The sequence below is a fragment of the Dryobates pubescens genome, chromosome 1, assembly GCF_014839835.1.
Source record: "Dryobates pubescens isolate bDryPub1 chromosome 1, bDryPub1.pri, whole genome shotgun sequence".
Taxonomy (NCBI): Eukaryota; Metazoa; Chordata; class Aves; order Piciformes; family Picidae; genus Dryobates; species Dryobates pubescens.
Window position 1 is genome coordinate 48,290,066 of NC_071612.1, and position 144,179 is coordinate 48,434,244.

The 144,179-nt window shown below is 39.7% G+C and overlaps 2 protein-coding genes and 1 non-coding gene across 3 annotated transcripts; 1 reads left to right on the plus strand and 2 right to left on the minus strand.

Moving 5' to 3' along the window:
* Positions 1 to 7,420: 7,420 nt before the first annotated feature.
* Positions 7,421 to 99,838, minus strand: DCHS2 (dachsous cadherin-related 2). The gene is made up of 20 exons (XM_054175634.1): positions 98,030 to 99,838; positions 64,459 to 64,650; positions 60,850 to 61,081; positions 49,547 to 49,783; positions 46,951 to 47,973; positions 45,259 to 45,446; positions 44,667 to 44,766; positions 39,427 to 39,584; positions 37,395 to 38,232; positions 36,578 to 36,817; positions 30,230 to 30,364; positions 29,790 to 29,999; positions 27,717 to 28,574; positions 22,662 to 22,756; positions 20,614 to 20,865; positions 19,023 to 19,174; positions 16,111 to 16,241; positions 14,186 to 14,469; positions 11,449 to 11,587; positions 7,421 to 10,029 (listed from the first exon to the last, which is right to left on the minus strand). Exons 1-20 carry the CDS (start codon positions 99,836 to 99,838, stop codon positions 7,421 to 7,423), a joined length of 9,882 nt encoding a protein of 3,293 aa, XP_054031609.1.
* LOC128897852 (U6 spliceosomal RNA) lies at positions 13,618 to 13,724 on the plus strand. Its single transcript, XR_008462615.1, has one exon. It is a non-coding gene; the product is annotated as a U6 spliceosomal RNA (small nuclear RNA).
* Positions 99,839 to 124,851: 25,013 nt separating the features above from the next.
* Positions 124,852 to 139,780, minus strand: PLRG1 (pleiotropic regulator 1). The gene is made up of 15 exons (XM_009898401.2): positions 139,693 to 139,780; positions 137,785 to 137,891; positions 137,426 to 137,568; positions 136,353 to 136,406; positions 134,659 to 134,752; positions 134,092 to 134,182; positions 133,824 to 133,925; positions 131,192 to 131,284; positions 130,705 to 130,854; positions 130,490 to 130,591; positions 129,876 to 129,978; positions 129,175 to 129,283; positions 128,356 to 128,495; positions 126,652 to 126,845; positions 124,852 to 126,192 (listed from the first exon to the last, which is right to left on the minus strand). The coding sequence occupies exons 1-15, from the start codon at positions 139,699 to 139,701 to the stop codon at positions 126,133 to 126,135; spliced, it is 1,551 nt and encodes a 516-aa protein (XP_009896703.1). The 5' UTR covers positions 139,702 to 139,780; the 3' UTR covers positions 124,852 to 126,132.
* Positions 139,781 to 144,179: the final 4,399 nt, after the last annotated feature.

The window sequence follows — 144,179 nt, forward strand, 5'->3', positions numbered from 1 at the left end:
TGTTTAGGAAGAGACTGGATGGGGTGCTTGGTGCCATAGTTTAGTTGATTAGATAGTGTTGGATGAGAAGTTGGACTCGATGATCATGAAGGTTTTTTCCAACCTGGTTAATTCCATTCCATTCCATTCCATTCCATTCCATTCCATTCCATTCCATTCTTCTTAACAGTAAGTCCTTGCTACCAAATCTGCTCCATGTCTGTATATATCTTTGCTCTTCCCTTCAACTGGAGTTTAGTCCATCTTACCTTGCTGGTCACAAACATTCATTGCTGGTACATCTCTGCTTAGACACAGTAGACAAATGTACACACACATTTCAGAGGCATGTAAGCAGCAGTCACTAGATTCTGCTAATTCATAATTACTTTCTCTTTTAGGAAGAATACCCTTTTATTATTATTTGAGACAGGCTTTTTGTAAATTAAGCAGCTCAGCAGGGGATGGGTTAGATGGTATTCTACTGGTTCCTACTACTGTCAGAGAGCCACTGATTTTGCCATGTGATACAATACCAGACACTTTTGTTCATACCTGTAAGCACTGTCATTGCTACAAACCAAAAGAGCTGTAACAAAGGACTGACAGCTCTGTACTCCCCAAAGCACTATCAAGCAGTCTCAACTATGGCGGGCTCTTCCTGTGCAGTTCATGCCTCTAGCAGGCGGGTGAACCTGATGTGCCTTTTACTCGGCGTCATGCTTTAAAATTCAATTATTGAGATGTCCTCCGTGCTCCACCATTTCATCTTTACACTACTTGCAGTAATCAAATTTCCTTGTTGCTTTTTGTTTCTATGGCATAAACATCACTACTTAACTCAATTTAAGTCACAGAATACCTCATTAAAATCCATCCGGAAACTGTTGGTAAGACAGGCATGTGTTACTAAACCCTCATTTATATCTAATTATAAGGATGGAACATACCACATTATTTTAATACAGAACATTCACATCTTGGCTTCACACCTTAACCAATTAGGGATCAGAACCCCCAATCTTCAATTATTGAAAGTTACAAGAAACATACAAGGGTTGAAACACTATAACGTTTTAGTTGGATATTGAAAAATTCTGGAGAAAAATTGGTTAAGTTCAAATATATCACTGATCAAACACAGTGTATGGTGTTCAGCAACAAGGCTACCCCTGACCAAACCTAAAAATTCCAACAACCACTCAACAAACCCCAAATCTTTCCTGGATACCTTAACAGTTATTAGGACAATTTTGAAGATTAAATTCTACCCTGCACTTGACCTCAGGTGAAGTGTTCACAAGACAAAGACAAGCAGAGAAATTGCTGTCTGAAGGCATGATTATTCTGTGCATTCAGTAAATGCAGTAATAAATAGGGCAGTACACTGTACAAAGAGGAAACAGTAAGTGACCTTTCTCTTACAGACCTCAGAAGCATAGAATCAATAAGGTTGGAAAAGACCTCAAAGATCATCAAGTCCAACCTGTCACCCAAGACCTCATGACTAACTAAACCATAGCACCAAGTGCCACGTCCAATCCCCTCTGAACACCTCCTGGGATGGTGACTTCACCACCTGCCTGGGCAGCACATTCCAATGGCTAACAACTCTGTGAAGAACTTTCTCCTCACCTCGAGCCTAAACTTCCCCTGGCACAGCTTGAGACTGTGCTGGTTGCCTGGAAGAAGAGACCAACCCCCTCCTGTCTACAACCATCTTTCAGGTAGTTGTAGACAGCAATGAGGTCACCTCTGATCCTTCTCTTCTCCAGGCTAAACAATCCCAGCTCCCTCAGCCTCTCCTCATAGGGCTTGTGCTCAAGGCCTCTCACCAGCCTTGTTGCCCTTCTCTGGACACATTCAAGAGTCTCAATGTCCTTCTTAAATTGAGGGGCCCAGAACTGGACACAGTACTCAAGGTGTGGCCTAACCAGTGCTAAGTACAGGGGCAGAATGATGATTGACTCAATCCCCTCATCCAGATCATCAATAAAGATATTGAACAGGATGGGGCCCAGCACTGATCCCTGGGGGACAACACTAGTGACTGGCTGCCAGCTGGATGTGGCACCATTCACCACCACTCTCTGGGCTCAGCCCTCCAGCCAGTTCCTAACCCAGCAGAGTGCTGCTGTCCAAGCCAGGGGCTGACAGCTTGACCAGCAGTTTGCTGTGGGGGACAGTGTCAAAGACCTTGCTGAAGTCCAGGTAGACTACATCCACAGCTTGCCCCACATCCATCAGGTTGGTCAGGCAGGACCTGCCCTTCCTGAATCCATGCTGGCTGAGCCTGATCCCTTGTCCGTCCTTCAGGTGCTATGCGATTTCCCCCAAGATGATCTGCTCCATAATTTTCCCTGCCACTGAAGTCAGGCTGACAGGCCTATAGTTTCCAGGTTCCTCCATCTGTCCCTTGTTGCGGATGGGCATCACATTAGCCAGTTTCCAGACTTCTCAGACTTCTCTAAAAGTCACTCCAAAATAAGCATATAAAGCAAGGCTCACATCAGTCAAGCATAAAGGAACCTCCAAATCTGCTCACCCCTGCTGGTTCTAGTCTCTTTTCCAGGCTCTTGATTTCCCTTCTTTCAATGCTCCATCCTGCTGGTTTACAGCCCTGCATGCTGGGGAGGCCAGCTCTCTGCTGCCAGGGACTCTTGTTACAGTACCAGGGAGACACACATGTTGTCCATTTCTTTCAGGTGCATTTTTTATTCAAGTCCCACAGAAATTGGTGGACGAAGTCTTGGAGTCTTGGATCAGAACCCTGAATATTCAAACCATTTGAAATTAAATGAACCCTACAGTTTGTCAAAAGGGAGATGATGGAAATGAGTCTACACCCAGCCAGACAGGGCTTGAGGCAGAAATTTCTGAGGTCAATTCAAGCAGGCTTGACTTGTTACTCATTTCTTATGGTTATAACACCAGTAAGAGCATTTTAGAAACTTCTGAATTTCCCATTTGAAAATTTTCAGCTAAATGCTGTAGGTGCATACAAATTACAGGCAAGTATTCCTCTAGGTTAGGCTCTCACAATTAACAGCTCAAGTTCTGTTTTCTAAGCCAGATAATAAGCAGCCTTAGGGAAGGTGAGGAAAGTCCAAAATTGTGTTAAATAGTCTAAAGCTACAAAAGGAAGTGTTAAATGTAACATCATTTTCAAGTGGTTAACGCGACGTGGACATCAGTTTTGAGTGTAGTTTGTAGTGTGGCAAACCTTTGGTTTGAACGTAATATTGAAAAGATTTGAGATTTCTAATTGTAATGAGATTTTCAGAGGACATTTTGAACACCATGGTGGATCAGTTCAGTCCTTCACCATGATTATCTGCATTTTCAGGCCTATGATTTGGCACCAAACGATTCAGTGGGCACAGGACTTGTTTGGATCAGCCAAATATTTACACAGTAACAGAGCAGCAATTCTTATTTTTGTGATTAGCATCAGCTAAAGAATTTTGTATTCTCTACATTGCTCAAGTTACGCCTATGTGTCAAGAAACAGAACCATTCTGCAGCTCCAGCCTACCCTGATGCCTCTCTGTATTCCTTACAGATGCTCCATTATATTTAATACATTTTAGAAGAAAAGCATCTGTCTTTTTATGAGGAATAGCCCTCATAGCAATGTAAAATGCAAGCCTAAACCAGAAAGTTTTAGATTCTCAGTTTTCCTTTCTGTAAGGCCTCTTTTCTTTTTCTTAGGCATCCACTTTTTTTCCAACATTTAAAAAATGTTGTATTTACGGGGGAATTTTCAAAGTATAAAGCCATGCTGGCACAGTCTGCTGTGAGCTGATGTTCTAGCAACAACTTTCGTCATGGGAGCACTTCTTGGCTTAGAGGTCTCACAAAGAGAAGAGTTAAACAGTTCTTCAGGAAACTACATGTCAGTTAAAGAAAACAAGCGACTATATAGCACAGAGAATTGACAGCAACCAAATGTAAAGTGTAGCAGGAATCATCAGTGCAAGAGACTTAGCAACAAGGGTTCAGTTTCATTCGAACTGTTTATATCTGAAACTACTTTAGGAACAACTCCTGTCTTCAGCTGAAGACAAAATGCAAATGGAATACGGACTTGTGTAGGTAACCAGCGGTTTTAGCATAATTTTAGAAAACAGGTATATATTTTCATAATCTCTAAATTATATATCCACTAAAAATATGAGGGCCTTTCCCCTCTGCACAGGAATCTGTTTGAATGTCAATTTGATGATTACTACTGGTAGATGGAATTTTGATATCCATTTGGTAGTGATTTACACCAGTGTTTTCAAGGCTGCCAACAAGCAAATCCAGAAGGCAGGCAGCCAAAATTCCAGAAGAGACAACTGTCTTTTATTTTATAGCTTATGCATTTTGAGCTTAATATGATTTTCCACTAACAAGTTCTGTATCTTCTCCAAAGTGCTAAAACTGGTGTGCAGAACTGCAGAGCAACACAGCCTCTTTGAGGCAAGCCGATATTAAACTTCTGATAAATTATAGAGGTTATACTGTTTAGTTAAGGAAAAAGAAAGCAGTAAAGCTAAAAGAATTACACATGATTTATTGTGGACACTTGTTTCAATGGACACATTTATAAGCCTGATTATACATAAAACAACAATGTATCAGGCTGTCACTTCCCCTTTGATACAGAATGAGCAAACAGGTAAAAGATAAGGAAAAGATTGCTGTAACACTCAAGAGGTGCATAAATCATGTACTGTCTATATTATGTGTTTGATAAATACAATGTAAAACATATCTAATTTTTCAGAAAGGCATCAAACACAACCTGCATTCAAAGGAGGAAAAAAGAGCACAAACAAGACCAAGTCTTTCAGAAACTTTAAGTAGAACTATAGGAAGCAGGCACACATTAGAATGGTGAGGGTCAAATCTCGTGCTAAATATGACTGAATTTTCTAATGATTTTTCTAATGAGTTTCCTAATTATTTCTAATGTTAACAACATTCCATTTCTAACAGCAATATGAGTGAAGAAAAAGCTACCTTTCCATGAGGCCATAGCTACCACTTCATATCCACCAATGTGAAAGATCAGACAGTTTTGCTGTGAACAGCATTTATTCTTTCACTGATAACCTACTGGGAAGATTACTCCCTGTCACCAAAGTATGTGTTCATTGCTCCTCAAAGCAATAGCTGGCACTTGGCCATTACAATCTGAAACCAAAATCACATTGGCTAAGCTGTTGACTATATAGAAAAGGTAGTCCTGATCCATGTGTTCCTCCTGAAACTAACTGCACAGAACTGAACACCACAAAGAACATCACTCATTCTATTAGAAATTCCAAGTTAAGACCTAAGAGTCAACATTATGCTGTCTATAGCCTGTTTAATAGGTGAAAAATAATACTAATTCTGAAATAGTAGCCTTTAACTGGTACTCCATGTTCAGATACGAACTGAAAATGACTTCTCTTCTTTGCTTTCCTCTCCCTGGCACGGGCTGTTATCTGACTATAAAACTTATCATCCTGTCTCCTTTATTAATAACATTTGTCTATCTCAATGAATTCCTAAGATAAGTCTTGTTTCATAATCCATGGTAGTACAAAAAACGAATGCCAGCCTTAAAAGAAGCATTCTTGCATAGCAGCATAGGATCACTGAACTGTTTCCGTTGGAAAAGACCTTTAAGATCAAGTCCAACTCAATCAAGCCTGGTACCTAACCAGGTCCCTTAGCACCACATCTCCATGTCTCGGATTCAACCACCTCCCTGGGGAGTATACCCCAATGAAGAAGTTTCTTCTAATATCCAATCTATCCAATCCACCTCCCTTAGAACATCTTGAAGCCATTTCCTTTCATCCTGTCACTTTCTACTTGGGAGAACAGACCAACACCCATCTCACTGAAACCTCTTTTCAGGTAAAGAGTGAGAAGGTCTCCCCCCAGCCTGTTCCCCAGACTGAACAACCCCAGTTCCCTCAGCTGCTCCTTGTAAGGATTGTTCTCCAGAACCTTCACCAGCTTACTTGCCCTTCTTTGGACCTGCTCCACCACCTCAATGTCTTTCTTGTAGTAAGCATGAATCCTGTGGCCATGATAGCATGGGTATAAGGGTAGCCATAGAAACAGGATCTTATCCAAAGAGAGGTTATAAGCCCACAGGCTGCAAATCTTGGCAGGTATGACCAAGGAAATTACAAAAGCCACTACATGCATGATGCTGATCCCACAAGATTACTTCAGTCTAACCACACTGTATGCTCTTCCTCTGTTCTGACCTGCACAACATACACTTCTGTACACATCAAACTTGCAACAGATTCCTAGGCACCGATTACACCCTTCCCTATACACCAGTTTTAATACATATAATGTGAAATACTTTTAAATATACACTGAAGAGAAACCAGAATTACTCGAGATGTATTTTTTTGTGTATTTTATTGATCTGATACAATACACAAGCACACACAATAAAATAGGCATGTGTGTGTGTCTGGATATACACACGTACACAAAATGCCTTACGTATGATGCATACAACCAGCAAGGCCAGACCATCTGGTCTTGCAGAGATATGCCCAGTATAGGGCCAAAGACTAGAATAAAGGCACACAGGCCCTTCAGACCCGTAACACTGTTCATTGAGGAGCCTGGGGACCAGAACAGCTTTTGCAATAGGACAGAAAGAAAATAGGTACCTATTTTAGATCTAGCAATAGAAGAGTTACTTGCTTTTATCTTATTCTGTTTTCTGAGGGTGATCTGTTACTACTTAGACAACCTTAACTGTCTGACTTTACACTAGGAGTTAAACAAAAGGTACACAGAAACCATTAAGTGAGATTCCACATCACGAAGACAGCTAATAAAGCACACTGGGGAGCCATGGCAGATGATAAAACTACACCAGGCCCAACAGCTTGTTGGGACCCAGAGACTGAGATATGGGAAGGCTGAGAAAACACTGGATAAATAGCTTAATAGGCATCCTTGCTTTCTTCTATACTCACCCCAAATCTTGCTGCACATGCACATCCCTCTGGTACCCTCTTCTAATACCATCTCTGAAACAGTCTGAATCTGCCAGCATGCTAATAAAGCTTTTCCACAGCAGAGACTCATTACCTTGTTTTGCTATTGACATATTTTATGAGAAAACGAGTAAAATTGGTTAAGTTGGTCACCAGGCACTTTGATGTGCTATTTACATAGGAAACCACAGTTGGGAGCTGAAAGAGAAGCCTCATGACCTCACAGTGTATTCTGGGAAGAACAGGATGGATAGTTACCAACTTTGTGGCTATTTTTGTATCTCAACTTTTTCAGCTTATGAAAAGAGAAAGGGTACTGGTGAGACAGCTCTGACAGGCATGTTCTTCTTGAGAAATTATAACAAAATACACTTTAAGCCTTTTTTTTTTTTTTCTTCCCCCCATTTTCCCATAAACTGTCAGTTAATAACCTAAACCTGAATTTCTTCCTCTGTTGCAAGTTCATGGCTTGGATCAATAAGACATGTTCCTATCATTTTCCTATCAGACACTACTGGAGGAGCAGTAGGTATCTGCATGGTGAGTAAAGAGAGAGAGGGAGAAAAACTGGGAGTCATGGTTGGTGGAGGGTATTCAGGACTATGGGTAAGGGGAGAACGAGGACATTTTTTAAATGTTTGTCCTGATATTGTATTTGGCATTCGTGGTGGCACTGTCCTGACACCAGGCTGAGCTACTGATGTTATCAAGGGAGGAGGGAAAACAGAAGACGACTTCTCCTTAGGGAAGCTATGAATGTGTACATTCTCATCTTTCAGTTTTGCAATATCATTAAACACTGAGGCAAAAGGTTGAAATCTGGGTTCCCAGTTACAACCACCTCCAAAATCTTCATCAGAGGTGCTAAGCGTTGCAAGGGAATCATACCCAGAGTCTTGTCTCTCTGACATCAAGACATATTCTCTTGTGAGGTCTGTCATTATGTCTTTCTCTTTTATTTCCATTTTCTTCAGTGTTTGAGACAACATTTTATATGCATAGACTATCTCACAGGCTGCTTCTCTGCCTTCTCCTTTAATGGCTGACACACTCTCCATGCTTTGTGTGCTAGCTATGTCATCCATTTCACCAGATTCACAGGAAAGCTGATCAGACTCTCTTGGGATCCCCGAATCTGGCACCCGTGAGCCACACTCACTAAGCACTGAGACAGTACTCTTTCTGCAAGGATGCTCATTGATCCTTTTGATTTCCTCATCCTCTGCAGTTTCTCCTTCAGCAGAACCATGGCCACTGGAGTCTGAATGCCTGCAGGAGACACCATCATCCTTCCCTTCTCCAATTCCTGCTAGGTTCAACCATTCTGCTATAGCACCCATGGGAAGCATACTGCTCTCAGTACTCTGGATTTTATGGCAGTCCTTACCTTCACTGACTGAATTTACATCAGTAGCTGAGGAGGCTGCAGCTTCTTTTCTCACACAAAAGTTCATTAGGTCTTTCTGCTTATGTCTCAGAATAAGCACGATGAGACTGACTACAAGCAGTAGGAACACTACCAAGGAGACTGAAACGCTAATGGTCAGTCTGTATGCTGACAGTATAGGATAACACTCAGGAGAACTGGAGATATTCACCAGAACGGTGCATATTGTGAACTTTGACCCAATTTTTGGGCTGTGAGCCCTTACCAACAATTCCAGGGGGTCATCATTCCTTTTGCTGCTGTTTTTCTTTCTGTGAACACTCTGAGTCAAATAAATATTACCAGTGGTTTGATTCACAGAAAAGAATGGAGATGTTTTTAGCAGGGAGTAATGAACAACTCCATCCAGTCCACCATCGCTGTCTGATGCTGTCACTCTGCCAAGCAACTGGCCTGCTTCATTCCTCTTGGGGAGATTAAAGAAATATTGATCTTGTGTAAAGATGGGGTCAAATTCATCTGCCCCCTCAATATCCACCTGGACTGTAACAGTAGCCAGCAAATCACCTTTGTCTTTTGCTTGGATGATGAGACAGTACCTATTCAGACTTTCATAGTCAAACATTTGCTTCGTAAGAATATCTCCTGTCAAACGATCAATGAAGAACATGTCATGGTCTCTAGGAACTTCACGATGAGCCAAACACGAAGACTGGATGGAGTAGGTAAGATGTCCATAGGAGCCCTTATCAAAATCCAGTGCATTAACAGCACACACAAAAGAAAAGGTAGGCAGATTTTCACTGACAGTGCAGCTCAGGCTGGGAAACAGAAACAGCGGGGCATAATCATTGTCATCCAGGACGCTAACAAGAACAACAGAAAAAGCCACATTTTTTACATCAGCTCCTCCATCTGTGGCTTGGATGACCAAAGTGAATGTTATGGTATCCTCATAATCCAGCGCTTTCATCAAATCCACTGCTCCCGTTTTCCCATCCAAGCGAAAATGTCCCCTGTCATTTCCAGAGATGATAGCATAAGTGATCTCTGCATTAGTGCCTGCATCACAGTCACTTGCTGTAACTTCAGTGACATGGCTACCTACAGGGACGCTTTCTTTGATGTGAACGCGGTACTCTGAGCTGCTAAATACTGGAGGATTATCATTAACATCCAGTACAGTTATTAGCACAGTAGCAGTTGAATTTAAGGAGGGTGTTCCACGATTGGAGGCAAGGAGGACCAAACTGTGTGAAGCTGCCATTTCCCTGTCAAGAGTATTGCTCAAAACAAGACTGCCAACAAGTTTGTAGGATGTTTCTGACTCCACCACACTTGTTTCCACAGAGAATAAATTCACAGCATTGCCGTCAATAATGGAGTATTCAATATAGGCGTTTTCATGTGTCCAGTCATGGTCCACAGCAGAAAATGTGAGGACACTTTCTCCAGCTGAGGCATCCTCGCTCACTCTGAGATTGTAAAGAACCCTTGTGAACTGCGGGGCATAGTTATTGACATCTTCTATGTGCACTTCTACGGCGGTAATCGCACTCAAAGTGGGACTGCCACCATCTGTGGCTTCTATCAGGAGTCGAATACAGGAAATCTTTCCCAGTTGTGTCACTGGTCCCATAGTGAACACTGAACCTGAAAATAAACCAGAATTAACAAAGCCCCACACTTCATACTCACTAAGGCAAGTAAATTATTTCAAAAGACAAATCTAATCATATTTGAAAATTACTGTAATGGCTGCACACCCTAGAGTAACTCTCTGGCATCCAGAGAGTAATGGCTCAACAGCTCAGTGCCTGAATGGAGATCAGTAAAGAGTGGTAAGCCTCAGGGGTCTGTACTTGGACCAGTACTGTTTAATAATATCAGTGACACACAGTGGCATTCAGGCATGCTCAGCAGGCAAGATGACATCAAGCTGAGTGGTGCAGTTGACATAGCAGAGGGACGGGTCACTGTCCAGAGGGACCTAGACAAGAAATGCACCCATGTGAACTTCATGAGGATCAACAAGGGCAAGGGCAAGGTCCTGCACCTAGGTTGGGGTGCAACTTGAAGCAAATCCAGAGGAGGGCGACAAAGATGATCAGAGGGCTGGAACACCTCTGTTGTGAAGACAGGCTGAGAGCATTGGGGTCATTTGGTCTGTAGAAGAGAAGGCTTTAGGGGACCTTACTGTGGTCTTTCAATACTTACAGGGGGCTGAAAAGAAAGATGAGGCTGAAAACAGCCTCTAGCCAAACAAAGACAGTTCGCTGAATACACAGAAACAAATGGATAATAAGAAAGCAGCTGTAACTGGGTGAGACAACTGTATACTCAGTTTGGAGTACCATCACTCAACAAACATTGCATTCAAATATTCAGCTTATGTATGTAAACCCCTGGGAACAAGAAGGAATAAGAACCTGCTCACTGAACGTCACTTTTGCTGTGCCTAGTAATCTCTGAATCTGACATTCCCAAAAATCTTATGTACATATGCATACAGTGACGCTGACTTTCTAGAGTTTTAACAACATCAGGCCAGAAAATTTAAGTTTGTACATCTCCTAACTGTTGAAGAAAATTATGTATTTTGGAAAGAGCATCCTCAATTTAGAAAACATTTAAATTACATTTGGTATTACAGGATAACATAAGCTTTCTGAAAAAGCAATATGAAAAGCATACAGCCCTATCTGTTGGAGAAGCTCCATTATGATAGGTTCAACTTATACTGAAAAATATGAACTTGAGTGAAACCCAATACATGATCTGAAAAGTTATGTATCAACGAAAATCACACAGCAACTTGTCTAACAAATAAAAAATCAGAACCTATAGGATGCCATAACTATCTGTTCTGGGACAACCTGAAAATGACAGTCTCTGATGTGACAAGTTTCTCAGCAACAGATAATGACAGATTTAGCCAAAATGTATGGCAAACTTAGAAGACCAAATATTTCCAGAACTCAAGTAATTACTGGCAGTGGGTGAGGAAATGCAATAGAACTCTTCAATTCACACTGAAAAAGCTGAAGTTATAAACCATGCTTACAGACTCACCATTCTTGTGATCAATGGAAAATCCCTCAGAGGAAGAGAGGATTTTGTAGGAAACCATTCCGTTATGCTCCGAATCCCTATCCACGGCAGAGACTGTCAGAACAGTGGCACCCATAGAAATGAGCTCTGGCAAGCTCACCTGACATATAAAGCAAAAGTCCAGTTTTGATTGAACTCAATAAAATATTTTTAATATAAAAAAACCCACACATTTGCTTTCAAATGATCCTATTGAAAGTTACCAGCTTTGGAAAGTTCTACCTACTCATTTTCTTCTGGAACAAAACTATAAAAAGAGTTGAGATATTGAAACCACATACAGTACAGCCAAAATTTATTGTAAACTTTAAAGAGTGGTAATATCAATCTAGCTTTATTTCATTATGACAATGAGTTCAGAGATTTACTGAATCTCTTTTTTCAGTAGTGTAAGGAATACCTACAGTGGGTTTTTCTCCCTGCTTTCAGAAACATTTTGATTTCTGTACTTGGAATACAGTTTGCAATCCCCCTCTGGAGTATAGGATTGACCATTAATAAAAGCAACAAATGTACCCTGAAAATTCCAGAACCAGAGCACTTAATCATTGCTGGATTACTCCTCTCTTTTTCTTCATATAACCTAAGAAAACAAGAAAGTTGTTTCCCTTCTTAAAGGGCTGCTATTATTTAAAGTCCAAATACAGTACTTCTGTGACCAAAGTTTGCTTCCACCTTGTAAATGCAATTTCAGATGAACAGTATGATGTAGCAGCAACCTTTATCATAACTTCAAGCCTTACATTCAAATAATTGTATGTATATAATGGCTATATATATGGAACTGTATAAGGAAAGTATAAATATGAAAACATATGAATGGACAATAGAAGGGTAAAAATTACAGGATGACAACTAGGGAATTTATACATACCACTGACCAGAAAGAAGCAGTGCATTTCACTGTCCAAGCAACACACCAAAACATCAGGATTGTGAAAGAGAGAAGCTCAGCTATTTATGTTAGAGTCAGAGCTACACTGCTTTGCATCAGTTAAGAACCTTGCCTGTAAAGTCTGCTCCAATAGACAAAAAAAATTCCTAGCACTTGCCCAAGCAAGTACTTACCCAAACTATTCTCTAAAATCAGACATGTATGAGGGTTGACAAAACTTAAGGCAAGGTCTACAAATCACTTGAGCATTAATAATGCATTACTTTTTCAGAATTTTGACTGATGGGTTTTAAGTGGGAATTTACACAAACCCTGGCAACTCAGGCACCTGAAAGTTTCACAGGTGCCTACAGCCTGTCCCATAGTTATCCAAGAAATTAAATTGCTGTGCCTGTACATGCTCAGAAGTTGAATTTTCTTTACTACACCAAATGTTTAGGCTTATTTCTTCATTCAATCTGTCTGAGATTTATAAACATGAAGCATTATTCAATCCAAGCCTTCTGCAGTGCTTCATATTTTTGGTTCTGAGCACATCCATCACACACAAAAAGCACCAAGTCCAGTAAACAACTCAGTTCACAGGATCACAGAATAGCTGAGGCTAGCAAAGCACCTCCAGAGGTCATCTGGTCCCACCCTTGGCTCAGAGCAGCATCACCTAGAGCAAGGAGCCCATGAGCATGGTTGAGTTTTGAATATCTGCAGGGATGAAGGCTCCACAACCTCTTTAGGCAAACCATGCCACTACTCAGTCACTTGTCAGGGTTTTAAAAGAAGTTATTCCTGATGTTTAAACAGAATTTCTTGTATTTCAACTTGTGCCCACTGCCTCTTGTCCTGTCACTGAAGACCACAGAATAGAGTCTGGCTCTGTCTTTTTTACTCCACTCACACATACTGGCACACAGACAGATCCTTCCTAAGCCTTCCCTTTTCCAGGCTGAGTAATACACACTCAAGATGCTCTCAGGTCTCAGCTCAAGCTGCACAGCATAGCTTCATACAAACAAATCCTAACAAAGCAACTCCTGTGCCAGCATCATCTTTCCCGTGCCTTACTGCTGCCTAACTTCACCTGGAGCTCTAGGCTTTGTCCCTCTGTCCATCCCTAACCCTAAGTCCATTTACATGCACTGAGCCCTCATGCACATGCCAAAGCCCCACAACCTTAGGACCAATGAAGTGAGGGCAAAACCCTTTTAGCAGCCAACTCAAAAGCCTTGTATGATATCGTGCTCACATTGGTAGCACATACACTAAATTTAGAGAGATACAGAGCAGACTAGCATGGCCCCTGTGCAAGGATGACATGCATATTCATGAAACATTTCACTACTTTTTATTAAAGGTCTGGGGGGCTGGTTGACACCATGCCCAATATGAGTCAACAGTGTGCACTGACAGCCAAGACAGTACACCACAGCCTAGGGTGCAACATGGTATACTAGCTGGTCTAGCTCATAGGACTAGCATAGGCATTTTCTATACCTCCATGGAGCTGTGTAACTGAAAATGAAGACATTCATACCACAGTTATGGGTCCAGAATAATCTACCAACTTCTTTACCATTCTCTCAGAAGGAAGCTCTGAACACCAGACTCTCATATCCCCAAATTGGTGGTCGGAAATGGCTAGTGTTTCCCAGAAAAGTTCTGCTCTGTTTATACTAAGGAATAATTTGCAGAGACCTTCCTTCTCAGTGCTCAAAAACATTTTTAAGACAAATATAAACAAGCTTATCACAGACACAAACAGACAGAAAAGCATCACATTTTTTTTTCTATTTGCTACATTCCCACCTGATACAAATCCTGAGTAAACACTGGTGGGTTATCATTGACATCCAAAACAATGATGGTGAGTTCTGCTTCTGTTTGATGCACAGAATCTGAAACGATGATTCTCAGTTTATACACAGCAGTTTCTTCGAAATCTAGTGGTTCCACCAACATGACTACACCAGTGTGCTGATCGATGGCAAATTTCATTCCACAACTATTACAAATAAAGCCAAACTGAAGTGCTGGCCTGGAGTCTACATCACTTGCCGATACCCGAGTCACTATAAAACCAGGCAGGGCACCTGAAACGACAATTCCCAGAATAAGTCACAGCTAAAAATGATGTTATAATTTCTGACGATTTTGCCAGTTTCGTAATATTGAATCTTAAATGTCTGTAATCTTTGTGTATTAGCTTTTGGTGTGTTTTGACTTTGCATTTCACAACAAGAACAATATCCAGAAATGCTACAGAAATAGCAGTGGATTTCTTCAAATGCAACTGCTTTACCCCAGTTTTAGTTCAGGTCTTCTTTTGACCTTCCCGGATCCAATGTTGCCATAACTGTTTCTTCACCAGTAACTGGAAGTTCCATGGGTTTCCACAAGTGTGTAGGTGATGTTAATTTATTGAATAGTGTCACAAACTTCTGTAAGTATATTTAACTGAGGCAGAGTTCCCTGGTATGTGTACAACCAGTGAATACAATTTCTAAGCTTTTACAAAGGAGAAAGCCACTAAAGGAAAATGAGATCTCCAGACAGACCTACACGGCACAGAAACCTTAAGATCTCAAGATACAGTCTAGAGGATCAAGAAACAGGAAACAGACAGCTTTTGTCATGGGTGAAGTACCAGGGACTGCAAAGTAAACCTACTAGTGATCATCTAACAAAGTCTGAAGTTAACAGAAACTAAACTGTTTCCCATTTACATGCCTTAGGCATTAAGCCTCAAAAATTGCTGTGCAATGGGCTGCCCAGGGAGGTGGTAGAGTCACCATCATTGGAGGTGTTTAAGAGGAGACCGGATGAGGCACTTGGTGCCATGGTTTAGTTGATTAGATGGTATTGGGGAATAGGTTGGACTTGATGATGTCGAAGGTCTTTTCCAACCTGGTTAATTCCATTCCATTCCATTCCAAGTGCTCTTAAATGCAATACAAACCCCTAAATAACTAGCCAGTAGTTTACAGCTGCTGTGCATCCATGACTCCTGTATCTGTCATTATGAGTGGGAGGTAAATTTAGAAAAAAGTTAAAAAAATATCATGAGAAAGACAGTCTTTGTATCTTTTAAGATGTGTACTGGAATTTCAGCACCTGAAATCTTTACATATTTTCTGATGTGTATCTTAGTGCAACATGTATGATGCCTGCATTTGAAAATGCTTGCCTTAAGACTCTAGGTCTGTAAATGCTGAGCCAATGTCACACAAAGTAACAAATCTGTGATGAGATTAGAATTCAGGAGGTCAAGAGTCCTCTTCGTGATCAACAGGATCAAGCTATAGAGCATTTCAACATCTCCTTCAAATTTACAGAAATTATTTCTTTCATCACAGTGAAGTTAAAAATGTCTCATTATAACAATGCTGGTTTTAACACCAAGTATTTTTACTGGAGAGAGCAGAAATTGAAGACATCTGAAGAATGACACTGGAGCCCAAAACGAACAGATTACAGATGTATTTCTGCAGAGTTTGTTTTCGTCTTTCAGAATTGCCTATGGGTTTTGTTCCAATCTTAAACACAATGTCTAAAGATTAAGAATCATGCCTCTCAAAAGAAAAACAGATCACATTTTACTTAGTATTTCAGTTTTAATATGATTCATTATCCTTTTTACTACAGTTGCTTAGTTACACAAACCACCAAAAGCACTACCACTGTCTGACAAATCCCAGTCTTAACAAAAACTTAGCTGTTACCATCACACTTACTTTCTAGGATCTCCACTTCATCTAGAGGTTGGAAAATCGGAGCATTGTCATTAATATCTAACACTTGTATGCTTACAAGACTTGTAGAAGAAAGTCTGGGATTTCCTTTATCAGCAGCTTGTACAACCAGCCTAAAATTAAAGGAAGCAATAATTGTCAATACACCAGTCAGAAATCAAATTATCCACCAATGTTATGAGCAGAGGAAAAAAACCAAACTAAATGAGTAACTGTTTCTGCTTCTCATCACAACTCTTAAACTCCATCTTTCTGTAAGGTTGACTGTCTGGAGGTTGGGGGCGTTTTTTGGTATCTTGCAGGAAAAATACCCAGGAGATTCTAGGTGACAAAACCATAGAATTGTACAAAGAAAAGGAAGTATTCATCTGTATTCATTTCACCCAATTTCATACCAAATGCAGGTGGTTAGACAAGCTAAGAAGAATCTTTCCAATAAGACATTATTTTTCCAGTTGGTAATTCAGAGCAGGAATTAAAAGTTAGGTACCAAATTGTCCTTTGGAAGAACCTGACTCCTCACTGTTTTTAGTGAGACAACAGGAATGTGAAAATTTGGTAATATGAAAACACTCACAGTAATATTCAGCCAAAATGTCTGCAGAGATAATGAATAGCCCCTATATTTTATTATAAGTGAAAAATTGAAAGCCTGAACACCATTTGACAATGGCAAAGTTCTCACTGATTTTAGTGGGACAAAAATCTTACTGTCAAATTAAGAGAAGTTGCCTATATGCTTCCATTTTACACCTGCATAAGGATGGGTAGCAGATTCTATTAACAACCTTCTGATGTCTACAAACAATGTAGCAAAGAAAATGGTAAGTAACAACCTGATAAATGTGAATAAAAGGATGTTTACTCTCTGTGAGAGCTAGCTTCTGAACAATACACAAATATTTATTATAAGCAAAGAAAACTTCACCACTCCCAAGTATTTAAAAATTGTCCAGAAGGGAATTGGAAATCAACTCTTAATAGGTGCTCCAAAAAAAAACAGGAACTGATGAAATAAAGAAGATGACATCAATCCATGCAAAAGAATACACAAGTCAGATCCAGGCATCTTAATTAAGTGCTCAGTGTACTAGCAACTGCATGTCACATTGTATTTTCTGGGTCTCCTTGTAGATCTTCTGAATGCTTTATTTATCCCTCTTTCTTCTAAGTCACATTTTGTTTAAAGCGTCAAATAGGTATTACTTGCTAGATGTTCACATGACAATATGGAATACCAAAGCTGTAATTCAAGCTGTGGATTGCATCACTTCCATTCCTGAACCACAACAGCTCTGCCATGGGTATCCTTGTGGGTTTTGACATGTCTTGAATTGTAGGCTACAATTCAATCAGTGACCAGGTATAATTCCATTGAGAAAGCGTATTTTTTTTCTAGAATTAATATTGGTAAGGTATACATATGGAAATATTCTACTAAAAATAATCACTCTCTACAGTTTCAGAAAAAAACTCTCACAGAAACATCCCAGTCAAGGCACTAAAATTAAGATTCTGTCAACACTTTCATTAGAACACCTATTATAAGGCACTTAAAACTTCTGGCGATCAAAATGTTCAATTTAGATAAAATAAACAACTCCTGGCAAATCTGGAAGAAGGAATGGTAACATTTCAAAGTTAAACAGGAAAACAATGTTGAAACCTTCTTTTCCTATTCACTTTTCACCCAGCAACATACATATTAATAGTGCATTAATAAAGAGAAGGAATATGAAGCTTCAGATTCCATGAACAAACTGTCAGCTTGAAAGACTAGAATTCCAACATAAATACTTAAATAAATCAGACTACCAGTTAAAGACAGATATAAGAATTATTATGCCTATACCTTCAGTGCTTCATCAGCATTAAACATCCCTCCTTTGGAGGATTTATTAAAGGCTTTCTTTTAAAGTACTAGTTACAAATAATATTACTCTATTTAAATGACTAAAAATCAGAACTGATGTTTTTGATTCAGTGAAAATATGAAAAATAAACTCCAAATGATGTGTTGTCTATACTAAGTTAAACCAAAGTCTTTCCTTTAGGATGTTATTGAAAAACTACTTTGATTTTTTTCAGAAAAGTAATATTCTGCTGATCTTTTTGATGGGGTTTTCTACAAGTTATTCTGGATCATAAAAATTCTGATTCTGATTTTGGTTTCTGTTTACAATTTTGAGGTCCCAGAGGATAGGAAAATTTAACTGATGCCACAACCATAAGGAAAAAAAAAAAGGTGATTTAGGCTGACAGATACACAGAAGTTCACTTTTTGCAGAGATTGCAGTACATTCAAAGTGTGTATTAATAAGTCGTAGTTTCTCTTCAATGCATGGTTCATTTGCGTTCTAGTTCAAATTATGGCGTGATCGGTAAAGAAAAATTGTCATGTGTCCTTGGTCATATTTACTCACACTTTTTTGGAGAACAGGAAGAAACAAATACTTAGTACATGACAGCTTATAGATGGAGACGGCCTATAGGAGTGCGCTATCATACCAGGGAGAAAAAAATTTGAACTATTTGGTTTGAGTGTTTTCTCTTTGTCTTCATGTATGTATAAAAAGTGGTTCCTGAGAGGGAATGGCTGCAGAGTTCTCAAACTAAAATCCAGGAACTGTCATCATTTGCATACTGAATAACACTCACATCTGTAAGTGCTGCCATTGATTACACAAGTTTGAATTCCTTCCCTTAAATTTGAGTACACAAGGATCTGTGGTACAAATGGGCAGCTTTAGAGCTGTTCTCGAGGCTGTCTGGCTCACACTCAGGTTTGATGGGTAATGAATATCAACAGAAAGCTATAAAATATGTAACAAACAATATCAAGTTAATGTGAACATGAAGAATAATATATTTTTATAAGAATCCTACATACAAACCTGTGAGACGAAGCATTTTCATGATCCAAGACTGTATTAGTTGCTATAATCCCTCGTGCTGAATCAATTAGAAAGGCTGCATTTTCATTACCAGATAAAATTGAGTACTCCATTTCTCCATTCAACCCACTGTCAAGGTCAGTTGCAAATACCTGTTTGGGATCCAAACTGAAGCTTAATTGAGAATGGCAGAATATTTCAGAAAGAAAAACCTTACACTACAGCCATATATTTCTGGTTACTTTCCTTTTAACAGCACAGATTTAAGCAAACAATCGTGGGTCACCAACACGAGTGTCATGTAAGGTCACAAAATCTGTATCACAATAGGATGCACAGGAGCTCTTTCCTCAAGCAATCTGAAATTCAGCTACATAAAGTGCTAGGGCTGAATGTAATCATTTCACATTGCTTCTATTAAGGTTGCTGTTAGAATGCTGTTTCTGTTTAGTGCCTAAAAATATAATTTCTTAGGAGTCCAGAAGCGACCATTAAAGTATTCCTGCCATATGAAAAAGGATAAAATAATTAAATTAATTTGCTTTTGGAGCTTTCATGGAATAGTTGATTAATTCCTTTTAAAAATATGAACAAGCAAATACAAAAAAAAGATAAAGGCAAATATAAAACCAACAGAGTAAATAGCATTCAAAAGCAGTGAACTGGTTTCTCAAGGACGCCTCTGATTCAAAGAGTTGTCTTTGTATTCTTCTGGTTGCTGAACAAGCATTTTAGTGAGTATGGGATCCAAAACGGAGCACACTAAATAAAGAAAAAAGAATCTATTCTGTTACAAAATTCTGACTACACATCTGGGTTGACTGCCTTCTGATTTTTCAGCATTCCTAGACATATGTTTCTCTAAATAAAATGTCCATCAGTTTCTAATCACTTTGCCCTGGAGGCATTTGTAGCTTTCCATTTATTTATTCTCTAGAGGAGAAATATCTTTAGTACCTAACATGACCCTCACTGTGACCTCACTTGCAATGTAAGAACATATATTGAGGAAATTATGCGTTCTTCTAGTCCAACTGATGTCTTCTTTTGCTCTAACATGGCCAGCTGGAAACACTTTTGGAGAATGGATCCATTCATAGGAAGAAGTGTTTGCACATTTAAATTAAGACAAGCTGCTCTGTAGGCATCAGATTTTAAATTGAACACTCGGGTTTGACTCTACTAGTCTGATGAGTTGAAAGTATTCTTTTTATTGCTAGAGCCCTTTCAGTAGATGCATTAATGCAAGGCTCAGTCTATATTGTTACCAGAAGCACAGATTTGAATGGTATTTTTCCACTACTCAAAGAGAAAAACAGACATGTTGTTAAAAATAATTTAAAGTTCATCTGCACAACTGTTAAGAAGATAAAGAATTATTTTTCAATTTAAACATAAATAAAAGATTAAAAACGTAGCCCAGAAAAAACAATAAATCATCTAATAGTCTACATATTCAAGCACAGTAGTAGCAAAGCCAAGAACCCCAAGAGAGAGTGATCCAGAACAGACAGGACTGCAGTCATGAACAGATGAGCCAAACTTGGTTTTAACTATAGCACTGAGCTTAGAAAAATATATTTCCACTTACCTGTATGATGTCTGTTTGAGGGCTTTGGCCTTCCCATACTGATGCTTTGTAATGGCTTTGCTCAAATTTAGGAACATTGTCATTCACATCTTGTATCAAAACTGTCACTCCACAGAGTGCTGAATTCAAACTATTTTCAGCCAAAATTGAAAGATGTATTTTATTCTTAACTTCATGATCAAGAAACTTTGGCTCTTTCACTGTGATTGCACCTGGTTTATTAAAACAAAGTAGTATTGAGATGTCACAAACCTAATTAAAAAAAATAAATTGCACAAATGCAGTTATGAAGCCCCTAACATATATAGTCTCCTTCACTGGACACATGACAGAACTCCAGCAAGCTTCCCACTGTGTCCTGCCTCTACCTAATATCACCTCCCAGATGCTAGTTACTGTACAAAGCTTAGATAGCAAAGTTTTCACTGATCAACCATCATGTTGGCAATTTCCTAAACAAAGTCCATTTACTGGCAGAGGGATAAAGAAATAAAGTGGCTTCATGATGTCTGCTCCTGGACGTGACATCTGAGAGTGGCTACATCTATCACACTATAAATATCCAAAATGGGCAATAGATGTGTCAGTTTCTATATCTGACTGACATACAGTGAAAATACTGACTCCTGATGCAGTGAGCACTCCCTGCAAATTCCACCAAAATTATGAAGACAATAAGTACAACTAGACATCCTGACATTAAGACTGGAACACCTTTGGAAATTGGTGATGGTTGCTTCAATCTTCTGGGAAATACAGCATTATAATTGAACTTATTCATTACACCCAAACATCAAACAGTTAATGTGTGTGTTAATTTCATTAGAATTTAAATTCAGTTTTACATGAATTTTTCAGTAATGATGCCACAATTATCTATATCCAAAACATGTGACAGCATAAGAACCCATCTACTGTGGCTCTCCAAGCTAGTATTTTTTTAATTTTTACTTTATAAGCTAAAGAGCAATGATTGAATATTGTTTATGGATCTGTCCAGTGTTCAAGAATTCAAATTTGGAATAAAGATTTCAAAGCTGGCAGGTGGTTTGTCTTCAGCACAACATTTAAAAATTATCACATTCTGTATACAGAAAGACAGCAACAGAAGGAATGCACTTCAAGACAACAGAATAACTGAAAGTGTGGAGCAAATAAGCAAGTTTGAGGTCCAACACCTAGTAGGAACAAGTGAAGGAACCAGTTGTTCATTCCAGACCACAAGAAGATGAAACTAAGAGTCTTCAAATATGTACAGATTGGAGTTTTCCTCCTCTGTCTTGTTACTAGGTTAAGAAGCAATGTTTAAATAATTTCAGTAAACATTCACATAAATAACAAAAACTTGCCAACTGCCAAGACTTGTATAGACTGAGGGCTTGCAGAATTACTGTCACTGGGAGTTTAAGACTGATAAACTTCTGTCATATTTTGGAATGGTTGATTCCCCTTCTGTGTCAGAACACAGACTAGTTCGTATCTTCGAGCCACTCCCTACTATACTTCATGTGATCCTGTGACATAATAATTCCCCTAGGAGAGGTGAAAGTCTTCTCCATAGTGAGGTAACTAACATCAGTACTTGAAAAGACAAGTAGAGCAGACCTTTGGATGTTTAGAATACCTAAGATAGAAAGGGCATCTATATAGCTCAAAATACTTCTGCTGTAGAAACAACAGTTAAAGAGTTACTGGTGTCAAAATTAATACTGAGATAAGAATTGCTTTTAAGAGTCCTGAAAGGCTGTCCTTCACTTACTGTTTATTAAGAAACAGAAGAAATGTTTCTGAAGAAAGGAAACAGAAGAAACCACAATGGCTCATACATCTTGCAGCAAGACCTGTAACTTCCACTGCTATAGAAATTCCACCACTGTTTGTGAAGAGTGTGCTTAAGAAACTCATTTAAAAAAATCATGTAATTGTTTCTCAGCATGGCTGGTTACAAGAGTATTCCACCTGATGCTCAGAGACTATATTGTTTATGCTACACAGCCCGTTGAAAAAGCCCCACATATTTATAAAAAATTACCTGTAATGGGGTGTACGGAGAATATGCTTTCCTTGTCACTGAAGATGCTGTATTTTATGTCTTCTCCTGTGAAACTGCTTTCATAAGCTTCCACAGTTAGAACTGATGTACCTATGGAAGCAATAAGACATTTTCATCATGCACACTTAAAAGGTTTGGTTATCTTTTTACATTAAGGTGATTAATAGCAGACTTTTTACAGAGATTATGCTGTCTTTGGTCATTTACATCTCACCTTTGCATAAATTATTGTAAGAATATTAGTCCTCTTTTTGTGTGTCACAAGAATGCATGTTACTGCTGAATCACCATTTGTTTTTCCATTATCCGAGTTCAATTTGGATTTTTGAACAGTGCTCTAAAGGAAATATTCTTTAAAATTTGAATTAGCCATCTTTCAACAGAAATAATGAAAAGCTGAAACTACATGCACACCCATGGGTCAATTCAAGCAGAATTCAAATTGCATGAAAAGACCAGAAATTGAATATAGAATACAAGAGACATGAAATAAAAATGCTGTTTGAGAGAAAAATGTGGGAGTGAAGACATTATACTGTTCAGAATCACCACATTTAACAAAAATACAGCAAGTTTTTAAAGCATTGCTAAGACGCCAAAATAGGTATTCTTCTCACAAGAGTTATGAAATTGTTTAGTATATACAGGAATTTATTTCAATGGATTAATTATTTAATTGTAACTGATCCTATACAGCTGTGATGGAGTGAGGTTACCGTGCAACCTGAACTCCTCCAAACATGACTACAGACAACTAGCTATTTTATTGCATTACAAAGAGCATGCTGTTCACACACAGTGTCCTGGATGCGAGAAGAAAGGGCCTTATCTTTGGTGGAAAAATGAGAGGAAATGTTGCTCTTACAACTGTTACTTTGTTGTAGCTTTGTTCCTTTTTCTTCAATTTTTAAAAAAGGGGAATTATTTTTTAAGTGCTTTGTCATTTGCTCCTAAAATCTGACTGTCAAAAGCAAAAATTTGTCAATTTTGACAGGTGTAATTCTCTTTCAGTCTATTCAGAAGAGGTTTATCAGAAAAGTTACAGAAGCAAAATCCAACCAAGACTGAAATGAACTTTGCACTAGGCTGTTTAGGAACTAAAATAAGGGGTTGCAGTTTGAATTTTCATTGTTGAAAAACTTTGATTTACAACAAGTCTGCAAGAGTAATCATTCACAGCATCCTCAGAGCAGCATTAAAGATAAGAACAATAAAATAAATAAATAAATAAATCAAGGTCCAAAGAATGCCACTATTTATCTTCTGATGCTATCTGCAGTCTATTTGTAACACTTAACCTGGAGCAAATTAAAAGAAAGGTAGACTTCTGGCTGCAAAGCACACTGAAATGGCAGGATGAGGATAAGATCAGCACTGAAGCTAGTGCGAGGAAGGAGGGAGATCAAGATCATAGCAGAAAGCAATTAACTTTCTGTTAGCTTGAAACGCTATACAACCAACTTCTGAATTAGTTCAGAATATTAAGGGAAGTGGAGAGAGGTTTATACTTAGGTGTTTTATCAGTTCAATCATAGACAATCTGACGGCATTTGAAAGTATCTCAAACTGTTTTAAACAGCCTATTTGCCAACCTTTACATTATACCTGCTGACTGAAGGATGGGAGTACGAACAGTATTTGCCTACCTGGCCAAATTGGCTCAAAACATTATCCACTCTGTGTTTGGAAGTAACATATACACCAGAACTGAGCTACTGTATCACTGTATCATTTGCCTCTTCAGCTCTCATTACAGTGGTCTCTCCCCCTCCCATCACCTAACCCCGGTTCATACTTGCAATTATTTCTCAAGACCTCTTAATTGATCCTGACAGAAAAAGCTAACAGGGCACAAAGAGCAACAGATGACTTACAGAGTAAGAGGCTACATATTTTATACCTTTTAGAAAAAATATACAACAGTCAACAAGTTTTACTGGTGAATCTGTCTCCAAGGCCAGCCTGATCTAGTGTGGGGTGTCCCTTCCCATGGCAGGGGGGTTGGAACTAGATGATCCTTGTGGTCCCTTCCAACCCTGACTGATACTATGAAGGAAGTACTATGCAAACAACCATTCAACTGAAAGCTTGATGAATAATAAAGGTTTCTTACTTTCTGGAGACCACCGTGATTTGATAATTCATTGACTGGCTTTTGAAACTGTTGTAATGCAATTTATAAATATTTAAAGACATTAAATATTCATTATTAAAGAGAAAGAATGGTCTTTTCTGAATGTCATTGTACTTGGAGGTCAAATGCTTAAAGAAAATCTCACCACAAGGACCAATTCCTAAGGTACTGACCCAATTGATGAGTTAAGATTAAATTAAAACTAAGGGCCCTCGGCTTTGGCTTTTGTCATATGTACTATTCTGATTTTTCATTCTTTTAAAAATAAACTTAAGAGTTTTCCCTATTAATTTAGATAAAAAATAAAATTAGGAGGAAAAGCCACTTAACAGTTCTATAATAATCAGTGTGCAATGTAAATATCCACTGGATGGCATACACTGGTACCATGCATATTTATAAGGGTCCCAGGATCACAGATCTCCTGTAAGCTAACTTCTATGGGGTTTATAATTATAGACATTCTTTATAATTTATAACTATAGACATTCTTTTTTCCCCCTCTGATATGTAAAGTATTTGATATTTACTTATGCTTACATACATGAGAAAATACTACAGACAGATCCAAACCAGTATTCAGCTGAATCTCTCATATTCTTAGAAGATTTTGATCTTCTAAGCAAACAGACTTTTATCTACTATACAAACTAACTTTTTGGTATTAAACCCTCCTGTTTAGCCTGAAACTTTGCGAAATGTCTTTTAACCAAAACAACATACATAGAATTTTATTGATATTATCTATGCGACTATGGCATTCTATTACCACAGCTCCTTGGGGCATTTCCATAATTTCAGGCTAGACTGTCTAGCCTGACCCAGGAATGTATCTACATTTAGGAAAACTTAGGATCAAATCAGTTTATCTATTGACACAAAGCCGTATCGATTCCTTTCTTTAAACATATCAAAACCTATCTTCTTCTCTTTTATTACTTTTTCTTAGCTAAAAAGAAATTTTAACACAGGATTAATAGAGGTCAATCCCATCTCTCCTTAAAAAACAATCCCAGGGCCTTGACCTGACAAACAGGTTCTCAGGACACATTCTCAAGAATACAAGCCTGGTTCAGCAAGAGGGAGACAAAACTGAGAGCCCAGAGGTTGTCTCTGGCAACACTCTGGTCTCTCCACTTTCTGGACAACTGGGATGAAGGGCCTCTATACATCACAATTGACTCTTAATAAGTAGATCATTGAAAAGACAGAAAATGAAAGATTAACACACATTGCTCTGTAATTGCTCTGGTCAGTGCCGACTCTGGTGAAACAGGGCTTGCAGGCCTTGGGGTATCTGTGACTCACATTCACAGAAAAGATCAATTTTAGGGTATCTAAAAACTACTTTTAAATCTTTGTCAAATACATGGCATAAAGAGTATTTTTTAAAAAATCATGACATATGTGTTCAGGTTTGGGGGTTTGGATGTTTTTTTTGTTTTGCCTTTTTTTTTGTTTGGTTGGGGTTTTTTGTTCTTGTTTGTAACAGAAGCAATAAATGACGAACTGGTTTAAAAAAAATAAAATGAAAACTTCTTATCCAACCGGTTCTGTGTTCTGGGTGCTCAGTATGAAGTGAAAGGGAAATAAAGGCTGCTTTACCTGAGGAGACCCTTCATATTTCAGGAGAGTGTTTTAACCACCAAGGCTACTGCATGCTCCACTCTTTCCTGTTGGAAGCTTTCCACTTGTTCCAGAATCCCACATTTTTTCCCCATGTACAGTGAGACAGCTAGAAGGATATTTTAACTCAGCGGTTTGATCACTCATCACAATTTTTTTAAAATAGCGTGAAACCAAAATAGTTCCATCTATGGTTTAAAAAAAAAAGGGGCTTAAAAAAATAAAATTCACCTTCTGGCCTAGTTTCGATCTGTTAACTGAAACATCAGCAATATTCACAGTATTACATTTACCTTAAAATACACTACTGAAAATTTGACTTTTAATCCCAAATAGGAACAGAGGAAGGACTGACTGAGCAACCACAGCAGTAATAACTGCAACAGCAATCTGAACCCTTCATTCTTTACTTTGTTTGTAATTATCCAGGAGTATTGATTGGTCTTGCAGAATTCTTAACACATTTCTTTTTCACCAGTTACTAATCAAATATAATAGCTGTTACTCAATATCTAAGAACTCGCTAGTCTCACAATACACTTAAGATTTAAAGGACTATTTTCAAATACTGAGGGAAATCTGATCTATACAGAGGATAAATTACTTTTTTCAGAGTGAACCTCATGAGGCAGTTTTTGAATCAAGAATATAGTGCACGTCAGATCTCTGAACATGTCTGTAAGCACTTCGCGACTGCTGCTACTTTGTCTGCAGGCTCAGTAGTGCAGGCTCCACCCAAAGAGACACAAGTACCTCCCCTTCACCTAACCCTACCCCCTGTTCTTCTTCTGGAAAGCCCAAAACTTCAGTAAGGTTTTAGTAGCTTTCAGAGACACTTAAAAGCCCACAAAGGGTTTTTCAAAAAACAAGAAATGTCACATTATATCTGGTACACAGCACTGAGCATGTGTGCACTGACAAGTGAAACAAGTAAATGCTGTCCACTCAAAGTCATTCTGTTAAAAGCGTGAATCCACAGACACTCAGGGCTTCCCAGGCTAACTGATGGAAACATACCACCTTTGACAAGGGAGCTTGCTGATTAACGTGGGCATCACTGTTGTATATGGGCAAACTCAAAAGCCAAACAAGCCTCCAACTAACGGACCATGCTTCTTTTTCATGCTGGTGCACTGGCAAAAGGCAGGCTGCTATTTGCTACATCCAAATTAGGTTTTCCCTGCTCTGTGCGGGGATAAAAGGTTTCCCTACAAGATTCATTACAATTACCATTCCAAAAAGAGGGGATATTGGCAAATGCAAGAATACAAACTGGGATTTGATGCCCACCTGGTGCACTGTTCTCAGGCACACTTGCTTCATACAGGCTATGGCTGAATAAAATCTCCTCCTCTTGTTCCTCTGTCAAGATAATGACAACGGCTGTGGCTATTCGAGGTGAGATACCTTGATCTGAAGCTATCACTAGCAGTTGATTAGTGAAGTCTTTGGAAGTCAAAGGCTTCTGAAGAGTGATGTCCCCGGTCTTCACATTGATCTGAAATAGAGTATCTGCTGCCATTAAACTATAAACAACAGCTCCATTTGATCCCAGATCCACATCCTCTGCTCTCACAGTGGCTACTATCTCATTCACAGAAGTTTCAGCTGGTACAAAGGCCCTGACGGGATTCTGCAAAAAAACTGGATCATTGTCATTGACATCATCAACATATACCACAACACTGACAGTGGTGCTTCTTGGCAAATGGGTGCTACAGTCACTTGCCACAGCCCTAAATGTATACTGGTATTTGGTCTCTCGGTCCAGTGCCTTTGTAGTAAGTATAGATCCTGTTACAGTGTCAATAGCAAACACTCCAAAGGTGTCGTCAATGAGGGAGTACGTAACTTCACCATTCAGGCCCTCATCTTCATCAGAAGCAAGGAGGTCCAGGATGGTTGAGCCTTCCTCTAGGTCTTCTCTCACAGAGATTTGATACTGGGTCTTTGCAAACAATGGGTTGTGATCATTCTCATCCAAGACAGTAAGATAGAGCTGTGCAGTGGAGCTTCTTGAAGGATTGCCTAGGTCACGGCACTCAATTGTGAGAGTGAAGTTGCTGATGTCTTCTCTGTCTAAGCTACGAGTGACCATCAGTGTTCCTGAAGTGTTATTTAGTGCAAAGTATTCTCCATCATTTCCACCTTTCAAATAGATAAAGAATAAAATTACCACAAACAACTGTTTTGTTTTTGTTTTTTTTTAAAGAATCCCTTGTGATTACCATTATAATTGCAATAACAAGATCCAATTGCTCCCACAGCTGGTGCATTCATGTGCCTTTCACGTGTTTTACTCCTCTTACATGAATTAAAATCTGCATTTCATTTAAATCAGTGGGTGGCAATGACAGTAAATACAGAATGTTGTATCAATTTACAGAGTGGCTATTTTGCCAGATGCATGTCTTTCCTCCCAAAGCAGCACACCTTATAAAATCTCCTGCAACTACACTGCTGGATGAAGTGACCTCTTCCCAACCCTTGTTACAAATTCCAGAAACCTAAAAAGCATCGCTGACAATTGTAATTACTTGTTCCTTGTTCTCTTGTACAAACCTGTCACTTGGAAGTGAGTAGTTATGCAAGGTCTTGATTTGGAGGGCGTGGGGAGGTAAATACGAAGCAGTCGACAGAAAAGTGAGTGTTCTAAGTAACAGTGAATACATACATCACAACATGTAGAAAGACCAAGGGTAACTAAACATCGTAAAGCACTGGGAAATTAAAACCAAGAAAACAAAGGAATTCTTAACCATTTCTTCCAAGAAAAGAAGTGTTGGCTGTTATGACAGTAGCTATCTGCCTACATTTGATCTATTGCTGAGAGCCACAAATCATAGTAAGCAGAGCAAACTTGTACTTGTGCAAAGACATTAAAGGAGGTTTCAGACAGCTGTGGTGCTTACATTGGCACAGTGGACACTGAGAGAGTTCAGCAGTATAAAAAACCAAGGATGACATTGCTAATTGCTGGATGAAAGAAGCTCTCAAGATAGAATAAATAAAATTAGATTAAATGTTGCAGTTATTTGCAGAGATATATTTATATTCAGAACTTTCATAACTATAACAAAAAGGACAAAATTATGCCTTTGTGATTAATGCCTCCTTCCAGCATTTATTAGTTTTTCTTTCCTGTACTATTTCAAATGCAGAAAGCAGACTGAAAGTATGCCTGGACAGTGCTTATTAATACTGACAAAAGGGTGAAAGATCTTTTTTTTCCACATGAAAACAGCATGTGGATAAGACAGGAGCTAGAGAGGCCTGGTAAAATCAAGACCAGTCTAAAACTTGCATACTGCTGTTTATACGCTTCCTGATTTATACTAACAAAAATGATGGAGTGTAACTTACCAATTATTTTGTATCTTAGAGCTCCATTATTGCCAGCATCCATATCTACAGCCTGGGTAATGTAAATGACGGAAGGCTGTTGGTTCTCTGGAATTTGGATCTCAGGGTCAGGAACAAGAAATGTGGGAGTGTGATCATTTTCATCTAGCACTGTGCAGATAACAGTCACCGTGCTTGACAGCGATAGGGCTCCACTATCTCGAACCAAAACTAAGATTAATAAAAAGAAAGCAAATTGTATACGATGGTTGTGGGTGCAGCAATAGACGTTTGCGAATAATAGTAGAATAATGAGTTATTTGTGCTATGCAAAAAAGCACATGCTCCTCTGTACCCGAAAGTCTTACTGCTTCCATCTAATTCAGATGGCGCAAAGTAAGATGACACTGATAGGAACATCACACTCATCCTCACTTCCTGTTTTACAGTCACACTGTTACCTTTAATACTGAAGACCTCCTGAGTTTCCCTGTCCAGTGATACAGCTGTTACAAGCTCTCCGCTGCTTGGGTTGATCCTGAATTTCCCAAAACCAGCTCCTGGTAAGATTTCATACTGAAGCAAGGAATTCAGTCCTTAAAAGCAGAATGGAAGTCTTAGTAAAACACAACCACTCTCCTCACATTCATGTCAGATATGTCTCTCTCTTCTCCCCCTTGCTGGGAAACAGGTTATGGATGAAATGATTTTTAATGCAGTAACTGCTTCTTCATAGAATCAATAAGGTTGGAAAAGACCTCAAAGGTCATCAAGTCCAACCTATCAACCAACACCTCATGACCAACTAAACTATGGCTTCAAGTGACATGCCCAGTCCCTTTTTGAACACCTCCAGGGATGGTGACTCCACCACCTCCCTGGGCAGCACACTCCAATGGCCAATCACTCCTGTGAAGAACTTTCTCCTCACCTCAAGCCTAAACCTCCCCTGGTGCAGCTTGAGACTGTGTCCTCTTGTTCTGCCATTGGTTGCCTGGGAGAAGAGACCTACCCCTACCTGTCTAAAACCGCCTTCCAGGTAGTTGTAGAGTGCAATAAGGTCTCCCCTGAGCCTCCTCTTCTTCAGGCTAAGCAACCCCAGCTCCTTCAGCCTCTCCTTGTAGGGCTTGTGCTCAAGACCTCTCACCAGCCTTGTTGCCCTTCTCTGGACACGTTCAAGTGTCTCAATGTCCTTCTTAATTTCAGGAGCCCAGAACTGGACACAGTACTCAAGGTATGGCCTAACCAGTGTTGAGTACAGGGGCAAAATTACTTCCCTGCTGGCCACACTATTTCTGATACAGGCCAGGATGCCATTGGCCTTCTTGGCCACCTGGGCACACTGTTGGCTCATGTTCAGCCAGCTGTCAACCAGTATCTCCAGGTCCCTTTCTGCCTGGCTGCTTTCCAACCACTGTGTCCCCAGCCTGTAGTGCCACATGCGTTTGTTGTGACTGAAGTGCAGCACCGGCACTTGGAGTTGTTAAATGCCATCATGTTGGACTCTGCCCATCTGTCCAGCCTGTCAAGGTCCCTCTGGAGAGCACTTCTACCCTCTAACAGATCAACATCTGCTCTCAACTTGGTGTCATCTGCAAATTTACTGACTCAATCCCCCTCGTCCAAGAGATCCAGATTTCAAATTTGGATCTTTAAAATCCTTATCCAGATGCTACTTCATGTGTAAGTTTTCCAACCATTCAAAGTGACCCCAGCCACATGTCCAGGGACTCAAGGCATGTCTCCAAGCAAGCTGATACATCATCATAGTGCCAAAGAGTATTAATTTAGACAGTGGAATCCATGCATTCGTCTTCTGCTCTCCCTGAGCAGGTAGTTTATTTCTCAACAGGATGTCAAGCAAAGTATCAGGCTGCTGTGACAGCTCTGGTACTCCACTTAACTTCAGTGAAAGCTAATGCAAGTGTCTCTACACAGTATGACACTGAATACTATAAACATTCAAAGATAGCATTCAGTTCTTGGCATGTCCACCAGTTCTAAATGTTCATAATACTGAGTAGGCAGGTCTCATGATGAATCACAAGGTAGCCATCTCCTAGTTTTCTTGAACAGAAAAGCCAGTTTGGTGGACATTCCCACAGCAAGCATCAGGCCTTTTAGACTACTCCAATTTGTAGCCAGTCTCTGAAATGATATTGCCTGGTTTTATGAAGTCATACAGGATTTGCAGAAGGGAAAGTTAAATAGTTTCCTTACCTACAGCTTTTCCTGAATGCCAATTTCTTTCAGTTCCTAATTAAACTTGTATGTCGTACATGGATATTTGTCTTCCTGTCTTTCTCTGGGAAACAGGCTAAAACTGTGCAAGCTTTTAGAAATCTCTTTCAAAGTTGCCTGAGTTGAAACTATCATAGTAATAAAATAATGTGTTTCTTATTTCTTCTAGTTTCATATGCTCCTGAGTAAAGTATAATGTTATGCCCATCATACTTACATTATTAAATGAAATCAGATTAATTCTACATGATACTTGAAGGCCTTGTCCTGTTGCTAGAAACATTTGGAAATAAAGTAAGTTTCATTCCATCATTCTGTGTTTTTCCAACCAACAATCAGCCTTTTAGTAGCACCAGGACAGTCGCTGCACCTGGAAAACTACAGCACTCCTAGTCATATGAAAACTGCTGTTCAAACACTGCCTGCCTGTTCTCTTGTGCTGCAGTTGAAGCAGGACTATCTGCACTGGAGTTGATGGAGAAACACCAATGTAAGGAAAAACAGAGCCTATGGGGGTTTTACCATCTGCAATGTCTTTTGTTTGCCTCTGAATAGCTTTGCTATATAGCTGACAATGCTACTGAAATTTTAGACAACTATTACTGCAACTGCATTTGCACCTAAACTAAGTCAAAGGAGGGACCTACTCATACTGTATTACAGCAGAAAAAAATATATTAAAAAAAATCCAGAAATCCCTCTAGCTTTCCTGAAGAAAGGAAAAAAATCAGAGGAGGAAGGGCAATCAAAGAGAATGCATTGCAAGTTTAAGGTTACCAACATGCCCACATTAGATAACTTCCAACTGCATTAAAAAAAGATACAGCTCTGCCTGCATTTATTTACCCTTAATCACCAATATGCTACAGATGGAAAAAAACAGATGCATGATGCTGCAGGGCTAATATTAACTATTAGATGTTGGTTCTGTAACTGAACTGCTGCAACCCAGTGCCTGGCAGATTTCACAACAGACATTATTTACAAACAGCATCCAAAAAAGCAACAGCCAGCCAACTTCACACACTGTTGAACTTAAAACTTTTAATTCTTAAAGGACACAGATATTTGATACTTGAATTACATTTATTTACCAAATACTTACTGCCTCCTTTCTCATATTCATTTGCTAGGAGCATATACCTAGCAGTAAGAGAAAGATACACAATCTGCCTAAGAGAGGAGCATGATGACTCCACACATTCACATAATGTATCAAAACAGTTGACATGTTTGCACTTAATCCAAGCTGTTAGTTAATGATTCAATACTGCTAGTCACACTTTGGGGGCTGAAATGATAAACTGAAATGAGCATTATGAGCTGGAAGAGGAGCTAAGCCCCTGGGGCAAGGATTCCTTTCTCTTCATGCCAAATGGCAGGGTGGACGCATGGTGCCTCAGCTGCAGCCAAGGAAAAGCTTCAACCCCTTTTCCCACTCCTCAACCACACACAGGTAGCCCCTGTGCTCCCACAGCTTCCCACAAGCAGCAGCTGTGACATTACACTGAATACATCTAGTGCCAACATCACTGAAGAAGAAATGGGAACAAATGTCCACCCTGCTCCAAATCTAGGCTCAAGTCTCTAATTTGTAAGGCTAGTGTCATTTTGACCATGATAATCCATGAATATGAGCACAACAACATGTCTAGTGAATGTCAGTAAACCCTGTCTCTAAGTCAACAGCCCCTGTTAATCTGAGATTTTTCTGAAGCTCCAGACATAAGTACTGAACCAGAGAGGTGTGCAGCAGCTTAAAAGCAGATCTTGACAAATGCTAGTTCAGTTCAGAGTTTCTGCAAAGAGGTCTCAAGACAAACTCCTGACCTATTTTAAATATGCTGTGGGTATCTTTTCTTTCCCATGCACTTTGCCCCAGCATTTACCTATATAATACACATCTTTATGTTTGCATTTACTTCTGTTGTACTGTTAGATGTTGGCCTTGGGACAGGTGGAGAGCTCCCACAAGGTAAGAGGACATCAAGGAAGCAACAGAACATAAAGTCACAGCAAGTGCAATTATCCTAATGAGCAGGCCCAACAAGGTGTTTCATGGATATCCACATTACAAGCAAAAATTTTAGTAGTGATTTCCAAAAAGAAAAGACCTTTTGAACTAGAAGAAAGCTAAAGCTTGGGTGAAACAAAATATCATAGCTGCTTTCTTCCCTCTTCCCTTCACAGTGAGTGAAGTAGAAAGACAAAGAAAAGGTTGATGATGTCCGATATTGCCAGCAAAAATGGTTTCTCCCTGTGGTCAGTCAGGGAACATATGAAACAACAAAAAAAAACCCAAAATAAAGCTATATCCATGATGGAGGAAAGACCTCCACTGAGACTATGCAAGTATTACTGGGGTGTGAACTGCCAATTTAAAGAGTGTATAAAACCAAAGGGAAAAAAAAAAAAATATGTAAAAAATAAAGAACATCACGAGAAGAGTAATCTAATTCAAAAATATTGTCCCCAAAGCAGAAGTAAGTAGCATTATATTTATACAACTCTCTTCTTAAATTACGAGCATCACTTCAGTATTTGTTTGGAGCAATACTGTTACAATCACATGCCACAGGGGTAAATCAGGAAAACATTAGGAAAAAACCAATAGAAGGATAGTGGTTACTGGAAAATGTACTTTATAACAAAGCAGGAAAGAAACATCAGCCACAACAGTGCTCCAGCCCAAAGTGTCTGCACAGGCAGGCGCACACCATGCCACCCAGTACACTTGGAATGCCCTTCCTCTTCACTCTGCCAAGCCACTCCTGGTCCCTTCTCCTAACAGCTCCCAAAATTTCCCTTCTGCTGTATTTCCCACAAGACAGGCAATAAATTAATAAAAGATGGCAAAATGAGGGAGAGGAATTCAAGCAAATTTCCACTTTGTTTCTCTGTTGCAAAATTTTAACTCTGAATACTGCCTTTTATTTTTTAATAGCATGATCTACAAAACAAAGAAAATAGTTGGAAGAGCTACATACAGAGGCAGAAAGGGGCTATCTACCCTTTCCCTAATATCTGAATACATACTAGCGGGGAAATGTTTCTTCTACATAGCACCTGTTGGGTGATAGGTTGGACTTGCTGATCTCAAAGGTCTTTTCCAACCTGGTTAATTCTATTCTATTCTATAACCAACACAGTAAGATGACAAATCTTACTGAATACAGAAAATTATTTTGCTAGCAGGATCTACTGCTTTATTTTTTTGATAGCATAACCTTAAATAATTCTAAAGATGCACAGAGAATTAATCCAGAGTAAAAAGAAAGTCATTCAGAGCTGAGACAACCTTTGGGCCAGTTACAGCAGTACTGTGGCATTTAATTCTCTTTCCAGATTTTATCTGCACTGCAGACCACGAGCTCTGTGTAACTGTTTCACATTACACCAATTGTATGCACTGTGCATGTAGCATTACTTAAGAGAAGATTCTCTCCAGCACACAGACTACCTATAATATATGTATTTTAGGTATTTCAGAAGAGCAGGCAGATGAAGGGGGAGGGAAGTTTTCGTTGCTTAGCAAAGACTCTCTCATGGTTAGTCCTTACCTGTGATTAAAAAAGCATACGAACCACCCCTTCTTACCCATCCACTCTGCCTGTTTGAAAAGCAATGCATTAACATTCTTACTTACGCAAAAACTAGACGGAAAACCTTGGTTGACAGTGCCCCTCTCTGGTCAGAAAAGATCAGTGCATATGCGCCAGTTCTGCTGCAAAACCAGGAACCCTGCCTATTTTAACTGACTCAAACTATTCAAGATACTCTGAGAGGAACAAAATGTACAAGTATCTAACTTTGAGTTGAATCAAAGCATGCTATCTTCACGTGGAAGCTACAGTACGCTGAGCAACTTGGTATCACGCAAGCACATGTTTTATACTTAAGGTACCAGCCTGAGCTGAAGCTACCCCAGTGTGCAGGCCAGAATGCCTCCAAGCCCTGAATAATGGTAGACATGTTTTGAAACTAAAAATTCAAACATTACCTTGGGAAAAGGACAAAAGCTGTACACACTGGCACAGCAGGCAGCAAGATTTGATTCCATGGTGGGATGACTCATACAACTGGAGTGTTGCAATGATGGCTAAGAACTCTACAGAAGGGACAGGCAAGGGAAGAAAGGTGGAGGGTGTTGCCCTGTATGTTAGGGAGTGTTACAAACATCTAGGTCTTGCACTTGGCTCACAACAACCCCATGTAATGCTACAAGCTTGGGGAAAAGTGGCTGGAAAGCTGCCTGGCACAGAAGAACCTAGAGGTGTTGGTCAAAAGCAAGCTGAAAATAAGCCAACAGTGTGCCAAAGTGGCTAAGAGGGCCAACAGCATCTTGGGCTTATCAGAAATAGAAATTGCATGGCCACCAGGACTAGAGAAGGGATAGAGACAAGCAGATCTGATGCTTAGGGAGGTGTTTTAGCAGATGTGATGCTTAGGGACTAGGTAGTTAAGTTAATGGTCAGAGATGATGATCTTAAAGGTCTCTTCCAGCTTAAAAGATTTTATGAATCTACCATAGTCCACAATGAAATGAATGGAAATAGGACTGAAAATACCTGCATCTTTGTCCACAGCTTCCACCTTTACAACAAACTCCCCTGGATCTCGGTTTTCAGGAACTGCAGTCTCGTAAAGTTGCTTCAGAAATATTGGGGTCTCATCATTAACATCAAGAACAAGAATAGTTAGAACCTGTGTGGCAGAGAGAGCTGGGCTGCCATCATCAAGAGCCATAACTGTCAAACTGTAGCGCCCTTGAGTCTCACGGTCCAGAAGCTGTGCTGTAGTTAACAGTCCTATTATAAAAACGAAGAAGGTATTAAAAAAATATTCTGGTCTAGGTTAGGATCTCAGTCATTTCAGCAGCCACAGCTTCAACATAGCATAACAATGTATGCTGTGACACTGCTGCCAGGCTTCCAGACTTCAATCATCTGGAATCAACCATTACCTGTGATTGTCTTCAGAGTCTACCTGGCCCAGAAATATACATTTTGACATCAGAGGAAATTTAGATTCATGGAATATTCAACTGAAGCTCAGGTATTAATTAACTTTGTTTTGAGGGGGTTTCTTTGTTTTGTTTTGTTTTTAAACTTAAATATCTGTTTTCTTTTGCAGGTAAGTTATGCACCTGAATAGCACAGAACAGAATAGAATAGCAGCACAGCACAGTTATCTGGTTGGAAGATACTCTACAAATCAGTCGCATCATGTAGTGGATTCAAAATCAGAATCAGAACTAGAAAATATTGCAACTGCTAGAGCAACATTTGCATCTGTGTGCAGATGACATAACAGTTACAGAGTTCATTCAAGAGCCAGAGAATTTCAGAGGGCTGAAGAATTACCAAAGAACAGAAGATACAGTACCTGTGATTTTATCCAATACAAATACTTTATTTTCATTGCCTGAAAGAATGTGATATGTGACTTGTCCATTTCTTCCCTCATCAGGATCCTTTGCAATTATGTTGTGCACGAGGAAGCCCACCTCCACATCCTCCATGACATAGGAGAGAGGCAAAGACATAAAACTGGGGCTGTTGTCATTGATATCCAAAATAACAATTTTCACAGCCAGGGAATCAAGCCTGCGATTAGTCAGGTTTATTGCCTGGTCTGCTGCAGACACTGTAAGGGTCATGGAGGGAGTAGTCTCCCTATCTAGTGGAAAAGCTGTAGTCAATGTGCCATAGGAAGGGTGAATACGAAATGGATTTTCACTCAAGTTACTCTTCTCTAAGGAATACTGTATTTTGCTGTTCAGAAAACTGCCATCTCCATCTTTTGCATCGAACGTATACACCAGAGTGCCAACAGGTACATTTTCCTCTATGCCAATCACTACAAAGTCATCTTGAAAATATGGAGAATGATCATTCTCATCTTCTACATCAATACTTAGGAAGACGGTGTTATTCTGTGGAGGAGTATCATTATAATCCTTTATAATGACTTGCAAAAGGAAGTGTGTAGCTGTTTCGTAGTCAAGTTCCTTGGAAAGAAAAAGGTTTCCTGTCAAGCTGTCTATTTCAAAATGAACATCATCATCTTTAGCGATACTGAAATGCAGTCTCCTTTTAGTTGTTGGATGATTATCAGGCCACTTCAGAGAATTCACCATTTGTGCAGGTTTAAAATTTTCAGGTATGACAAAATGCTTGACACCTTGAGAGATGACAAATGTCATGTTGGGTAGTGGGATTACCTGCAACAAAAGCACAAAGAATGCAATATTTTCCCATTGTTATTATGAATCTTGTAATAAAAATTGTCTTCCTTAATTGAGAGTTTAATAATGTATTATATTTGTGACTACATTTACTCAAAGGATGCCTCAAAGCTAGAAAAACTCAACATGCTCTCAAGAGTTCAAATAGTCATTGTCCAGTCATTCCATAAATTCTATCTTTCATTCCCATATTATAAAAAGGGACAAGACTGTCTCTTGCTTTTTGAATCACTGGGATCCAAAGACAGACAATTTGAATGCTGGTAGCTATCTCTGCCCCTACTCTGAAGCACGTCAACTATGTCTTCATACACAGGGCAGTATGACAAGGATGGATCTGACAAAGAATCTCTACATTATGCAGTTTGCCAAACACAACAGATAGCTGGGGTGTGTTTTGACAGTTATTTTGTTACATGGTTTCATTCATTATAGATTACTGCAGCATTGCAAGTTAATGCTTTAAAATGAAGAATCTCTTTAACTATGAGAATTGTATTTGCCTTGTTTTGACAGAAGCATTTTTTCCTAAGCTACCCACAATTAACTGTATTTTAGGTGACATGAAAATATCAGCTGTGGTGATGTTCAGCATCTGACAAAGGAGCACACAGGCAGGCTGGACAAAGCAACCTCACCACAGCTCAATGAATAGCAGGTGGCTGGTTGCGGAAAGAGCACATGCTGGACTGCACATTCCCATGAAGAGCAGACCAGTATAAACCAGCAAAAATGAAGGTATCCTATACTGGGTTACAGAGAGAATTTAGAAAAGAAAGTAACAGAGTGGAGGGGAAAAAATAAAATAAAAATTACTCCCCCACTTTCAGTGCCTCCTGATACCTGCTTTTCATTCTGTCTACCTGGGTATTTCCCTTCTCTTTTCCAGTGTTCACAATGACCTCTTGCTGAAGTACAAACATAACTTATTTGCAAGACAGCCCAAAACATGGTTGTGTATTTTTAACAAATCAAAACAACTCTGCCCCCTCTTTTCTTCTCTCAACAGAATAATGGATAAAGTAAATTACTGAGAGATAAGGTGTTAATAATTTTTAACTCCTTCCTTTCTTTGTTCATTTCCCTAGCTTCTCCCCCAAATGTTTTTTTTTTTTCAAAGAAATTAAGTATATAACATAACTGTTAAATGCATACAACATAAACAAGTACCTCAATGTAAACAGCAGCATGCCCTTGAAGTGAAGGCATCCCCTGGTCCCTGGCTGTGACCATCATTCTGTAGTCTGATCTCTCAGTATGTGATAGAGATTGGGTTGTTCTTAACTCCCCACTGACAGCATCAATCTGGAAGTATCCTATATCCTCTTCTAGGGAAAAAAATGGATGAGTTACTGCAGATGTCTCCAGCTTGCCTCCATAGTACCGAATGTCATAATTAACAGTAAGAAAGAGCAGGACCCGAAGAAAAGGGAACCTGCTGCATTCACCTATATCTCTGCTTCTTTGGGTTCAATTCTTCCTTCACAGAGTACCTAGTTATTATAAACCGCTTAGTCTGAATTTTGAAAGATACAGAGAGAAATTCCATGAAGTACTAAAGCAACTGCTTTATTCACACCATCAGGAAAGCAGAAGGACTGGTACTTGTACTTCCAAAACAAGCTGGCAAGCAGAGTGAGAGAAAGAACCATGTCTTGGTCTCTGAAGGCGCATGAAAGGTCAAGCAAAGCCATGAAGAGTGCACAGCTGGCTCATGTCCCTTGCAGACTGTGGGACAAGAGCCCTAAGATTCCGTATCTGCAATGATGCTGCTTTTCCTGCCTGTGCTCTGAACCAGAAGCTAACTGGGGGAAGATAAAACAGTAAATTGTTTCAGAGCAACATGTGAATATTGGAAATTACTTATATTCATCATCAAGGATTGGCCACATGCTAGTAACAAGCAAGTTGTAATCAAAATTACTAATAGAATCAATTAGGTTGTTAGACATCCTCAAATTCAAAGTTCAACTGTAGACCTAAGACTACCAGGTCTTACCACTAAATCCTGTCCCAAAATGCCATGCCTGTCTTTTAAATACCTTCAGGGACAGTAACTCAACCAGTTCTGTGGGTAACCTGTTCCAGTGGTTGACAACCCTTTTACTGAAGAAATTTTTCCCACCTAAACTTCCCCTGCACAACTTGAGGCTGTTTCCTCTTCTTCTAGTGCTTGTTACCTGGGGAAAAGAGACTGACCTCCGACCTGCCCCATTTTCATGGAACGCAATACAAATGACGCACAATTTTTTTGTAATGTTAGGAAAGTATCTATTACTTGGTACCCCTTATCAAAAAGTGAGAAAACCCAGCTTTGCCTTAACTACTTCTCTCTTAGAATACTATACAAGCGACTTTTTGCTATGTGAATTTTTAATAAGCTGGGCTAAACAAAGTCATGCAGAATAACAGCTGCTATTCCAATAAGCAGCTGTGGTAAAAAGAAATTCAGTGCAGATGCAGCACACAAAACACCCGTAAAGAACTCTATTTCTGTATGCACCTAAGTGAGCATGAAACTGTTTATGCTCTCCAAATCAACCCATGTAAATTAGTCAGCTGCACATACAGATGTTCCATTTCATTTCCCATCACCTCACTGACAACTGTAAAATATTTGCACCTGCAGAATTTGAAAAAAGCACTGAGCAGACTAGTTATGAAACAGGGTTTCCACAATCAACAAGTAAGAGTTGCTTTCAATATTGTTCTTATATTTTTGACTGACTATGGGTTTCTAATGCTCCATGAGTCCCCTCTGGGTTGACTCTTGCAGTGTGGAAGAAAACAAGGAAATTGCCAACAGAAGGAAACAATATGTAAAGGTAATTGTATTGAACAAGACAGTTCTACACTCTGCATTGTTCTTGACAGCTTCAAAATACTAATGCTGCTGTGTTACTATTCTCACAAATAGCTTTTGGTTTAATTTCCTGGTTTAGGTCCCAGCAGTATGTCTATATCCACAGACACACTGTTTTGTTCCATGTAAAGTTTTGTTACACAAAATCCCAGCTCAAAAAAGGCAGAGAAGATATGATAAAGGGAACAACATGAATTGCATGCATATATTTATAATATTTTGCTGAAACTGACATTTTAAATAACTGATATGGAGAACTAACAAGAAAAAAACACCAAACAGAAGTGCATGGAAACTATGCCTTTCATTTCTCTACCAAATTTGAGCCAGTGACCAAAGTGAATTAAAAAAAAAAAAAAAAAAAGAATAGAATAAACCAGGTAGGAAGAGACCTTCAAGATCATTGCATCCAACCCATCATCCAACACCACCTAATCAACTAAACCAAGCATCCTATCAAGTCTCCTCCTAAACACTTCTAATGATGGTGACTCCACCACCTCCCTGGGCAGCGCATTCCAATGGCCAAACAATCTCTCTGTGTAGAATTTCTTCCTAACATCCAGTATGAACCTCCCCTGGTGCAGCTTGAGACTGTGTCCTCTTGTTCTGTTGGTGGTTGCCTAGGAGAAGAGACCAGCCCCCACCTGTCTACAACCTCCCTTCAGGTAGTTGTAGAGAGCAATAAGGTCTCCCCTGAGCCTCCTCTACTTTTAAGTAGTCAAAAAACGAAATCATTGCAAGTAAATAACTACTATCTGAGCATGAGGCTGTAAGAATCCACCCTTGTTTCAGCAGTGATGAGGGCAGCCAGTACCTCTTAATAATATAAAGACCAATACTTATTTTCCATTTCAAGCATCAGAAGAGATAACCACACTCAAGTGAAGTTCTGAAGGTTTTAAGTTCATTTGATAGGAGGAAAAAACAATTCTCAGAATCTCTATTTTTCTTTAATAAATTAAAAGAGACCTGGTCAGAAAAGAAATTTCTAACAATGTCATTCCTTAACACACAAAGCAATAGCTTATGATGCATTAAAAATACAGACTATACAGACTAGTTATAAATGCTACTCTATAACCCACTGACAGTCACAAAGAAGGCCAGATAACTCACTTCACAATTGCCATCATCACTGAGGAATGGTACACACAGTTTACCTCACTCTGAATGAGGTTACACTTTGACTGATAACACGAAAGTGGAGGTATGGCCATATGATGATGGTTTCTATACCCATGAATGTTTAAGGATGATATGTTTGCATTTTCTGGGAAGAGCAAGGGACATTTTGAAAAAAACCCCAATTCTTCTCTGAAGGTTAAAATTCAGCTGGTGTGTAAACCTCATAGTTCTTTCACTGATTCTTACTTATGTAATTTACTAGCATTTGCCATTAGCCTTCCTGCATAGAGTAATCTGTTACTGCTACCTTGGCATTTATTTTAGGTCTCAAGAATATTAACAATTACTCAATAACTCTGTAACAGCTGACACTGATACTTGTAGCTCTTAATCTTGTGGCCATGCCTCAGCTGTTGAAGAGAGCACTGGTCTGCATGCAGTCCTCCAATTAACCTGGTGTCTTTGTGTTTAATGAATATGGCTGTAAATCAGATCATATTGCTTCTTCATAGTTTAGTCTTGAACAATGTCCCAGAACTAGAAATTACTATGTTAAATATATCAGGCAAGAACATCACCATGAAACAGAAGACCAGATGTTAAAGGCTGTGAGCCAACTAACAACAACAACAAAAATTAGTATCAGAGAAGCTCAGCTGTTTCTGGATTTGTTCATCAGGAAAAGTATCTGGTTCCAAGGCTGGAAGGGCTTGGATTTTTTTAAGTCTGTTTTTATCCTTTTGTTCTTTCTAGAGACAGCACTTGCAAGACAGTTGTATTTTGTGTTGCTAGTCACTTTTACAACTTGAATTTGTTCTTACTCCCCTCTGAGGCTCTACAGGGAAGCCAGTAAGAAAATTTGATGCACTGTTTGAAAGAGGGGAATAGAGCTAAATGAATGGACAGGCAGAAACTTCTGAAGAACATGTTCCTTACTGCCTGCCCATCACCCGTCAAACTAAGAGCTGTATAGTCAATTTCTTGGTTTTATACTTATGTATACATTCCTATTCTTAAGGCGGGGGTAATTTCATGCAAAATATTATTATCTACAAGGCGAAAGTCTACAATTCTCTCGATCTCATTTTGAAAGAGGCAGTCACTTTCATCCAAATTAAGAGAATAATAGCGTGACCATAAACTTATAAAATAAACCTACTTATGATCTGCATATACTTCAACTGTAAAATTTCCAACACAGTTAAAAAATTTCTCATTTTTAAAGCATCTCTTAGTGGAAGAGAGCAGTATCAGTCATCTGGCCCTTGTGAGTTTGGATCTTAAAGTCCTTCTATTACTCCACAGAAGTCAGAAGGGTTTGTACAGACAGTATAGCATAACCCGTGGATATATTTTGGTAATTTCAGCCTCCGCAAAAGAAGCTACAGTGAGAAGCAATGTAGCTTTGCAGTATTTTGTTCGTTACTCGGCAGTGACAAACAATTGTAGAAAGTTTAAACTAACCAAGCTCACATTTGAGCTCTGCCTTCACAGAAAAGAACAGCTGAGGAAATGCACCATGTGGATGGAAACACTGAAAACGTTTTCTTGCTCTGATAAAACTGTAGGCTCTATGCGTATATTATCATAGGCTTAAAAGGTATTGATTTGTTGGTAGAATAGAGCAGGTATTAGAAGAAATAGTTCTATTCTTGGCACATCTTGCTGGTTTGAACCAATAGTGAAGCAAAGCAGAAGGACCAGATGTTTTCTTCCTGGTTACAAATGGAGTTCTGTTTTTCATAGAAGTGTAGCAAGTGGTATGCGCCAAACCCAGAGATAGCATCAATGTCTCTTACCACTATTAATGCCCCAATTCCACTTATGATCTAATTTATGACTGCTCTCTTACTGATTTCACTGCAAACAAAACCAGATTTTACAGCTTACACCAGAAATGAACTACTACATGTAGGAAGAGAGAAGTCTTTTCAAGCAGCCAAACTCTATCAGGCTAACAGTGCTAAACAAAGGGTGAGACATGAACTAAACCCACAAGCCTCTTTGTTTGCCCAGATTATCTGCTGACCCATCTAATCACTGTCTCAGACTGTTGTGAACCATTCCTGTAGCAGGAAAATTTTCAAGTAGTCATGAGAAAAGGGAGACCATCTTTCTCTTGCTGAACAACCGACTGAAACTAAATTGTACAATATAAGATCACAGTCCTGATCTTTTCCGAGTACTGTTTGAACATTCTGTCAAGCCACACAAGCAACCAAACCCTTAGGAAGATGCAGCAGAGGGGAAAGGGAGGAAAGGGAGCTGTTTGCATCTCCTTAGATACTTCGTAAGACATATGATGGTCTTGATTCCTATTTACACAGGCATCTTTATTCTAACAGGCATAATATTCTGTGTCTATGCACAGCAGAATTTCAGTGTATCTTTTCTTATGAATAGCACTTTAAATTCTTACCTGATTCTACTGAATACAGTACAACACCATTGTTTCCAGAATCAAAGTCTTTTGCAAAGATAGTGGTAATAAGTGTCCCTGGTGGCTGCCCTTCCAAAACCTGTCATCAAGAAGTTTAGAAATAATTTGCAAATATACAGGGATAGCAGCAAGTATTAAAATAAATTCCTTGCCATAACACAGGAGTTTAGCTGTTGCTCCGTTTTCCATTTCAGTAATATGGAAGGTCAGTGCAAAACGCATTTCAGGAAAAGGTTAAATAATACAGTTCTAGCCATCCTCAGTTATGGTCTGCATAGGATGCTGATTCAGAAATCTTTAGTTCAGCAGACTCACAGGTCAGAAATTAAGAGATTCTACTGCATGCACCAATAAAATTGTACCTGTATGTATATCCTTTACATCAAACTGTGTACATGGTGGAGAAGTGTAACCATGTGGTGAAATTCCCAAGCATGCCCGAGTCCAGGCTAAAAACAGGTGACCTTTCTGTTTCAGTGCTGCACAGTCAGTATTTCGCAGGAGAAGGGGTTTGGGCTCCTGCCACAGGGTGGTGCTCAGAGCACGCAATGCACCAGCCAGCAGCACTCACCTTGAGGCGCAGCTCCTGCTCAGGCCCCGCCTGCGGGAAGCGGGGCTGGTTGTCATTGAGGTCCCTCACCACGATGTACACTGCTGCGGTGGCATTGAGGCGTGGGGAGCCGTGGTCGGTCACTAGCACAGTCAGCTGATGATGAGATTGTTTTTCACGGTCCAGCGCAACCCAGTTTATGATTTCACCTGATGGACAATGAAAATGAAGGAGAAAGAGTAAGATAGTTACTATACAGAATTAACCAGGTTGGAAAACAACTTTGAGATCATCAAGTCCAACCTATCACCCAACACCATCTAATCAACTAAACCATGGCACCAAGTGCCTCATCCAGTCTCTTCCTAAACACTTCCAGTGATGGTGACTCCACCACCTCCCCGGGCCAATCACTCTTTCTGTGGAGAATTTCTTCCTAACACCCAGCTTAAACCTCCCCCGGCACAGCTTGAGACTGTGTCCTCTTGTTCTGCCACTGGTTGCCTGGGAGAAGAGACCAACCCCCACCTGGCTACAACCTCCTTTCAGGTAGCTGTAGATGGCAGCAAGGTCTCCCGTGAGCCTCCTCTTCAAGTTAAAAAACCGCAGCTCACTCAGCCTCTCCTCACCAGGCTTGTGCTCCAAACCCCTCATCAGCCTAAGTGCCAGGTTCTACACATTGGCCACAACCACCCCATGCAGTGCTATAAGCTGGGGTTGGAGTGGCCGGAGAGCAGCCAGGTAGAAAGGGACCTGGGGGTACTGGTCGACAGTAGGCTGAACATGAGTCAGCAGTGTGCCCAAGTGGTCAAGAAGGCCAATGGCATCCTCGCCAGTATCAGGAATAGTGTGGCCAGCAGAAGCACGGAGGTCATTCTGCCTCTGTACTCAGCACTGGTTAGGCTATACCTTGAGTCCTGTGTCCAGTTCTGGGTCCCTCAGCTCAAGAAAGATATGTCAGCATTCATCTTACTACACACAACTACATTTAATTTGACATGTATTAATGATACCTGTTTTCTGATACATCTTACTGCTTTGAAATGAGAGTTTTACTTTGAGATTCATACAGAGAAGTTCTAGGAGAGTCTGTTCATGCCCCATGAGGACAAGACATTTGAGAACAGGAATTTTAAACAGCCGATCTTTGATCATTACAGATCACTTTGCTAAACTGGATTATTTACAATGCCTGTGTTCCTTATAGGATTCCATTCTCTGGGCTCCCCATGCTGTATTCGATAGTGCTATACTGTGTGGACATAGTATGTAGTACTCAAGGATTTGCAACCTACTGCAGAGTACACTGTGCAGTGAAAATTTGCAGTCAATGTGATTTCTGTAGTGCCATGTACATTTAGTAATTCAGGTTTGGCATAACAGAAGTTTTCACAAATTTTCAATCACTGTAACTATCAAATGTCAGAGTTACCTATTAAAGCTGTAATTTAAAACTCATTTTAATTTGTTACAAACACTGAACTTTACAACCAAGTGACCAGAGTGAAGTCCTAAGGGTTAGTTCAATCTACATGGACATGTATTAGATTTATTTCATTCCCCAAACTGTGAAGCTCTAGGTTGGAATATACATATATCAAACTCATGAGATTTACAGAAGTTCTTGAAAGCTTTACGTTTTACTTCCATTCTCTTAAGGAAGGATGCTTTCCAAAAGCAGTATTAGGCATATTACAAATTAAAAAATACTACCTGTGTTGGAATTCATCTTGAAATACTTTCCATCAGATAAGAGGAAATAGGAAAGTTGCCCATTTCTTCCTGAGTCTTTGTCAACTGCTGTAACGGTGCCAACCACACCCCTTGGGAGTGGATTTTCTTCCACTTCAAAGAAGTAGCTGTCATGCATAAACATGGGAGAATTATCATTTTCATCTAGGACATTAACTATTACTGCTGTACTTGCATTTTGTCTGAGGTTTTCATCCTTGGAGGTGGTGGTGACCAGGGCTCTAAAACTTAGTATCTGTGCACATTCATAGTTCAAAGGTTTCTGAAGATAAATCCAGCCAGTATCAGAGCTGATTCCAAATGCAACGGAATCTGTGCTAGGTTCTAAGGAATATGTCAGCTTAGAGGTAAAACTGTGTGGTTCGAGTGAGTGGGCTTGAACCTGAAGGATTCGGGCACCTGGAGAGGTTGCTTCACTGATTTCTATTTGATACATCAAGTTTTGAAAAACCAAAGTAGGGGCCATCTTCTTCTCTTCAATAATCACTGTCAACATCAGCACAGAAGTCAGAGGAGGATTTCCACAGTCTTCAGCTGCTATGTGTAGAGTATATTCCTGCTGCTTATCTGCAAACACTGTCCTGGTGAGGTTTACCACTCCAAGGCTTGGATCAATGCTAAATGCATTTGACTGCATGCTTGCAATACTGTATTTGATTGCCCCATTTAGGCCACTGTCCTTGTCTTCTGCATGAGCAATATAGACAGCAGTGCCAGGAGGCTGGGTATGTGAAATAATTACCTCGTCAGATTTGGTAAGAAACATTGGAGGATTGTCATTAACATCTATCACAGATATGTTGACCTGGGTGCTACTGTAGACAGGCAAGTTACCCAACTGTGACTGAATGGTGAGCACCACAACAGACTGAGTTTCGTGGTCAAGCTTTTTTTTGGTGCAGATGATACCAAACCGGGGGTCAATAGAGAATCTTTCATGTGGATCACCAGAAGAAATTCTGTAAGAAACTACTTCTAAAGAATCTAGAAATGGAGATTGAAAAAAAAAAAGTTAAAAAACAAAAGGCACAAAACCCCCAAACAAACAAACCAAAACCAAAAGTAGTAACATGAAAGTTGGTGAGAACATCTGTGAAGAATGAGTATCATTAAATCCATCAGAATAAAATGTAAACTACATAGATGTTTTACTTTTCTGGGTTTTTTAATACTTCCTTCTTCCTGTCCATGGAGCCCTTCAGTAAAAGAAACACTACCACACAGGCTTCATCTGACTGTATATAATTTGCCCATTCGTGCACTGTTTGATTTTTATCTCCCCAGTATGGTAAAACTCTACACACAAAAAAGCATGAAACCTTTTGGATTTCCTTGATCTAAAATATAGAAAAAACACTCCAATAAATTAGTTTTACAGACAATTTCATTATGTGCAGGCATTCACTATAGGAAGTAATGAAACAGATGTCAGTTCTCTGAAAGAACTCTGTTTTACTGAATTTACCAGTCATGGATTACCATTGCTATAGCACTTATACATCAGACGTTACCTAAAGCAAAAGCTATCTAAAAGTTCAGACCTATTACCAAGGCCACTCCACAGGTGCTACCTTACCCTGAGGACAATTGTAAAGGACCAGACTAATTAAACTTACATAAAACCTCTGTCTTTACTACCTTACACATACAGATCCATCATTAAACTGTTACACAGCTCCCACTACTTTGCACAGGAACTGCATATATGCGTGTGTCTGTCTATCTAATCTCTCGCTCTTTATATATATACACACACACATATCCAGAGAAGTTGTGGATGCCCCTTCCTTGGAAGTGTTCAAAGCCAGATTGGATGTGGCTTTGAACAACCTGGTCTTCTGATAGGTGCCCCTGACCACAGCAAGGGGATTTGAACTAGATGATCATTAAGGTTACTTCCAAACCATTATATGACATATGGCTCTCACGACAGGATTGTTTATGGTTATGGTCTCACAGAAGCTAACCCATCTTCCTCTAATAACAATTTTAAAAAATCCAAATCAACAAATAAATTAAATGAATTTTCAAAAGGTCCCATAAACCTTCATCCAGACTTCAGAAGTTAATCTGGGGAAATGTCTGGGGGGTTGATTTTGTTCAAGATTCAAAGTGCAGTGGTGTTTGTTTGGGGATTTTTTGGCAGCAACCCTTCATATAAATTCTCTGAAACTTCTGAATACTGTCTGCTTGTAAGTACTGCTCTGAGATCTGTCTTTCATAGCTAGTGCTTTAATGTAAGCCACACCACTGCACACTCTTCGTTATACCTTCACAACATGCTTCCCAGCAATCCATCTGGAATAAAATAGAGGCAGTTGTTAATCCTCATGGACCACCACGAAGAGTACCAAAAATGTCTATCTATTTTGAAGAGCATGCCAATACAGTAATGATTACACCAGCTGCTGTAAATATCGTCGTAAATTCACTTTAATGCTTGACAGATTGAATAAATAATACGATAAGTATTAAAAAACTGTAATAATTATCTGCAGATAGTTCCAGTTAATGGTCAAAACAAAACCACAGTGTAATCTCTGACTGTGCAACTTACTTGGTGGCTCTCTGGCCTTTACAGTGCCAACTGGGCTGTCTTCAGGTGCATCTTCAGGAACAGAGAACACATACCGGGATCTCTCAAATATGGCAGGAGCTGAAGCAGTCTGAAGGATGTTTACTGTGATGGCTGCATTGGTGGCAGAGGGAAGGCCACCCCCATCCCGAGCAGAAACAGTCAGGAAGAGCACAGAATGAACCAGGTGGTCAAGAGATGAGATCAGGTAAATAATTCCTGTAAGTATACAGAAAAATCTCCAAATAAAAAAGCCACATAAACATGGTTGAAGCCCCAAAGTACAAACCTTAAGAGTAATGGACTTTGTGAAAAGTATCTGGGAGGCAAGCATCTGCTGCCTGATCACAAGTTCCTGAAAGAACACCTGTTAATAGTAAATTCTAAGGTCTGTTGAGTTTGTAAGATGCTACCAATTATGGTTTTTATAATTGTATGAAATGAATAATTAATTTAAAAAAAAAGCAACACTCTGTCCAGAAATACAACTCTTTGGATGGGTCTGCCTCAAGATAAATATATATCCATTCTAATAGAATAGAATAAACCAGGTTGGAAGAGACCTTCAAGATCATTGTGTCCAACCTATTATCCAACACAATCTAATCAACTAAACCATGCAACCAAGCACCCCACCAAATCTCCTCCTAAACACCTCCAATGATGGCGACTCCACCACCTCCCTGGGCAGCCCATTCCAATGGCCAATCACTCTCTCTATGAAGAATTTCTTCCTAATATCCAGTCTAAACCTCCCCTGGTGCAGCTTGGGACTGTGTCCTCTTGTTCTGTTGGTGGTTGCCTGGGAGAAGAGACCAGCCCCCGCCTGCCTACAACCTCCCTTCAGGTAGTTGTAGAGAGCCATAAGGTCTCCCCTGAGCCTCCTCTTCTCCAGGGGAGAAGAGAATTCTATTCTCATCATCTTAAGTAGGATTAGATGTCTCAATACATTCTCTTCTGACTAAAATAGATCTTTGATAATACCAGATAATGATGCTCAATTTTAAAATACTCTACAGAAACCCACATTTAACAATTACCTAAGAGGGCAGTAAGGATAGAAAGAAAGAACATGGCAAGAAACTGACCCATCTCCTCCTCCAGAAAAGGCTTTTATGAACATCAAAAAAAACTTCCAGTGAAGATTTCAGTCTCAGCAATGACAATTACATCCAAACCATAGTTCTCTATAGGGCATTCATGAAGGTTCACAACAATTATCCCAAACTGCTACTTGCTAACTGTTTCATGAGAGACAGTCATTTCAGTGTCCTTTGTACGCATATTAGGGACTTATAAATTAAGATACAAATCCACAAGTACATCATTAGTCTTTAGAGTAGTCTGGAATATTTTTTCTAGATTAAGTGAACATGAATACTCAAAATTTTAGGGAAGCACACTAAATCGTAAAGCAATATAGCTGATTACAGTATGCTTGTTACTTCGTAAGTTGTATAACTAGTAGCCTGAGGCACACTAAGATCAGGTGCTTTCAGCCAGGTAAAAGATGGAATAAGGAATCACAGAATCATAAAATCATTTTGGTTAGAAAAAACCTCTAGGATAATTGACTCCAACTCTACAAAATCTGGTGCTAAGCCATGTCCCTTAGCAATACATCTATGCATCCTCCTCTGGGGCAACTTCAGGCTGTTTCCTTTTATCCTCTCACTTAGGGAAAAGAGAACAACATCTGCCTCACTACAACCTCCTTTCAGAGAGCATTAATACCCCTTTGTCTTATCTTTTCAAGAATCTTCTCTATCACTGGGCAGAAGGAAGAACACTTTCACTTATTCTGAGGTGACAAAAATCACTCCATGCAAGAATATTCTTAGCAATGACTGAGTTTAAATATAAACTAAATGCTAAAATTGAAGTGAGCAAAGTAGTAAGGTTGTAGTAAACTCAAGAGATTTAACTAATAGTGACAAATCTCTACATACTGACAAATATTTAAGACAGCATCTATGCTTTTTTGTAGAAGCTGGTAAAGACACAAAGCCTCTAGCAGCTCAGGAGAACCACACCTTTAAATGTTGAGCTAATTTTGCAATTTTCTGGCTCTCAGGAAGGTTTAGTAGGGATGATGTTTGGCATTCAAGTCAGACATCTAGTGGTACTATTTGTCAGACAGGGTAAAAATCAAATTTAACTCAAAGTGCCAATCAGTGCATGGTTCTACTACAATGCATACTCTCAAAATACAGGGTGAAGCCACAACACTAATTTGCTACAATGCATTTTTAACAATAATGATGTAAAATACATAAACCCCTCATAAATATTCAACTGTGCACATGGTATACTACCAATTACACCGTCAGGACATTAGAATAATAAACTGTCTCGACATGCTTAAAATGCATTTGAAGGGTATTCAGGATCAAGAAAGAGTGCCTTCCACTAACAAATGTTAGTGTGACTATTCCAGTGTAACAAACCACAGTAAAACCTCATATACAGATGGATTCTGAATTCTTTACTGATCCAGCTCCCATGCCAATAACTGATACACTTTCAAAAATCAATCTTACTTCTAGCCTTTTAAAAATTTGTCTACTGATGACTGGGTTTCACAATTAGTTAAGACAGGCAAACAAAGCAATCCTCTAAAAACTTAAACTGTGGGCATTTCCTGAGGTAATCTGAGCAGCTGTAACTCAAAGAAAAAAAAAATAGCTTTAACCCTTTTTTTCCAGAGGTTAAATGCATAAACATGGATTTTAAAACACTGCTGCTGTCAAATAAAAGGAAAGCAATCAAATGGACATTTTTCTAACTTGACTAATTGTGCATTTTTCTATTGACTAGGCCAAAAATATTTTGTTATTTTGGATACTTCAAGGTGTATGTGAAATTTTTGCATCCCAGTTTGACCTTCAATTATACACATTCTGTTTCATTCAGCATTTGTAGGATTGGGCACTAGCTTTGTAGCTAAGACATAATCTATACAGACACTTGAGACGGCTCTACCATGTTGGTGAACACGGCACGCTAGGCTCTACAACTGCACCATGTGACAGGAAAGAAGCAAGCAGCATCTTGGGATTCCCCTTTCTATGCACTTAGTTACATGCACTGAATTGTGACTACAGCAAACAGCCATCAAAAGCAGCTGCCATCATTCCTCAGAGCAGGCTGGCTAGGTGAACTGGATCTCCTGAAGTACGGTGCAGGAGAGCCCCCACTACTACACGGCAAAAGCAGAAACATGGGGCTAACTGTAAGAAGTGTGTGGTTGGAACAAGCTGTGTAAGTCACACATTTGATGTGCCAAACACAGCAGATGTATGCCTTGCTAAATAATACACTGAAGTCTAGTCACAGTTTTCCTTTCCTGCCTGTTTGCTAATTAAGAAAAGACAGTAGCTTATTGTTACTACCATGGTCATTTGCAGCCTGCAGTTTGTGTCTTCAGAGAACTCAAAAGACAATTAGGTTGCTGTTGTACAGAATATATGCTTCTATTATGAAAAGCAATTTCTAGAAACACTTTACCATGGAAAAGGAATAGTGAGATGGCTCCTTTGTGAGGTATGTTTTACTGAGACCAAAGCTCCCAGCAGAGGACCACACAGACAAGTGTGGTCCTGCTTTAAGAAATCACTGCATGAAAAAACATCTCCTTTCTTGCAGCTTGTTCATATATATGAACAATCTTTTCTGCTGGCTTTAATAGCATTTTATTTCCATATACTAATGATTTATTAGCTCTATTACCTCTGGTTAATTTCCACACTGCAGAACAGCAAGCTGAATTCCATTTTGCTTCACAGGTGAACAGTCACATACACAGCAGAGGAAGCATTAATATCCAGCCTCACTTACGCCTTGGCATTTTCATTTTCTTGACAAGACCAGCATGACTGTCATGACTACATATTTCAACCTTTATAACTCAAAACCATGACTCAAAGACTGCCTATCATGATTTGCGTGCACGTTTTAGACAGAATGTGCAATGCTGGTTGCCTGACGGCAACTGCCACTGCACTGGCGCAGGTTAGTTCAGCACAGCCACAGGGTGGGTTACAGATGTTTTGTTGCAGAACTATCTGTGCTTACTGGCTACTGCAGTTACAACTGCTCTGAAGAACCAATATATAGTAATATAGATATAAAAAATATATATGTATAGTAATATATATAGTACAAATGAAGGATGAAACCCTGACTGACCTGCTTCATCCTTTCCCACTCACTAAATGTGTGATGACACTAACTTCTGAAGTTCTTGTTTTCCACTTTGTTCCCAATGATGCTCATAGTCACACAGAATATCCAAACATGTTAGTGATAGAGAATGGTACCTGCCATTCTCTATCAATAGCATAATTTCTCACAGGCTTGATCTTGCTGATCTTACATTTATGGAGATGTACTCTGTTCCACAGGTAGGTTTAGCTTCTACACGGTGCTTCTCAAGAGTTAAAGGCAAGAGATAGGCCCACATACAATAGTTCTTTTAAAACATATTTTTTTCTCCATGATCTTGTATTCACTCCTAACATTACAACAGCACAGATCACCAAATCATAGCGCATTTTGTGTGGCAGAAATAATGCTACCATCCCAATAGGATTTCCACACATTAAACTGACCCCTTTGAAAACGTATCTGCTTTTCCACAGGGTCCTTATGAAAGCAAAACAAAACAAAACAAAAAAACCAGCTCATATTTACAATCATTCATAGAAAAACAAAACATTTTCCACACTTCCCACTGCAGAGGCAAAGATATAAATCAGAATGTGCTAACTTCTCTGAATAGCTTTGAAATGTGTACTCATTTAAAGAGCTTCCAGTATTTTCTCATGGTTGATGAAATGAAAAAGCAAATTTAGAATATGGCATGAGGAATAAAATCACCAACTGTCAACAGTGCTCTCTAAGACCACAAAACTGAACAGCCTAACAACTTTAAATTATGGCTGTACTTCTTCAGCAAGTATCCTGGGATGGGTCGGCAGGCATGGCCATCATGAGCTGACACAGCTCAGACAGCAAGCAGATGGCAAAAGGATACATATAGGTCATCACCCCAATTCACCTTCAAAGCTGGCTACTGAACCTGCTGTTTGATACTGCATAGGTCAATGCTGACCCACTGACCTGCTCAGAGCATGGCTCACCCAGCCTAGCACCCCAGCGTCTCAGTGCCAAGACATGTACAGCACTGCTTTTTATGTGCCAGGAAAATGTTCAGATGATCGTAGTCAGGGTGATCCTCTGAGAGATTAATGCAGTTAGTAGGTGTAGACTAACCTTAAACCCAGCATTGTTCTAGGGAAGAATGATAGCTTCTGCTTGATATTGCTTTATAACTATCTGACTCATTGTCCATTCTCTAACTTTACCCTAACATTTAGTTTCGAGGTTTAGCAGTATATCTGTGTTTAAAATGCACCTTTTTAGTGAAGTTGCATCTTCGATGGCAAACACAACAACCCACTGCAAAATACATTTGAAGAGCTGGTTTAATAACTATCAGGAGAAAGGACAGATAAAACAGAATTGGTAATGCTTTTTTCCCCCAGAGTTTAAAGAAGAGAATTTTTTTTTAGAGCAACAGATGTAATATTATTGTATCTAAAAAGTTTGGCGGACTACTGATTTCACAAAGGATGAATTCCTAAGGAAAACGTATGCAACAGTAAAAGTCCAAAGAAAAATCTCAAACAGAGCTGGATCAGGCCTGGTCAGAACTTTCCAAAGCCCTATACTGGTTCCAAAATAAGTATTTAATTGAAGAAGCTCTCAAGAAAGGGCAAATAAAGCAAGCTGAACACGTCTCCTCCAGCTTGAAGGCAGGCAGAGAACAAGCTGCTGGCAGGAGAATGGCCCCATGCTCCCCAGTTACCAAGAATCAGCAGTTTTTTAGCTATGAAGTCCCCAGTACACACAGCTCTCCTGAGCAGGCAAGGTGCTCCACTTTGTCCAAAATGATTGAAAAAATATTAATAGAGTTGGGACACAGTCTCAAGCTGTGCCAGGGGAGGTTTAGACTCAAGGTGAGGAAAAAGTTCTTCACTGAGCGAGTCATTCGTCATTGGAATGGGCTGCCCAGGGAGGTGGTGGAGTCGCCGTCCCTGGAGGTGTTCAAGGGGAGATTGGACGTGGCACTTGGTGCCATGGTCTAGTTGTGAGGTCTGTTGGAACAGGTTGGACTTGATGATCCTTGGGGTCTCTTCCAACCTTAGTTACTGTGATACTGTGAGTTAAGAAACATCCAATGATTCTAACTTCAATCAGGTGATTACAACATCCACCAGAAAGCAAAAGCTTAAAGCAAAGCAAGAGCCCAACTGGGTCTTCCTGGTGACCACAGCAGTCGTTAAACTGTTAGGGCTTTCAGTTCCTTGCTTACTTTGTGAATGTACTGACTGATTTTCATTTGACTTGACCATTTAAAAATAATGGAATATTTTGCTCAATCTTTATCTCCAATTTAAAATTTGAACATACCCCTCCACCTTTCAAATAGTCAACAAGTGTGTATTTACTACATATTCTTCAGAATACTGTCAAACCTAACACTCAGCTCTTCAAAAACTCTCATTTTCTGTAGTCCATATTAAAAGAAACCTGGGGATACTGAACCAACTGTCATGTCAATCCATTGCCATCTCACTATTTGAACCTTACAGGACAGGACTAGAGTTTGGGAATGCTGAGTTAGCACAATAAACATTTTATGGCTTACCTTAGAACATCAAAACTAAACTTAATATAGGAAAAAAAAATATTACTTTGATGTAGCTTTCTCTATACTGTACTATTACATCCAAATAATTCTTTCCTAATAAAAAAAACTCAAATGCTAATTTGTCAATAACAGCATATAAGCAAAGAGACATAATGTGCTGTTGCAGGGACATTCCCCCTATTTCTGCCTTATTTTATTTCCTTAAAAAAGATGTAATAGTAACTCTGAGTATGTTTGCTGTCTTATTACATAAAAAGAGAACATTTCCACACAAAGCATAAATTAAAGAGAAAACAAACAAACAAAAAGACAAAACCCACAAAAATCAAAGGATACACCAGTAAGTCAGCAGGACTCTGCCCTGGTGAACAGTATTTTCAAAGACAAAGGCAGAGCCTTGCCTACACAACCTACACAGGTCAAGCACTGCCACATCACCTCACCAGGTCAATCTTGCTTACCTATCTTATTGAAGTTTCCCCAAACTATCTTTTTAGTCAAAGACCTTTTCAATGAAGCTACTGCCTGCAGACCCAAAGAAAGTGCAATGCACAACCTGGTAATAAAATTTCACTGTCGTGGTAAACAGAGATGGTATTTCTTCAAAGGCACTGTACCAAAAGATACATGTTTCCAGCATAGGTACAGAATGAAGCCTGATATGAGAACAATGAGATGTATTTGCTGTTCTTATATTAAAAGCATTAAGAAACATGCAAGATGCTCATCCTAATCTTCATGAACTGCTTTTCTACTACATAGACTCCCCTAGTATGTTCACTTTAACAGTTCAATAGCATGAATGCATTTTGCCAAGGCTGTCTGCTTTCTGTGTGTCTTGCCACTTTATTCTTTTCTATAGGTTAACTGAGAACATGAAGTATGTTAAGTACATGTGTACTTTAAACCCGTATAGCCTCTCTTAATGAAAAGTGTTGACTGTCTGGACTATACTGTACAAATCTTACATTATTCCTCTCCTCAAAAATGGGAGGTCTGGGTGTAATTTTTTACCTTTTCTCCATTCTTGTTATCAGCCCACAACATCTGTAAAATGCCACGGCACTTTGCTCAGTGGGTTCTTCTGTTTCTAAGATCTGACACTGACTTAACTACGAGAAAGGGGAGTGGGTTAGAATATTTTCGTAAGCAGTTTGTATTGCATTGTGCACAGTGCAATACCAAGCACACATCACCGCACTTTTGTATAGCTGATTTTTTGGCATATAGGTTGTGGGCACTTTTCTCTTTGAAGATGGTCAGTTCTACTGGATTTTATTCATAAAAAGAAAAGACACACCTTAACTGTCACTACAGATGGATTTTTAATGCCGTTCTGCTACACAGCTTTCTTTAAAGGCCAGAATTTGCACTCTCACCATTCATACAGCAAATTGTGCGTGATTCAAGGAGAATATACTATTTCCTGCATTCTTTACATTAGATTTCATATTAGACGAGATTCCAGTGAAGGTAGATGTGCACAAATTGTTCAGCTGAGACCATTAGTTTTTCCTTTGTGACTTAACTCAAAATTCTTCCAAAATGAAAACTCAGCATGTTAAACCAATGTCTTAGACATGGCCCTCTGATTTGCAGCATTCTGAATATGCTATCAATTTCATATGAAAGATCAGAGAAACAGTAATTGAAGAAACTGCAGCTTCAAAAAAAGCAAGTGGCCTCAAAATGTTCCAAAATAAAACACTCCTAATTTAAAATGTTATGTGAACCTCTTCTTCATATGTTGAGCAAATGTACTCCATGCTGTAAGAAAATGCCAAAAGTAGTTTAAAAATAAACTATTTTTCCCTACAGTACTATATGAAAACATCATTAATCATCATAAAAATTGCCTTGTTTACTTTAGAAAAGGATGCATCCCCGTTTTACTTTGATGCATATTACAATCTGCTACATATTAACATTGTATAATGCATGGATTTAAAGAAAGTTTGGATTTTTTGTTCCTCAAAAAGAAATTTTTGTATTTCAACTTTTGGTTTCAACCTGTATTGTAATTTAAAAACAACTTTCAAGTAACGACAATCTTTTAAGAAGTGACTATTAAAAAAAATAATGTTTCCATTTTCTTCAATAAAACAAAGCTTGTCAAAATCCTTAACTGTAATGAATCTATTCTGGTCTTCTAAACCAATTAGAAAAATGATTTTAAGTCAGTTTGACATTAAATTGTATTTACATATGGTGCCATAGTTCAGTAATGGAAGCAGTACAGCACTAAATTTGCACATTACCAAAACAAGAAAAATATGACAGTGAAGGAACTGTTCTGCACAAGTTCTACACTTAACCTCTCTTTTTACATCCATTACCAGGCACTGTTAAAGAGAGAAGATACTGGACTTATATCTGTCTTTTGGCTAATTAAGTTAATTCTTACACACTTCAATTCATGTGTCCTTCAGGTGTATTCTTCCTTATTCTTCTCCAGATGGCTATACTGCTAGACTGCTCTACATCTCTTAGAGAATGTTTTAGTTGAATGATGTCCTGTGCTGTCCACTGCACAGGTTTTCTGCCATACTTGTGACTGTATCCTGTGACTTACATCTTTAATTACCTTCTTAGCTCTAACTATAAATACAGCATCCTTCAGATAGTTTATTAGGAATCAACAGGAAAACCCATTGGCTTTTCCACTTGTACTGTTCTAATAAATTCATGAATGCTGTTCATAGATGATCAGATAGCTATGAAAGGAAATATAATGAACCCAAGATGTTGTTTACACCAACAATAGAAACAAACAACTGCACAAGTCACGAACTAGCAGAGAAACTGGTTTACAGTTCCCTATCCATACATTTTTCTGATTACACAGTTCTTTAAATGTTGTTGGGGTTTTGTGTGGATTGTCTATCATCAATCAAATAAGAAATACTTGGGAAGGGAAATAGAGCAAGTTTTATAAGAGCTTACCACAAACAATAAACACAGTATCCAAAAGCTAAAACAAGCATCACTAATAAAGATTTGTTTAGAATTCATAACACTTTTAAAGGGAATATCTATTTGCTCAATAAAAGGCTCTTCATTCTCACTCCCATTAAATTTATCTGTATACATTATCCCTATCACAGTACTTCAAACAAAACATGGAGTCCCTTCAAGAAGCTGAACACAGCCTCCTATGCACAGCTAAAAGCTCTCAATACATGCATACAATCGCTTTAATAAAGCAACAGCCAGAAGTTAGCCATAGCAGTGAAGAATTCAGGTTATGTTTTTTACTTCATTTTATCCATTTCTCTTAAAAATGAATCAGGGGTGGGGAGGGAGGGAAAGAAAACCAATGTATAGATTTTCAAATTTGCAATCTAGATGCCATAATATAGAAAATAAATCTACCCTGGGGACTTCAAGTCTATTGGGACAGTTTTCAAATGACCAATTATTTAACTGTGGAGATTCAGCTCCCTGATTATTGACTGATCTATATATTTTTGGCATTGGCTATGCCCCAGAGACTCTGATTTGACAGACTTAAAAGTCCAGAGTTAGGTAAATTCTGAAATAGCCAAGACAAGCAGACCAACTTCCTAGGAAGGCTGATTTCTTCTGTTCATCAGAGTAATTTGGGGACCGTGTAAGAAAGCAAAAATACTCAACATCTTGAAAGACTAGAGCCTTGCAATATTTCATATTCCAAACAGCTAATATATACACATATACAACAGTCCCATATGCAAGGGCTGATTCTCAAGTAAAACAGTGGCTGCAGGTTAACCAACCACATTTGTTGATACACTGCTCATGTTGATACACTGCTCATGATATTCCCAGCTGATGCTGATAATTATTTTAAGGTCAGAAAACAGGGGCTGTTTTGTAGCCATGGGAAGAGTAACTGAATGTCTGCCTTCAAAATTCCACGCTTCAAAATCTGCCTTCAAAAGATTCCATCCAGATTTGCTTTTACTGTAATTGTTTTCTTGCTCTCGTTGTCAGTCCTTTACTGAAGCTCTCTCAAAAAACAAGAGGCATGCAGAGTCACATTAGGATGTAAAAGGCAGGAAAAAGATTTGCAAAGCTAGTCACTGAATCAAACAGGGAAGCAGCTGGATACAATAAGGCCATGGGCAGGGGGGACTTATCCTAGCACAGTATGAAAAACAAAGGTTAGTACAGAAACAGAGAGATTAAATGAAAGTACAAGTATCTTGAAGGATCTCTGTTGCTTCTCAAGAGTAAGAAATTTGGATGTTGTTGTAAAAATACAACACTAGTGTCCTCATTAGTTCCTTACAATGATGAATAGATTTGCAGCTGAAAACAGTGGGTAAGTGGCATACTGCTTGCCCCATATTGTACTGGCACATACGGTTTCCTATTCTCCTGTTTATTTCGGTGAATGCAAAGGCTCCATGTTAAACCTAAACCCTCCATCTTCCTCTAGAAATACTTTCCAGCAGAATCTAAGTTTCAACTGTATGACATGACTCCAAATAAAAAAAATATAACAACCCCCCCAAAAAACCCAAACAAAGTCAAAGTAAAGACACATATTGTATAATTATAGCTTTTCTGAACCATAGGCTCACAGTACCTGTGGATGTATCCACTGTGAAAAAAGAAGAAAATTCTCCCAGGACCAGTTCATATGTGACAACACCATATATTCCCGAATCTCTGTCTGTGGCAACAACATTGATGATCTCTACTCCTGGTTGTGTGCGACTACTGATGCTCGTCACATAGACCTCTTGTTCAAAAACAGGTTGATTATCATTAATATCTTCTATCTCAATGCGAACAAAAGCTTGGGCACTCAGCCCACCCTGTTGGATAAAGCAAAAAGTTAAAAATAAGAAACAATGTAAGTTTTAGAAGTGCAGACCTGGCTTCAGCCCATCATTAGGAAATGGAACATACTGCAACAACATAAAGCAATGAAAACGTCTGTTAAAAATCAACTTTGATTAATACCCCAGAATGCCACATTTACGCAAACCATGCACTCAGAGCAACTCCAGTGGGCTGACTGAGCACAAAAAGAAGTTCAGCTTCTTGTGACAGTGGAGCCTGAACGTAGTTATTTTTGTTAATACTAGCAAGTATTATGCATGTCAAATACTTGATAGTCTAACCTCACCTGTTTTTTACTGCAATCACCTACACGCCACTCCTTCCTTCACTGTGACAAGTCCTGGGCTTCCATTAGCCTCAAAACTACTCAGCCAGCCATGAAACCCCATGCAAATACGGGAGAAGCAGACACGTGCGGACCTCCTGGGTTCACTGCCAATACTCCAACCCTACTTCAGGGTGAATCCCTTCTCCAATACCTTGATTTCAAAGGGAGGGAAATCCCTGTGCAGGAGCTAAAAGGGAAGGCCCATGTGCTCTGTCAGAAGATGCTCTGCAGCTCCACAGCTGTCATGTACATTAGGACAGAAATCAGAAACATTAAGGGAAGAGGGCAAGGAAAAAGTGAGGTCAGGATTAAAATCTTAAAACATGGTTGGAACAGCATGAAACCAAACTGCAAAAGTTCATGAGAACTTGTATTAAACTGCTTTTTCCAAGTTTCAGTAATGCTAAACAGACATAAAAATCCAATCCAATTTGCAGTTATCCAAAGGAGTTATATAAACACTGAAAAGTCTCTGTAAATTAGGTTCCCCCATTTACTTTAGAATGAATCAATCTCTCAGGAGACAGATCAAATTTTACAATAGGTAGAGATCCTTCCTTTTCCTGAGGCAGCAGTGTATTCCCCTCACACAAGTCAAGTACAGTATTAACTTATTAACTTACAATGTTAACTGATTATGGCCCAGTTCTTGTTTTGGCTATGACAATTTAAAAAATATAATCCCAAGTGAGAAGAAACAAAATGCTTCTACTTTCAACGACATGGATACACTTAATCTACTCAGAAGCAAGCATGACATAGCATATCTTGAAAAATATGAAGATCGATTTAAACAAATCTGTTGCTGGCTGAAAAATAACATTTGCCAAAATATGTTACAAGCAACAGAAAGCCACAGTTAATTTTTAAATTCCCTTTCTTAAATGTTCAATTTTTTTAGCTTCTATTCTGCTGTTTGATGCAACAAGAAGACAGAATTGACAGTATTGTCAGATTTCACAGTACATGTGACCTAAATCTCTCTCAAGTGCTTGTGGAGGTTCCCCAAACAACATAGCTTCATCTGAATTTTTTTTTCCAGAGAGAAAAAATCCATACTATTTTAACACCATTACAAGAAAATTTCACCTGCCTGTAAATTCAAAGACTCCCAAAATGCCTACTGAAATGGTTTCTGATCTATCATACATGCATAAATACAGGTGTCATGACTAAGGGTGCAGTTTGAATACGGGGTGTTCCAGGAAGAGCTGGCATGTTAATCACAGGAGGGTCATCTTCTCTACAGGAACAGCTCTACACTTTGCCACAGCTCAGGAGAGGAAGTTAGATGCAGATGATGTGGAAATCAGTGCAAACCTCCTTCTATACACCTAGCTACATGATGTCTTTTCATATAGAAGCATTTCAAGTATGAGTACCAAATATGTATGTGAAATCAGTGACTTTGGAATCACAAATGGCGCTGCCAGCTGAAAAGGCTAAAGCAAAGATGATGAGTCTGGTCTCAACTTTATCAGTGAAAGTGCTCCCACAAGCTCTTACGGAATGTTTATTTACAGCAGCGTAACACAATCCATTTTCCACTTGCTCCTCGATGGGCTCTTGAGTGCAATTTCAGTTCTCCCACTATGCTCCTCCATGTAACGCTTAGAAGACATGACTGACAAGATCCAAAACCATGTAATGAAGTAGGCACGAACAGGTGGAGGAAATGGATACTTTTGCTGTAAGATAAACTGAGCACCACCTGGAAAATACTTTCTTTTTCTCCTCATTTCTAATTAAATGTTATTTTCTTTCCTTTTCATCTCCTCCTGCTTTGTAAATATTGACCCTTCACTCTTCCTCTCTATCTTTTCTCCCCAGATCATAGCCTTTACTTTGAAATCCATTCCTAATGTCTTCAATCCATCAAAAACAACAGCAGAATGCCAGGAGACAAAACATCCTGCTGTAATTCTGAATACAAAAAATTTAGAAAAGCCTGTATTGAATTTAGGTGTTCCAGTATTTAAGTATCAGATATGCACATTTTTACAAGAGAAATCCATGGGATCTACAAAGTGCTTTCATAAAAAGATGAAGTCCTTCACTATGTTTCTTCAGAGCACCATAACAGAAAGCAAAGGAAATAATTAAAAACAACAACAAAACTTAAAAAAAATAATAAAATTCTAGCACAACTACACTTTAAAAATATCTTAGATACACCAACCAGTAACCTTTTTCTTTTGTCTCTTCAGTTCACTACTACAGCAAAAGGAAGTTAGGAATGCATTGCTTGAGGTCTCCTTCCAGGCTTCTCACTGCAAATCACCTTTGGACACTTTCATAACCAAATGAATCAGGGCACGGTTTTCTTCTAGTCTTTTCCAGAAGCTGCACTACCAAAATTTTCTGTTATGTGGCACTGGGTAGGTGAAGTGAGTACACCAGACATCTGGATGTGCTCCTAAACAATCAACATCTCATCCTTGCCAAGCAGATCTGAAATGGACTCTTTCAAGCACATACAACTACCTTGTGCTTGATGCTTTGTGAATACCCACTTCCAAGCACCACATCTTGTAAAGCAGGAAAACTTTCAGACAAAGTGCTGCAGGGAGGCTGTAACCAGCCACAGATGCAGCAATGGCATCATTAGCTAGACAGGATACAGAATTTATTCAGGAAAATCACTGGGACTCACAGTAGCCACACAGCCCTGGCACAAGTTACGGTTTTATTACTGCAGTAGTCATCTTGAAAAGCAGGGAGCAGAGGTAACCTAGACTCCACCTGTTCCCACAGGAGGAAGAAAATCGGCAGAGACCAACACGCCGTAGAAATTGTTTATAACAACTTTAGGAGTAATTAAGGATTTTACAGGCAATTTTACCAAATTGGGTCAAAATTTATGGTTCATGAGGTAACACTTTCTTCCCTCTATAGGCATAATAATTTATTAAAAATCCAATATTTTTTACATTCTCATTACATTCTTATTTAAAAGTATACAGCACATCCAAGTTCACAAATGCATTCACAAATTTGGCAGTATGGAAAGGCAAAACTTACCCCATCTATAGCTTTTACTAAGAGGTCATAAGTGGTTGGATTTTCTTCCCTGTCAATGTCTTGAGATACACAGATCTGACCAGTATGTGGGTCAATATGGAAGGCTTTGGATTTCTCATAATAATGAAATCCATCATAAAGAGAATACTCAATTTCACCAAACTGGTCAGCATCTGCATCTGTTGCCTTGACCTGCAAAAAAACAACAGATTAAAAACAAACCAACCAACTAAACCAACCAACCACAAAAAAAACAAAAACACCAAACAAAACCCAACAACAAAAAAACAAAGCCAGTGAAACTACTATTTGACAATCAGATACTTTTTTTAAAGTTACCTGTTTGGATTGTAAAAGTAAATGGCAAAAACAATAAATACAAACACACTCTGCCACCTAAGTTGTCTGCAGTTTATAAAATAGTAACTCTGGTACTCGCAGTGTAATTACTGCAACAAGCATGTAAGATTGATTAGATCTGTCTGTAACATTCCTTGTTTATCTGTCAGTTATCTCAATCAAATAGACTTTCCATGACTGGAAAAGTCACACACATTAAGCCATGCCAGTAGGCCATACCTTAAGCTACTTTCCCTTCACGTTGTTTTTAAAAGTGGAGGTAGGTTTTACAAATCCCACATAACACAGAGATCAGAAAAGTGCTGCAAGACATTCTTACCTATTTTCTAAAAGACTCCTCAGAGCTAAATTTAGAAAGAAGGCATGGGGGCACAGTGATTCATACAAGTTAAGAACTGGAAGGGTTTTAATCTCCAGTCCACTGTCCAAAGAGCTAGAGTTCTACTAACACAACTCCCAAAGCAGGACCACAGAATAAAAGCTGCCTGGCTGCATTTGTACCATGTGACATAACCGTACTGTTTTATCAGCCATCAAATATAAAGTCAGTTGGATATTCGAGTGTGCAGCTCTTGTTCTTTGGACCAGGGGTAGATTGATTTAAATACATATCTGATAAACAGAGTAGTTTTGTACATTGTTCCTTTTATTGCCCTAAAATCTCTGATTACAAAAGCTCTTCTCTGGTATGTTTCATTGTGAAAGCTTTATTTTCTTAGATATTTGTAAATTTAAGTAATTTGTAAAATATGTATACATGAAGAATGACAGCATTTTTAGTTCTCTAATTTGTCAGTACCAAAGGATTTATCCTCCTCAGTTCATTTCATTTTCTACTTTACTTGTCCTGCTAGTACAAACATGGCCTTAAAGACCAGCCAGTGCCTTCATAACACACTTGCTTCTTTGCCCAGAGAGGAATTGTTTTGGCATTAAGATAATGAACTGGGACAGAATCAAAACCAAGGGAACAAAAACATGGCTTGAGAAGGCTGAAAAACAGAAGCGGGAAAAGAGAAACCAAGTACAAACAAAAAGGTTACACTGTATCAGTTACCTCTGCCAGAATTTTTAAATGACAGCCCAAAAAAATACATGTGTTACTTCAATTATTTTTTTCTCGTTGTGGTTTATTGGTTGTTTAAGGACAACCAAAGGTTAAGTGAATTTCTTCACTTCTGCGTGGGATGTTTGGGATTTGCTGTATTTCAGAAGAGGTATTACTGTGACTGTAATTGCAACACATATTCCAGTGTATTTTTGCCCTGCCAAACAATTTTTCACAGCACTGAAGGCCATTCTATTATAAATAGAAAGCTCCTCCAGCCTAGCCCCATGCTCATAAAGCCCTCCGTACCCATATTCCCACCCTTGCAGTTTGTATCCCACAGCTGCAGCAAGGGTGCAATGCACAGCCACTCACTCTGGGTAAGTTAGAGGCAAAACTCACACTTGCATTCAGTTAACAAAGACCTGTCTTAAAAATGCTTCACAGCTGTATATAAATCAAGATTGCAACATACATATTTCACAAACCTTGTATCTTGTTATTTCTGTCATGAAAAATAAAAAGAAAATCCCCTAAGTTCAGTGTGCTCTTGGGACTCTGCCACCCTGATGCTTTGGAACGGTAACTCAATTGGTTAAGTATTTAAATTTGTATCTTCTGCCTGAAATCTAACACAGGTGCAATACTGAAAGGTTCTGTTTCCCTGTGCCTGCATGCAGTGACATGTGTAAATACTAACATTTGTCTGCAGCTGAGTGTGTCACTAATTACAGGTGTGAAATTCAAGAGTATTGTTAGAACTTTAGCCCATTATGTTCAGCAACTTGCTTGTTCTTGTAAATTATATAGTCTTCAGACTTTGAGCAGCACACGCAAAGGCAGAACAAAAAGAAATTTAAATAAAAATGCTTCAGTTCAAAGCAATATAAATTTGAAGGTCTGTGATCAAATTTAATTAATAATCACAAGGAGCAGAACTAAGTGGCATCAGAGTTCTTGCATTTATAAAAGCACAATCTTTCTCCCTGTTCCTCACATCCATTCAATTTCCACCTGCTTAGTAGTCCTTTTTTTAATCATTCAACATAGAAGCTTTATTCTGAAGAAGGAAGAATCTGGAATGAAAAGTGAATAAAAAATTTACTGTAGCAGACTGCTGAAGTTGAATGGCACTACACCTGAGATCATGGTAGCAATTAACTATTATCATAGAAACATTTAGGTTAGAAAAGATGCTTAAGATCAGCAAGTTGATGCAAGCTGATTTAGGAGGAGGAATCCAGTGAAAACATGCTAACAAATTCAGGTTTTCTGCTAGTTCAGAGACTAAGTTATCAGAAATTAAAGCATACAGTAATCACAGTCCAGAAAATGTCGGGTTACAATACTATACTGTGCTAGTACCAGTCCTATGGAGTATTACAGCAGTTAAGTGCCCGATAGTTGTGAATTACAGCAGTCCAAACATGAGGAAATGAAGGCAGCAGTAGGAATTTTCACAGTGAATTGATCAAGAGTGTTGTATGTCAGCAGTTATCACTGAGGTGATAGAGCTGAAAGGATTTATGTGTCTTGGAGATGTGGGAGGCAAGAGTACCAAATTTGTAACACTTCTGTCCTGACAGACTTGAATACTAGATTGAGAACCAGAAGTAAAAAAAGAGGGTAAAAGGAAAGGTTATACTCACAGAGCCTCTCTCATTCTTCACTGAATATGTTTTCAATATGCTAAGTTGCAAGACATGTTAAGAAGTGTAAACTTGGGGATAAGTAACTACAGGACAAAGTATTTCCCCAAGAATCATTTTTAAAAGCCAACAAAATTCATAGTATGGATAGCTACTGGCTGGACTTCTCTGTAGCCTACATCCTTTAGCTCCTTTCTAAGCTGTCTAGACTGTAAATCCAGCAGAGAAAAAAAAAAGCACATTTTTATTACAAGTAAGAAAGTAATAAATGGTCAGAACATAGACATCCTCTCAGGGAAGAGAAAAAGCGAGACTTAGAAAAACATTAAGGAGCACAACTTTAAAAAGCTGCTCTATCTGTATGATGCTTAAACGGACTAGCGCATAAGGAGCATACGTGGTAGAAACTGGTAGACAAAGGGTATAAGAAGATAAAGAAAGAAACCACTGTTGGAATAATCGTCTGTCTGCATACAGAAAGAGGAGATGATCTCAAAAGAAAATAAACTGCACCACTGTGTTTTAAGGATCATCAACCTCACCTAAAGGTACACCTCAACCCTGTAACACATGGGCAGGTTTGATTGGAGGAAAAAAACTAAAGCTGGCAATACACTTAAACTGGAGGGAATAGAAACATTTTTCAGTGCTATTCTGAGAAAGGAGAGACATTCTTGCTTATAAAAAGCAAACATTTGGAAAATCCTCTGTTGATTCCATTTACTTCAGCAGAATGATGACAACTCACAGCAATAGGCAGGATGTCCCCATATTTCACAAGCATGGCACAGTGTTACCAATAAAGGAATAATAAACAACATTATAGAGAATTATCAGTTCCTAAAGCCCAGATTGCTTTTAAACATTAAGCTATTTTAAAAGTCTCTCCTTTTTTTTTTTTTTTTAATTTTCATTTCCACTGCTTTAACATCCTCAAGAAGACATTTAACCATGTCACCCTCCCATTTCAAAAGATTGAAGTTCCTATTTACACATTTTAATTACTTTCTTTCCTAGGTGTTATTTCCTGTTTCATAAAAAAAGATTTTGAAAAGTAGAATCAGTATGATATGCAAAATGGAAGAAATTACTTGCACACACCAAACCATATCAGGAAATGCAATCTTATTAATGATGTGGATCAAAGGGCCAGGACCTATATAATTTACAGGATTTGGAGTATGCACCCTTAGAGCCAACTGTGTTGCAATGCTGAATTTCACATGTGTACAAGCTTCCAGAAACACCATCAGACATCTTCAGTTCAGTGCTCTCATTCCTAACCCTGGTTGGCAAGAAAATAATATATGAAGTACAAACCACTCATCTTAACTCATAGCTGCCTGAGACAGCGTGAGCAATAATGCTGATACCAAACCTGAATAGTTTTTATAAATACATTACATCTCTGGATTTTTATTTGTCTCAACATCCATGGTCACTGCTGGCAGAGCATGTTTAATGTACACAAACAGGAATAAAGCTTCAAATCTGCTTGCTGAAGTCCTAAAGGCATGAGCCTTGACTTTGAGAACAGGAACCGCCTGAAGATTTAACAGCCTGTTCTTGAACAACTTGCGCTGACAGAGAAAGCTCTGCTCCTCATCCTCAAACTGAGTCCTGTCTTCAAAGCCACAAATCAAAATAAATGTGGAATTTAAGATTAATTGTCATTGGTACTCACTTTGCCAACCAATACATGTAGAACATATTCTAAAAAACAAGGAATAGCAAAATCCTTAGTCATCCTTGCTCTGAAGCAAAATATCTCCACTGCACTAGAAAGGTCAATGGATTTGACTAATGTCAATCTTTCTGGAGTCTAAACAAGCAGAGAAAGAGGGTGGATATTCTCTGTGCTCAACAGCTGCATGTTGAATGTGTGACTGATGACAATGAATATATCTGCCAATAAAAATATTGACGTATCTTTGATCTACTGCTTTCAGTTGGTCTATAGAAAGCAAGAAAGATGAAAATCACCAGAGAAAACGGCCTAAGTACATTACAGCACCACACTTCCATGAAAAAACAGACACATTCCAGCAAACCAAGTTCAGATCCAGAGAGAAATCAGCATTTCAGTCTGTATAGTAATCTGCACCTCCTGCTCTGATGCTAGCCAGAGCCTGAGTTCACTTCTATTTAACCAAAATGTTCTTGATATGCCTCCAGTTTTGTTGCTGTACCTCCTGCAAAACAGCACAGGCAGCTAGATCCCATTGATACTAGCCAGGATCCAGAAGTGTGGGAGGCAGGTCCAGCCTGGAAGGCATGTCTTTATCACTCTGAACACTCCAGTAAAATCTAGACCGTTGATGTATGAATTCATAGCAAGCAGCAGTGACCCTAATAGGTATTATTTCATCATCAAGAAGTGGTTATAAAATACATTTTTTTTAATTGGGAAGCTTAAGTAAAAGGATCCTCTACTCTGTCAGTCTGTTTGGTCTACCCTGTCTTCCTTCTTATGGTACAAATATAAACAAGTAGAACACTATTTTTATTGCTTGTGTAAACTGAAAGAACAAGAATGGAAAGAGAATATACTTCTGAGGAAGGAAAATTCTTTTTCAAAGTGACTAGCAAATATTTGCAGTCACCATGCCTTAAAGTCAAGATTCCTGCTTTTCAGTAAAAGCAGCTCCACCCATTAACGCTGCTCATATGCTCTGCTATATTTCTAGATTTTAGAACATGCTAAAACCCTGCTATGTGCTGTTAAGACTTCAAGTGCAAATCCATTTTTATTCATCAACTTTAGTAAACTACTGAGCTCCTAGTCAGTATCTCTGCCAAGCAACAGCAGAGCACAACATTTTCCCTATTCCTTGTTAATTGCACAAAGCAACGAGTCATGGGTTTAATAATCTAGACTATATTTCACACAAAGAAATATTTTGTACAGAAGATGGTTTAGAAAGCACAACCCAAGGAACTGGCTATCCCATTGCTGAGGACATTTTTCCCATTAGAATGTCTTCCTATGAATGATGCATGTTGATTTTTCAACATATAGGCATAGGCAGGAAAAGGTTTCTACCACTTTGTATCTCTAAAGCTCTAAATATGGATGTTCATTAAACAGTTTGCCAAACATTAACAAATATGAAATACCTTCCAGTAATCAGACACTGCTCATTAACATGCTGGAGCCTGATTATCTTATGTCCTCTGGTGGGTCGGATGATATAAAAGATGACCTTGAAGTGCCTCACAGGGAATATGTGAGATAGGGGGGAAAAAAAGTTAAAAATAAATCCTTGACTGTTCTGGAGTTTAACAATGTTCAGCTCCTTGCTCTGTCATTTTGTAGATGAGTTGAACATCATTTAGAATCAGGGGATTTGGGGGACGGACATTTTTGGTTTGTGGGTTTTTTGTTTGGTTCATGTGGTTTGTGGGGGTGGTTGGGTTTTTTGTGGGGCAGGAGAAAAAAAATGGGCTTTGGGTTGTGTGGGTTTTTTTGGTGGGTTGTTTTGGGTTTTTTTGGGTTTTCTTTGTTTGTTTTGGGTCTTGGGGTGTTTTTTGTTTGTGTTTTGGATGTTGGTTTGGGGGTTTGGGGTGTTTTTTCCCTTTTTTTTTTCCCCCCCTTCTGAAGGGTTCTGTGTACCCTGAAGGGTTCTGTGTCACAGAATGTTGCAAATTTCACAGCGATCTGAGGTTTGCAGCATCTGAATCTCTTCAGAAAGCAAGCCTCTGTAACTCTATCCCCATATGAATATCTGTTAATGCACTTATGTGCCAAATCACACTATTACATCTAATCATCAATAAACCCTTTAGCTCGGCTTTCAGAAATATGGCCTGCACTACTTTCAGTTATTCTCCATAATAGTTGTGTCCCTAAATATCAAAAAAGAATAAACTCTCCCCTAAAGAAAGCACGTATTTTGTGTAACTGGAGCTTTATAAATCACAGCAAATTTATATTTGGAAATAAGCAGATGAGAGCTCTTAGTTCATTTCTGGTTTTATGGAAAATTTAAAACATGGCCAAATTCACAGCTTGAATAATGTATTCTTAGCAGTTGAAAAAATATTTTTGCATTTTGTTCGCTTTAGACAGAAACAGAAAGGGATCTATATATCTCCTAATGATTGGTGCAGAAATGAAGCCTGACAAAGCACAGAAACAGTCTTCCCCCTCTCCCTCCTAAATCAACTTTTCATACACACATCAATTTTATTTCCTAACTCTCCAACACTGCACATCTTTCTAGCTATTTTTGCTCTATACAAGTCACACACAATTTAGAGGTAAGCAGACTACAATGTGCAATAATAAACAACTGCCACAAAAATCAAGGACACAGAACATACAAAAATCTTAATTTCAATCACATGACACAAAGCAAAATCTGGGCTACTAATGACAACAAAAAAAAGCCAGTAGTACTTCATTTGGTCTGAAATACAAAACACAGAGTGCACAATATGTTTGTAACTAACCCAACAATTTCTTCAATTTCAATTAGTTGTATCTTTTACAAATATGATTCAGATGGCTCAGCTTTGAGTATATGGAGGTAAAAAGTTAAAGGACATCACCTGTGATCCATGAGGTTTAAGCAACAACATATAGAAGCACCAAAGTCACCACCACTCTAAAGCTAACACAAGTTATGAAGATAGAGCTTTTAAATGCTTCTATTTATCTACACCAGAGCTTGCCATAAATTATTTCCTGCTTCCAAACTACAAATCCTAATTAGCATTCCCAACTAGTATTATGAGAATTACATGTATGTATATAACAAAACCCCTGTTCAGTAAAGAGCTAGTAAAATTTACCTGCTATGCATTACCATGCCAACTAAGTCATACATACCAATAATTAAAATAATTGCTGTGTACACATCCTTTCACAAGCTACAGATCTTCAAGTGAATTCAGTACCATCTAGGTTATTAACTACAGCATGAAAGTCAGGATACACAGCCAGACGGTGCATTACATACATGTTTCATTTGACAGCATGTCAGAGGCCCTATCATCAGATGGGGACCCAGGGGTACTCTGTGGGCCATGCTCACTAGACAGCTGAGAAATGCCAGTTTACAAAAGTTTCCAGGTCAGAACAGTCCAGAACCAACTAAGAGGGTCAAAGCAAAGAGGAAGGGGAGAGAATAACCTGTACTACAGCCATGAACCTGAGGCACAGGCAGATTCCATCCCATGCATTACACCCCGGCTGATGCATTACAAACTCTATTTACTTTATTCATCAATACCTCAACTTATGCAGTGAAAGAGCTTTTAAATAGCATGATCCAATACCTGATGAACCTTAAGCCTTTGAAAATACACCACGTAACAAAATGAGCATCATATGTGGGAATAGCTCAAGCATGTTTTATAGTATAATATCTAAAGAAAGCACATTGTGTTCTAGCATCAAATTTTAAATTAGCAAAAGCAGCAGATGGATTAAATTCCAGGAAGGAAACAAGAAGGGCTGACAGGGTATAAATTGGCCACATCAGTGGTACAGATGGAAGCATCCTTTTTTTTCTGATAAGAAATTCTCCCACAAACAGGACACTGGAGTCCTATAATGTTCCCATACTTCTTACACAGCGGAAATCAGGGTTGGTTTGAAGTGGGAGATGTTGCAAAACAGATAACTAGGTCCATTTGCCCAGCTCCAGAATTCTCTGAGGTCTTTTCCCATCTCTTAAGAAAAGGAAATACTTTGTTCTGGGGACTGCTTCTGAATATTTCGGATGTAGGCCCCTCAGTGGTCAAAGCAAGAGTGAGATGATGCTGGTAAGTATAGGCACCCTTCAGTACCTGCTACACAGAAATAAAAACCACAGCAACTACAAAAAGAAGTTTATGTCCAACTATCTGTACATCCACACGTTTAGGGAGGATTGAGGCCTCCCTGAATATTAATACAGTATGCCTCTAATACTAAATCACTTTATCACATGTGCTACTGTTAGACAACCCATTTCCTTATTACATTTTTTTGCAAACCAATGGATGGGACCATTTGTAGCATGGTATTTGAACTATAAACAGACCAGATAGTTTTAAGCCAAAAGGATCCCTGCAGGTTTGTCACATCTATATGCTAAAGTTTTAGCTCTTTACTTTTCATTATGGAGTGATTTTCCTCCCATTTTCTGGAGAAACTAAAAAGATATGCTAGAATAGAGAACTACTGAGGAAGGAGATTCCGCTTTCAGTTGCGTCCATCTCTCCTATTGGTACCTGCTCATGATGCTAGTTCATCTCAGCTGACTTTTTTCACCATCTGGCAAAAAAAAACCAGATTGTTTTTCTCAACTTCCCCCACGGTCATTTTCATTCCTAGCCTTGGTCCCATCTTTTCCAGCACCTCCATAAGGAATTGCAGCTTCCCCTCCCCAACAGCTACACAGCAGACACCTAGCAACAGTCCTTTCATTTAAATTTTTAAACAGTTTCTTACAAAGAGCTGGCTCCTGTTAAACTACACATATGGGAATCACAGCGGCTAAAACTTCACAACAAAGCTATAGTATTTCAGCCACACAAGAAACACTGGAAACCAAACATTAGAGAGATAGGGATAGCTGAGCTACAGCATGTACTATTTCCATTTTGCAGCACTGGCTTACACTTGGCTTGTAAATATACCACAATACTTTACCCTCAAGATTTTGTTCTACTGCACAGAATCACAGCTTGTTTCCTATTTTCTCCCACCACATTATAACCTTTCTCCTTCTTTCTTTCCCAAATGAAACTATAGCTTTTGAACAAATATTATAAAGATAGAAAACTTCCGGACAAGGGGAATGAATTGAGTCTTCAGTACCAGGCCTTGTTCCTGACCAACAGCCAGTGCCAAAGTTCAAAAAGTAAGATGCCCTAACTCCATAGTCAATAAAACTACTCTCTTCTCCTTCCCCACAAAGGATTCAACACTTAAACAGGCTAGTAACCCAAGGTCAGGGTTTTACTCTTTCCTAAACGTCTCTAAATGAACTGTCTTTACTTGTTATATGCTTAAGTGTCCAAGCTTTCTCCAAAGATGTTGAACTATTTGCCAACACGAGTCACAGCTAGAATTTCAGGAATAAATTTGTTTCATTTTTGGAATTTATACCTTTTCAATTTGAGTATTTTATACTTTTAGATGAATGAAAGTTTCTAAATCTATTAGGAAAGTTCCTAATATCTACTATGATCTATTATTTCACAATTTCTCTGCTATAATGCTTCATTAATTTTTCTGGGCAACTTAAGTCATACCAGTCTTTCTTTTCTATTAACCATTTCTCAGGTGGGAAATATTTGACATCATCACAACTTGCATTGAGAAGCTGGGCAGAATCCCATCACTCAGCAATAAAAAGAAAACTACCCTTTGACCGATTACAAAGCTGGCATCGGTCAGTACTGTAGAAAAAGGAAGCCTCAGCCTCTGACAGTGTCCTAGAAAACAGAGGTGCAGTGCAATCTCTTTCTCCACTGATGACAGTCTACTAATCCTTGATACCCATCCATTAATCTGCCCACAGGGATTACAGTAAGGTCTCTTGTGCCTGTAGGAGCATTGCTAGTGACCAACTAATCATTGCTAACAATCAAATACTCATGAAAAGTTGAAAAGGCACCATGAGCTCTCTTAAAGGACATACCTCAATTTCCAGAGTGCTTGGTCAAAAAGGAAGAGCTGGTTGGTCTGCCTTCTTCAGATCTTTTTCATCGTGGGAACTGGTACCACACACCACTGTGGCATACCCCTACAACTTCTGACATTTAGAGTCACTTAACCATAAAGTACAGAATATGCTTAACTGGCAGATGGTTTACATTTGAAAATACGCCGTTTATTGCAACCCTAGAAGCACTCAGTGTGTACATCTGAAGGCAGGACATCATAATGATGCATGGAGCAGGACTGAAGTCAAATGATAGAAAGGCTGAAGAATACAAATTGCCATTAAGGAGCAAAGAAAGAACACATGACCTACAGCAAACATTAGCACCTGAGCAGCTCAAATTAACCCTGGGGCGGGGTGGATGGGTGTGTCATGCAGTTAAAGGAGACAGAATGTCTTAACTATACAAGTAAAAATTAAAAATTTCTATTTTTAGAAGTCTGATCCAAGGGGGTCAGAACGCACCACGAATATACATGTGTGCTACCATTGAAGAATTACTTTTCAAAGAGGTGAAAATAAAGACTAAAAAGAGAGGAGAGCAATCTTAACAGGAAAGAGGTAGGAAAATTACATTTAAAAATGTGACTCTTCTTCTAAGGTGTTAATACATTCCAGAATTTTATGAAAGAGTTAATTATGCTAAGAGTGACAGGGTTTGGTGGGAAAGCACCTGCTCTACCGTAAGGTCAGCCTAGTCCATCTGGGCATTCAGCTCTACACAAGCACGCTTAAGAGAATTAGAGAAGCCTGCACACTGAAGCAGTCAACTGCTGTATTTTGCAGATGCAGATTTTTGTGACAGGAAATAGAAATATGATCTCCGCAGCCACCATGCTCTGTGCTCCATTAAAATGCATAACTCTGTAATTTGAGCTGCTTTCACATCTGAAATTTACTACTCCAGCAGCCCAGTCTCAATGTACATCTGGTAGCACTATGCATGTTGCATGCACCAGGAGCACAGGTGGGATGACATAAAATGAGTGTGTTTTGAAGCAAAGGCAGAAATAATTGGAAGTACATCTAGAAAAAAAAAATGAAGCACACTAATTATGTTAGTAGCAGGCAAAGCTCAGGAACAGTGAGCCGTCTTTAATAATTCTTAATAGAGCCACTTTAAAACTAACACACACTCATAAACAGCTTACACAGAACAAAGACAATGCTCCTTCTTGAGAGGAGCTGAACTAAACAGAATTGCTGCACTGCAGAGGACGTTTGCCAAACATTGGTTATAATAATTATCTGCTGGGCTGTGCAATATGCTTAAACATTTTTTTAAGCAAGATAAAGATTTACAGGGGGGAAAAAATATACTTTCTATTCTCACTGAGAGCTTTCTTTGGCATTGCAGTGCATTCTTCATCTGCCTCTGGAGAGACAGTCTCCAAAAGGCACTGTAAGATGGACCAGTAAGATTTTCATTTATTTTCTTTCACTAGTGACAATTTTAAATGGTTTCTGTATCTGAAAACTGTCCACAGGAACTGAAGTATTCTTTATTCACAAAAGATTGCTAATATCAGAAGAAAATATCAAGCTAATAAATACACTGTTTCATGCACGCACAAGCAGTAGTACTGTACTTCGTAAAATCCAAGCTGCTGAATTAAGGCAAAGAAGGGCCTAAGTTTTGCCTAGTAGTTGTGCTATGAGCACACTATAATAGCTAATAGAAGTTGCCTGTATCAAGTCCTGCAAACTCTTTAAGAGGTCTCCAGTAAAACCAAAGAAAACAGATACAGTAGTTATAACTATCCTTAAAAGAGCCTTCACATCATCTGCTGATTCTGCTGAGACCTGCGCAGTGGTCAATATGGTCTCATTTCCTGCAGCCTCCTCCCCTTCATTCTCTCCTCTGCTGGATTCAGCTTACTTCTCTGTGCTTAATAACAGCAGTTAAAATACATCCCTAACAGTGGCTGAGCAACTCCAATTGTGCAGACAACACTAGTGTGCTGTACACAGTCATTCAAGAACTGTCTGTCAAGTTTAAAACTGCTACTGCACAAGTGACACACATTACTGTAGGTAGAGCAGACAATAATACAGGCAAGTACGAAGAGCCAGCTCACCTGTTCTCTGCCAAACTGAGTTTGAGTTGACCTCTCTTCTAATTAGAAATAATGGTAAGAAGGTTCAGTTGTCTTGTCCTAAGAGTAACAGTGGAATTTTTGGCTCATCAGTGGTTCCTCTATCACAGCAGGATCACAGCACTCATCTGTACTAAATCTGGCCTGGAATGACATGACTAAAGAACAAACAAAATAATGTTTCCTTTATTTTCAGAAGAAAATCTAGAATAATAAAACTACAGAAGGCAACAAGAATCAGTTTGGGTTTTTTTCCCCTCCAAGTTCATTTCTAACCTCTTAAATTTCCTACACAATTATGAAAAGCTGTTCTTTATGGCAGTTCAAAAAGCTGGAACTGCAAACTGATCCTCTGTTAAATCCTGTGGTGTGTTTTACCTTCTTTCCTGTAAAAAAAGTACTTTATTTCTACAAAGTTCTATAGTCATCTGTAGGCTCTGCTGAAGAAGCTAGGGAATACATCAAAATCAGGAGTTGCTTAGTCATACAGACCCAAGACTTGGATTATTACGGTTAGTAATAACAAATACAAGCTAGGAGAGTATCATCCCATAGACTGAGGACTACGAAACACAATGATGTGCAGTTTCATTACAAAAGCAGAAAAGGAGCAAAGTGGAAACTCAGCACAAAACCCTGGGAAAACAAGATGTGATCAGAGAAATCCACACCTTCAGCGTTCAGAGAAAGCAATGGATACACATCACAGGTATCTAGTGGTACAGTCCTTCATACTAAAGTTGCTCTCAATACTACCATCACATGGGCTATGGCATCAGGCTTTTCACAGCCCACAGTACAAAGGTCTGTCTTTTCTGATCCTGTAAAGACCCATTTGTACCAATTAGACTAATTTACCCATTCATGAAAAAAAAACTAACATCTATTTCAGAGACAAAAAATATACTCAAGTCATTATGGTTCCTCCATCACAGCCTTGTAGCAGAAGAAAAAAAAGGCTTCTTTAGTTCAAGAGAAAGACTTCAGTAATCTAAATTACACTAGAAAGACAATTTTAAAACAAAACAATAGAGCAAGTTGAACAAGTTGAAAGGGCAAACTGGATTTAAATTTTGCTGGTGTGTAAGGCACAAAAAACCCACCAACAAAAATCCAAACAAAAACCAATAACAAAAACTGAAGGGAAGAGCAAACTTTCATGTAAAGATGCTGACACCAGCATTATGCACTGCTATTGCTTGACACAGCTTCTCCAGGAATACGTGCAGCTCTGCATACACAGCAAACTCAAAATCCCAGGAGCAAATTCAATTTAATTTGTTTTGTAAATATATGGCCACAGGCCAATACTTTTAAAAGTACATAATACACAAGAAGGCAAAAGGATAGGCTGAGACCAAAGCAAGGACAGAAAAAAACCCTGCAGAAAGTCTGAAAGAAACCCACAACCAAACAAACCCCGCAAAAACCACCCACCAACAAACAACCAAAATTTCTAAAGCCATGAGACAGTATAGAAAACCTACAGTTAAACATTTTTTCACCCAGTAAGAAAGGACAGGAAGGAAGTAACAAAATTCTACTATAAAAATAATATAAAACTATACTAGATAGATAAAAATATTAAAACATGATAGTTTCTGTGCCAAAGGGGGAGAAAAAAAGGCATGGAAACATTTCTGTGAACTCCTACTGTTCTGCAGCACATGGAATTCAGGATTCTAATAACACTACTACAGTAGCACTCAAAGGCATTTGCAAAAAGTATGTGAAAATCCATTTCCCAGCATAGGCAGTGTTCTCTATTACAGCATGAAATCCTGAGGGACTGATTTGAACTGACCATGACTACACTCCAACACATTTTGAAATTAACCCCACTGTCACCACCTGTGGGTTCCAGACAAAAGAAAAGCCCTTCTTGCAGGCCAGCATGCAGAAAAGGTCTCTCTCAACATTATTCTCTTCCCTGCAAATGTCTCCTATCTGTCCCACCATCTAAAGTTTATAGCATAATAAAAAAAAACCAAAAAACTACAAGTTGCTGTAGCTTTCCTCCAGCTTCAGTGACTTCAATTACAGGAGAATTACATCTTCAGTGTTTCAAAATTCTTCAACTACAACTTTCCCACCAAGAAAAACTCATAAAATTTCTTGTGTATTATGGAATTAATAAAAAATTAATACAGAATTCAAAGCAAACTGTTCCATGGCGTATTTACCCTCCTTTAATAATCTTTCCCCTTGTAAAGAATTCCACTGTTTTTAAGTATGCTAGCAATAGACTGGGAATGTTCAGAAAAATTATCATTAGCTTTAGACTATTATCACCTTGGCATCTAATGGGAAAGGAACATAAGACTCTGTGCCTTATCAAGGCCTGTTTCACGCCTAGCATAGAAAATAACATCACTCCATGGCAATAGTATCAGTGATAAAACATGTGCCAGCTTGATTTTGCTCATTTGTTTGGTACCTGTGCCCAAATCAATCATATTGAGATAACTTTCCCAAAGACAATGAAAGCAAATTACTACTGAGTATTGACAATGTTTTGCAAACTAAAAGCATGAAAACTAATGACAGGAAGTCTGGAACAATCAGGTGGTTTGAACTCCAACTTCATGGGTGCCCTCTGCTTCCAGGCAACTTCAGGCAGGCGTGATTACTTCTATGGATGATAATACTACAGTCAAGAGCCCTGGCCACAGCTCAAGCTACCAGTGCCCAAATAGTGAATGCAAAGGGAAAAGGAATACTTTCCAGGAATTCAACAAGCTGTAGAATTCATGCATTGAGTGTAAAAAATCCCCTTCTACAAGTCAGTGCACTGGTTATTTCTGGACTTCCAGCAATAAAAGCAAAGAGAGTATGCCAATACTGGATAGGATCATTTCATGACTGGGTGAGAAATGTCTCTCATGGCAAAATATAGCAGTTCAAAGCCTCTTCAAGTGACTAAAATTAGCACAGAACTCAGTAGAAGAATTAAACCCTTACTGAATACCCCCTCATCATATAATCATTTTACTTCAGAGTTATCTCACAGGGAAAACAAACTCATGAATTCAAAAATCAAGAATTACATGACAGCAAATGACATACGTCCAAAGATGAACTGCAGAAACTCTCAGTCTTTGGTATCCTACTTTGAATGTGTTTGCACTACGCTTGTATGTTTTATATGCAGCCCCTCTGCATTCTTTGAGGAATTAGCATCAACAATAATTCTAAAGATCATCTGACTCCATCCATGGCTATATTGATCATTGATCAACACTTTAATCATTAGATATTGAAGTAGCCATTCAGCAGCAAGAATCTACAGAATCAGTCAGGTGCCACAATGCAAGGATGGAGGCTTCCATAAGCACTATGAGATTCTGAAGAGTGCAGAAGACACTCAGGGACAACAGATACATCAACAAGAGGGGAAAAAAGCAGTCACAGAAGACGACTTACAGCCAAAGAAAAAATTAGCTATTTGTGGCCTAAAAAAAGGTGTTTCTGACATCTGCTATAGGAAGAATTAGATCTGACACAATGTTGAGGAGATGGAGGTGAATTCTCACCTTTTCAACACTGTTTACCCTACCCTGACTACCTATGAAGTCCATGTATTTACTGACAGACCTAAAAAAACTCCTTCATTTTCAAAACCACACTGAATATAGCTGAGGAGATCTTAATGCTTTTTAAGACATCACTCACTACAGGTGAAGTAATATGTACAACACATTTTCAGTATGACTGCTTCAACAAGCTAAGAATTTACAGAACTACTAAATTAAAACCTCACAAGGATGCCTTAAGAAAACAGCATTTTTACAGTATTGTTATTCCACATACGCAATTAAGAAAAAACTTTTTCTTACACTTACAAAAGCCCAGTACACTGACAAGCTTTATATATCAGACCTAACATGCTCCTTAAGTCAGGACTAGACTGGAAGAGAGATTTTACTTTTACTTTAAAACTTTAGACAGCATTGCCCAAGGAGAGTAATCAATAGCTTTGACAAAGTCATTTGTTCTCATTTCTCCTCCACTCAGACAGTACTAGAAGGGAAAATGAAGACCGGCAGGAAGAGGAACTGAGAAACCACCCCTGAGCGCTTAGTTTCACCCCATTTCTACCAATTAAAACTTTCTGCTTGAGTGGACAAAGAATGAAGAAATAGAACTGTACGCTAAAGTCCGCAATTATTGAACTAGAAGCAAAGAATCATCCTGGCAGGAATACAGGAGGAAAATGTAGCTTTTGATATAGAACTGTAACATTTACAGAACCACAGAAGTATGACGGATACTAGACAAAGCTCTGATGTTTGGAGAAGTCTGCAATACCTGCCCGCAGTTCTCTGCAGGAACAAAACAGACTGACCACTATCTTGGTTGAGACTGAGACTTACCAACCACGCTGCAGAAAGACAAGGAAACAGGACAGTCTTTGTCTGACTTAATTAAAAAAAGAAATTCCACCACACATCCAAAAAGCATCATAAGAGGACTAAATGTTATGCATTTGTCACGTTGATGTAACCAAGTGTTCCTGACTGTTGCTGACAAACACAAAAGCTTCTTCAATAATCTACTGCCATCTATATTATTAAAAACATTTCTCATATGAGCAAGGTTTTTTTAGTTGCACATATAGCAAGTCACCATCCTGGCACATCTCTGAAAATTTCTAACAATTCTATTGAGCTGATAATTATTGTAACGCAAAAGTTTAATATTAAAAGCTAGAAATAAACCCCTGGTAACTAATGCCCTTATACAGCTGGAAACATTCTATCTGAATCAGTCCTCTCAGTTCTGTCAGTTTACTACGCTACTGCTTACAATATGAATAGTTTCATGGATTACAGCACAGTGCAGCAGTAGATGCATTTTGTATGAGTAATTTTGGGAGGAAGATGCCTGTCCAGATAGAACATATAAGACAGATGTGAGAAGCCAAGACAGCTTCAGTTGTAAGTCAAATAAGAAAAACCTATTAGTCACATGGTGAAAGGGTAGAAATACTACATATTACATGTAATATACATAAGACAGATAAGGCATACTTCATTAAAATGTAATCAGTGTTGAAACAAAATACCGCCTGACAGACTTGCAAATGCATGAAATTACCGGAGCCTTTCTGCATGCATAACTACCAAAATGCAAGCTTTGTGATCAAGAGACATCCGGGTTTACATTTCTGATAATCCCTTTTTCCTGCTTAAAACACACACTAGCTAAACAAAGACTGACAACACAGGGGGCAGTGATATAATAATCCACTAGCAAGCAAAGGCAGGGGGTACATAAATGCTCCACATGTGACATGTTAAGGGAATGGACAAGAATCCATTAATCTCCTGCAGAAATTAAACCTATCAGGCAATTAACTGCCTAAAGTGTTACATCCCACCATAAACGTTCTGCCAAGACTGTCCCCATTGAGACTGCCAACATCTGCACAAAGCAATTAGGCTCCGATGTAACTCCTTACCATTTCCAGTGCTCTTGTAAAGGAGTTCCTGAAAGCTTTCATATTTTTGTGCCATTTCTATAACTTCACTAAAGGTCCCTCCCAGGTCAACCACTGATACTCAGTGTCCTCCACTTTATATTGAGCTATTTAATTCAGGACAATAAAGTCAGGCTTTCAGTATTAAAGAGTCCTCTGTGGAAAACAAACCAACAGCAGTGACAGTGTGGGAGTACAAACAAGGAAAACTGAAATTTCATAGCATCCATTATGAAAGGCAACCTTCCTTTCCTGTCCAGGACATTTCTCTTCCCTTTCCTCTTCCTGCAAGACGAATTCTCTGATTTGTTTTATCATCAGTTCCTTGGGAAACATCCTGACATGTTACAGTGCCTCAGCCAGGATAATAACACAGTGATTAAGAATACCTTCAAGAGTAGAAGTGTTTTCCATGCACAAGTTCAGAGCTGTGATTGTGCAAAATATAGTCTGAATTGTATCTCACAGGTATCACACACCTCCATCCAGAAAACTGGAGTCTGATCTCTGCCTTGGTGACTGTACAAGATAATTAGCAACCAAGCTATCAGAAAAAGATCATTTACTTGAGTTTCTTTGCTTTCCTTGAAGGCTCAAAAAATCCCACACCAAACATAATAGCAACAAAAACGCCAAGCAACACCACCACCAAAAGCCAGCCTCCAACATCATGTTAATGTCATATTTAACCTGAAAAAAAAACCCAAACAAACAACAGCAACAACACAAAAACCAAACAAATTTCAGGTTCACTGTAACTGAAAGCCTGTATTAATTTTTCAGCTCAGGTAAGGCAGGATAAGATCTTAAGTACTGAATTTGAGTAAGTGTGATAAAAGAGCTAACAGAAGCCACAGCTCTGGAAATGTGAGCCAGAGAAGAAACCAGTAACAGCCTAATCTTGCTACTACTTATTCTGTGCTGCTGGTCTAAATATCACACCACATTGATGATCCAAAAAATTTGACCTATAAGGACTTCTGACTGATGGTGCTGGAACTAGGGCAAATTGATGAATTATCCCAAAACACATAGATAGACAGAAGAAAAACAAATCTAAAAAAATTGGTCAAACCATCTTTAAAGTTTTTGAATAATTTATCACATAAAGATCATCCATATTATTGATGCCCCAGCTGGAAGACATTAATATGTTTACAGCCTACTAACTTTCTGAAGACATAAAGTCCTCCTAAAATTGTCACAAATACACATGATGTTCTTAGTATCTGAATCTGTGTACTATGTTACAGTTTACAAAAAGGTCTAGAATAACTGCATTACCCAGCAAGCTGAATTACATGTGAAAGAGTGCTCTCAAAAGTCACATTTTAAACAAGAACATCCAATGAGAGCTCAACTTACGCTTTCTTATGTTATTGAATCCCATTTTCATTATCTTTCAAAGAAGTCACACTACCACTTCACAAAGGAATGCAACAAGAATGTTGAATGGACAGATTACTGTCTACTTGGTAAAAAGTACACAGACACCTAAAGACAAAAAATGCCTGTCTAGATTTAGACTGTACCTGGGGCTCAGCTATAGCAGTTGCTCAGTCACACCTCCCCAGAAAACAAGAGGAATCAGGAAAAGGAGAGAAGACCAACAGGTTCAAATGAAAACAGATTTAATGGTATTAGGCAAACTAATACCAAAGGCAACACAAGATACAGTTTTAGAAGTAGGATGACAGGTGACTGTCTGACTCTTGAGGGTCTCTGAAGGATTCATGAACAATTCCACTCCAGATAAGCGCAGCGAGAACCACGCTCACTGCAGCAGTCCAGGAACCTTCCCTGCAAATGACTCATGAACTTTGCCTGACTTCTAAAACTATACCTTGTATTGCCTTTGGTAGTACTGCTTTTTCAGCATACCATTTCCAACCATACCAACCCAACCAGACAGAATGACTGGCCATGGAGAATAAAAACTGTTTCATGAGATGAGGCTGATGAAACCCAAGGAATAAAAGTTTACTAACAGCAGATAAACCACAAGTTTTGTAAGATTTGAAAGAAGATCTTAAGTAGTGGGCAATCTTAGTAATTTTCGGAGAGGAGAAAGGAGATATAGTCTTAAATGGAGACATGTAAGATTCATGTGAGAACAAAATGTGAGAAAGGCTTTGTTCTTTTAAAGAAAAATCAGAAAGTGCAGAAGCCACAAAGGAGCTGGGCCGAATCCCAATCTCTTGAAAGATTAATGGTATCTCCAAGCAGGTGCTTAGAGACCCCCCAGAGTTTCAGATTTCAAGAGCTTAAAAAATAAATGGCCTAACAAAATAAATCCCTAACACATCAATCAGTGAACCATCCAACCTGAGGAGGAACTTCACTAGAAAATGCAGCTAACTTGTATATTATTTAAAGGGAAAAAAATAACAAACCAACCAAACACAGAAAAGCAGAATTAATTCACACCCAAGTTTATGAGTCAAAAGAACCATAGACAGAATAGATTAGAATTAACCAGGTTAGAAAAGACCTTCGAAATCATCACGTTCAACCTATCACCCAACACCATCTAATCAACTAAACCATGGCACCAAGTGCTTCATCCAGTCTCTTCTTAAGCCCTTCCAGTGATGGTGACTCCACCACCTCCCCAGGCAGCCCATTCCAATGGCAAATCATTCCATGAAGAATTTCTTCCTAACATCCACTCTAAAGCCTCCCTGGCACAGCTTGAGACTGTGTCCTCTTGTTCTGGTGCTGGTTGCTGGGAGAAGAGACCAGCCCCTGCTTGTCTACAACCTCCCTTCAGGTACTTGTAGAGAGCAATAAGGTCTCCCCTGAGCCTCCTCTTCTTCAGGCTAAGCATCCTATCATCCTGACCTAAACAGATAGAAATTTGAGAACAAGTTTCAAAGAATAAAGAGATGACAGAAAAGAAGGTAAAATGAAACATTTTTGCCAAGTACCTCAGTATCCTTTTGATAAATTATTTTTCTGGACTCACAAGTAAGTTGATCTGGATTTTGTAAAGTAACCAATGGAAAACACGTTTCTCTGCAAACAAGATGTCTTGAAAAAGGGATGTAGCAAATGTATTGGTTGTACTGATAGCCAACTCATTAATTCTATTCATTAACCAGAAAAAAAAACAAACAACCCGCAAGTATGTCAGTAACACCAATTCTTGAAACCAGAAAGTGCTGTCCATGTAGAAGATCAAGATGATCTTTATATAGAAGAACTAGTAGACTGAAGTAATAAAAATAGAATGAGAAATATGAAATTACATACCAAAAAAACTGTAAGATGGGAATTTATTCATTGGAAACTTAAGAGGAAAACAAACAAACCAAACCACCCACAAACAAATAAAACAAACAAAAACCCAAACAAACATGAATGAGTCAAAGTGATCCAGCCATTAAAAAAAAATTTAATATAGTCTGATTCAGGTGAGATAGCAACATTCCTGTGTATATAACTTGTCAGTGTCTATTTGCAAAATACTGAGCATAGATGATGGGGCAGAGGCATTGTGGTCCAGCTAGAGCCACAGACTTGACAAAAACACCCGCCTGCCCATTTATTTCAACTCAGAAGGCATAGCAGTTTGTGCTTTGCTTCCCAGAAATGTGGGGTGGCAAGGGGAGGTGTAATCACCAGGATACTGGGTTTGGGTATGGTGTGTATTGAGATTTGTACCTGATAATCGCCAGCAATGTCTCTAACTTCCATCCACACCTTCTAAGAAAATAGTCACAATTTAGTGCATGCTCATAGGCCCAAACCATGGTTCCCATTATGACCATTTAATAACAATAATGCCATAGCATAAAATCAAAATCTCAGAAAGTATGCTTTAAGTGTCCTCCAATAAAGTACAACAGACATTAAAAACCTCCCAGGAAACATAAATGTTTTTCAACATGGTATTTCAACAACAGAGTTTTAGAAACTGTGCAATAACCTGTGCCCCATAACCACAAGGTTCTGGAAACGTAACATGTTCTGGTCTAACTCCCAACTATTGGCCTGGGTCCACCCTTCAGAAAAACATATCTGAAAATTAAAAGCAGTCAGCTTTACAAAAAGTGTGTTTCAACTGTCAGGTCTTTTCCCACTCTTCAGGCAAAGGCACAAATGAAGATTAAAATATACTTTTAAAAACCTTAGTTCCACGAAAATTTAAACCTTGCCTCTTTAACTGCAAATTTACAAACCTAAGAGGTTTGGGGTTTGTTTTTTCTCAATGGAAAGAGAACACAAAAGCATTCTGGTATCTGAGCAAATCATTACATGACTGCAGCACTGCCAGAATTATTTCTAAAGACAGCACCCTCAAAGACAGCTTAAAAAAGAAGAAAGGAATTCCAGGATATGGATTTTACTTCAGCAATAACAAAGGGGAGCAAACAAACAAATAAGAATGGTCGAATATATGGGAGGCTGCCTTTCTTCTTTCTTTTCAAAAACAGAATGAAATGCTCTCCCTTAGATCCTTTGAAAATTATACAAACATAAATCTAAAGGAGGAATAATTTTCCAAGCTCTTTGTATTCAAATCAAACTTTTGCAGAAAACAATTATTCTACTATTACTAGTGATGGAACCACATATTGTTCTAAAATATGGCAGATGAAGAAGTAGTTCTGTGCTCTGGGAAAGCAGGTCACATTTGTATTGGGAGTTTGTTTCATCCCCTTACTCCTAGTGTCACGCATCCAGCATTTTCTCTCCCCTCAGAAACCCACAGACACCAAAATCCAGAGAACGTGGAAAGTCCCCAAAGAACAAGTTGTGGCTGCTTTCTTTGTGGCTTCTGCTCATAAGCCTCCTGTATGCTTGTGGCATTACAGCTTTTCTGAAAAGAGCCTCCTATTTCCCCACTGCTTCACAACTTGTGCAGATACCAGGTCAGTGAATCTTGTCCTATACTATTTCCCCATGGTAGCATTTTACACTTCTTGCTTACAGACCTACACAAAGCAGAAAGCAGGCAGGAATTGCCAGGTTCAGTCATCATTACAATTGAGCATTACTGAATCTTGTCCTCCAAGTTAAACAGTCTTCAATCTGAGTAATTTTTGCTCCATTCTGGTTTTGCAGTATGAGCTGGAGACTGGATCCTCACAGGGCACCAAACACCAGCTAATCCTTGCTAACAGTGGTGCTTAAAAGCTGCCTGAGAGCCACACTACCACGCTAAAGTAATTACAGCAGGACCCAAGAAATCTTTCCATGATTTCATTTCTCAAAAAGCTGTCAAATCAAATTCTGTTTGATGCCTTCAGAAGCAACACTACAGTACACAAAACACACAAAATGGGCACCAGCCTGTTGAAAACTGAGCGACTTACATTTAGGTTACTGCTTATCTTCCCCCAAATGTATCTGCGAATGTGAAGGTTTAAAATCTATGTTGATACATTCTTGACATTACCGAATTTTCTAACAGTACACCAAAAAAACTTGTCTATACATCATGTGCTTAAGGTACAACATACAGCATAAGTATCAACACAGAGCTCTCAAAGAGCTTATTCTCCTACATTTGAGAGCACCCTAGGACAACTGATAATCTTTTCAGAAGAGAAGGACAGACACACTTTATTGAGCCCATGCACACCTAAGTGCACGTCGAGCTCACAGAAATGTCATTAAGCATCACAGTGATCAAGTACCAAACTGAAATGTATCCATAAAATTAGCTAATAAAAACACTAGGAATTTCTTACAGAATCAAACTGGATAGATGTTAGAAGATTAATAATCTAAGTGTACATGATTAGGGTCCTATGTATCTGTGGAGAATGTTTAATATGTAAAACTCATTTCTGTATTGAAGCAGAGATAAAGATACCAATGTTTCTGTGACTGATACCAGTCTATGAGGAAGTAGAGTTTTGCACAAGTAACAGGTCTGCTATCAATACAGCCCCATCGCAGAAGGACCCTTGGGAGAAAAGGATTTGCTAAATCATTACTCTGGCAAGTCTGGACATGAGTTCAGAATTCAAAGCCACTACAAAATACAGCCGGAAAAATAGAATATGTAGCATAAAATTGTATTTAGTGGAGTTTCACTCATTTGAAAACAACAGGTCATGTATAAGGTAATGTACCAGAGGCTGAATACAGTTGTCTCCAGCAGTTTCTCTGCCTGGTAAGATATATCGAGTTCCCTGAACAATGCATTAAAGCATAAGCGTTTGTTTATAAATGTTAAAAAAACAAACAGAGCATATACAAGTTGTTTGTCTCGCTTATGTTCAGTCGGACATTAGCTAAAAACCTGCCCTTCCTGTTACCCCTTTTCCAGTACCAGATGTAGCCATAAGCCAGTGGAAGTGGAGCAGACACAGGCATGACAACCTAATTCTCTGCATGAGGGAAGTAGCTAGGGACAGGGAGGGGGCAAGGGAGACAGAAACAATTTACACAAGGTCGGGGCAGGAGACTGAGACATCTGTCAAGACTCTACATTTGCTTTTATTACAGCAAATATTGTTGGTACTCTAAGAGTTTTATGCTTAAAGCAGTACAGATTGTGAGCATGAGTAAAGAGGCATGACAGTATCCTGATTTTTATTTGAAGTCATATCCAGCAGGAAACAGAGCTATTAAAATCTGGCATACATGTAATACTTGTTTTCATTTAGTGCAAAGGAGAGGAAAAGACAGAATCTAGAGCTGTCTCTTTAATGCTGTGTTTTCAGTTACAGAACAAAAAGCTACTTCTGAACAAAGTACTATTTCAAAGTCCATAGAACTGATGCACCTAGAGTAAACCATGTATTGATGGGTAGCTTGTGGAAGTAAGGACACAGGCATAAAAATCACTGCAATAGATATGCTGTCCTTCAAAAAATGAACTGCTCTCACTGTCAGATGCTACCATGTACAAAAAGCTGAGTCAAAACTTTCTTTACACTGCTTGATATAATGGGATGGAATGAGAAATGCAAACTGACTTCATATGCAGCCCAATTTCATCAGTAATTTTAGCCTGCTTTGGAACATAGCTCCTGCATCGACTCTGAAAACCCTAACCATGTAATTATCAAGAGGAACTGGCAGAGCTTTTACACCAAAGTATAGTCAGACCAGCACTCAGGTCCTTACAAATATCCCTTCTGCAACAGAGTGCAGCAGCAGTTACTGTAAATGCTGACAGTTACTACATTTGGCTATGTATAGGTTAGGACACAACTGTCTAATGTGCTGCACATTTTTACACATATATAAATATTATAATATATACAAATACATATACAGGGTGCAGTTCAGTACTAAAAGGTGAGAAGTATCTGCGTATCTTCTGTTACAATGCTAAATACACTACCACTGGACATGTTCTCCAAGCATGACGTAAATCCCTTGCAAGTCAACATTCACCAGCAAAATTATTTCACCTAAGTGGCAGTGAAATTAAAAAGTCTTGAGATTTTCCAGCTTCTTTTGCAGAGGAGTCCCAAAGATCTTAGAACTGACTGAACCATGACTTATGAGTAGTATTTAAAAAATCTATTACTCCTCCTCAAATGCTTTTTTACACAGATTATCAAACTTTCTTCACAGACTGTGAGCAAGGATACTACTTTCCATCAAATTCTGTAAAATGTGAACTTTCTTCTATTATCTTTGCAGACAAGGCTTAATTTCATATTTTCACCAGTGGCACAATTCAACATTCAGTGCTCAAAGGTAGCTGCTGGCCAAATAATAATTTGGGTTGGTTTGGGGTTTGGTTTTTGGGGTTTTGGTTGGTTGGTTTTGTTTGGGATATTTTGCTGGTTGGTTTTTTTTTTTCCCCTGCCCTACTGGAAATAAGATGGAGTGGTGATGTGACAGATGTATGAAATAAGATTAGTCTGGACCACTCATTTTCCCTAGCTCCAGCTTAAAAGCAAAAGGGCTATTTCTCATGGATCTGCACACCCCTAGCCACAGCACACTGTGGCTGATGAAACTGGGAAAAGCTGAGGGCTAGGTATGTTTTACAGAAAAAAAAAATTCATTCAAGGTTAAAAATACATAAAGGTGTCCTTGAGCTGAAAATGGTTGAACACCAAAAATCCATGAGGGAAAGAGTCACGTATGTTTGCCCTGTTCTTATGCTTGTTCAGGGCATAGGCTTTTAGCATCAGTGAGAAAAAATATGAGGCTAGATGGGATATTAATATAAAACAATACATACACAGGCTCCTACATGTTAAGACCTGTGCCAAGTGGGCTGTGTGGTATTTTCCCCCAAGTATTTTGTTAGCTGGTAATTTTGCCTCTGCACAGCTGACACCTGCAGCAGGATATGGATAATCAGTTGGACAGAGACCCCCACTCCTCCCTACAGCTGTGTTCCTATTACTTATCATTTTACACTGAACACGGAGTAAGAATTGCTCTGACAAGTTATCATTAATGCACTTCAGAACAAACTCCTACAAGCTATCTACACACACACTGAAGCCCATAAACTTCAAGATAGGTTCTAAATCAAACTCATGCATTTTAAAAGAGAAATTCAGTCTCTGTAAATCATTCATGTTTTTTCAGCACACAATTAAAAGTTTGTTTGCAAGAATGAATTGAGCAGCAAAGTAAAATAAAAAGGCTCATTCTGCAGTGAGTCAGTCTGCTTGCATAGTAAGCTGAAACTGAAGAGATTACTAACTTATGTTTCCTGATGCTTGGAAACCTTCCAGGAAAAGACTAAGCCTTCTGCTGATCTAGCAATTTATGAAAACCGATATGGATGATAAACTGACATTAATATTTGATAAATTATCAGACAGGCTATACCCAGCCATTTACAGCTTCTTCTTAATTTGCTCAGGTATATAATGCAACTGCTGAAGTCAGCTCTTTATATGAAGGTGAACACCAGCAAAACCACTATGTTTCTGAATTGGAATGCCTTCCATCTAATAGATTAGTTCACAATCCTTATTTCAGAAGGTCAGCGGCTATGAATGAACATTTGCTGGACACATAACTGAATGTTTATTCATGATAATGAATAAAACTCTACAAACTTTGTAGCCAGCAGCATTCAAGGACTCTGCATTTTCTACAGGTGCTCTGAGAGGTCTTTTAGCTAAATATTTTAATACAGAGATTTCTATAATATAAAGTACATGATTAAGACTGTTTAGTATGATTACTCATCTTCAACTACCTCAAAGCAAGGGATACATCTAATTTATTTAACAGTATCTTTATCATATATCTCTTCTCTCCTCATGGCTGTAGAGCAAGGTGTGCAGATAATCTCAGTCTTAGCCATGCACAGGCCTTCAAACTTTCCCTCTTCCCAGACCCAGTTTGCTGCCATCAATTAAGACTACCCTGAGAACTGGAAAAGCAATTCGTTTTTCTGCAATAACTTGAAAACTGTTTCTGTTCTCAAACTTTCACACAATTTTTAATTCTCACATAAAAGCCAAATGTTTCCATGACAGTGTTTTTGATGTTTCAATACTTCATATGTTCTCTGAGTGGTGGGTTTATATAGTAAACAGCTGTAGATGCATTACGGCATGGTGGTGGGGAGAATTACTTACCTCCACAGATAGTTTTTTTACAGGTGTTGGACACTAAAAATTTAACATTTTCCATATTGAAGAGTAACTACAAACTAAGAACAGCAGAAGTGAAAAGTCTTCCATCTCCTACTTCTCACATCCTTGCATTCTTAGGATCAGCACTTCTTACATCTACAAAGCATTAATTTCATGTTGGATGCTGGCACTGAAAAGACAGGATTAAGGAACAGACTCTCATTCTTATAAATAGCATTAATAAATGGAATGGTTTTCCTATTGTTAAAAAATAGAAGGACACCATAATTAGAATTCTTAAGAATATGTAGAGATCCTATTCATTTAAAGCTACTTTAAAAATTATTAAAATAATAAACTGCTGATTTTTTTCTCCCTTCATGAAATCAGCTCAACACTGCAATCAGACTACTGCACAGATGTTTATCAATCTCTGAGCCCAGATCATCCATATTTCTGAATTTACATATCAATAGATTAGAAAAAGCTGTGCACAGTCTTGAAAAGTGGTTTTATAGACACAAAGCTATTACAATCTACTGAGAATCTAATGAATGGCTTCTGAAGTGCAAAGAAATGTTTGTTGCAAATTCTTTTACAGGTTATTAGAAAACACATTCATTTGCTTTAGAATCATCCCTGATAGAGCAGAGGAAGAGAAAAAAAAACTATGTTATCTGAAAGAAAAGAAATAATTATTAACATATCAAATACAATATGATATTTCAATAACAGATACATGACAACATAACTGCTTTCAGATTTAGTATGATAATAATATGAAGTGGATGAACAAATAAATAGTTTTGCTTTATAGTTACAGATTAGATGATAGATTTCTTTCCCATAACTCTAGTTCAGTCTGGAGGTTGGTCATCTTGTTGTCAGCTGTATTAATTTTAAAGCACAGTAGCATTCTACATCAACAATCTATTTTCTCTGCAGCTGGCTTCCAGTGAAAATTAGACCTGGAAACCTCAAGAAGCCAACAAAGGAATGCCTGGCCTGATCTCTTCTGTCTTGTTTTTGTCTTACCTCTAACTAGGATGAGTTGGATTTTATAGCTTATGTGAACCTAGTTTCCTGGCTTCATGTCTGGTTTCAGTAATTGCAGTGTGGAGTAAATGATCCAGAACAAAAGCTATCGGAGAATGGACTGTCCTTTTAGCTCCTTGCTTCAACATTCAGGGAAAGAAAAGGGAATAAAACACAGTCTGCAGCAGAAGCTGCTACACGCTCAGTAGTTCAACAACTCATTACAGTCTCCAAGTCTCCATCCTTCACAGCAAGAATGTATCCTCCATCTCTTTCTGTCATTTTAGTTTTCTTTTTTCTTTTGCAGAAATCAGGGGGGGAAAAAGGAAGATTAATATTAAAATGCTTTTTTCTTATTTAAGATCTCTTTCATTCTGCAAGTGTATTTCAAGGAAGAACAACTTCTCTCAAATACACTAAGCATTTTTTAAAAACCCTCAGAACACCTAGATCCATCTTACATAGGCTATAAATATTATTTTCTAAAACCTGACAGGTTTATTATTCCATAATTTTTGGTATACCCAGGCTAGCTTTAAGAGCTTTAAACAAATTCTTTCCCTGCTGTCATTGTATTTACAACCCCCCTACAATCTCAGCATCAGAAAGTGTGCTCTTTTTAAATAAAAGGTACTAAGGAGCTCTACCCAGTGAGTTAAAACAGCCTCCTTAACAGACCAGAAAAGTACAAGTTGTCATAACAGTGGAATGCATATGGGTCTTTATCATTTGACAGATAACACATGTTTTTTCTCTTCCTCTGCTCTGTCAGGGATGATTCCAAAGCAAACGAACATGTTTTCTAATAACCTGTAAAAGAAAATAAATTTAGTAAAAGCCTAGTGACATGACTGTCACTAATTTATGACAGTTTTATTTTTTAGATGCAATTGCAGGTAACTCATCATATTTTTCTTAAGAATGCATGCACAGTATAAAGTAAGTGACAAGTAAGAGCTGTACCTTACAAGCTACAGCATATCCTGGCAGTGGAAGGAAGTTTAACCCACAAGCCCCAAACATATACAGAATGTACTATGCTGTATTAACACAAAATAAACACCTTTGTTAAGTTCAAAATGTGAGTTCAGCTGAAAGCTGCCATGATCACTGAATATCTTTCTAACTAAAAGCTCTGCACAGCCCAATAAGGAAGAAATATTGTTTTATGCAGGAGTCCCTGTAGGATACAAAACAGAAGAGGGTGTTTGCACCTCATCAAGGTAAAAGGTACAATATAAGATAAACTAGTACCAGCCTAATATGCTGAATTATTTCCCTTTAGATCAAGTTTTAGCCTGCTCCATGAAAGAAATACAATGTATTGTCACTTTGGCTCAAAGATTGAAAATCCTGACAAACCTGGCAACTCAATACTTTAATTTGGAGACACTTAAGAATCAGTATTGAGAAGCACTGTAATCACCTAAAAAAGCTTGAAAATACATTGTCATCAGAATTAAATGTATATTAGCAAGGCAGGTCTATGGCAAATTCCTTAATTTATTCATAGGATTAAGACAATGGTTTAGAAGAAAGACACTTTGTCATGCTCCCCATTCTTGAGCCACAGAGGTAAAATCATCACAGAGGTACACACCACCAGATGCTAAATCCACCCTAAGATTGTCAAGCTGGCACTAAGGAGAGCAGAAATAGGACATCATCATCATTCAACAGTCCACAGGCACTTGTGATCAGGTTGGTTCTTGAGAATGGGATAAAAGTAAGAAAAACAGGAGAAAGACCAAGGTGCTCCTACCCATTCCTCCATCTTCTCCTGTCTATAGGTCATGCTAAAACTCTTCAGGGAACAGATTCGCATTACACTGACAGCTCATCACATGGAGTAAGAAATGCCATCTATAAAGCAATGACCACTCAAAAATAATAACATACAGTACCTCTACAGGAAAAATAGGGATCTTGATACATCTGCAGAATCCAAAGTGTTACCGAAATGTCACATCACACAAAGAGTGCTCCTTATGCTTCCACTTTTGTTACTGCAAATTGATCTACAATTGTGTTCGCCTTTTTCTCTCTGTGCCTCTATTATTTTTTGTTTTGCTTATTTTTAATCATCCCACCAGCACAGCTTGATTTTTAACAAAGGTGTGTCAATAATAACTGGTGGTAAATCACAAGCTCAGTATCCAAAAATGGACAAAAATGTGACAAATGCTGTCAACATCTTAAAAACCCCTACTTTCTTTTTTCACTGCATACCTTTGCTTAACTTTCTAATGTCCAACATCCCATTACTTCCCCATTTTCACTTTTTTCATTTAGACTTTCTCACATTTGTCTGCCCAGATTTCTGATCTCCACCTGTGCTATTTTCCCCAATGATACAATCATTAAATCAACAATTTTTATTTTTTGTGTTAGCTGATGTCAACAAATTCCACTTATTTTTCAGAACACAGATTCTCCTCTACTGGTCAGTCAGCACTAGAGGGAGAGCCTTTTGTCAACACAGAAAATCCCATACAAGTCCTGAAATAAAGCAGTATTTTCAGAAGTGGCTGAAAACTATGTCTTCCAAGTGCACAGCTGGTTCTTCTAACCAGTAAACTCCTGCAGAGTGGGAGAAACCAGTAAAAGACGGACTGACATACCTAATCACAGCAGGAGTGAAAGATTTCCCAGAAGGAAAGAAATCTCCTGTTACCAACACAGTCAAGCACACAAGGGAATAAACTGTCCAGTAGTTAGTGGCTGGGCAGAGATACAGCAAAGCACTAGTGCTGAAAGCCCCAGATGCATAATCTATAAAGTTCATCAGTTGGTTCCCAAACAAACATTACTAATGAAGATTTCAGCGATGCACTACTGCAAGACCCACCTCTGCTTGCAGCAGAGAAAGACTTGGAAGTTTGGAAGACTTCCAGCTACCATGACTGCGATCCAAATACAAAACAGAGCACAAATATTTACTGTAAATGTGTCATAAACAGCCCAAGGCCTCTTCTGTTGCCCCCCTGGTTGTGGAGTGGAAAAAACTGACAGGAGTCACCTCCTTAGGTGTCTTGGTTCATTTCCAGCTCTCCAAGCATTTCACAAACATGGTTATCTCCTGTTCATGCTAGCTTTCAAGTTCAAGAACCCAGATAAATACATGATCCATCCCACAGCCCCTGAAAAACAACCTGGTCAACCGAGAAACTACTTTTCTCATTCTTGTCATGAGCTGCCCCTCCTGGAGCAACACAAATGAAGCCGCCTGCTTCATGATAGCTTTCCCTACTCATAATGGTTGAGTAGAAGGAAAATAGGATTATTTTAAAAGACAGATATGTTTGAAGATTAAAAGGTGAGCATGTTTAAAGCTTAAGCCTACTATGCATTCTAATATGAAATTTGGACATCACTATGATGGACAAGGATTAACCCACAAGCAGAGACACCAGCTGGCAGCCCATGGGATGCTCATCTGCTATTCCAACACAAGCCTCAGTCTTGTTTAATATCCTAGGTTTAATCATTCAGCCACCAATACATAAATATTTCTTCCCACTCTCTAAAGAAGATTACTGTATCAGGGTGACACTTTCAAAATGATACAGACCACAGATGACATCAATAGTGTGTTGATACCTTTGACCTGCTACAAAATCTGCACTGTTAGTACATAAAAACGTACAAGAAAACAAACAAACCCACAATCACAGGTTATTTTCTTTAAAGCACTTCAGGAATCCTTCAGGATGCTTCCACCTGATTAAATCAAAAGCAAAAAAAGGGCTATTCATCATCTCCAGCCATGGTATCTCATGGTGGTAGAGGCTTCTGCTCTGCTGCCTTTCAACACTACGGACACTCACATCCCATTCCACTTCTGCTCCCTCTCCCATGTTCACCTGCAGTGTCTAGGGCTGCCATGGGGTCCCTCACTCCTCATGAGAGAAGATTAACTTTTAGAATTACATTATTAAATTTTCCCCTGGGCGTTCCTGGGGCCATCACTGCAGGATTATCTCACCTCATGGGTGATGGGAAAAGGCAATGATAGGATTTTCTTTTCAGTTTGATTTTTTCTTCAAAAAACACACTACAGCTCTCCCTAGGTCTCTCGCCTTTAAGCAAGTTTTCCTCAAATTCATGTAAGTTTCTGCACATAGGCTGAAACATTTTTACCTGCTAGCTAGGATCACCTGCAGTGAATATTTAAAGGTATCAATTCTGAGATGTTCTACCAAGATAATGGCAAAAGGGCTACCTGAAAACTCCGGGCCCTTCAAAGCCTCCACCCAACCTCACTTGACTACTGACATTAGTCAGTTTCCGTAGAGGCCGAGTGAACTGCCTCTTCCTTGGCAGAGCTCTCTGGAAATATTACGAAGTCCCAGGAGTGCTTTTTAATTTCGTTACATCGTTTGGCCTTCTCTCTGTTTTCGTGCAGGTCACACTCATCCTCAGAGATGGGTCTTACTAATTTTACTCTGAGTGAGGATGACCTTAAGCCCTCGAAATTAGTGCCAGAGCTCAGCTCCCCTTGGGATTTAACGAGAGTCGACACTGGATGCTCTCTCTGAATATCTGACCGTCTGTCAGTATCCATGCTGCACGGGATAAAGAATGTATTTGTAAGACCACTGGTGAGGACTACAGTATTACATATATGCCGGTTACTGGGGCGCCACTGACAACGCTCGCCGCAGCAGCGGGACTACTTCACGCTGCACCGGCGCCCGAGCCCACTCCCGCGGCGAGGCGGCGGCTCACCTGGAGGAGGCAGCGGCCGAGGGGAGCGTGCTCGGGCATGCGGCCGCGGTAGAGCTGCCGCTCGAACCGTGGGTCGTTGTCGTTGGCGTCCTCCACGCGGACACTGAGGCGGCAGGTGGCGGAAAGCGGCGGGCGCCCGCCGTCCAGCGCCACGACGCGCAGCTCCAGCGCCGCCTGCCGCTCCCGGTCCAGGCGGGCTCGGGTGCTGACAACGCCAGTCCGCGCGTCGATGCGCAGCAGAGCCAGGACGGCCGGCTCACCCTCCAGCGCGTACCGTACCTCGGCGTTGGGCGAGCCCGGCTCGTCGGCGTCGGAGGCGCTGAGGCGGAGCACATCAGTGCCGGGAGAGGCGGCTTCGGAGACGGCTGTGCAGTAATGGGGCTGCGGGAAGACGGGCGCCTCGTCGTTGAGGTCGGCGACACGCAACAGCAGCGACTCCTCGGAGGAGAGCGGCGGCACGCCGCCGTCCGTGGCCACTAGCCGCAGCTCGTAAAGGTCGCGGCTCTCGCGATCCAGCGGCCCCGCCACGAAGAGGAAGAAGATGCCAGTACCAGCCAGCCGCAGCGCGAAGGTGCCGTCACCTCCCAGAAGGGTTAGCGCGATGCTGTCGCTCTCCTCGCGACTGGCCTCGTCGGCGTCCGAGACGGAGACGCGGGCCACGTAGTCACCGGGTCGCGCCCCTTCGGAGACCCATGGGTCGCCGCTCTCGGTGAGGTAGAGCAGGCGGATGGTGGGGCGATTGTCATTCACGTCCAGCACGACCACGGAGACCAGGGCGCTGGAGACCTCGGGCTCAGCGCCGCCGTCCCGCGCCTCCACGACTAGACGGTGGAGGGACCGCGTCTCCCGGTCCAGCGGGCGCCGGAGGAGCAGCACGCCGCTACGCTCCTCCACTGCGAAGTAGCCGTCGGGGTCGCTCTGACGGTGGTTGATGGCGTAGCGCACCTCGCCGTTGGCGCCCAGGTCGGGGTCAGTGGCCCACAGGCGGCAGACAGCAGTGCCCGGGGCCGCGTCCTCCCGCAGCCGCACCCGGTACTCGGCGCGGCTAAAAGTGGGCGCGTTATCATTTTCATCCAGCACCCGCACTGACACCTGCAGGCGGCCGCGGCGCCGGGGGTTGCCACCGTCCCATGCTTCCACCACCATCCGGTGCGCCTCCGCGCGCTCGCGGTCCAGCCGCCGCAGCAGCACCAGCTCCAGCGGCTCCGGGTGCCCGTAGCGCAGCTGGAACAGTGCCGGCTCACCTGGCGCGCCGCCCTCCTCCAACAGCGCGTAGCCCTGCGTGCCGAAGCGGCCGGCGTCTGGGTCCCGGGCGGCCGGGAGGCGGAAGGCGGTGCCGGGCGGACTGAGCTCGGAAACGTTGAGCTGCAGGCAGTCCCACGGGAAGCGCGGCGGGTGGTCGTTCACATCAGTGACCGCGATCTCCACATGCACCACCTCGCCGCGCAGCGTAGCCGCTGCGAAGCTGTAACGGGCCCGCCGCTCTCGGTCCAGCCGTCGCGCTGTGCGGATGATGCCCGTCTCCGGCTGGACGTGAAAGTCCGCCAGCACCGCCGACTCGCCGCTCCCTTCCGACAGCAGAAAGCCCCCCGGCGGCCCTGCGCCAGCTGGCAGCCCCGCACGGATGTCTCCCACCAACGTCTCGGCCGGCAGCCCCTCGTCCACTGACAAACTAAGGTTATATACCGGCGCCGAGCCGCCGGCCGCCGTGCATACCCACAGCGGCAGCAGGAGCACCAGCGCCCACCCCGTCGGGGGACCGCAGCCTCGCCCGCCTCGGCACCTGCCGCCCTGCAGCCGTCGCACCATACTGCGCCGCTGAGCGAGTATCGAGGGCTGTCGGCCCCGCGCCGCTCCCTACCGCCGCCGGGCAGGTGCCGTCAACCCTGCCGCCGCCGGAGGAAATCCCGTACACGGACCCGCCGTTGGTGGGAAAGACAAGCCTGGGCAAGGGGGCGGGGAAGGCGGCTCCCCTCAGCTGCCGCCCCGTACAGCCCCCGCCCCGCCGGGCCCGCTGTCCCCCCGCAGTGGTGCCGGGCCACCGCCCACCCGCGCCCGGGGGTTGGCGTCTCCCACCCGCAGACACGTCGCGCAGGGTTTGTATGGCGCGACGCCGCTGTGGGGCCGCCCTGGGGTCGGAGTCGTCTTTGGTCGAAATTGATTTTTCGGGGAATCAGCTACTGATGTGCAAAAGCGGTGAGGCATGGCTCACGGAGGATTGGAATTTAAATGAGACGCAGATCGGCGAGGATAAACGGAATTGCTGATTTCAGCCAGGAGTTTTCTCACCTTGGTACTCTGGTCACCGTTCGCCATGAAAAGGCTTGCTCGCTGTTCTAGCGTTGCTCAGCACAGCAGGGAAGCATTTACTGGAAATGAGCTTTAAGTAGAAGCTCCCATCAGCTTCACCAAGACCAGAATTGCTTTCCTTTTTCACTCTTCCTGACTCCCATACCTAACTGGGAGTGGGCTAAGGCTGAATTAGTGTTCCTCAGTGACACTGAGAGTGTACAACATTATGTAAACACTAAGTACCATTTATTTTGTGAAAACTAAGTGCAACTTGGAGTTGTCAGTTTCTTGCTGTTCACACTGTTCTTTTACCAAACTTAATGTCACCTTTCTGGCAAGAGCCTAGCAGTTGGTCAAAGTACAGACAAGTGAAATCAGGACAAAACCAATAAAGTAACAGTAGTTCAGCCCTCCCTTATGGGGTACTTGGGAGGGCAGGCATTTTACTTTTTGCCTCTTTTCCCCAGTCACAGGACTACCCAATTACCACTTCCAGAGTACCTATTCCCCAAGGAGGGGACAGATTCCCAGTAACAGCCCTTGATGTTTCTGTGCAGGAGAGGAGAAGCAGAAAACAAGTAGTTTTTCCAACACTGTTATGACCTAACAATTCCACATATCCAGGTAAGAAGGAGAATTAGGTTCTAAAGTAAGTCTAGAAGTCTTAGTGCATAATGTGCATCTGCATACACAGCATACACAGGAGGGGAAACACAAGATTGCATCCACTATATCTGGTTTGACTCCTTACAGAGAGACGGGGCTGAGCAAAAGCTAGATTTTGTTAGATCTTAGGCACATTCTGAAGCAGTCTCTGTATGTTTATATACAGTGATAATTACAAGCATAGAAGCAAGAAGGAAACACTGAGGCCCTTGCCAGTTTCATTCATATTCATTGAGAGAACGCATGGATCCTCCCCAAGTCACAGATGTTCAGTATGAAAATGCCTGAATTCCACTGAATCACATCAAGTTTGGAAAAGCAGCCATGTCCCATGTAGCCCATGCAGTCACTAAGAAAACATGTGAATCATGTTCAATCAGGCACATGCACTGAAAAACTAAACAAAACCTTCTGTGTCCAAGGTCAGGCAGAGCCTAGAGAGCAAAGTTCTGTGGTTAGGATACAGCATGCATGAAGACAGTGGGAAAAAACCTACAATGGACATAGTTTTTTGTTACTATGGCAGCATTCATGTATTTTATGAGACCTAGGCGCTTGAACAATTTTATAACAAAATGTTATAAAAACGCTGCCCAACTACAGCATTTTTCCAGAAATACCACATCTTCATGATGTCCTGTTTACTGTGAGCCTTACCTTGTAAGTGTTCCTCCACCTTGGTTTTTTGCCTTCTCTGAGCCTTTTCTTCTTTCCTCCATTCCCTTCTCAAGCTTTTTTTTCCTCTCCTGCTTTTGCCATGTTCATGACCTCATTGCTTCCACAAATCACAAGCAGAAGTTTCTAAATCTCAAGATGTTTGCCATCTCTTGGGTGTATTTAGCTACCCTCGCTGTTCCCTGTGGTCTCAGTGACGTGCTGACCTACACAAACCCAGAAGTGGCATCACATAAGCCATGTAGGGAAGCTGTCACTATATCATCATCCCAAAGGAAGAAAGGATGCAAAGCTTCAGTGTATTAGCTATCTCCTACATCCTCAACAAGTCACTCTCATAGTGAAGACACTTGCCAGCTCCCCAGATCTACCAAGTCTCATGTAAAAAGTGGGCAGGAGCATAATTTTGCTTAAAGGCAAGGGATATTGGTTAGAGCATGTTAAATGCCTGTACTTTCCAGTTTAGAAGGGATAATCTGTGAGCCAGAATGCTTGGCCAGATAATGGTAACAGTTAGTTCTCCAGCTGTCCTGTCTCTTCCCTGGAAGAGCCCATCTTTGACTTCCTAGGTAGGTGAAGAGCATGTGAATCCACTTTTAATCCACTGAAGTTTCCAGCTTTGCTTCTTCAGGCAACCTACATGAACATCACTTTTCTCCACTATGCAAGGCAGGGAATTCTGGTACTCCCTCAAGCAGCTCCATATGCCAATTCAGCTGTCCTTGTGGCAGAGACTCAACCACCAGGAAAGGAGCAAGGAAGGAAACTGGAAGGTGAAAACTGTATCAGCTGCTCGAGTTTAATCAGCCTATATTTGTAAATCAGTGTTTGCTGTTGCTTAATCCTCAGATTAACTGGAAATTCTTTTTCCTTCAAGGAGAATTAAACTGTAACAAACTAAAAACATGGTACCATACTAGAGCACAAAAGGTCATTGAAATGGAGATAGTGTTATTAGAACCATGAAGTTCCATCATTATTAGAGTTAATTCTACCTACAAACATTGCTTTGCCCATGCAACAGCTGAGATAGTAAAGCATCATGACTACTTCCTTTTCTGCAGCTCACTGGCTTACAGGAAGCCATCTTCAGCAGCAGCAGCTTAAGCCAAACCAGCTGAGTTGGGGCTGACACAGGGTGGAAGTGCTACAGGATCCATTCCAGCAGTCATCAGATGGGTGGTAGCAGCCAGCTGAGGGCAGAGAGTGGCTGGACTGCTACAGATGGAGCTGAAGCAAATAAAATAAAAATAAAATAAATAATAAACTTCCCATGAAGTTATTTCCTGTGCTCTTTGAAGGCAGTATGGTCTCAACTGCTTGTTACTGCCTTTCAGGCAGCAGGCAACACACTTCCATTTCTGCCTACCAGGTGGTGTTCCCTGATCCTCTATGGGTTTACTTTAAGGAAAGAGATTAATTTAAGAAATGCTGAAACAATGGTTTCCATTAACTCCATTGATTATTTTTTTCCCCATGCTAGATTACAGAGATCCCATATAAATCAGCTCTCTGGCAAAACTGTGGTGTGAGGAAGCACTAATATCTTCAACTATTGCAACTGAATCTAAGAAAGGATGTCTTGTCTACAGCCTTTCTGGCTGGGATCACTACAGATTTTCAGCCTAGAATACATGATGTATGAAGAAAGTGCTAACTTTGCAGAACATCAGGTGTTTCATTATTTACAGTTCCCCAGGCGTATGTATATTGATTTCAGCAACACCTCCTTGAAAGAGTGTCAGCTGCACAAAGATTTGTTGGTGACCAAATGAAGGCTGGTCACAGTTGCTGCAATAGAAAGCTATGTATAGAACTGGTTTACTTATAAATGAAACAAAATGTGTTTAAGAGTGATTTTTGTTTCGCTGGTAGCCATCCCTTCACTCTTGATCACAAATCAATTTGTAGAAATCATTTTGGTGTGGAACAGATGCTTTGCCTTCATTGATGAAGACTTGTGTTTGTTGCCAGAATCTGATTGGAAATAGCGTACCTGAGTCTGTCTTCAAAGGCAGGAAAGCCTTTTGTGCTGATTTGAGAGCTAAGAGGCTATAGTATGAATAGCACTAGTGGGCTGGGTGTTATCCTTTCATCATAGATGTGCTGTGATGCTTTTATTCTGTCTGTGGAGTGGATGTTGCTGCTGCCTTCTGTGGGCAATTATTTCAGAATTTGTCAGTCAGATATAACCCTGTAAGTAGGATTACTAAGATCAATATTTTCACATTAGCTTTATTTCTACTTATTCCATATGCTATCATCCAGGCCTAATCATCTGTGCCGATGCCGTGTTTCCATCTTGTGGATCTTCCTTAGCCTCTCTGCTGTCAGTCCCATTCAGTTTCTACTCCACATCTTCCCATCTGCAAACCCGAGTGTCACATCACTTGTCAAGATGATTGCTCAAACATATTTGGATCTGCCTGGAAAATATTAACATGTTTTTCTACTCATATTAATTCCACTGTCCCCTGCACGATGAAGACATTTCATGTTATGCTTAATACATAACTCATCTTTTTAAATGCACAAAGTTTCTAGAAAATATGACATTAAATATGAAAATAACATTAACAAATTAGTTCCCGCTAGATAGGTCTTCATTTGAATTTTGACATCTTAACCAATTTTTTAAATATTTATGGCTTCCTTTAGTTTATAAACCTAGTGATAGGTTTTATTACTCTAGCAATGGCATTTGTCCAAAAAATAAAAGACCGTATTTTTCATTGCTGTTCACATCCTCACAGGGTGTACAACCTCACATATTATCAACTTATCTTTAAAAAAGAAGGAAAGTGTCTTTCTTTTGCTGTCTGTTATTCCAAGAAGCTGATGCAGATTTGAATAAATCCTTTTGAGGTGGCAAAAGTTTCACCCTTTGGGGCCAGGAATGAGCACGCCAGAACTTCTTACTACATGGGTTCCATTTCACATGAAGCTGTCTTCTGCCATCTTACTTGCCACTGCTAAATGCAGAATTTAGTGGTCCCTTTAAAACTTGAAGGCAAGCTACAGAAAGTTTGAGAAAATACTTAATACTCCCTTGATATAATACCTCTCTTGACTACTGTGACATCTTCACATAAAATCCATGAGATTAGCTCAGTTATAAACTTTTCTCACACAATAGTAGATCACAGCCTGCAATTAGATCACTTTTCTATGTATGTAGAAAAGCAAAAGAAAAAAGGGCACAGATGTGAGCAACAAAGCAGGACTAAATCCTGTAATCTGATGTGGTTGTCTGAACTGCAGATAATACTGAAAGTATGCAGTGACCAAACATATTTGCAGGACCTCTAAATCCGTAGGTAATCTTCATCTGGATGCAGCATCTTAACTCAGGGACCTGAGTGCAGAATTAGAGAAGTTATTCTGCATCTACAAGGTATGATAACCTTACATTTCCAAAGTCTCTCTTTTGCTAAATGTTGAAGATTTGAAAAGCAAGAGTTGGCACAGAGAAAGGAAAAAAGCCATTGCAACCACATCTGAAGACACAGAAGTCATCAAGATAAGGATGCTCTGCCCAGCTTTCCCTTCAGGGATGTCAGATAGCCAATGTTAACATTGGCTAGAGCTATGTAGAGCACCACTGGTGCCAGCAGGCCAAAATAAAGTAGTTAGAGGTTAAAAGTCTGTTAACAGAGTTCAAACTGCAAACAAGATGCAAACAGCAAGAACAATTGCAGGGGCATGCCACTGTACAGGAAGCATTTTCTGTCACTTGCAGTCTTTAAATCAAGATTACACAGCTAGCAGACATGTTCTATTTCAGCCACAAATGACAGAGCAGAAATTACCAAGGAAAATGAAGTCAGGCTAAACGATTAGACTGTTCCTTCTGGCTTTCACATCCATAAAACTCTGGTTTCCCAGGGCAGCTGCCCTCATCACAGAAGAGCAGCCCACACAGCGTGCTTCAGATCTGGAAACCTGCTGCTATCACTTCATCAGCTGAAGTCCCTGCTGAGGGCTCAAGCTTGTGGCACTGAGAGGGGAGAGGGTTGACACATAAAGCTGTATCTTAATACACTAAGCCACTATGCCAGCTGATTCCCTGGCTGGTTTGAGCTAAGTAATTATTTAAAATAGGTGTAAATCAGAAAAGAGGTTTGCTTTTAAAAGTGAAATATATTGTAATCCATGTGTGAATTAAGGCCCCTGGCTATCTTCTCTCACACATGCACACAAACACCAAAAGATGCTAATTCACCAGAAGTTTTTGAGTGCTTGTGCTCCTTTTCCAGATGATAATTTCATAAGGCATTTGGATGCCCAAGTCTTGGCTGCTGTGTTCCAACTGATACTACCACAATTACAATTGAAAGGTTTGCCTGTTTTCTTAAAAAGCCTGTTAAGACAAGACAAGAACAAAACAATTCTCCTTGCCCCAGTAGGACTGAAAATCAGGACCTGATGATTTTCAGGGCACTCAGTATTATGCAGTACTATGTGTTTCTTTGGGAAGGTGAGCACTGGAGGTGTGGCTGAACAGAGTGAACCCCCCCAGAAGCTATAGGTGAGCAGGTGTTTGCATTACCTCCTATAGCAGGCTTAGGGGTTTTGACAGCTGGCAGTGCACTGCTGCTGGCTAATTCTGCTCATTCATTTCAATAGTGGTAGTAGAGTACCTAGCAGCTTTTGGACAGGCAACCGTTTTTACTATGAGTGAAAACACATTTGTGCAACTCCTAATTAAAGGATCCTGTTTGTTTGAAAGTAAGCCAAACCAAGTACTGGCAACAAAAGTTGCTTGCCTATTTAAATTTAGGACATAAAAGCTGTGTCTAAGAGCAGTTCTGCCAGCTTCCTCCAGCCAGTCTACATCTGCAGGGGGGAATCTTACAGTGCTCTCACTGAATTGCCCAAAGAACTCATCCTTTTTTTGCAGGGTTTATCTTTACAGAATCTTTATGGGTCTGAGAAGGGTCATTATCACAATTCTACAGAGAATCCTACACCAATATTAAATTATGTGTCCATAGGACACATTTGCATCCTTCAGTGGACAGAGAGAGAGCAACTTAGGTAATGGTGACCCTGATTTTCTTCTGGAGATGTCATAGCAGCACCCTTAGGAGCCTCACACTGAAATAACAGACCCACAGGGTGAGTTATATGCCAGAAAATCCCCAATTATCTCTCCATCACAGTTCCCAGATCTGAACTAGTGCCTTTGCACACTGAATGAGGGTAGTGGAATGCTGTAACAGGTTGTCCGTGGGAGTGGTAGAGGACCCATCCCTGGAGACATTCAAGGTCAGGAATGATGGGACTTTGAGTAACCAGATCTAGTCAAGGATGTCCCTGCTTAATGCAGGGGGCTTGGACTAGATAACCTACAAAGGTCCCTTCCAACCCAGTATATTCTGTGATTCTGTGAATACATTGAGGTGAAGAGCTCATTGCTGCACCCTGGCTCAGCACACCCACAGTCACACAGGGAGTCAGCAATGCAACCTGTCTTCTGCATCTGAAGGCAGTGCCTTTGGGTGTGTTTTTCACCACTTGCTTTTATCAACCTGTTCTAGGTATATTTGACCCTTGACCTTTTTGTTCTGGTATGCCAAGAATAAAATAATGCAGGCTTTTACCAATTTCAGCGATGTGTCTTCTGTTCTGCTAGCTGGAATGTCAACTGTGAGACCCTTGAGATCACACCTTCACAGCGATACTTTTAAAGTTTCAAATATGAGATAACACTGCTACCCAAAGCAGATTGTTCCCCAACATAGAATTGCCAACAAAATCTCTTTTTTAGTATCTTTTTATCACTTCTAGTCATATTCCTCAGTATTCACCTCTTTGATTATGTTACTTTTAACTGTTTATGGGTTGTAATGCTTTCTTGTATCGTTCAGCAGTAAATATAGAAATCAGTGTTTAGAATGAACTCAGCCAAAAAGGATGGCAAAGTGAAGCTTCTCAAGCCTTTAAGTAAGTTTCCAGATACATTTTGGTAGTATGTATAGGCGAAAAAGGCAAACTGCTAGGCATGTGTAGAAGAAAAGCTGTACTTGTAAATTCATAAACATAAATGCCCTAGAATATGACTACAGGAACAAGAAAATATCATAGGAAGACTAAACTCATACAGCTAATTTTAGGTAAGAACTGTCTGAAGGCCTCAATTGTACTTACCGCATATTCATACCTGACTTGACCCCGTTGCTCCTGAATTCCTACAACAAATGCTTTGTGGCTGCTTCTTTCAAAATAACACAAAATGCATCCCTTTGCTGGATCATGCTGAACAATGCCATCAGGCAAACGAAACTAGATTCCTAAGTCCGCTCCTCAGAGTAGGTGTCTTGGGGTCAGCACAGCTGGGGATGGCCCCTCTCAACCTTTGGGATCCTTCTGGCCTCATTCATACTCTGAAACCAGGTGCCAGCATTTCATGTATTAGCAAAATGCATCTGTTTTTAAATATACTTTCCCTAACAAGAGTTACTTGCCTTTTTTAGCACACCAAGGCAAGGAATTAATGCTATGCTTTTCAGACTTCATCAACAAGGTATGACACTCTTGTTAAGGGTTAGGGCTGGGCCAGCTACTAAATGAGTGGCATGCTATTAACCCCTCTCTCTTCCCAAAGTGGGGAAAAAAGGGAATAAGGGAGAGAGACTTACAATTTAGAAAATTAGAACTACTTTAATGAAAACAATAATTAAAAAAAATCAAATATATAGAAACCAGCATTGAACCAAATCCCACCCAACACCCATAATGGCAGTTAGTCATTGTTACCCCTGATACTATGGTAGAAGCCACAGATGGGAACCAGATTCAGGATCCTGGAACAGAGTTCAGGAACTCATAGACTGGGATTGAAAGCAGAAAGGACAGAAGCCCCCTTGGATGCCAGCCACTGGAGAAGAGGCTTGACCCTCATAAACCATCAACTTTATGCTGAACATGACCTATACAGAACAGAATAACTTGCTCGGTTTAGGGTCACCTAACTGTCCACTCCTCCCCTGAAGGCACAGCCTTTTACTCTGAACCCCCAACGAAGTACACAAGATTTAGCAGTGACCTTGGTCTGCACACCAATCCTTGGTGCTCACTAGAAATATGGAGGGTTATCACTGCTCAAAGTAGACACCGTCTGTGAAAATATGCCATTAACTGCAGAAAGTGCAGTCAGTTAGTAGAGACTGAAAAGTAAAATAATTGAACAGAATTAGCTTCTGTTCTAACTCAAATCAGGACAACTCTTTAAAGGAACTGCAAAGTGTTAAGAAATGGATAATAAATGGATTGCACTCTGCTGGAAGTAGACCTCAGGCACAAGGAGGTGTAACTGCCTGCGAGGGGTAGAACAATATATACCAGCAATCCTACTGTTGCTTACATCCAGCAGAAACAAACTAGCACTGGGAAGGGCATAGATATCCTAGGTAATTCAAATGCCCTCATTCCTGTGCACCACAGTACTTACTTGACTGAAAAATTCAGAATACAGAGAAACTGGTTGCTCTGCTATCTTTGGGCTTCACCCAGAGTATCATCTTCCCTTCAGAGGAACCAGAGACAGGCCATTTCTCCAGCTAGCTTCCAGGCTGGTCCCTAAGAGGGGAACTTCAGGGATTCCACAGCCACGTTGGGGCCTCCCTTATGCATGGGAAGAGTTGCTGTTCTGACAACACTCATGAGCTCCTCACTGTCACAAAGGGGCAGGAGCACCAGGGTCTTCACCATCACCACACCCACCTCGCATGGAGCCTCAAGTTGCCTTTTGGCTTTCCAGCCCTGTCCACCACATCTCTACATCTCTTCAGCACCTCAAGTGAAAACTGGCAAGATTCTCAGAGCACCACGCAGACCCAAACAGTTACACAGGGCAAAGAGACATTGTCCCCTCAGTGAAATCTGGATGCTTTATCTCTGGCTCCATCTTCAGTTTAGGGCTGTGTGGTGGAGGAGGGAAGAGGAGGAGACCAGTGGGCAGCAGGACTTGCTGGGGGCAGTAGATATTTTTCTAGGTCTGGAAGCAGTTCACAACTTCCATGCTGACGATAAAGAAAACAACACATGAAAGTGCTCCTGAGAGGCTCAATATAGGGTCTCTCTCAGGCTCAAATCTCGGTTTACACCCATAGGAAAAAACCCCACATTGCTAGCATGGAGTTTATGGCACAGTGATCTCTCTCTGAGCACTCATTTTGGCTTACACACTTGGAACTGCCTGCTCTTTCCTCTGTAGCTCAGTCGTGCAATATTTCACCTCACTCTTCATCAAGAACCAGGAGGGGTCTGTACTGCAATGGAACGAAAAAATAACAACAGTTTAATTTAATGTGCATTCCTTTTATGAGAGGGCCTTTTGAAATGACAGACACAATTTTTTATTTTCATACTCAAAGACATTCTTTGTAAGAGGAAGAATTCAGGTCTGCGTATTCTCTTTTCCTTTCTTCCCTCTGTCATGAAAGAGCTGCTTTCAGTTATTGACACAGGCTGTCAGGATTTCATTGCACTAAACAGATTGTTGGCAGCCAGTGGAATGGTAAAATGAATTAATCTACACTGAAGTAACAGGTTTTACTTTAAAAACTGGCATTCATTTGTGAGTTCTAAAGCTCCCTACAGATGTGAATGAATGAATGAATGAAGCTTCGCAACGATCTTGTCAGAAGAGTAAGCAGAGCATGCACATTTCATTCCCAATTACAGAAGGCACCTGACTTGTCCAATGTTAGATTGAATGCACCTAATCTAACATCTACTGAAATCAATAAAAGATTTCCTGTGGCTTCAAGTTATTCTGAGCTGAGACTTAAACTAGCGACAAAAATAGAAAATAATTCATGACCCTCAAATCTGTCTTCTAGTTGCTATTTCAGGCTACTTTCCTTCATTCTGTATTAGTGCTGACTTAAACCAGAACATCAGCCAGACCATGATGATTTATCATAAAACAACAGGATAAAAGAGAATTTGTGTTAAAGCTTTCCAGCAAAAATTCATATTGCAAGGACAACTAATAGCACTTTGTGACAAAGATAATCCTTAAAGGAAATAAAAATTAGTTGAAATATCCCCACAGGCTTCTTTCTTTGAACACCAAACACTTATCTGAAATGTTTCATTTACTGCAACAATTTCATGTCTTTATTACCTAGATTAATCACCTAACAAGCTATAGAAGAAATACCAACTACAAGTCAAGACTCAATAGTGTACCAGGGAAATGAATAATCTGGACCACCCAAAAATGCACACTGTTAGGCTGCTAATGAGATGCAAGTCTTTTGCAATGAGTAATTCAGTCATCTTATGAACTGTAAATGCACTTTTTAAATTGCATAAATAACAGCCATGTACTCATAATTATAGGATTCAGTTGGAAGTATAGATAGATCTCAATTACATGTAAGTATCATAACTAGGAATTAGTCATCCCACAGATGTGAAGGACATCCAAATTGATCTGAAAAAGCAAGCTCATGTACTTGCACACAATACCACCCAAACAGCTATACTGCTTCCACTCCTGAACTGGGCAATGCAGATTTGTCAGCAAAGGCTTGGGGCTTTTGCACACTGCAGTCAACAGCAGCACCAATATTTTTCTCCTACCAGTTGTTTGCGGTATCTTCTTACTCTCTGATTTGCATACACTTAATATTATCTGTGGTTTTATTTTCACTGGGTGGCCACCTCTTATTCCACCTAACATTTAAACCAATCGCAGTTGCCATAATGGGGGATTCTTCCAATTGCCTGCTAAGAACAGCTTTGCAACAGAAAATAGCATGACATTAGCTTCATCGTCTTCCCTAACTTCCAAACCACTTATTCACCCCACTCAAGACAGTCTGACAAAAAGAAGAGAAAGCAAGTTTCCTAGTCAAAGATCTTGGACAGAAAATGGCTGTCCAGCTACCTCTTTTCTCTCTCACATTAGCAGCCTTCAGGCTGAAGTCCAGCACTAATTTGTGGCTGGGACAGAGAAGGACAAGCTCCTTCACATCACTGGAGCTTCCCAGGCCAAAACTAACATGTTCAAATCAAGGAATGAGGTGGCCAAAACAGACTGTGGAGCAGTCTGCACTATGCAGTCACAGAGGAATAAATCCAGCTTGTAATCTCCACAGGTATCAGTTTCTAATCAAATGGAAGATAACATCTTTATAAGGAACTTGTTGAGAAAACCTGCTATTGGGAGGCAAAGGCTTGGATGAAACAACAAGGTCTGTTTCCAGAAGAATTCATCAGAATCTCTCCTGGCCAGGCAACAAACAGAAACAAACAGAAAAGTTTGTCCTGGATACTAATTCTGTCCTGAGCCAGAAATCTAGAGAAATCTAGCCAGAATGAGACTGAAAAGTCAAACAAGCTCAAAGGGAAAGATACTCTCTTTGCTTTTTCCTTTGGTCACAACCCCCCATCAGACAATATCACTTCAGCCCTCTTCAGATACAATTTCAGACATTTTCTACCCATCTGTGCTCCTTTCTCAGCTAGCCTCTGTGTAATGCTGCTGTTGATGGATTATACAAAAGAGACATACAAGATAAAGTATGTATTGTTAATGGAATAAAGCCTCTCTCACCCATATTTTTCCAAGGACTCCAGTATAGCAAGCAACAAATGAAGATTGCTCCCCACAAGGTAGAGAACAATGATCTTCATATATTCTCTAAAGGGATTAGTTTAGTTCACTCATGAATAATAACAATATATAGAAACATATGTTAAAAGTATTGGGTGAAATGCTGGCCTGAGTCAAGTCAGTGGCAAATCTCCCATTTACTCTAATGGGACAGGATTTCATCCATTAAGTTCCTTTTTGCCTACATTTCCTTGTATATGTCTAGTGCACATTAGGCAGATGCTCTGTATTTGCTTGGCAGCTCAAGAAAGTTATTCCTTTCCCCAAAAACAGTCTTCACCCCCTGCTAGAAAAATTGACTTGGAATAGTTTCTTCAGAGAATAATAACAAATTGTCAGGGTTTGTCTAATCTGGGTTTGGCATAACCAAATGAACTCGCTGGCTGGTAGCCCTGCTGTTAATAGTGTGTAACAGCACAGTTTGGGACCTCTCCTTTGGTTTTCCACTTGCATGTGTCTTTGTGTCCAATTTTAAACACAGTCAATCGTGAAACGAGGAATAAACTGTGATGTGGAAAGGCTGAGAACAGGGAAACATAGTGAAACTCCTCTCAGTGAGTACAGGCACAATTACATGGGCACCAGGGAGGGTAAGCTGGGGCAGAGAAAAATGTTCAGAGGGGATGCCCAGCCATCATGGCAGCAGTGCACAACTTCTCTCTCCCCACTCTCTGCTGCTTATTTGCATGTGTCACTGCTCTGCAGCAGCAGGATGAGACCCAGGTCAGCATTTCATCTGCTCCAGTTCATTCTCCTGTGAGTTAACTGTAACTGCCTCCATTTGTATTAATAAACCAGGCAGTAAATTGCAACAGGCTGGGATGCACAGGCAAGCTCCTGCCAACAGCTGCCTCTGGCCAGGGCCACTGTGGCCAGGCAGACGCAGGGGCGATGGCCCTGGGACTAAGGCCCATACTCCCCTGCACCCAAGTCACAGACAGCAATGTGGGATGTCTGAGGATGTCAAACTGTGGCAGATAACAGGTGAGCAACTCCCCAAGATGGGGAATTTTTTAGGAAAATAAGTATCTTTGGTGGAAGGAGAATGGGTCTAAAGATTTTCTCTTGGGAGACTTTGATTTCCTAGCAAATTACTCCTCTGTGAAGTCAGACCCGGCTGTCCCCCTGCACAGCAATTCAGCTATTAAAATGTCTCACCAGAGCGCTGGGAGATGCAATTCCCTCTTCAAAAGCTAGGTCTAGGAACTGCAGCCGTTTGATGTGGCGAATTAGCCAGTTCACGTTACTTAACCTCTCTGTTAGAAAGACAAAACACTTGGCTAAGATTTGAGCCTGGGAATTTTTCTCTTTGAAGAAACAGGGGGAAAAGGCGAGGGCACAGAAATGAGAAAATGGTTCAAGCAGGAATTTTAAACAGGTGTTTAGACAGAGCAAATATTGATCTCTCATTTCATCACATTCTGAGTTGAAGAAACATGGAAATGAATAGAACATTAATGCTGTTAGAACATTGTAAAATGAAAACATCCCACCCCAGCATGTCTAGCTAGTCCTCTCTGTCTGCTTCACCTCAATTAATATTAATTGAGTGTAACTGAATATACCTTGAAAAATGAAACCTCTCAATATGGTAGAAATCAAACTCTCCTGTTATTACTAGTACAGTTTCAAGGACCAAATCTGACTGCAAAATCTGCTGCTAAGGGCTTATGACCAAAAGTCCTGGCAGTGAAACAATCTTTTTAATTTCCCCGCAGGTGTATGCTGGGTGGATTTATTTAACTCTGGGCCATGAGGCAAGACTTATCTGTTTGCTTAAAACTTTGCAAAGGGTTTAAGAGCTTGATAGGGGAAGCTTTATGGTGTGACATTTGGAAAGCTTGATCTTATGGTCCTATTTCTGTGGGCAGGTTTATAGAACACAAAGAGCATATGAAAAATCCCACTTCAGCATTATTTCACAATACTCATTCTCTTGTGCATGCTGATTTAGCTGTTTGTTTTTAAATGTCCTTTAGCTAAAGGAGAAAACCCTACAATAGATGCAGAATGTAGTAGAGATAGGTAAGTGAGTCAGGTAACCAGCTGAGACAGATATTTATCATAATGCTGCTTCTTAACCACTCCTTGCTGGTTTTACTTACCATCCTCTTGTCCTTGGTACCTCCAGCGTCCTATTCCCAGCACACAGAACAGCTGGGCTCTCTGACATGGCAGACTTGGGCTTACAGCAGAAGAAAGCAGCAAACCTCTTTTCTCACAGCCTCTGTGCAGCACAATGTATGTGAAAACACATTAAATTTGCTGTGTGGGAGAGCAAGACTGGCTCAAAGAGGAAAAAAAAAAAAAGGAAAATGAGTGAGCATAAGGCAAAAGAAGCAAATCATCTTCCAACAGTTTATCAGACCTTTGAAGAAGTGCATTTAAAAAGCAGTATTTCACCATAATAAGAAAGAAACCAATCGTATTAACTGAGGCAATTGATGTAAAACAAATGCCTGACTCCAACGGGTCAGATATAGAGAAAATGGCAATGAAGAGATTTTGGCAAGGCAAAGAAGACTTCAGAGCAGAGCAGAGCAACACTTCCTCTCCTCCCCTTATGGGATGCAGCAGCAAGGAACACCACACACACTGCAACTCAGAGCACTGCTGTCCTGAGGCTTCATTTAAAATGAGGAGGGGAAAAAAAAAGGTGAAAGAGGAGTTGCAAACTTAAGTTTCCCAAAATTTATTTCCTCAGGAATGTGCATAAGCTTTATTTTTTTGGCTCGATGTCCATCATGCAAAGTAGTTGGTTAAGTTGTAGAGCACACTAGGTTTGGCATAAAGATCTAACATTTTGAATGAAAAGGGAGATTGGGCTGGGCTTTTTTAGTAGAAGCTGTGCTATCACAGACATAAGCCATAGTCAGTTGTCTCATTGTTTCACTGAAGTCAGAACTGACCTTGTGAGAATCCAAAGGCTCTGGGATTTCAGTCATGGATTCCAGAAGATTTGCTGCTCCAGAAGAAGCAATGTGAATTTGACATGTTGCCCAGCAGCAGCACTTTTGGAATTTGGTGGCCTCAGGCTGCCACTTCCAAGTGCCTGATGGAGCTCTGCTTCCAAACTGAGTGGTGGCCTGGCTGGATCTGGCACATGTTTCATTTGGTCTACTACCACTTTCCCAGAGGGGAGAGAGAACAGATGATGAAACAGAAACCAGCCTGAACAGATGGACATACTTCTGAATATTTCACACTGCACAACACTGCACTGCCAAAGCTGCTGTTGCTGCCACTTGTCCCTAGAAAAAGGTGACACATGGAACAACACAGGCAAGTCTACCTCTGTAGCTGTGAGGAACCCTCCAAACTGGAACATGCCCCCCAGGGCTGATAGGGTTAGACTATGCTCAGCACTATAGGAAAAAGAATTTTAAAGAGCAAAAAAATTTCAACACTATCATCTTGGACCAGCAGCCTAGATGCAAAACCATTCCAGCAACCACCAGAGACACTGCAATTTGTAAGGAAAAAGCTCTGCAAGTAACTATAGATGTTCTATAGTCATAGTTGTAGGAGCAGGATCCTGTAATACTATGTTTAGTTACTGCTCATGGTGTATGTTTGCTAGGGCCAATGATTGCTGTTGGGAGGCAGTGAGCAAAGCCATCTATGTTTTATATCCAGCTATAGAGCTTCTTTTCCCTGAACTGATCTTACCAAACAGTTTATAAACTCAGTGCAGTGAATTGGCAATGCTGAGTGCTGTCCAGTCCACTTTCAAAAGCAAAAAAACTGCATCAGACTCTTTGGAGGAAAGCATATGAAAATGCCAACCCCACACTAAATGCTCATTGAGGCAAATGATAGATTACAAACAACATTTTTATTGTTGCAATACTTTGAGTAAGGAGAAACATCAAAGTTGTCAGCAAAGCACCTCTGAAGTTCACATTTCTAGCAACTCCTTAATCAATTTTAGAAGATATGACCCTATAAACACAGCTCAAGCGTTTCCAGCAGGTGTTCCACTTGTCCTTTCTCACTCTAAACACTAAAGGTCCCTTCCAACCCAAACCATTCTATGATTCTACATCTGTTTACCAACAAGAAGTGAAGCTAATACTTTTTAAATGTTTCCCATGCAAAGTCTCAGGGAACATTACTTCTACCCTCTTAATTAATACTAATTTTGTTCCCCTTCTACTGAGAAGTGACTTACAGGAAACCCTTTCAACAAGAACCATGAGAGAGAAAAGATGGAAGAGTATAAGGTTTTCTGTTATTGGCAAAGCATGTTGTTCATAGAGGAAGACTTCTAAATTCCAGCACATACGACTTTGGTCCTGTCTACTCCAGAGAAATGCACCATGCTAAAAAAATGTGTGAACTGACATGTCTTAAAACCATGGCAGTGTGAAAACACAGTATTGCCCTGGGGTATGAATGACAACAGCTGTGTTATTTTAACACATGCTGTCTCCTGGTGGTTAATTCTAAGGTGTCTCCCACAGATAATCACCAGTTTCATTTTTCCACACACAACCTACCTCTTTGTAGGTATCAGTTATCATCATGGCAGTTTCAAATGAGCTGCCTCAGTACAAACAGGATGTAAGGCATACACTTACAGAGCAGCACCTGGTTATTTATGGTCTGCCCCTTCATTTGCTACACACCCACCCACCCCATCACCTCTTCTGTTTTCTCTTTGAATAGAAAAATGACATTCAGGGTTTTATTGTTTTTCAAAGACATGGGTGGAGATTCAACATTCCAAGCAGCAGAATGTTCTCCTATTTCTTCATTGTGACCATTATGGACAGTGGCTTTTTGTCAGCTGCTATCAATAGGAAGAGATACCATGGGAAGCCTGGGATATTCCCAAGGCCAAAACTTCAACTGTTTATGAGGTTTAAGAAATTAAGAATCATAAAGAGCACTATGTGAAATGCTCACAAGCTTACGTCTCATCACAAAGAAGACAGCCTTTGCTAGCAGCTAGATTTTAGCATTCCTTCACATCTTCCCTCCCAGGACAGTCTCACCTGGGTCAGTCTCATCCTAGAGTAAGTTGAGGCAGAGCAAAACAGGAGGTTAAAGAGAAAAATCCTACAGACATGATTTACTTGAGCATCCTTCTGACTTTGATTCAGGTTTCCATGGTGAGTCTCTCATTCAGGCATGGCCTTTACCCTGCAAAAATGTGACTTTTTTTGTCAGATTTTTTTATTAAGGCCATGTTATTGTGGGGCACTACTAGCAACTACCAGAGCATTTTGTATGCAGTGTGCTGTATCATTAGAAGGATCACTCAAGAAAAATCAAGTGGGATGAGAAGAAATTGGAGGATGAAGGGAGAACAGTCATTTATCAACATTGGGCTACCTATCAGGAGAGCAAATAAAATTTTATTCAGTCAGTATTTTCCCACCTCAAAATGCTCCCATCACAGTTCAGTCACCATTTGATGCAGGGAAGCACAACCACAAGGAGGGACCTGGAAGAGCAATCCATAGCACTGCACACTGTGTTTGGACAATGTGAAGCTCTCCAGAGCAGCTGAGGATCTCGCAGGCTCCGTGGGGAAGCTTGTTGATAGAAGAAGGCCAGAACACATTTGTGGGAAGAGAGTTACCAGGTCATAATTAATCAGGCTGGAGATAACTTCCAATTTCTTAGCAGTGTTTTCCCCCATTAAAGGCTACAGTTAGGGTTGTTCTCCCTGGAGAAGAGGAGGCTCATAGGGAGATCTTTCAGCAGCATTTCCCTAATTACAGGAGACCTACAAGAAAGATGTGGAGGGAGTTTTTATCAGGGCATGTAATGATAGGACAAGGGGTAATGGCTTTAAACTGGAAAAGGTTACAGGCTGCCCAGGCAGGTGGTTGAATTGCCATCCCTGGATGTGTTTAAAAGCCATATGGATCCAATGCATGGGGACAGACGTGTGGAGTGGGTGAAATGAATGGACATGATGATCTTGGAGGTCCTTTCCAGCCTGGATGCCTTAAAAACAAGCAAACAAACAAGGCAAACAAACAAAAACAATCAAGGAGAAATAGAAATCTGAGAGAGCACTGCTTTAAAAAAAGCCTGCACTCCCATAGACCACATGGCTATGCTACCAGAAGCATGTGGACATCATCTTCAGGGTCTTTGAGTTTGAAATACACTGCCCATTTAAAGCACAACCTCTTCTAATGGCTGAAGAGAACAGTATATCACTGACTTGGCAACCACATGAACCAACATCCTTAAGAAAGTGGGTAACACCAGGAGCAGTTTTCTTTCTCTTTTGGTAATTAAAGGACATTTACAATCACACTGACAAATTGAAAAAGCAGGTTTGCTCAGGGAGAGAAATGCACTACAGTTTACTACATTCATTTCAACCAGCAACAAGCATTTTTATCTGTAATTCTATTTCGTTACCATAATGTGTTTGACTCACTAGTTTCTTTTGAATTTCCTGTCAAACACTGATTTGGAGCAACATGGAATAATAAAACTCACTCACTGGCATTTGCAGTTCCAAAATAGAATGAAGTTATTAACAGAACTGATAGATTCCAGTAGGTTTGTATTGCCAAGCTTTCTTTGAACAGTGCATGTTCATTACCATGTTGCATGGAAAGAAAATAAATTGAATGAGCAAGAAAAGAATTAATATACTTACAGGACTTGAAATTTGAGTCATCTGGTGGCTGAATCCCTGTTCAACATTTTTTAAAGGATTTTTTTCTGTTTGTACCCTATATTGCTGCTTTATTGAGAGCAGATCTCTCTTGTCATTGCAGGAAGCTTGCTTGACAAGGGAATTTCCTTGGAATAGTTAAGTCACATTAAGATTCATGGTGCTTTTTCCTGATTGCACAAGCTACATCCTTATTGATCACATTAGTCTCCCACCAGCAATGCATCCTGTCAGCATGATCCTCTGGCTATAAACTCCCCTATCATTCCACAGGTCACCATAAAGAGGGTTGTCAGAAGGTCAAGGGAAGTTCTCCTCCCCTTCTACTCTGGTGATACCATAGCTGAAGTATTGTGTCTGGCTTCCCAGTTCAAGAGAGACAAGGATATACTAGAGTGTCCAATGGAGGCTATGAAGATGATTAAGAGACTGGATCATCTGTCTTATAAGGAAAGGCTGAGAGACCTGCTTAGTCTGGAAAAGAGAAGACTAAGAGAAGATCTTAATGTTTACAAATATCTGAAGGGTGGGTGTCAAGAAGATGCTAGTCTGTTTTCAGCAGTATCGTATGATAGGACAAGGGTCAATGGACACAAACTAGGACACAGGAAGTTCCACGTCAATATGATGAAAAACCTCTTTACTATAAGACCAACAGAACACTGAAACAGGCTGCCCAGAGAGATTGTGGAGTCTCCTCCAGAGACTTTCAAGACCCATCTGGATGCATTCCTGTGTGACTTGCCCTAGGTGATCCTGCCTTATCAAGAGGTTTAGGCTCAATGATCTCTAGAGGTCTCTTCCAACCCCTAACATTCTGTGATTTGCCTATCAGAAAGAAGCAAGCTCAGCATTGTAAGGCAATCTTAGCATTCAAGTCAATTGTAAAATCAGCCTGTTGTTTTAAGCTATCCACAACACAAACTTTGGCTTCACTCTTCACATTTTACTCTTAAGCCTTGTTTAGAATTGTATTAGCAAGTTCCCTGGTTAAAAATCACAGTGCTGCATCAAACCCCTCCAGGCTCCTCACTAGGCATTGCTCTGCAATTCTTCATGTGCCAAGGAATTTTCTAAAGTATCTTGAGTTATGCTACAGAGTATTGAGGATACTGGAACATACAGATACATACAATACCAGGGCTTCTTGGAAATGCATTCATAGGTTGCTGTCAAAAGAATTTGCATCAGGTTGCTCACATTTTCATTTTCACCATTGACTGCACTCATGTTAGAATGCTACCCTCTTCCTTCCTTTATACCCATGCAACATTGATCTAATCCAGAAATATCTCTCCCCTCTTTCAGCCTGCCAGGTAAAAGTACCATGCTGTCAAAAACTTCCTTTCAGATGTCATAGCTCTGGTCTCTTCTAGTCTTAGTTTTCCACTGTACTTTCCAGCCCCCTGAGAGATTTTAATTAATCACAGCTTTCCTATCTTGGCCTCTAGGAAGTCTTTCTCTTCTCCAGATGTAGTCCTTAGTACAGGACTTAATTCTTATTGATGATGCATTGACTCTCCCTTGCTCTGCAGGGTTTGACCCTTCAGCCCTCCTCTTAGTAATGCATCAATTGTTAAAAGAACCCAACAAAACAAACAAAACTCCCACACAAACAAACAAACACACCCCACCCCACCCCAAACCCAAAATTTGTTCCTGTAGCAGAAACAGTAAAGGTGATGTGTACAGGAAGGACACATGTTCTCCCTAAAATTATAGCAAAGGTTGGCTAGCAGAAATATGTTTCTCTTCTCAATCACAAAAGCAAGGTGTGAGGAAAAATGAATCAATACAAAATCAAGCAAAGCTCAACAGAGTTTTCCCAGGTCTGTTCAAACTATTTATTTCCCAGGTCTGTTCAACTATTTTCAGCTCTAGTGTTTTTCTGTCAGTGAATTCTCCTGACCTGGAGACAGGCATTTAGTGCAATTATTGTTTGTGCCCCAATTAGCTGATGCTTCAGATACACATTTTGGACTTATGCACTCATATTCAAAACAAAAACCCTAAAGAAAGGTTAACAAAACCTGGTGTTAATGTGCAGCTGAAGGAAGTTAACATGTTGCTGACTTACAGGTTCACAACTAAACATTACAAAGCAAATACTACACAGCTTCAACACAAGTGACAACAGGAAAACAGTATCATCTAAGGGCTGCAACTTGCAAAACCCTCAAGTCAAAATCTTTAAGATGATTTTCAAGAGAACATTTTGAAAATAAACCAAACCCAACAAAGAGCAAGCCCACATCTAGAAACTCAATGGCTCCCATCTACAGCAAAGTCTGTTGAGTATTTCTTACACCTTTAAAAAATATCTGATGGCTGCTTTACAGCAACTGGTAGAACACAGACCCACTAAAGAGATCATTCTCTTTGTTAGATTTGGTCATTTTGCTGGAAAACCTCTCAAGTTACTTCCAACATCAAAACTTATTAATGCTGTGCTGTGCCTCATCCTAAATGAGATTACAATACTGAATGGCTTCTGATGAACTTTTCATAGAAGAATAGAATGGCTTAGGTTGAAAGAGTCCTCACAGATCATCTACTCCAACCTCTCTGCCACGGGCAGGGACATCTCTCAATTAGACTTGGTTGCCCAGTGCCTCATCCAGTCTGGCCTTAAACACCTCCAGAGAGGAGGCATCCACAACCACTCTGGGCAACCTATTCTGGTCTCACCACCCTTGTACTGAAGAGCTTCTTCCTAAAATCCAGTCTAAACCTACTCTCCCTCAGCTTATAACCATTCCCCCATGTCCTCTTACTAGAAACCCTTATGAAAAGTCCATCTCCAGCTTTCCTGTAGGCTCCCTTTGAGTATTGGAGGGTCCCCTGGCATCTTCTTTAGGCTGAACACCCCTAGCTCCCTCAGCCTATCAGCCTACAGCAGAGGTGTTCTAGCCTTTCAATCATCCTTGTGGCCCTCCTCTGGACTCAATCCAACAGCTGTATGCCCAACTTTTCCTGGTTTGGTTTAAGATAAGAAAGCATAGGAAAAACGTTCACAGAAGCAATTGCATTTTGCTAGCCCTTTAATCAAAGCTTACTTACAGGACCTTACTCAAAATAGTACCATGAAATGCAGACTCCCCTCTGTACATGAAAATTCTTGGAAGGACATCTTTAGACAGGGACACTCATTTTTCATCCAACTTTTTTTTTGCCAGTTTTCATCCAGTTTCTGTTCTATTAAGCACAGAACTAAATTCATAAGGTTTCAAGATGTAAAAATCCAGAAAACTGAATCTCAGCTGCTGCCATAAAAGCAGCATCAGATGGAGTCTCCCAAGTGACAAGCTCTACCTAAAAGATACTGGTGACATCTGTAGTTCCCTGCCTACCACATGTTCAAGCTATGAACTAAAAAAACAAATCAAAAAGCTTCTCTCTCTTCATGTCACATTCAAGTCCATTTCAGCTGAAGACTTGTTTGCTTTCAAAGGAATGAAGTGATTCACCAACTGTACATTCTGCTCATGGAACAGCTTCCATAGAAAGTTGTATTTCTGCTAGTTTCAAATCCTGCTAATCTAATGTTACATTCCATAGAACAAAATTGCAGGGTCACTTTCTTCAGCTGAAGATTGCCAATAAGCCTGATCAGTTTACAAATACTCAACAACTTCCTTCAGTGTACTAACAAAAATTTAGAAGCCTCATCTAAAGAAGAATGATATGCCTTATGCACAAAAAAAATGCTTGTGTGGCTACTTACACGATACACCAGACTGACAGTTGTTCCAACTCCCTTCAGGGGAAAAGGCGGGGGGAGAGGGGGAGGGAAACAAAATCAACCCCCCAATACTTCACTAAGTGAAATCTTGACTTAAAAAAATCATGATAAAGGTCCCATGGATCTCATTGTGACCAAATTTTCAGTTATGTGCAACGGACAAAAATATCCCTTTAATTTGCTCATAGTAATACAAACCAAAATTAGTTTAACTTTTTTCCAACCATACAGGTCCCAGAACCTGTCCTTGACCTCATACTTTATTCCATTGAGGTTTCAATGTAGTTCTTTTAAACATTAGAAAAAAAACCATCATGAAGAATACTGCACTTGTTTTGATAATGCCTCCACACAAATAGGAAGCTCTTCATGAAACAACAATCTCACTTCATTACAGCATTACACAGTTGTTACTATACTATGGGAAACAGCCATCCATTTTAATACTAGATGACTTCAACTTTCAATATGTACTTATTTTTTTGTTCTTCTTACTACAAAATGCAAAATAGAAAAAAAAAGACATGAGATCATTTTGTATAGGTTTTATTGATGGGTAAATTGCTGTCAAATCAGGCAGAGCGCTTTAATTCTTATCTAACAGCACTAGAAAGAAATTGACTATTAAAGGTTTACTTCTGTAAGCCTTTCAGTTGCTGAAGACATACTTTTCTGCACAACTTTCATGCTGCCAGCAAATGACAGCATTGTAGCTGCATAGCTTACATTGTATGTTTTAGTATACAGCAAAGAGTGACCTTAAATTTATCACTTTTACCAGTTACACTTTTTTGCATTATGTTACAAACAAAACCCATCTTTTCATTTCTCTGCATCTATGTACAGTATAAAACAAAACCTCAGGTTCATGGTAAAAATGTGTATGATTTGATCATATACAGAAGACATCCAATTGTGTGAAATAAATGACAGTAATTGCTTTCTGAGTTTAGACTTCTGTTTTGAGATTAACTGGCATTACAGTGTGACGTTTCAGAAGCATGGAAAATACACCCAATGGACCAAATCTTCCTCTTTTGCTTTGCCTTATGACCGACATGGACAAATCTAATGTCACCCTGTATCCTATACCAGATGTATATGTATTTTAACTCTCTACCTAGGCTTTCTTTGCACTAAAGAAGCATTTACATGAACTCTTATAATCTTGACCTGTCATAAGAGGAAGTGTTTAGGAAGAGACTGGATGGGGTGCTTGTTGCCATGGTTCAGTTGATTAGATAAGTGTTGGATGATAGGTTGGATTCGATGATCTCAAAGGTCTTTTCCAACCTGGTTAGTTCTATTCTATTCTATTAATACTACTTATAGAAGAACTCGTGATGATACTCACGCTATGGTAAAGTGGAGTAAAAAACTTCTCAGATGGAAATGAATATACAAATCAAATGTCAGAGGGCACAAAAAAAGGAATTAAAAAAATCACATAGAACTATCACAGAATATTAAGAGAATCAAAAAGAAGTATCACTCCAAATAATACTGTGTAACCTTTCATTTGCAAACCAGATTTTCAATAGGGCACAAAAAGAATGCCCTGGCAACCACTGCCCCAAGCTAGCCAATCCCTGCGGAAGTCCAGGGAAGAAACACAGGTTTTGCAGGAGACTTTCTGGTATCTCTTCAAAGTGATAAACAGTGGAATAAATGCAGTGCTTCCTCATTTCAAATATAAAAAGAAACAGATGACAGAAGCAAAACTTAAGCTAAAAAAACCCCCAAACAACCCACAAACAAACCAAATCAAAAAGCTCACAAATATCTCACTCCTTTTCAAATAAGTTATTCCTCTCCACTGTGGCTTCCTCCAGTGGCTTTCACTGTGAGCAAGAAAATTCTGTGTAACACCAATACTTCATCAATTCCTCGAATGAAGCATTAGCAGCAGTATAAAATACAAATAATTATGTATTTTTTCCCCCATTATCTTAGTCAAAATGAAAACAGCTGTAATGACGATCTAGGAAAAAAACAACCAAATTATCATTGAAATAAACTGAGAAAGAGACATTGTATCCAACTTATAAATACCAAATCTTCTCTTCCTCTTTTTGTGCAGACACTTCAGACAACAGCTGTCAATCAAAATTCGGTTATTTATGCAGCATGGACTCTCTTAAAATGACATTGTCAGTTACAAATAGAAGACCTCCTGTGCATCACGAAAGACAAGACAAAAATGATCCTAATAGAAACATCACCTAGTTTTACTAGCTTTTGAAAACTACAATGCAAGTTAACTGTCATTTCTCAAACACAAATCCCAGATTTGAAAGAATTCAGATCAGCAGAGAACAGAAACAAGTATTTCGAACTACCTGCTATCAATGCTGTAGCCACAGGACAATTCTCCAGACCTACCCAGCATAAAACTTGCAGCTATTAGCACCACTAACAAAGTTGCCAACAACTGAATGGCTTGATGATGCTTCTCTGTGAAAAGTAAGTGCTTTAGAGCAGCAGACACCACAGGTAAGCTGTAGCAAGGAGGCTTACATGTTTACTGCTTGTTATGTGACTGTAAATGCAATGAAAGATTTGTCCCTTCAATGATCTTTCAGTACCATTCCTTTTAAATTCCTTTATAAGATCATGGGGAGATAGCAACATGTAAAATTAAGGCTGTAATGAGCTTTTCCTCTTAGAACTCAGTCATAAAAGTTTGCTGTACTCCAATGACATTATATGCTTTGAATTACTGGGGGGAAAAAAAAGGTGATTTAGAAAAAGTTAACTAGTCCTAATCCTGTAATGACTGTGGACAATGTGATTTGACAGTGATCCTTGCTATAGAAGGTCCACTCTGAAATTAAGTGAATGAAGATGAGTAGCTGCTTACAAATGCTTCCTTAGGGAAATAAGCACTCTGAAGATCCAGTTCATTCAACAACACAGCACTGGCAACGCTCAGTGGCCATATTTATAAAGCAAACTACATAATTATTATTGTCCTGCTTCTTTCTTCATTACTCTAATTCAGTATACAGACTGCTCCATTACAGTATACGCTTAACGTATGTACAGTAAACAATACTGCCTAAAATCTGAAAGTGTTGCTCAAGAAATTTCCAGCAGATGGCTTTCTATGCATAAATTTGCAATTAACTTTCAGAGTCATGCAAGGGTCTTTCAGAAAACCTGGCTCATTAAAACATTTTTAGACTTACACTCAATAGATTCATTTAAAAAAGTAAACACCTGCACAGCTTTCCTTTCCATGAACTATACATGCTCCACAAAGTGAAAGTTAACAGCTGCAACTGCTTGGCTGGGATCACACCAAAAAAAGACAAAAGGAAAGAGAAATAAAGTTTATTATAAAACATGTTGAAGTAGCTGACTTCCTGCTCTGCTGCTTTAAGCAGAGTAAAATGTGATTGAATGCTCTCAGGAAAACCAAACCAAAATTACAGCTTAGATACGCTGCTGCACTAAAATCTCTTCCTCTTGATAATTTCTGGTTTCCAGCTGACAGGATGAGTTTCTTCAGTCTGAAGAGAAAAAAGAAAAATCTCATAAGCATTATTTTTAACATTAAATTGACCTGTCATTAGGGTTTAGTTTAAAATATTACTCATAGTACATGCATGTTACATATGAAACAGAGTATAATTACCTAATCTACTATGTAATGAGATTTTTGTGTCATCCCACAGTCCCCTACTGGCTTCAAATCACAATGTGCCTGACTGTATTAAGATTTCTACACACTTTATCATAAAGGACTTTTGCAGACTAGTTGACAGACCTGATACTTGCTTGTAGTAGAGCACGTAATAAAAATTATTGTACAGAAACTAGCTGCTCTTAATGTTATTGCATGCACATTGCTTTCCACCCTCAATAAAATGGATTACACAAATCTGTGCGTATCCCTTATTGATAGGTACAACATTTGTTTGCAGTTTTTTGGTTTTGTGAAAGTACATAAAAAAGACCCTCTGACATACCGCAGTATCGTCTTCTTTGTACACTTTTATGGTTTTATCAGCTTCAGCAGTGAGCAATCTGCTTTCTGACTGGTCAAAAACGCAGGCAAATATTCCCGATTCACTGTCCAAAGAACCTGGCTGTACAGCTGCATGCACCCTCTGGAAATTGTATCCAGTTCTCCAGTCCCAAAGATGCATAGTACCATTATCAGCTAAAATAAACCAACAAATATATTTAGTATTTAAACCAGTTAATTTTTATCATTTTTTCTAAACCCAGTATCATGAATAACTAATTAATACATCAGTAATACCTCAGCTATAACATTAATGTAGACTACCTTGGTACATCCTACAAGGTTTCCTTCTCAGTTAAGAAAGTCTGATAGTGTATAAGAAGGCTGATGGAAGCTTTCTCAGAATCTCTTTCAGTTTTGCACGAGATAACCAGAGAGATGATACACTGCATCACAAGGCAATTGCAGCAAATTGCTCTGGAAGCATAGTGAGGACTGACATTCTAAGTATCAAGCTCCCTGATCAGTGCCCCCACTAAGACTGAATAAAGAGGCATCATTCTGTTAGAGAGACAACAGACATTCAGGAATCTCTAACAGGACATAGGTTTAATGTTTGCAGACGTTCTATTTCAAGTACAGTTAAAACCACAGCCAGTATTACTGCTAGTGGCATCATCTACAGCATTTTACTCCCCACAAGACGTAATATATGAAACACACTTCAGTATTTCAAAGTGCAACTTAACTGTTACTTGGTTGGGTTTTTTTCTCTGTTACAGAGTAGTTACAAATACAGCAATGTTTTTCATAAGTATCTGCTTCTGCAAGCTCAAAACTCACCTAAACTGTCTTATATGTCTTATATGTGATACTGTAAATTTAGACCTGTCCTTCTTCTAACCACAAGGTTAGACAAACTCTGCAAGTTACATGGAGCAATAGAGTCTAGAGCTTTCATTCACTTTCCTCTAACTGTTACAGCTCTCCCAGGACAATCTCATAATTAACTGGTCTAGGACCTTAAGGACTTGGGTTTAACCTTCTGCTTTAACTCTGTTTTCCCGAGCTATCTTGGGACTGTTTCTCTACAGTTCACATCTCAAACTGTAAAATTACCACTTTCCAAAGTATTTACTCATATCCTGTTCATAACTTAATCTCCCTACTAGGTAGACACAATGTCTTAACAAAAAGATCTGAATGCAGATGGGATTTCTAGAAACCACTTTCAAAAACAAACAAACAAACAAAAAAGGCAACTTGTCACTAAAACAGGTCCTTTGCCTTTTATAACATAAAACTCTCAGAAACATCACAGCTTATGGGTTTAGTAACAATCTTTCAATGAAGTATTTTTTCTAGAGTGCTCAGGTAACTAATATATAGAAAAATGCTATCTGAAATAGGTAAATATTCTTTCATAGAATTATTCACAGCCCTATACACTAAGCATTCAGAATTCTCTTCCTACCCCCACAACACAGACACGTGAATACTAATAGCTCTCAGCCTTTGGGGGTTCACAGACCACTAACATTACTTCCACGTATCAGAGGATTATTAATTTCTGGATGTTTTTGAGTGAAAGAACAAAGCTGATGTGTCACGACAGATACAAAATCCTCCCCTTGATCAAGGAAAGCTTAGTGACCATATGGAGGAGGGGAGAGGTGAAATATGAACACAAATTTCTCATTTTTACCTCCTGAGACCAGAACACCATCGGAATTGACAGCCAATGTATTGATAATAGCATTGTGACCAGAGAGGTTCTGAATGAAGTTTCCATCTGGGAATTTCCACTGCTTAATATTATCTGGAGAACCAGATGCAAATGTGTAACTGAATAAAACATAAAGAACAGTATATTAAAGTTCAAAACAGCTGTAGGGATAGTAAGCACCCTTCACTGAAACCACTGTTAAATGCTATCTGCAAAGTTAATTAACACTAAAACTGCCTTTCTAATATTTTTACCTTACATATGATAAAGCCATTTTATGAAGTCGTTAAGTATTTCTATTGTTTCCTTTTTGTTCCAGATACTACCTAAGCTTGATAAATCCTATGCTGTATAGGATGTTACTAGGCAAATAAATACCAAACACGGATATGAAGTTCTGGTCAGTTGCTCACCAAAGAGGGCAGCAGCAGCAATTGTATCAAAAAAAAAAAAGGCAGCAAATGTATCCAAAAAAGGCCCTAGTATTGGCTAGTCTTCACTGTTGCATGTTTATTACTAGCCTTACAAGCCCATGTTGCCGATTTCTGCAGGACTGCAAAGGCACACATAAAACAACTTCTGGGGGAGATGAGGACATTCTGAGTATTGCTAATGTACACCAACGCCAATACTTTGGGAGCACAATTAGTGCAGGAAAAGGCATTTGAGAATTGATAGGTACATATTTACTGCATTCTAAATCCATTGTTTTCCACATTACTATGCCCTATCATTCTGAATCCTCACTCACATTGGCTTTGCTACCAGCCCAAGTATAAAAGAATGAGTAAAACTTACTGTCTTGGATGAAGGACTACCGCTCGTACAGACTTCTTGTGATTTGTTAAGGTAACACGAGTTTTTCCTGCCACTAAATCCCAGAGCCGTATGGTAGTATCGTGACTGCCTACAACGACATAAAAAGAAAAAATAGCAGAAACCAGCATATCAATTCTACCACCATTACTACTTCGATAAGACAGCTAAAACTCTGCATGTGAAAGAGACAAAAGTATTATGCTTATTGTGAAAAGAGGATACTAATGCAACCTCAAAGTATGTTGGGTTGCAGTAGACTTTTTACACCGTTTGAAATTCAAGAACTATGTAGTTATACAGAAAAGCAAAATTTTTGCCATAACAGGAAAGAAGATTAACTTTCTATTTAACCATGGTACTGGACAATTCTTAACTGAATTGATGAGAGCAGTCAGGTATCACAGGAAACACAAGTCTCAATGTATACTACAACCAAAAAATATGAACCCCAGAAACAAAGTAGTGCAGGAAAATGTTCACAGAATGCATAGTGGTATTTGCTTAAACATGCCACTAATACATGAAATAACCATTGCATGGCCTATTTTCAACACAAAACTAATACGAGAAATTGAGTAAATCAACAAAGATAGCATTACGAACCTCATACAATTACTGAACAAGCACATTCATGATTAGGTTTTTCAGTTATGTAACTTGTGAAATCATGCCCACTATACCTGTAATAATTTGTGGTTCTGCAGCTTGACATTTCACTGTTGCTACTGCATTCGTGTGTCCTGATAGCGTGTGCACACTGGCTTTTGTCCTTACATCCCAGATCTATGAATGCACAGTGAACAAGTCAGATGTCAGTAACAGGTGCATATTCAATGTATTTTAGACACTATCTTTGACTATATCTATCCCTTACCAGAGTGCTACAGATTAAACAATGGTATTTAGGCTGTATTTTTTATCCAACAATTGAACACACAACTGCCTCAGCTGGCAAATTGTAAGAGGAGCAGGGGAGCTTGCTGCTGAATTTCTGGACATACAGATGAAGTCACCATAAAACCATACCATCTTCTCAATACTAAGTAATCCTAGTAATCCTCTGTATATACTATGTAATCTACATAAATTAAGAAATAAAACATTATCCCGATGTGCCACTGCATTTTTGTGTATTTAGGCTCCAGTTTTACCAACAATAGAAGACAAAACTACCATAAATCATCTTACTGTTTACATCTTGGTTCATATTAACTTTTGGTAACAACTTTTACAAGTGGAAGATGTTAAAACACACTGACATAAAGGTGTTAAAATTTAACAATGCCATACTCACTCGTGCTGTAGAATCTCTGCTACACGTTACCAGTACATCTATCGTTGGATGCAAGTCTAAACCATAGACAGCACTTAGATGACCATGGTAATGCCTGATAACCTAGATGAATAAAAGACACACACCAAATGGGTATTTGAAAGAATATTCTAAATGCTTTTGATTTGTGTATTTGCCACCACCAATTAATTCCAATTGAAGACACTACAGCTTACCTTATTGTATTCAAGATCCCAGCATTTCACTTGTTTGTCTTCTCCACAAGAAAAGAGGTATGGGCTTCTTGCACTTACTATCACCCCTCGTACAGTACTGATGTGTCCCGTCAAAGACAATTTCAATTTGCCACTAGCAAGGTCCCAAATCTGTGTCAAAAAAGATATTTTGAAGCAGATGGGTTAGGGTAAACAGCCCAGACGTCACTGATCCTGAAGCATTTTAACTTAAACATCACAGTAACAAATATTTGCTCTACCATCCAGCTATTACCACATACTACTTCTTGAGATTTCATTTATTAAGACTTAATAAATCCTTTCTGACAAGGTAATGAAAGAAAAAAATATTCTGCAGCTCATTGTTCTGCATGCAGTAACCAACAAAAAATTTCCAAGGGCTGAAGACATTTTTAAGTAACATGAGAAGAAAAAACCCAAACACCCCCCTCTGAAACCTTGTTAGTGATTTCTTCCAGCTCCTTACCTTAATGGTTCTGTCAGCAGAGCCAGTAACAAACCACTGATTTCCTGGTTCTACTGCAATACATCTTACCCAGCCCAGGTGACCACTGATAACCTTCAGAAAAAAACAACAACTAAATTATTTCTAAATCATAAATAACACACATACATCACTCATTATAATTTTTAGTCTCCAACACTGGAAGAATTAGTTAGTATTCACTGAGAAACATATACTCCCCCAAAAGTCAAATACGAAATTAAATTTGATCTGAAGAGATCCTGATACCTACTTTTGTTCAATGAAGAGACTACTAGAAATGTACATATCATAGACCAGACTCAGGGAACTTGGAATATGGAAAGACCCCATTCCCCTAACTAATTCAAATCTTTTGAGTCCTTAGAACTGTGGCTCAACACTTGAAGATTTGTGGAGAAAGGCTTTATTGAAGCACAAGTTCCTAGTGCTGCTGTATGGTGCTTAAATCACATTGCCATACAATAATCTCTTAAAGCACACCACTACCTCCTTTTCCCCAAATCATGAGGGGAATATGAGTTTGTCAGAAGCCTTCTGGTAACAAACTACTGGAGACAGAGCTCACAAGAACAACTCTACCAATACATGGCTTGCTTACTGCAGCCTCTCTAATTTGTCTGAAATCAGAGAGCTGAAATCAAACCCTCTGCTTAGTTTCACAGCATGTCATTATTTTACGTACTGTCACACAGCTCATTTCAAAAGACCTAAACCAACAAAAGTATTAACTTTCAAAAGCTAAAGTTGATTCTTCTGACTAGATGAGGTCATAGCCACATACGTTTGAGACAGCTGTCTACCTCTCTTCATAGTCTAGGAATAGAAAAGGGCATTTCCAGGCAAGGAATCTAAGAAGTAATTCATCTGACCTATTTTAAATCTCCATCTTTCACAAACTATGTCAAAGCAAGCTTAAGAAGGCTAGTTAAAATGTAGGTCTTAAGCAACAGATAAGTTGAAACCCACATTTGGTGTTCTAACTCCTATTTCTGAGCTGATGTTAATTTTGACAGCCATCTTCCACTGAAGATGTCTACATGTAGAATCAATACAGTGACCTGAACTGCATTTACATCTCTTCTTGAAAAGGAACTGCTCCTAACAAGTAGGTATTTTTTATTTGTTTACCTTAATTCTCTTCTGAGTTTATTTTGGTACCCTTTTTTTCAGAGAGCATTTGCCTTAATCTTTATAGCGCATGTTCCAGTACTGCAATATTTAGAGAACTTATATATTCCTTTGAGCTGAAGTGTTTTTCAAAACATTAAGATTAGATTTATGATTAATACAGCATTCAGGACCCTGTAAAATAAGCTAAATGCCTACATATGGTGCTGTGTTTAGAGAAAAAGTGCTAAAAAAATATAGTTCAGATACTACACCATGAGATTTTTAAATATCACAAAAGCCTAACATTCCTAAAATAATATTCACTCTTTCAGGCAAAATATAAAATTTTATAGTAAGAATCAGCCCCTTGGGAAATAAATAATAATTAAAAAAAGTACACATTCAAATAGATACACATGAAAAGTTAAAAATATCTGAACCAGTAAATGTCCTTAAAGATTTTTCCCTTCAGCTCAGCTACCCTGCTATACTCATCACCAATGTCAAAAGATTGTATGCAGTTTGGGGGGGGAAATTGGTATTATTGCTCAAGAAAATTAACAGGCAAATTAAAAAACACTAGAAGTCAAGCTAAACTGCAGAGATAACCTGTGATTGAAGTATTAATCTTTTTTTTGCACATTTTCATACCAAGTAGAAGTCTGGCTGACTGAGGCACTGACTGCCTTTAAGTGTTAACATTGCTAGAGCATTTATTTCATGTATCACTTCCAAATTTTGCACCTTGAGTTCCTCTACCAAAGAATCTGACTAGAAAAGAAAAAAAACCCAAACTCTAATGAATTTATCATAATTGAACTACACCAACATAAACAGAAGGATAAAAATTATTAACATTCATAAAAATAATTTACTAAACAGAACGAAACAAAGCAGGGCAACGAAGCTGGTGAGGGGTTTGGAGCACAAGCCCTATGAGGAAAGGCTGAGAGAGTTGGAGTTGCTTAGTCTGGAGAGGAGGAGGCTCAGAGGAGACTTTACTGCTGTCTACAACTACCTGAAGGGAGGTTGTAGCCAGGTGGGGGTTGGTCTCTTCTCCCAGCCAACCACCAACAGAACACTAAGACACAGTCTCAAGCTGCGCCAAGGGAGGTTTAGGCTGGATGTTAGGAAGAAATTCTTCACAGAAAGCATGATTGGCCATTGGAATGGGCTGCCCAGGGAGGTGGTGGAGTCACCATCACTGGAGGTTTTAGGAAGAGACCGGATGGGGCACTTGGTGCCACGGTTTAGTTGACTAGATAGTGTTGGATGATAGGTTGGACTCTATGATCTCAAAGGGCTTTTCCAACCTGGTTAATTCTATTCTATTCTTATAATCTATTTGTTACTTAAAAAGAGAGTGTGCATATATATAACCTAGTTGTGACCACTTTTCAACCACTTTTCATGTGATTTCATTACTCTTTGAGGTCTTCATAGAACACAGAATATTCATTTACATCTATACACATCTTCATGTCATACATTCATAACTTACTCTGTACAGTTTCCAAGGTGGATGCCACTGAGGTTTGGGCATAGTTGGAGCCTTCTTTGCCATTAATGCAGAGTTTTTGTTTCCACCAGCTTCCACCATAGCCTGTAGGTTAAAAGGAAGGTTACTCTCACCTCTTTGCCTAAAACCTTCTCAGTCTGACATCTCAACAAAGATAGTAGTCAGTCAGGAGATGTCAACACAACACACAAATCCAGAAGTAATTTAGCCACCACCACAGACTTCTCACATTACATATGAACAAACTCACCACAGACATCCCAGGAGGCTGTGAACGTTCAGGTATTCCAGCATGTCTGTAAATGTCACCTACACCAGCAGCTGTTCGATTTGCATCCATCCTAGGTTGAATGAAAATAGCTAATGAATTGGCATTAACTTTCTCTTGGTCACTAAGTAAGTGAAAAGGTATCACAGGACTGCATCTACTCTAGTGTTGCAGACCTCAAAGGATGGAGACTCAACAACCTCCCTAGGCAACCTGTTTCAGTGCCTGACCACCTCAAGGTAAAAAAAGACACCCACAAACAAACCCTCTCTTTTTAAACTCTTTTATCTAAACAGAACTTCCCTTCTTCCAGCTTCTGCTCATTGCCTCTCATGACATCCAAGGGAAAAAAATAAAAATCCCTAAAACCAAATGTACAGGAAAAGTATGCCTGGCCACACTAAAAGTAGTTTCCTTAAACATTTTTTAATACATGTTTTTATGAATTAAAACATTCAAAATACTCAAAGTATTTCTTATTCTGACTTCTGTGTTTTGCCTTGAAATTCTCATAGATAATGAAAGTATTAATGAAGTACACAGCTGTACCTGGCCTGAGAAGCAGGAAGTGCAACAGCTAAGGACTGTGCTGCAGACTCGCTAGGCATCCTCTGGACCTTAGTATCTGCTGTCAGAGCCACACCTTGAAAAAAAATGAACAGGGCAAAAGAAAAAGACAACTATTTAGAAGAAAATCCAGAAAGATATGTTATACAAATGCATGTATCTATAGATAGGTAGATAGAGATACATGTCTATACACAAACACCTGCGAACATGAGCTTGCAATACTACACCACTGTAGTATTAAATCCCATCATCTGAAATTTTTATTTTGGCATGAATCCTTTCCATCATGATTCTACTACATAATAGGTAGACAATTTCTAGAGTAGAAAACAGTATGATTCTGTCATTAGAAACAAACAAAAAAGGTCTAACTGGGAACAGTGTCCATCTTTTTATCCAGCTTCAACTATTATGGAAATCCAAACATCATCAAAAAGAACAAAACGTGATCTTGAGAAGTATTTGCTAGTTTTGGTCCTGCACTTTATTATGCCATTCCTGTGTGGTGGTTGGCATCATGTAGCGATGCCGGAACTGCAAAAAGTTTAGTCCTACTGAATTGAGTATTTCAGACTACAACTTATGATTTATAATTTCACCCTAAGAATAGTAGATCACTTAAAAAAAACAACCAAAAAACCAAAACCCACAAACAAAATCACCTCACTACAAAATTTAGTTTTAGTGCAGAGTGGTGAATATATCCCATTCTCTATTTCTTTTCCTAATCAAAGTTCTGACAGCTGACAACAAAAACAATGGCTGAGATGCCCAGGTTGAATGGAGAAATGTCACCAAAAGGAGTCTGATTTTTAATCTGGATATACTTGATTTCATTAAAAGAACACTGACCTTGGGGAAATCTCTGTGAACAAGGCTTGGCCCCAGAGTACCTGAGGGTCCACTGAATTCACGTGTGCTAACTTACAAATCAAGCCACAGCACATTTTCCACCACACTCATAATAAACTGAAGCACTAACAGTAAAGGATAACTGCCACAAGGACAGATTAGGATTGATCAGTAACAGTGACAATTAGCAATGGCCACTGTAGCAATACAGAAACATAACCCTTTCAAGAACAGACAAAGCCAAATGACACTGAAATTGTTAGACCCTAATGTCTCTCTCAGAGCAAGGCAATGATACCTACGCCTTTCTGCTTTGCTGATGAAAAGCAGGGTACATTACTTCTTGTCATTCACCTTTCTTCTAGCTAGAAACCTTCTCCCACTTCCTGCTCACAACAAAATTCAGAGCAGTAGCTCTGCCATGAGAGTGGAGCATCAGGGTCTCTGAGCCTCAGCAAGCTCTCCAGAAGAAAAGGGACCATTTTATCAGAGACAAAATTTCTAGAACATTTTTGTGATGGTGTTACCACAGGAGATGAAGTCTCACAGAAATGAGCAACCACCCCTCGAGCAAACTCACGTACAATAAGGCTTACTAAGAAGACACTGCATCTGTTCCTAAATCCTCCTCCTACCTCCTATACCAGAACATTTATCAGCCATAAAAAACACTACATCAAGACTATGAAAGAAGTAAGTGACACTTCCCACTACTATGAGGTATGGATTCAAAATAAGAGGAAGCCTGACTCTGCTAAGATGAAAGATGTCTAGTTCCTTAAGAAGTCTAAAAATCCCAGCAAACACAGAATTTTACTTACCAGGCCCAGGTGGGTATGGATGTGTGCCAGTTATCAAATACTCAAGTTCTTGTCCTAAAGAGTAACAAAACATCTTATTAACAATTACAGTTTACACTGCACTGCAAATGACTCAAACAGGAAGGAGAAAAACAGAGCAGGTCACAAACAGCAGAAGAAAACAGCAAGCACTTTCTAAGGTACTTCTCTTTTTTAAAATTTATTTAATTTGTTCTTGTCATCTAAGCTTTCTGAACCTCAACAATAAACCAAAAGTTTTAAAACGATGAAGCTACCTGTTATCAAGAGGGACTGTCAAGAGAAAAATCTTTGTACTGTCAAAGATGCCTTTTGAAGTAATATTGCATAAAAGGTTTCAAGCATACATATGGCACAGGTATGTGAAATGTAAGCTAGTCAAGACAACTGATTGTCTGTGGTCTCAAAAAAGAAAAAGGTTCTTTTCTCTTAAAAGATTTTTTTCATTATATCTCAAGATCCTTTAATTTCAGAATACTTCCAAATAAAGTACCCTTGGAAAAAAAAAAATCTCAACTAAGATAAGATAGCATTTGGTACTCTGTAGAAGAGAACTCTCTACCTAATACATACACATTTTATGAATAACCAAATAGACTGAAAGAATATGTAGATTTAAAACAAAGTTTTCTGGTTTAATAGCTGAAAGACTAAAGGGAGAAAAAAAATCTATGAAACAAACTAACGTAAAAAAGAACAAAACAAAAGAGCATGTCTTTAACCATCATGAAGTGGTAAAAGTCGTCATTACTCATCTTTCTAACAGACAAGTGCAGCAGACATTAATACTATCATAAAAATTGTTCTTTTTACTAATTAATTACTGTGACAATTTCACAGTACTACTACTCCTTTGTTAAAACAATTTCCTTGTTTTGAATCACTTACCTCCTGTGGACTCTAGCAAGAAAGGTATCAATCAATCTATGTAAAAAATTTATTTTGAGGTCTCTATTCCTCTCTGATGGATTAATGTTAGACTGCATTCTTCAGATTTTACATCAGTGAAACTGTTACCAAATACAGGACAAATATACCACTAAGAACAAACTAACCTTGATTTCCAGAATACTGCTTGTGTCCATAAGGATCTCCAGTGTTTGGGCCTCCTTTCTCTCTCAAGTTTTCTTTAAGAGTGGGCATGTGTAACACTGAGCCATACTCTGTACGCAGCTTGACTGCCATCTTTACTTTGTGACTGTTGGATGAGAAAAGCACAATTCTGCTTAAACCAAATTTTCAATTATTACAAAGTACTTTAATGAAGGCTTTATACAACTTTCTTGACAATATACTATTTTTTCTTCCCTCAGGATTACACTTAACTCTACAGAAGCATCCAAACTTCTGACTTGGATGGAGCAATCACTAACACAACTGAAAACATTTGGGGCATACCCACCACAGTACTTACCTTTCTTCATCTAATGGGATAGGCTTGGCATTATCAGCTACAAACATATCATGGGTTCTCTTCAAAGATCTGAATACAAGTGTATGCACAGAATGCTTCTGGACTTCCTAAAATAGAGAATATTTAAGTATATTTGGACATAATTCAATCTAAAAATTGAAAATGGAAATATAAATTGAACCGAGAAGCAGTTTCAAACTTCAGTACTGTTACAGGACATGGCAATATTTAGTTCACAGACAGAAAACACTGTTCTTGGAAACAAAAACGTTAAGTTTATCTGTAAATTGTTTTAAATGAGTGTTTACTCAACACTATCTTTCTTGGTAACCGCCAAGACTTTGAAAATCAAGCAAAACACTTTGATTGAACTTTCTGCACTGCCATCTACATGACAAATGCACGAGTGTGCAAGCATTTTACCCCTTCATCCTTTCCACTTCTGTTTTTATGTGTGGACAACAAGTAATTCTGAAAACACTCCTATAAATTTTGTTTTACTACCACCATAAAAAGAACAGGATCAATCATCAGTTTCTGTGCACTGTGCTGCCTTATAAAAGTACTGCAGTTTCCCAAGAGAAAACCTGGCATCAAACCTGACAAAACGTCTTTTCTTTTTATTATTTTTGCTTGTTACTATGAGCAAATCGTACTTAAAACATCATGCAGAATGTAAAAACTGTTAACTTGTATAGAATATTTGTTTATCAACAGCTCAATTCAGTTTTTATTAATATTTTCCTCCCAAAGGACAAAAGCATCATTAGAAGTCTGAGTCAGCCTGTTTAGATACAAAACCTCTCTGCATGAATGTGTCACAAACAAGAACAAACTGGAGGCTACATTAATAACTTTTGGCACTGGATATCACTCAACTCCTCAGCCTTCAAGACACATTACAGAGGTGCTTTTCCTATTGAGCTCACTTTAGGTTCTGTGTTCCACTCCTGTTAGTTGTTTGTCCACTTACTGACCTGTTTTGCTGTGGCTGTTAACCTCCTAACTCAGTAGCACCTACATAAACGTTTTTTGCTCTGGCTAAGAGAGCTCATGCAAGCTCCAGATATTAATTGAAAAAACTGTCAACATTTGGAACTGGATTAGTAATTTCATACATCTAAAGAAGTAAATAAGAATTACAGGAGCTAATGACTGTTCAACGAGAGTGGCTGCTGAAATCATATGAACAGCAGGTAATATAATGCCTTCACAAGAGGGAAAAAGCATGTACATTTTGGACAAATGTTCTCTGTAAAAAAATCACTAATGCACAGCGAAACAGCTTTTAAATCTTCCTATATATTCCCGGCAATGATACTGTGTTTTATTGAAGTACAGTAACTACAAAACGGCCTATAAAAACAGTGACCTCCTCCCCTTCTTTAATTCCAAGCTCTCACGAGAAAAAAAAAACAAAAACCAGCTAACATTTCCTTGGCTAGCTGACAAAGCCAGTAACTCGCTGGGAGTATCTCAGCATCACTTCTCCAGGACCCTGCAACAATTCCACACTTGGCCTAAGTTTGGCAAAACAGAACTGCTACCTGCTGCTTACTCCTGCCCAACTCCCATTCCCACAAAGCCCACTGCGGCCCAGGCAAGGCAGAGGCCATAGCCCTCAGACCAACGGGAAACACCTCTCGCTTCCTCCCCGCAATTCGCTGTCCCGTGGGGCGGACGGGACAGGGCTTGGGACATCCCCACAGTAGCGGTTTGGTACCAAGGGGGAAGGGATAATGAGGGCTGCGGTACGGCGCTCGGCGCACGGTTTTCCCCCCCACCCCGGCCGGCCTCAACTGCCCCGATGTCAGCGATCTCCGGTATCGCCCGGGGCGCCGCAACAGCGAGGCAGGGAAGATGCGAGGGGCTCAGCAGCAAGCCCACCCCACCCGGGACGTCTCTCACCTCCACCATGGCGCCGATGAAATCCCACCACCACCGTACTGCCCAGACCGCTATGGAGCTGCTTCCGGAGCGCACCCCGCGCCGTGCCGGAAGTGACGCGCTGCCAGCGCGCGGCAGTACGCGCGCGAGGGGCGGGTTAGGTAAAGGAAGCCGGGCGAGGCCTCAGCGGGTCGGCAGCGCCGTCACGGGCAACCTGCGGTCGCCCGTTCGAACCGCGATTGTGGGGGCGGTCCCTCCCCAAGCGCCGGCCCTGGCGACAGGAGGGCTGCAGGGACGAGTACCCACCAGAAGAGAGCAATATTCAGCTTTGTGAAGCGCATCTAGTGCTTGAGCCTGCTGCAGCCCTGAGGGCACTGATGACATCTGTCAGTGATTCCCCACGCGGGGTGACTGAGTACGCGCTGGTCAGCCTTATTCTGTAGAAAATCTTGGCCTTTGCAATTGCTCAGGGTCGTGCAGCACAGCTTCTGAGTCTTCTTTACTTCGGGAGTTGTCAAGGTTGAAGCCTGTTCAAGAAGCACACAAAATGAGGGGACATGTTAAAACAGTCCCAGGGCTGAAACGTAACCTGTTAACAAGAGAAAACTCTGTGATATGGAATGTTAGCCATTTTGCCTGGTCTTTTGGAAAAAGTATCTTTAGTTTGGGTCCACAAGACCTTTCAGTAGAGGTTGTAGTGTGTGGATGCACTGGCAACCCCTGCACTTCATGGTAAGGTGGAGCAGCGACTGTAGCTCTTTTCTGAAAGTGTCCTGATAGTCCAGCTGATTTCATGAGCAGAATAACCAAATGCATACGTGCAAAATGCACATTCCTTGGATACACTTACCTGATCTTAAATTCAGGGTGTCTTGTCCTCCTGAGCCTAAAGCTGGGATTTGGCTAGCACATCTTCGGTAGATCCACCCTCAATGTTGCTCTTTACCATTCTGCCAGCCACTTCCAGCATTCGTGTGTGTGTGTGTGTGTTCGAGCTGTAAACAAGTTTGCAAACAGGTCTGGGCTAAAAGTAATCCAGTACATAATTTGTTTCAAGCCTGTGCTCTCTGTTAGCCACAGGATGGTATTAGCCTGGGAATATTTCTGGCACATTTATTGCCTCCTTGCCATAACTATCCATCTTTTCTCTGGATTTGATGGGTCATTTCTGGTGGCTGCATTGGTGGTTTATATTTAATTATTTTAGATATGATCGCAGCTAGAAATGAGCTCCAATTGTCTTTGACCCACAGTTGGGATTACATTGTACCACTAACTGTGAAGGAGCATTGCCAGCTCAGTTTCAGCCCAAGCCAGCCAGGTTTCATGTTTAACATGAGGACCTATTTTCAGTAGTCCTTCTGGTGATGCTGGGGATCCCTGTTGGTTTTCAGAACCTTGGGCAAAGGTCAACACAGCACCTGGAGGAGTGGGAGCATCATCTGTCCTAGTTTAAATTCCAACCTAGAGTGCAAATTCCATGGGGCTGTGTGTCAAAATGGGGCACATATGTTGCATCTTCCCAGGCTGGTGAGGTTAGACTGAAGACACAAAATTTAAAAGGAGATATTGGGGGCAAGGGGTTTAAACCCAGTTGTTTTTCTTTTGAAGTGTACACACAATAATGTTTACTTGGCCACTGCTTGACTGACTGATTGGTGGACTTGATGTGTGGAAATGGTTTAAGGGCTAATCTCTGGCAACATATAAAGTATGATGATACAGTTCCTTTCTGTTGTCTGTTGAAAGAAATCAGGCTTATTTTTGATGCCTTTTTAAATTTTGTATTTTGTGAAAAAGCAAATTGGAAATACAGATGCTTGTAGCACTCCAAGAGAAAAAAAAAAATCTCCAATTAAATTTTACTTGTATTTAAACTTTACTTGTATGTGCTGTTTATTACTATTATTATTAGTGTTCACTCTGGCCCCATAATAAACATTTTCCTCAGAAATTTAGAATCTCAGTTTATTTCCCAGTGTCTTTATAGTGCTTTAGAAAATCAGAGGACAAGTTAATCTCTGTAATGACTTCATGTTTTCTAGAGGATTTAGTCTAAGGTGAAATTTAGTTTTTCATTCCAAGCAACTACTTGATCCATTCTTGTATGCCAGCTACAGCTGCAATTCTGGAAATAACCAACTCTGCAATTTTTTCATAAACCACTACTTAGAAGAAGGTGATTAGCATGGTGCATGTAGTTTTAGTGCAATTTTAAGGCCAAAGTTAACAGCTTCATTCATTTAATGTTGAAGAACTTCCTTGCTCTCAAAATACGAAGAAAACATTGTCATTTATGAGAAACATTTGAAGTAATATTTGTTGCCAGTACAAGCAAGATAGGAAGGTGTTCATCTCACCAGAGACATTTAAGTTTACTGTATTATTTTCATGGTAAGACACTATTACACCATGAATTGTTTAAAGAACATTTCTAAATCAACTCCTGTTCTAAAATTTAAGTAAACATAGTTCATCATTGTCCAAGGTTCTGTCCCTCCACTCCAAGACCACCTTGGAGGGCACATTCAGCTCTGACTCGCTGTGATCTAGCAACTGTAACTTGCCTGACAAGAGTTTGTGTAAAGAGAATTGCACCACTGGCAGATACATTGGCACAACAAACACAAAGGGAGAGCAAGCAAACAGTCAGTTCCTCAAAACACACACATACGCCTCTGCCAGGAAGTGCCTTTTCAGTACAAAAGTACTGTACAAAGGGATGTCCTGGGACACCATCAGGTCCACGTTGGAATGTTACAGTTCCAACAGGAGATGCGTTACAGTATCACTACGATGTTTACTCTGGGAAGAGATTCTGTTTAACCATATGAGTTGGAGGAGGGTGTATGAAGGAAAAAAAGAATAGGTGTCCTGTTTTGAAGAGAAAGCCTCTTTGATATAATTCTTAAGCCATGGTTTTGGTTGTTCATAAGGCTTTGTTCAATCCTTAGAAAGTGTCAGCCTAACTGTAACAGTTGCAAGCATGAGAGAAAAATCACAATTCATAAACCATGAAAGTCTCCAGGTAAAACCTTTGCTGTGTGGACAAGGCCTCTGCTTAGCAGAGGAGTGCTCAGGCCATCCTGGGGCATTAATCATTCAACACAAAGCTGCAAACTCATTGCAGTATGATGTACATGTGTTGTTTGTGGTACATTGCCAGGGAGACACAACCACTCATCTCTATTAGGGAAGCCAAAGTACTGAATATGGGAGGGTCAGTCAAAGGCTGAGTTTCAAAGGGGAAAACCCATCTGAAGGTAGATGAGGCTCAGGTGTTTCCTGTGCTGGGACTCTGCATCAGGCTTGGGGGATCCTGTGGCAACCCTCATCATCCAGTCCACAACATCCTCTGCACAGATACAGTCACACTTTTTCACAAGGGGATGAAGCGTACATCGTGTCTGAAGTTATGTTATGGAAACCATAAGTTACTGCAGATCATGTTGCCAGTTTCATAATAGATTTAGGGCAAATATCATACATTTAACCCAGACTTATTTGGAATGAGCCAGGACTCATTAGCTCAGGACTAGTGAGACCTTGTTTTAGTTTGACTATATGATCTTTGAGGTCTCTTCCAACCTTGGTGATTCACAAGCTACCTGTAAGCCCTTGGCAAGGGTTCAGCATCACTATGTCCTTTCCTTATATGTAAAATGAGGGTGACAGAACTTCCCTCAGAAGTAGGTAAGGGGAAAACTGTATTTAAGACTGGGAGATGCTCAGTATCAGTGATAGTATCTTGTCTACCCTCTTTATGTGAAAATTACATGTTAATGATGTCAGTTTTGGTCTTGAATAGATTTCTTTAATGTCTAGGAGTTTATGTTCTTCCAAATCTAATAGTGGTGGTGAAACCCTCATACAAGGGATAAAACTCAGTGGATTTATAGCTCCTTGAGCCATAGATGATTTTGGTCCAAGCTGTTTAATAATTAAACCATTCAGGTTAAATAGTTTCAATATTTCAGGAATCTCCATGGTTTGCAAGAATTCTGACAACAGAGTAAAATACAGGAAAAAGGCCCAAACCAAGCAATTTTAGCTGTTTTTGTTTTTCGTTCCCATAAAATTTCCCGCTCCCTCGTGTTGGTTATCAGAATGGAACCTCAGTCCACGGTTTGCCTCTCTTCACATCTTCAGACATCACTATGAATTACTTCAGAAAAGTCTACTGGCCTTCCCTTGGCAAATTTTAATTCAGTATGTTATGATCATTTATAAAGCAAAAGAAAATCGCAGGATATGGAGACAGTGAAATGTTAAAACTCCACCAATGTGAGAGCACGGAGGCCATACTCTTACAACACACAAAAGTATGTTTGAGTATTCCACTATGATTAGAAATAATTTCATACTGTATTATTTTAAAATGCTATTAAAAATATTAAAATAACATTTCACAGATGTGTTTTTGTTTTTATATTAATAATGGGAATCAGCAAATTGAAATGTAAAATGTAATTATTATAATTAATTTGCAATGTCATCACTAAAGTAAT

Excerpts from the sequence above, each read along its gene's own strand:
- DCHS2 (XM_054175634.1), bottom strand. The coding sequence starts at position 99,838 with ATGGTGCGACGGCTGCAGGGCGGCAGGTGCCGAGGCGGGCGAGGCTGC. Across the intron at positions 64,651-98,029 it reads TCGGCCGCTGCCTCCTCCAG|GTCAAGGCAACAGATGCAGA; the intron begins GTGAGCCGCCGC and ends GTTTTTTTGCAG. Across the intron at positions 22,757-27,716 it reads GCCTGAGAACAGTGCACCAG|GTACATCAGTTCTAACTGTG; the intron begins GTGGGCATCAAA and ends TTGCTTCCATAG.
- PLRG1 (XM_009898401.2), bottom strand. Across the intron at positions 134,753-136,352 it reads TCCATACCCACCTGGGCCTG|GTGTGGCTCTGACAGCAGAT; the intron begins GTAAGTAAAATT and ends TTTTTTTTCAAG. Across the intron at positions 133,926-134,091 it reads AGCCTCCTGGGATGTCTGTG|GCTATGGTGGAAGCTGGTGG; the intron begins GTGAGTTTGTTC and ends TTTAACCTACAG.